The 144,179-nt window shown below is 38.5% G+C and overlaps 5 protein-coding genes across 14 annotated transcripts in view; 3 read left to right on the top strand and 2 right to left on the bottom strand.

Annotated features, from left to right (window-relative positions):
• jak2.L (Janus kinase 2 (a protein tyrosine kinase) L homeolog) overlaps positions 1–5,964 on the top strand; it is a 92,353-nt gene extending 86,389 nt beyond the window's left edge. For 3 of the 4 annotated variants that reach the window (XM_041579919.1, XM_018244814.2, XM_041579922.1), the window contains 3 exons: positions 30–147; positions 1,784–1,897; positions 4,680–5,964. In XM_041579919.1, the coding sequence (XP_041435853.1) occupies positions 30–147; positions 1,784–1,897; positions 4,680–4,787 (340 nt within the window). In that variant the 3' untranslated portion in view covers positions 4,788–5,964. 4 annotated transcript variants of the gene reach the window in all.
• A 10,837-nt stretch (positions 5,965–16,801) lies between these two features.
• On the bottom strand, positions 16,802–22,873 carry rflb.L (relaxin family locus B L homeolog). Its single transcript, XM_018258327.2, has 2 exons — positions 22,152–22,873; positions 16,802–17,394 (listed from the first exon to the last, which is right to left on the bottom strand). Exons 1-2 carry the CDS (start codon positions 22,396–22,398, stop codon positions 17,030–17,032), a joined length of 612 nt encoding a protein of 203 aa, XP_018113816.1. The 5' UTR covers positions 22,399–22,873; the 3' UTR covers positions 16,802–17,029.
• A 12,812-nt stretch (positions 22,874–35,685) lies between these two features.
• On the bottom strand, positions 35,686–62,674 carry plgrkt.L (plasminogen receptor, C-terminal lysine transmembrane protein L homeolog). Of its 2 annotated transcripts, none has more exons than XM_018258307.2 (5): positions 62,472–62,674; positions 61,372–61,454; positions 41,145–41,275; positions 37,717–37,826; positions 35,686–36,053 (listed from the first exon to the last, which is right to left on the bottom strand). In XM_018258307.2, exons 2-5 carry the CDS (start codon positions 61,450–61,452, stop codon positions 35,935–35,937), a joined length of 441 nt encoding a protein of 146 aa, XP_018113796.1. In that variant the 5' UTR covers positions 61,453–61,454; positions 62,472–62,674; the 3' UTR covers positions 35,686–35,934. The 2 variants fall into 2 exon arrangements, with proteins under 2 accessions (XP_018113796.1, XP_018113786.1); XM_018258297.2 differs by having other exon boundaries at positions 61,372–61,458; positions 62,472–62,673.
• A 4,395-nt stretch (positions 62,675–67,069) lies between these two features.
• Positions 67,070–95,973, top strand: cd274.L (CD274 molecule L homeolog). Of its 4 annotated transcripts, XM_041564060.1 has the most exons (9): positions 67,654–67,898; positions 67,988–68,189; positions 73,979–75,854; positions 87,002–87,078; positions 88,158–88,517; positions 89,796–90,086; positions 93,179–93,289; positions 94,110–94,208; positions 95,267–95,973. In XM_041564060.1, exons 4-9 carry the CDS (start codon positions 87,021–87,023, stop codon positions 95,281–95,283), a joined length of 936 nt encoding a protein of 311 aa, XP_041419994.1. In that variant the 5' UTR covers positions 67,654–67,898; positions 67,988–68,189; positions 73,979–75,854; positions 87,002–87,020; the 3' UTR covers positions 95,284–95,973. The 4 variants fall into 4 exon arrangements, with proteins under 4 accessions (XP_041419999.1, XP_041419994.1, XP_018113767.1 ...); XM_018258278.2 differs by having other exon boundaries at positions 67,654–68,189; XM_041564065.1 differs by lacking the exon at positions 87,002–87,078 and having other exon boundaries at positions 67,070–68,189.
• An 18,641-nt stretch (positions 95,974–114,614) lies between these two features.
• On the top strand, positions 114,615–141,640 carry pdcd1lg2.L (programmed cell death 1 ligand 2 L homeolog). Of its 3 annotated transcripts, none has more exons than XM_018258255.2 (8): positions 114,615–114,674; positions 114,889–115,164; positions 118,086–118,221; positions 120,076–120,142; positions 121,131–121,496; positions 122,727–123,008; positions 139,468–139,602; positions 141,116–141,640. In XM_018258255.2, the coding sequence occupies exons 3-8, from the start codon at positions 118,198–118,200 to the stop codon at positions 141,220–141,222; spliced, it is 981 nt and encodes a 326-aa protein (XP_018113744.1). In that variant the 5' UTR covers positions 114,615–114,674; positions 114,889–115,164; positions 118,086–118,197; the 3' UTR covers positions 141,223–141,640. The 3 variants fall into 3 exon arrangements, with proteins under 3 accessions (XP_018113744.1, XP_041419989.1, XP_041419988.1); XM_041564055.1 differs by lacking the exon at positions 114,615–114,674 and adding an exon at positions 115,749–115,978 and having other exon boundaries at positions 114,752–115,164; XM_041564054.1 differs by lacking the exon at positions 114,615–114,674 and having other exon boundaries at positions 114,752–115,164.
• The last annotated feature ends 2,539 nt before the right edge of the window (positions 141,641–144,179 follow it).

The following is a 144,179-nucleotide window of genomic DNA, read 5'->3' as shown; positions in this document are numbered from 1 at the left end:
CATCTTCTGGCCCCGTTGTGTCTCTGCAGGTATGCACCTGAATCTCTGACAGAAAGCAAATTTTCTGTAGCATCAGATGTGTGGAGCTTTGGAGTTGTTCTCTATGAGTTGTTCACATACAGTGAGAAGAGCAAAAGCCCACCTTCGGTCAGTATTCCTTTGTGTATTTGCACAAAGTTTTTTTCTGTATAATAAATAATCAATAAAATGAAAAGTATTGTATTTTTTATACTTAATACAGTTTAACAATTATAGGCTGCCTTTGAGGAACACCACTGGAAAATCAATCTCAAGCAATTAACAATCACTTGAATGCTTGACATTCCAATTTGTTCAGTTGCTTTTTTTTTCTATCACTTTGTTCCTGATGATGACCTGTAACAAGTGAACTGTATAGGGTTTGTTTACTGCTGGAAGGGTGGGGTACAGAGTGAAAAAACAGGTTCAAGCTAAAGTTTTTTGCACTTGCACTCTGCCCTGCTGTCAGCTCCTGTGGGTTCAATTCAGAAGCAAAGGATCTTGATTCCCTTACTACAGTGATGCCTGTTTTCAGCAGTGCTGTATTAATGAGAGGGTAGGTGATGCACATAGGCATTCTTTCTCTTTCTCTCTAACTTCATTTAGTCTCCAAAGTTAGGGAGTAGCAGCAGAGCAAGGTCCACTTACTGCCCGCTAGCACTGCACCCTGCACCTCATGCTAGTTTTTAATGTGACCCAAATTGCATAGTGCACCAAGATCCCAGACAAATTTGTTTATTGCATCAATACTATGGGTACAATTTTGCTTCTCTTAGTGCTCTAGCACATGTCTCCAGGGTTTTCATAAATGACCCCTTGTAACTCATTCTAAACAGTTCACTAACTGGAACTTTCTTTGGTTGTTAGCATTGATCAACAAACAAAAATACTTTTTTAAAAAAAAAAAGCCATAAAATCAAAACAATTGCATTTTATCTCTGTGGTTTGATATGCAGCCAATGTTTCATTACAGTGTGCATACTTATTCACAATGGAGCAAAACTGTGAGAGGTTTAATAACTCTTAAAGATACAAACTGAAAATGCATTTCTTTATTGATGCATCATGGACATCATGCTTCATTTTGTGCTTAATGGAAAGAAATACAGCCCTCGTTCAATTAGGCTTATATAAAAAGGTGCATTTGATAGAGTGCAATAGATAGAATGCAAGCGTGACTGCACTCTGGTCTTTTCCGCAACTGGAGACAATGCAACAATTAACTGTGAGTTGTTGTTTTTTTTTTTAAATAAATATAGTCTGCCTCCAGCTGGCAGGGACCATTTCCCCTTCCCTCACCGTTTTGCATGATGATGGATTCTCAAACTACAAGTTCCTCTGCTTTTCAGAAAATCTGTACACTGCTTACCATAGAAAGTAGAGGGGCTTCAATTCCCAGAATCCATCTGTGAAATCTGAAAACATAAACCTGAACCACTTTGTCATGTCAAGTCTATTATCTGTGGTGCCAAAGACAAGAAGGACTGGATCTAGACAGTTTAACTTTATGCAGTATTAGCACAGCAGGACTCTGTTATTAGATTTGGCAAATTTGCCCCATAGCAAACATTAAGCATCTAACTTTCATTATTTTACTGTTTATAGAGTAATGGAAGTTAAGGCAGAAGGTAACTATACTAAAAGTTTGGCTGTCCGAGAAGAGATTATGAGTGGGATATGAGTATAACACAAGGGTGGATTTTAGAACTTTTCATTAGTGACTTATTTTTGGAATGGCTGTTAACCCATTTTGAATCTTTTGTAGGAGTTCATGAGAATGATTGGAAATGATAAGCAAGGACAGATGATTGTATTTCATTTGATAGAACTGCTAAAAAATAAACGAAGACTGCCGCAACCTGAAGGCTGCCCTGATGAGGTAAGAATCTGGGAGGGCTCATGACCAAGCACAAGAGCAAAGCACAAAAAATTCCTGCTCATTTAAAATCTATTTACAGAGCTGCTTGTTATCTATACACGCTCCTCAATCCTTTGGCCAAAATGGCAGATTTCTTAATGAGGTGCAGAGTACTGGGAGCAGGGACACCTGACTTGAGGAGTTGTTATGTTCAGGTCTTTGTTTCCATGATGCACCTAAACAAACAACTGACTTGCACCTGATGATCGTATGCTAGTCACACCCTCTTGATGTCAGAAAAATGTAAAAAAAATAAATAATTTGACAACATGAATGCTAATTAGCCTTTGCATTGGTTACTTGTGTGCACTGTGGGAAAAAATTTGACATTTTGCAAGTTGTAAGGATACCAATACACAGGCATCCAGTTTCAAAATGGAAAGTTGGCAGAAAACATCTGTGTTTGTGTTTAGAAAACTTTTCGCCTTTGTATTTTAAAGGGAACAAGGTTAACTATTAAATGGGGAGACCTAAGAACAAGTAGCATACTGTATTACTGTGGTGTAATTACTGTCGTCCGGACCCATTTGCAGGATGTCCGACACCAATTGCACTCCCAGTAGTTACACCACTGCGGTATCATTACTATGCTAATGACACAATGATATTTCTCACATCTACTACTGATATAAAAAGAAATTGTGAATGATGCATAACTGTGGCATTCTGGGTTGTATAAAGTAAAATTGCAACACAGGAAATATTTAGGTTTTTAGAGGGTATAATTATGCTTTTTTAATACTATTAAGTCTTCCATAGCTCAGAAAATCTGTTCCTGCTTTTTATGTGCTGTCACTGAAGAGTAAATGGCTTGTTATTTAGTGGTGGTGGAACAGCTGGCAGCCAGTATAGCCATGCTTTATAATTATTCCCTAGGGCAGAGATAATGAGCCTTTGCAACTGTGGGAGATGCAGCTCTGCTACACATTCTTACCTTGAGTTTCTCTGCTCCTGACCTTGGTGTTCAGTTAAAAAAAAAAGGCTGCACTGGGGATAACTACATTCAATTCCAATTAGTTAAAAGACTGTAAACCTGCATTTGGGAGCCTCTGCAGTTCCAGTGGTTGTATAATAAAACAGATGGCAATAAACTGTGCCATATAAGCATATAATACACAAGAGACATGAATATCCTCTAAATCAGTGATCCCCAACCAGTAGCTCGTGAGCAACATGTTGCTCTCCAACCCCTTGGATGTTGCTCCCAGTGGCCTCAAACCAGATGCTTATTTTTGAATTCCAGGCTTGGAGACAAGTTTTGGCTGCATAAAAACCAGGTGCACTGCCAACCAGAGTCTCAATGTAGGTTGACAATCCACATAGGGACTACCAAGTGGCCAATCACAGCACTTATTTGGCACCCCTAGAACATTTTTCATGCTAGTGTTGCTCCCCAACTCCTTTTACTACTGAATGTTGCTCACGGGTTTGAAAGGTTGGGGATCCCTGCTCTAAATGATACCCTTATAAACAGTGCTAAGTGATGTAATTTCTGTCACATGACTCACTGAAACTTGTGTATTATAATAAATAAAGTAACTAACATACATAAAGGTGTGGGATCCGTTTGCCGGAAACCCGTTCTCCAGAAAGCTCCAAATTACGGGAAGGCTGTGTCCCATATATTCCATATTAATATTAATCCACAGTTTTAACGGGGAACTATTGCGAAAATTAAAATGTAATATAGTCTTCTGCTTACTGAAATAAGAAACTTTGTAAATACAATCAAATACATATTCTGCATCGTTTCTGAAATAATCATGTTTTTAGTCACAATTCCTCTTTCAGCATCGGTTTCTCTTCATTTTGTCCTCATGCAGCAGTTGAGTGTCAGATATTCATTGACATTTGATCCAATATATCTTATAGGGGGGTGGCTTCCTTTACCAGCAGATGAATTAGAGCTCACTCAAATAACTGATTCCAGTACAAACAAAATCTAACAAAATAACTGCCTTTTGCACAAATTCTGCATGTAGAGAGACATGATGTCTGGTGATTTTAATAGCGTGAGCTTGAATACATCTTCTAGGCAAAAGGAGCCCCCCTATAAGATATATTGGATCTAACTGTCAATTAATATCTGACGCCCAACTCCTGCATGAAGAGAAACAGATACTGAGAGAGGAATAGTGAAGATAAACTTGATTATTTCAGAAACAGTAGAGAATTTTTAATTGATTGTATTTAGAAAGTTTCTTATTTCAGTATGCTGAAGCTTATATTAAATTAAAATTTTTATGAAAGTTCCATATTAAAAATGATTTACTTTTTCTCTGTAATAATAAAACCGTACCTTGTACTTGATCAAAACTAAGATAATATTTATGCTTTTTGGCAGGGAAACAACACTATTGGGTTTTTTAATGTTTACATGATTTTCTACTAGATACAAAGATCCAAATTATGGAAAGATCTGTTATCTGCATAACAGGTGTCATACTTGTTCCAATCATTACTGGCTGGCAATAGTCCTCAATGGGCTCTTGGTCTTGCCAAACATACATTGCAGTAAAGCCTCCAGAGGGTTTATTACACTATAATTTTGGTGCTAGCTGCCTCTTCTTTGTTTCTTGCAGTAACCCAGACCAACCAATGACATCTTTCCTTTTTTTTATCCCCAATTTGATCTAGACTAAATACTGATTCGACTTATAGCTGTTTATGTGCCTGGGAATATTAGGCCTGCAATGCAACATAACCTTCTTGTTAATTAATATTTTCCTTTTCTATTTTACAGATTTACAGTATAATGAATGAGTGCTGGAACAACAACATCAGTCAGCGTCCCTCATTTAAAGAGCTCACCATTCAGGTTGAGAAGGCAAGGGAAATCATGGGAGCTTGAGCCTTGTGAGATGTCCTTTCCATGGAAGAGTCAGAGTATGGTGACAAGCCATCCTGTGCCAAAGGCCTGTGTAGTGTCAGGCTGCAGGTGCCTCCAGGCGAGAAAATCCTAAATGTACAGTGTTTGCTACAATTCAAAGGCTGCAGAAAATCATTGTACAATAATGGAAACTTGAATTTGCTTTGGAATACAGACATTAAAAAAAACTTCTATAATGTATATGCAAGTCATATTGGCTTTTAAGACTGTAAATGGGCAATTTGTTGTAAACTAAACCTTCTTGGAGAGCTACTTGTTTGTTATAATCAGGAAACACAAGCTACGCAGAAGATAGAGCATTATATTTTTCCTTCTTTTTTTTTTTCTGTCACTGTAAAATACACTTGCCATGGCCAGACAGCACAGACTGAAAGCCTCTTGTTTGGGGAGATCAATCGTAAACATTTTCTTAGCAAAATGCATACAGACTTTGTACAGCCAGTGTGAAAGTATGGATTACTTGCCTCCGAGTTTGTGTTTAAAGGGCTTTTGTTGAACATAGTATATACTGAACATACATAAATTTAAATCTATTTTTCATTCTGTGTAAATGTGCAACGAAGCAAGAGCAATTTTGGTACTTTTATTAACGAAACTCTGCTGAATATTTTGTATCAAGTCGGTAACTTAAGGAAATCTGTAAACCGTGCTTCAATCTTCGTCATGTATAAAATGCTATGGGATAAAGGGATCAAATATTGACCTCTACTTTCATATTTTCTCAAAGGATCTGGGGAGTTTTTACATTGGGCAAAAATAAGTTGTGTCTTTTAAATCTGTTTTTTTTTCTCTTTATTCTGCACAACTTTTACCCAGTAGATGTATCATATTAGCTTTCATTATAATGGCATTATAGAGATGGTCTTCTGGCATGGATACTTAACACATGCACAGGGTCACTTTTTTGTAGTAGAACCGATAAGTCAGTACTCTGTAGAGAGGCGGAAAACACAGAGAAATCCCAGCAGAAAAAGGTTTATTTCTTTTTCAAGCATTTTAGGAATGCACCAAATTCATCATATGGATTCCGACCCTAATTTGGAAATTCTAAATTTGTTTTAAAAAAAAAAATTCATCATTTGTGAACAAACATTTGTCACATTCCATTTGCAAGAGAATTAAAGTCACGTGATTTGAAGTTTTCAGTTGATTTATTTCCAAACCTTAAAGATGCAGGCGAATCTGAATCCTGTAAAAAGTGCCGGGATGTGGTCTAATCCTGAACTCCTGCAAATGGTGCATCCATAAAGTCTTTTCAGAGGTTGCCAGTTGGAAAGATATTTGTTTACTGATCACATGTTCCCCGACACGGATGCATTTTGCCAGCTGTGCTGTTCTCCCTCATTCCTCTTTTTTTGCTTTCATAATGTTCCCTTGAGGTTTTTTTTTAACTTGATTTCATAACAAGGCATTACAACAGTTTTTAATGAACAGTAAGGGGCACATTTACTATTGGTCGAATATTGAGGGTTAATTAACCCTCAATATTCGACCCTCGAAGTTAAATCCTTCGACTTCGAATATATCGAAGTCAAAGGATTTAGCGCAGTTCGATCGAAGGAATAATCGTTCGATCAAACGATTGAATCCTTCGAATCGAACGATTCAAAGGGTTTTAATCCATCGATCGAGCGATTTTCCTTCGATCCCAAATTGCCTAGAAAGCCTATGGGGACCTTCCCCATAGGCTAACATTGGTGCTCAGTAAGTTTTAGGTGGCGAAGTAGGTGGTCGAAGTTTTTTTTAAAGAGACAGTACTTCGACTATTGAATGGTCGAATAGTCGAACGATTTTTAGTTTGATTCGAAGTCGTAGTCGAAGGTCGAAGTAGCCAAAAAAATACTTTGAAATTCAAAGTATTTTTTATTCTACTCCTTCACTCGAGCTAAGTAAATGTGCCCTTTACTGTCGTTCATATACCAAGATATCTCATGTAGGTGTTTGGCTATTGCAGCTGCTACATTCTAATCACTGGAGATGGTTCTTCTCAAATGAGGGGAGGGGTGGTGATAAAACTAGTGGGACTAACCTATTGCAACCAGTCAATAATAGGGTCGGCCATTAAAGAAATGGAAATGAAGTCATTTTTGTTAGCCGTGGGTGAAAACTCCAGAAGGACATTTATACCTGGGTTGTAAATGCCCCTATATATGTGTATAGACAGCAACATCATGTTATTGGAGGGCAACATTCTCTCTAAGCTTTGTTTGACCACAGGGACAAGACGCTGATGTCCACAGAAAAGTGCAAAGGAATTTTTGGTAAAACCTTTTAGGCCATCGGTATACACAGATGCCCTTAATTTTGGGGCACACAGCCTACAAGAAATTAGGGGGAACGTTGTTTGGAAGCACTCACCATTGGTTTATATTCTATATGGCAAGCGTTGCGAGTGGGCCTAGTGTGTGATTTAACATGTTTTGTTTGTTGAAATAGCACTGGAGCTGCAATGCTGGTTTAAACAATATCCAATCATTACTAGTGATTGCTTTCAACTAATAAGTATGTTAATGCAACATTCCACAAATTTACTGTTAATCTGTAATCTTTCCTACAGCACTTTGCCACTGGTTTCCCTTCACCACCACCACCACCACCCTCCTCTCCTCCCATCACCTTTTTTTTTTGTTTTGTTTAAGGGTTTGTTAAAATATTAAAAAAAAGAACATTATTATGAGGGAAAGAGTTGCATCTTTTCATGGAAGTATTTCCAACACTGTTACTGTTTTGGCATCGCATCACCATTAGACTGTATGGCCAAAGGACAGGTCTGTGGTTGGAACACTAATTGCTGAGTTCAACACTGTCTCCAGAAGTAATTGCATCACAAGAACTGTTGCGGTTATGGGTTATCCATGGTTTAGGCTAGGTCCCCTGGTTCCAGTGAAAGTAAACCTTAAAGGAGAACTAAAGCTTAACTAAAGCAGTAGCTAGAAATGTTGTACATTATGTTTTGTGCTTCTGTACCAGCCCAAGGCAACCACAGTCCTTTAGCAGTACAGATCTGTGTCTCCAAAGATGTCCCAGTAGCTCCCCATCTTCTTTTCTGCTGATTAACTGCACATGCTCTGTGCTGCTGTCACTTACTGAGCTTAGGGACCCACTCACAATATACTGTATATACAGAATAGAAATGTCACAATAATAAACACAGATAATTACTACATGGCAGCACAGAAACCTGTGCAATTAGCATCAGAATTTAATAATCAGCCCTGTAGCATCAGCTTATATTACAGACCAACCTCTTTTTCTGCTTGATAGTTTGCGACAACCCCTAAGCTTTGCAACACTCACATGCTCAGTGGGCTCTGAGCAGCTGTTGAGAAGCTGACAGTTTCCAAGATGGTCACCCCCTGTGACAAGTTTGAAGTCCTGGATCATTGCTGCTATTGACAAGCTGAATCTTTAGGCTGGTGTAATGAGTTCAGTATATAAAAGATGGCATTTTTAGCCATATTCATTTTTAGGGGTTAGTTCTCCTTTAAGGCTACAGCGTCCAATGAGATTCTTGACAATTCTGTGCAGGGGGCTTAAACGTTTGACACACTAGAGCAGGGGTCCCCAACCTTTTTCAACCGTGAGCAACATTCAGATTTAAAAAGAGTTGGGGAGCAACACAAGCACAAAAATGTTCCTGGGTGGTGCCAAATAAGGGCTGTGATTGGCTATTGGTAGCCCCTATGTGGACTGGCAGCCTACAGGAGGCTCTGTTTGACAGTACACCTGGTTTTTATACAACCAAAACTTGCCTCCAAGCCTGGAATTCAAAAATAATCACCTGCTTTGAGGCCACTGGGAGCAACATCCAAGGGGCTGGAGAGCAACATGTTGCTCACGAGCTACTGGTTGGGGATCACTGCACTAGAGTGTGGAAATAGTGGATATTTATGGAAATGTGTGAAAAAAAGCATGTGTGTTTTAACCAGATAGGCAAGTAGCATTGCAGGGGGCCCATCTTTGTATTCCTTAGTTGCTATGATATTCTGCTTATTTCTGGCCTTTGACTGAAAGTCACTGACCCCAGAACCACGACACAGATTTACTGTGAGGCTTTAAATGTTATTACTATTGTTTTGAATCGCTTATATATTTCTATTCCATTCAACTTTCCTAACTGCTGCCTGGTCATTAGATTAGTAGAAAAGCTGTTAAACTTCCATCACTGACAGCTACAGAACAAACATGTAAATAAACCACAAGACATTATTCAGAAATACATATATATATATATATATATATATATATATATATATATATATATATATATATATATATATATATATATATATACATATATATATGCTACTGTATTATGTAAATGTAAATAGACAGGCGAGGTCTTCCATCCCAGGCAATGTTCAAGGAGCATTTTTTTTTATAGACCATGAAACCAGGAATTTACAAGAGAATTTCATTCTCTTTGAATAACCACAAGGTGGCAGAATGTGCATGATACAAAATAGATTTGCTCACAAATACAGTTAATATGTTACTGACTCTTCCCAAGGTCTGCCTGACTTCACCTCCCTTCAAATGGCACTGACAACCCTGTTGCTGATGCTGCTGGTGCAATAAGATATTTACAAACTGCACTGCACATACTGTATTTAGGAAATTGCTGTATATTTGTATATCTCTGTCACATTTGCACCATGACACATAAATTTGCCATATATATACGTCTCTCGTATCCAAACTCTTAAGGTGGCCATAGATGCACAGATAATATCGTACGAAACTAATTTTCGTACGATATTCGGTGTGTAGGGTGGGAAAAGAGCCGACCGTTATCGGCAGAAGACTTGGATATCGGTCGGCTCGTCGATCGGGCTGCACTGAAAATTTCGATCGGGTGCCTTTGAAGGCACCCAAACATTGTCCACTGTCAGTGCTGAATCATCAGATACAGGTAGAATTCTATTGTTTCTACCTGTATATCTGACAATTCAGCTCTACATGTGTGCATTAAAACGAAAGAAAGAACAATCGTAATTGTTACGTCTATGGCCACCTTTATACAGTGTTCCACTAGAGACTAAAATAGAGACAGGGATGAATAACACATGGGTTTTCTATGAGAATGTTTGCACAATTATACCTTCTCCATAAATATTTCAAAAATGTATTTGGTAAATGATTGCCATATTTATATTCATGTTGTTATTTACAGGCCTGGCAGTAGGGTGCTTGAAAGCCAGTGCCATAGATATTATGATCTACAGCTGAGGAGAGGTTAAAGGGTTAAAGGACAAGGAAAGTCTAAAATAGAAAAATGCTAGAAATGCTGTATTTTGTATACTAAACATAAGCATGAACTTACTGCACCACAAAGCCTAATCAAACAAATGATTTATGCTTTCAAAGTTGGCCACAGGGGGCTGTCATCTTGTAAAATTGTTAAACATCTTTGCCTGACCCTGACCCTGCACATGCTCAGTGTGGTCTGGGCTGCTTAGGGATCGTCGTAAACAAAGCTGCTTGAGTTCTGCATGGCTGGTAAGTAAGGCGGGGGCTCCCCCTGCTGTTCATAAGTATGATTGTTTCCCTGCTCAGCAGTTAGGGACCATCTGACAATTCCTATCCACAGTAAATGAAGGGGGAATTCCACTGCATACAGTCAGGTTTCTTATAAAAATGGTACACATTTTATTAATTAAAGTATATTGGAGATAGGTTTCTTTTTCATTAAAGAAAGTAAAAATGGGATTGTCCTTTAAACTGCTGCAGTGTAAATACATCAATGATGATGATTGGGGCAGGCAACATAGTATAGGACAGGGTTGCCAGGTCTAATTTTCAAAACCAGCAAAAGTCAGCTAAAAAAACAGCTCAAAACTAGCCTAGAGGCACTTCAAAAGTAGCCCAAAAATATAATATGTGCAATGAAAAAAATAAATGAATATATGTGAAAAAACCTTTTTCAAATTTTCACAGTTTTGCAAGTTTTTTCATGAAGCAAAATGGGACAGATTCACCCGTCACCAAGGGCGTAAGTACAGAGGGGAGCCCAGGAGGTATAGGGGCCCCATAAGGCCCTAATTCATATACAATTTCAATAAATATTGGTAAAACAGATCAACCACTAGACATTTTGGTGGCCAGCAGATTTTTGCCCCAAAATTGTCTGAAATTGAGAAAAATCAGCGGAAAATGTGAGAAATCTTAAGAGTGATGGGAGATTGGGGTACAGAGCCCAAAATCTGGTAACTCTCGGCTTCTGCACAAGTCAGTCCCATTGCATGCTGGGTATTGTAGTATTACATTAAACTTGATAGTTAGCAAATTGTTACAAAAACTACAATATATCATCCAGCATGCATTGGGAGACACAGGCTTGGCACATTAAAGCAAGAAAAAACTTTGGCTGGTTTCGAAAGTACAAAACAGCCAAAGGCCCAAAAAGTAGCCCAAATCAGTACCTTGGCTAGTTTGTACTTTCAAATCCTGCCTGGGCTTTGAATACCGAGTTTTTCAGCATCCAAAATGTGCTGAAAAAGTCTACCTCGGCTTATGTTCGAGTCAGCAGGCAGTAGCTGAGATTGCAGTCACTTTTAATCATTCCTATACCAACAGTTCGCTTGGGGAGAGACTGCAATATCACACAGCGCCCTCTGTTGGTTATATGAAGGATTACCAGTGATGGCAATATCACACAGCGCCCTCTGTTGGTTATACGAAAGATTAACAGTGATGGCAATATCACACAGCACCCTCTGCACATGGTAGTGGGACAGTGGGACAATGCACACAGTAATCCGTTTGGCAATTCTCTGTCACCATCAACTTTGCAAAGAAGTCCGGTTGATTGCTGGGGGGGTCGCTTTGGCGGAATGTGTGCTGCTGGGAGACAGGGCTGTAGTTGTGTCTAGGCTTATACTCGAGTCAATACATTTTCCCAGTTTTCGTAGGTAAAATTAGGTACCTCGGCTTATACTCGGGTCGGCTTATACTCGAGTATATACGGTAAGTAGCCAAAGTTGACTGGAAAACCGCCAACCTGGCAACCCTGGTATAGGAAGTAATTAGTAATTTAGTAACTTAGGCATGCAAAGAACCTAACCTGGTTAGGGTGAGACAGGCTAAAATGAGTCAAAAAGCCCTTTACGTGCAAAACATGCAGCATTAGGCCTTCTGAAAACAGAAGGTATTTACTTGCTAACGGTTAGCTTACCGCAGTCGTACACTCAGGAAGGCGCCAGCAGGTGCGAGGGCTGTATTTAATGGTTTAAAAGTTTATAAGCTGTGTTATGTTTTGCGGCTCCAGACTATTTTTTTCTTTAGTGGAAAAAGGGGCAAAATGGCTCTTTTGATAGTAAAGGTTGCTGACCCCTGGTCTAACAGAATCCTTTACAAGAATCCACTTTGCAAAAGGGATCATTATTTAGCATTTAACAGATATGTGACCATGGGCGTCAGCAGAAAAGTTTCCGGGGGGGTTGGCAAAGTCAACAAGCTGTTTTTCTAAAACGAATCCTGTATACAATCACTAGGTGCCAAGTCCATAAAGTCGCTCACAACTTCCATCATTTTATAACTAGGGGGGCTAGAGAGTATGAATTGTGACAATCTGCCTCCCACAGTGCTGTGAAAATTATGAAAACACCCCTAGATACCGCACCCATCCCACCGAAACATACACCACACATGTCAGTATAATTACTACAGAAAATGGAAAAAGAGCATATTAACTCCAGACATCCCAGGATAATGTGTACAGAAAATGACAAAACAGCATTTTAACCCAAGATGTGCCAGTTTAATCACTACAGAAAATGGCTAATCTGCACATTAACCCCAGACATGCCAGTATAATTACTACAAGATATGGCTGATCTGCACACTAACCCCAGACATGCCAGTATAATTACTACAAGATTTGGCTAATCTGCACATTAACCCCAGACATGCCAGTATAATTACTACAAGAAAGAGAAATGGCCAAAGAGCACTCCATTAACTCCAGACATTCCGTAAGGTGAATGCAGTAATGGATAGATACAGTATACTTGCACAAGCAGAATACTTTCCTGTTGTTCCCACCATGCTTCTCTCTCTCTCTCTCTCTCTCTCTCTCTCTCTCTCTCTCTCTCTCTCTCTCTCTCTCTCTCTCTCTCTCTCCCTCCCTCTGCTTGGATCAGGGCCAGAACTAGGGGTAGGCAGAAGAGGCAAGTACTTAGGGCACAAAGCTGAGGGGGCACCAGGCACTTACCTTCTCCGCCGCCTACCCCTAGTCCGGTCATCTGTCTCCAATCCCCACACTCGTGCAGTCTCTCTAGCCCTGTTAAGAGACACTGACCTCATCCAGGGTTGGACTGGCCCGGTGGGACACCGGGATATAACCCGGGCCCCCACCGTGCTAGTCCCCCTCTCCTAATTTCCTGGCCCTACAGAAAATAAATAAAAAATTGCGACACCGTGCAGCAACGTTCGCGCATGCGCATCACGCTGCGTCACAGTAGTGGGGCCAGGGGGGCCCTGGACAGTTGTCCTGGTAGGCCCAGGCCCCCCCAGCTCGACCCTGCCCTCCTCTATTAGCGCATGCACATGATAGGTCTTGGGCAAATTCGTTCCACGTGCGTCAGGGGGTAATGCGACCAGCCAGGTTGCCTAGGGCACACAGCACTGGCCTAGCTCCTGTAAAAAATCCAAGATGGCCGAACATTCCGCATTGGAGAGGGGAGCTGAGAACTGAAGACATACAGGGGAATATGAGACATTTAACCAGCAATCTGGAACAGCAGGCTGTGAGGTATGCAAAATTCACAGAGGAGAGCAGCAGGGCCGGATTTACATGGTGGGCGCCCCTAGGCCCACTCCCGTTCGTCACCCCTGTCGCCTCCAGGGTGACAGGAGCAATGGGGATTGGTGCACGGGAAATTAAAAAAAATTATTGTCTCTCCAGCGCATCCCCAGTGTTTTTGAACAAATGTGGGTGTGGTTGGGCAGCAAGCCGCTCCCCTAAAATCGTGCCGCCCTAGGCCCCGGGCCTAGGTGGCCTTTCCACAAATCCGGGCCTGGAGAGCAGTGCCTCCCCTTGCCCCATATGCAGTTGCTCATGTATGTGCCCTTAATGCCTTGGTCGATGGAGACCACTGCTGATAGCCGCAAAAGTAGCTTGTACTTTCTCTGAGCTGTGCATTACTATCCATCCCTGTGAGCACATTCTACAGAATTTACTAGGACTAGTGGAAAGTAGTGGAACACATCACACTGCTACCCCACGGCAGACACTCATGAGTAGCAGCTCAATACCAGTTACACTACAATCCTTTGCCGCAATGCTGAACAATGATCAGTTGCAATGCAATGCGCATGGCTGCTTAATAACTAATGCATGCAGTATTCATGTTCATGTTTAGTTACTGTGGAACCCCAGGCACATCAAGGATGTTTTACATGGCAATGCCCCGATATATTATTTATTTCCCGCAAGTTGACAAGTTCTAACCTGTTAAATACAATATATTTCCTGTTAACATTTACTAAATAACGTGGTGTGCATGGGATTCTGGAAAATGTCATAAAGCAACCACTGCTTCAAGTCGCCTGAATTTTCCCATCAGCTTGACTAATGACCAAGCTGTTTCACTTTTCAGATAGATTTGGGAGCCATAATAGATGGGGGGTGCTGTTATTTTTTCAACAACAGAAATTGTCTTCAACCTCCCCCACTAGACAAGAGAATGTTCCTTGAAATGTTTGTGGCTTTCACATTCCAGATAAATAACAAGTGGAATGGGGCCCAGGATACACTGGAGAGATTGCAAGTGAAGGTCTGCTGTATTTTGAATAAACCGTAGAAGCCGACCCCTCTAAGACGAGAGAAGGGTCCCTGAGAAGTTTCCTTGCATTCTGTTATACGGTGCTGAACTCATACAGGAGAAAGCCACAGACAGAAAGCTTCTCTAATTTAACACTGTGAGATTAGAAATGAGCATTCTGTTGAGGTCATTGGCTGGCGCCATAAATTGTCTCAAGGTCTCTGTGTATCTCATTCCAGTATTAATTGAAACAAATCACCATCAATGGACTTTTCTGCTTGTGGTAATGTTTCTACTAAGCTGCTTATTTCTCTAAACTTTTAGTACGTTATAGAATGGCTAATTCTGAGAAACTTTTCAATTGGTCTGTATTATTATTTTTTTTTTTCAAATGTTGGGGGTCACTCACCCCATCTAAAAACAAATGCTCTGTATTGTTATTGCTACTTTTTATTATTCATCTTTCTATTCAGGCATCTCCTATTCATATTCCAGTCTCTCGTTAAAATCAGTGCATGGTTGCTTAGGGTAATTTGGATCCTAGCAACCAGGCAGCTGAAATTGCAAACTGGAGAGCTGCTGAATAAAAAGCTAAATAACTCAAAAACCACAAATAAAAAAAAAATAAGACTAATTGTAAATTGTCTTAGAATATCACATATCTACATCATGCTAAAAGTTAATTTAAAGGTGAACAACCCCTTTAAGGTCATCATAAGAGAGGTTGCACGTTCATGGCTTTGACTAATGTCTATAGGCCATCAGTGGACATCAGCATCTCAATGTTCCCCAAAGCAAGTGTCACAGTGCCTGCAGCATTCAGTAAAATGATGGCTGACATTTAGCATCTGATTCTCTCAGTCTGCCTGGCTCCTGTAAAAAATCCAAGATGGCTGAGCATTCCAAAATGAAGCAGGGAGATGAGAACTGAGGACAGTATTTAAATATATTATTTAAATGATAATATACTATTATTTAAATACTAGGGGCAGCCATATTGTCAGGGGAAAAGTACCTCAAGTATATTGAACAACTCAAATTTGTGATTTTACAAGCTCATGAGGACATCATTTGTGAGTTCACAAGTTTAAAAAAACCTTGAAAAAATGTAAAATATCAAATTTAAAAAATGGCTTGAATTTTGCCCAGGACAAGACCAATTGACTTCTACCTGAACTCGAAAGCTTTTAGATGCCGAAGTTGTACATTCAAGTTTTTTTTTTTTAATTCTGTTTTTTATTGCATATTTCAAGAAAAATTACATCACCGATGTACATAGTAATTAAGGTTCTTTTGTGTAAGAACATGTGCATTATTTCTATATATTTTGGTTCTAATCCTGAATCCGTGGCATGCTCGGTATTCAGTGGCATATGTACCTGTGGGTAAGGGTAATTTGGGGGGGGGGAGATAGAAGAGGTTTGCAGTTTAAAAGGTGTAGGAGTGAACATTCAAGTTTTTTGTGCTTAATAAATACCAAACATTTGAGTTTTTGAAAATATAATTCAAATTTGTTTTTGTGCAAAAATTCAAATTCAAACCTATCTAAATGTTACGACTTGCACTGCTTTGTTATTTCCTTCAAAACTTGCCAGAAGCATCACTGTAGCATGCCAGGCAATCCCTGTTGCTCCTGTTAGAGTCCTGCATCAGGTCAGGTACACACAGAATACCCACAAGGTACTCAGGCCCATTGCAGGCTGCATTAACCCCCACCCCTCCAGTTAGATATAAGGTTTTACCCTTGACCTGGTTGATCTGGAGTGGGTCCTGGGTCGGGCTGAAGATTGGGACACTGCACTGCCGGTAAGTTCCAGCAGCGGGAACGGGATTTTATAGAGGGCCAGGGGGTCTGGGTCCAGTTCTCACCCAGCGGGTCCAGGTTGGGCTCTGGTCTGTCCAACTGGACCTGTGCAGGACTGCATTCATCCAGGTCATGGTATATCTAATATAAGTAATTCTAAAACAAGTCCAGTTGTTCTAGAATTACTTATACTAGATTGTAATAGTAAACTATTCATTCTTTATACAACAGTTTCTTTTTGTATTTTAAAGGGCTAGTGACACCAGCACTACTGCTATCGACACAATCAAACCATTATTTACACTGGCACGTAATGTCATCTTATTGGCTGTTGACCTCAGCTTTCTACCCCCACACACTACATTTAACTCAAAAGTGTTTTGTTGAATAAAATGATATTAGAATAATTAGAGCATCAAGAAATAATTTTATTGACAATGAAAGCTAAACATTAACAACTAAGCCCTGTGATGGCTTTCATAAAAATACAAATCATGACCAACCCAGTGTTTTGTTTTACCACTCTATGTAAAATACTCATTGGGATAATCCATAATAATGGCGTGGAGTCTGTGAACACTGTAGACAAGAGACAGAAGTGCATTATTATTGTTATTACTATTCTGCTTTTCACTTTAGCATAAGGTGCTGATTTCTGCTTTGGTACAACCCCATTTACAGCATATGCCCGCCACCCCAATATTCATTTCCCTCCTCCGTCTGGGGACTTTCATCCAAGCGTATCCGTCTGACTCTGAGCGAGCCTGGATTTGTGATGCGCCATGAGCTTTTCGAGTAGCTTCCTCCATTTGTCTAACATATTCACTAAAGTCATCAGTCATAGGTAAATAATCATGGTAGTCGCCATATGCATTCAAAGAATCCTTGAGTGCCTGCAAAGGTAAGTCGCCATTCTGAAGCTGTTCCACTTGTGATCCTGACAATGACTTGAGTAACTTGAGTTGATTCATTTCTTCATTTGATGAATCCTGCATGGGGTCTGTTCCAAAACAAGGGAAAGGGTTAAACAACAAGCGTATGTCATAAAAAAGCAATAAATGTACCCTATAAAATGGATGAGGGATACACAAAAGGCTGTTACTAAAGATGCCACAGGGTTCCAGTGCAGTTGCCCATATGAGATTGTTGCTTTTATGTTTAATAGTAGAAGCAAAACAACTGGTTGCTACTGGTAACTGCACAGGCGCAATTTAGAGCCGATGTTCTTAAGCCAGTTTCATGTGATATTACATGCACGGACGTCGCACTTTCACTGATTTCCAATGGAAATCCATGGAAGACACTGGGCGATGTTTTTTTTTAATTTAAAAAAAATTATTTATAGGCACCCGAGGGCCGCCCCCCAAAACCTGCCGTCCTAGGCACAGGCCCACGGGTGCCTTTATATGAATACGGCCCTGCATGGAAGAATAAAATATCTGAAAGGAGACAAACTCAAAAGAAACAGTCCTTACGGGGGGGCCTAGGGATTTCCAGTGCATTAGAATCGGTTTTTAGAAGAGTCTTTTTAGCATAGTATTGCAACTGCAAATAGCACATCTTGGAGTAAGGCCCCTATTAATCCCAACAAACAGAGTTCTGAGAATATTAGGAAGAGTGTGCTTCTCGTTAATGTACTGAAGAACCGCACTCCAAAATCTTTGAATTACTAGGCAGGACCAGAACACATGAAACAGGGAACTTATTTCATCCCTGCATTTAGGACATGGATCTGATACATTATCATACATTTTTGCTAAACAATAGGAGTTAAATACCCCCTGTTTAAAAATTGTATTTGTGTGTGTCTATTCCTCATAGAGATGGACAACTCTGGGACCAGCTTAAAAGTGAGGGCTTCAAAAGAGCCTACTGTAGCAGCCTCAAGGACCCAGGGCCGAATTTACATAGTGGGTGCCCCTAGGCCCACTGCCATTGGTCACCCCTGTCCCCTCCCCTTTACTTTTTTTTAATTTTCATCATCGGGACCAGAACAATGGGGATTGGTGCACAGAAAATTTTAAAGATTATTGTATCTCCTGCCCCTCCCCAGTTTCTTTAAAAAATGTGGGTGTTGTTGGGCAGCATGCTGTCCCCTAAAATCCTGCCGCCCCAATAAAAATATATTGACACACAAAAAAAAAATCCTGCAGACCTAGACCCGGGTCTTGGTGGCCTTTCCACAAATCCAGACCCGCCAGGTTATTTGGATTGGGAATCAGCCACTAATGCTCATTTAATAGCTGAGCAGCCAGAGATTGGGCAGAGCCAGACCCCCCCACCCCGAATTGGGGGCTTGGATTACTTTAAAGTTTAAGGGCAGATGCTTCCCCCAGGAGAATTATGAAGAACACACAAAAACTTGGGAAGGAAGGTCATTTTAAAAATATTAATCCTGCCGGGGAGGGAGACTGGTAGGTTTTGCTACCCAGGGGATTTCAGTTACAAATCTGATATACTGTAGACTTAATGTTTTTACATACAAGTATTGGACCTTTTATCCCGAATGCTCAGAACCCGGGGTTTTTCAAATAAGAGATCTTTCCGTAATTTGGACCTCCACTCAAAACTAGGATTGTTTTGCCTCCAATATGGATTAATTATATCTTAGCTGGGATCAAGTACAAGGTACTGTTTTATTATTACAGAGAAAAAAATAGTCAACTTTAAAAATCTGATTTATTTAATTAAATAATAATCAACTTTAAAAATCGGAATTATTTAATTAAAATGGAGTCTATGGGAGACTGACTTCCAGCAATTTGGAGCTTTTGGGACAATGGGTTTCCGGATAACAGGTTTCATACCTGTGTACCTACTGAACTGTCTCTGAAATGTCTTGAAGTGTGTGAGAGATCAGAAGGAAACAAAGAATATTTTTGTCAATAGGAAATATAGTCGACTGTAAGTAAATATATAACAAGCAGAAAAAGAATCAAATCTGTCTACCTGGCTAGAAGTTCCTCTGATGGCAATATGGTGACACCAGTGCAATTGTGTCACTGTACTGAGTGATAACACACATCATTTGGCTTTTATGTATGAGTTTTTAACTTTTTTGTTTTTAAGAGGCAGCAAATGAAGTGTGTCTGATAAAATACATTGATTAGTAAATATGATTTGTTGGAGTGCTGGTTCAGAGTGATGTTTTGATTGTGTGCCTGTGTGTGTGCAGTTCTGTGTGAGTGTATGACTGACCATTGAACAATACAATGACCTTGCACCGTTGCTTTTATTTCCCACAGCTACATTACATTGGAAGCTCTAGCTCTTTAATTATTATCCTGTTTATTGTGTTTGTTGTTCATCCACCTCTCTAACACAGCTAGTTCTTCTGTGACTTTTGTTTGTTTCCTATGAATTCTATGCAAACCATTAACATTTAGACTACTGGAAATATGAAGTGTTATAGTCAAATGCAAGGACCTGGGGTTTTCTGGATTCTCTGACCTTTGCCTGATTTGCAGCATTAGGTGTTAAAACCAATAAAAAATACTAGGCATGTGTTTTTTTGGATGCAATCGTTTGTATTAAAATTAGCCCATCCTTTAGGCTTATATGTCAAATCACTATTGCTGTCTAATAAAGATGACCTGATTGCATTAGCTGCCAAAATACAGTATCACATATAAAACTTAAGACAAGTAGTATACATTTTCCTCCTGAGCCCCCAGCAGTCACAAGGTCACTTCCTCTACAATTACACCTAGTAAGTAACATAGTCAACATTGTATCTTCTGTGTAACACTGTAATCTCACCCTGTTCCCTGTTCGATACAATATTATATTTAAATGTAAATGTTGGTTTGTGGATTATGTTTGACAAAAAAATCATTTCTTAATAAAGTGCCCTCAATAGTGTTCTGTGATCAGTGCAGGGGGTTACAGACCTCTGTGTCTAAACTGAAATAAGCAGTAGGCATGTCTTCTCTTCTGATTGACAAGCAGGATACAAAGAGTTGCCATACTTGTTATTGCCCTGCATGACTCTGGATCCCACACCCCATACACACTTCCCAAATCTGCAGAAAAACCAAGATGGAGGAGGATGAGAATTGAAGCAGCAAAGCTTTTTACTCGCCCCCCTCCCCCTAACAACATCCAGCATCACCCCCCCTTTTTGATTAGATGCTTTTTTATTAAACACTAGGGTTATATAAAGAGGGGCACTAAGTTGGACCAGGTGCAGTAACCCATAGCAACCATTCAGCAAGTACCATTTACTGGTCACCTGTTTAAAAAGAAAAACATCTTAGTGGTTGCTATGGGTTACTGCCACAGGGCACGAGTATTTTATTACATATGGTGGATGCCTATGTTCCCTTAGTGTCCTTAGTCCTTAGCTTGGTGTCCCTGCCCTGCTGCAGCTTCTATACTACCTGGCTTGGCACTGGCATATATACTGTAAAGTATAATGTTAGAATTATCACTAGAGCATATAACGCCCCTTTGTATTCCTTAAAGGGGTGGTTCACCTCTTAGTATGTTATAGAACGGCCAATTCTAACCAACTTTTCAATTGGTTTTCATTTTTTTTATAGTTTTGTAGTTATTTGCCTTTTCCTCCTGACTTTTTGCAGCTTTCAAATGGCTGTCCCTTCTGCCCCCTTCTAAAAAACAAATTCTCAGTAAGGCTACACATTTATTGTTATTGCTGCTTTTTATTACTCATCTTTCTATTCAGGCCTCTCCTATTTATATTCCAGTCTCTTATTCAAATCAATGCATGGTTGCTAGGGTCATTTGGACCCTAGCTACCAGATTGTTTTAAATGCAAAGTGAAGAGCTGCAGAATAAAAAGCCAAATGACTCAAAAATCCTAAATGATAAAAACCAATTGTCTCAGAATATCACTCTCTATGTCATACTTAAAGTTATCTCAAAGATGAACGACCCCTTTAAAGGGGTACTCAATTTTTACATAATAAGAATATGTTAAAGGGTTAGTTCACTTTTTGAACAAATTTTAGTATGTTATAAAATGTCTTAACTTTTCAGTTGGACTTCATTTTATTTTTATTTCTATCATTTTTAATTGACTTCCTCCTCTGCCTCATACAGCGGTTACTGACCATGTAAGCCAAAAAACTATTCCCCTGCAACAAATTGTAACTTTTTATTACTTATCTTTCTATTCAGAGCCTCTCCTCTTCATCTTTCAGCGTCTCATTCGGTTGCTAGGGTAAACTGACCCCAGCAACCTAAGAGATGCTGAAATTCTGAACTAGAGAGCTGCTGAACCAAAGGTTACATAATTCAAAATTGTCAGAATGTTGTAGCAAAAAGCTACAGAGGATTAGCAGCCCTGTGTGGAAGGAGGAAAGCTGGTCTCTGCTACATTGTTTCAAAAGTCAGAAGCAGTAGTGCAGAAAAGGGACAATGACAGATTTCAATAGCAATTTCAATGATTAATATCTGTAACCCTATTAAACAGATGAATAATGAGAGGTGATGAGCAAATACCATTGAGCAAATAAAGGAGTTCCCCTGTAACATTACCATAGTTGCACATAGGGTTTGATAAGTAGATGCGAATGAACTAGGAATATTTATCAGGTCCAGGAATGGATCATCAGGTGCTGCTGTTGTACGTGAGTTTTGGTTTAGCAGAGCAAAAGAAAAACTACACATACAGGACATATATATCACTAACTACAAGTATCACTACAAAGCCGAGCAGCCTTTCACCCTGTAGCACTCTTGGATCTCCTGAAAAAAACACCAAACTTAATTGTACATGTAAATCATGCCCCTCACCTGCTCCCCTGCTCCAGTGCGGTGGAACATCCCGCCTTGTCTCCCCGCTCTCCTCCTTTGCCACAGACAGTCTCTTCCACCGGGATCCCCCGCAAGTGAATATCACAGCGCGGATAAACTCCCGGCCGCACAGCTTTACCCCGTACTCCCCGGAGGCTCCCGTGTTTCTCTGGGCGCTCATCTCTCCGAGCAGGTGAGACACCAGCAGCAACATTGCACAAATAGCAGCTCCTCGCAAGTGCGCCATCTCTTGGTGCGCCTCTTATATAATATAAGTTTGTGTCTCTACTTAGTGCTGCGGGGTCGCTCAGCCGCCCTCACACCTGCAGCAGCCGCCAAATTCCCGCGCTTTTTTACAGTTGTTTCCTGTGCTGGGATGGGAAGGAGAGTATTGGAGTCTCTACCAGTTATATGGCCGCTACTGCTGCTAATAAGTGCTTGGCTCAGTCTGCTGCTCAGATTCTATTCTTCACTAGCCTGAGAGTCAGTCACTTGTAGTGTGCCTGCTTATTAGCCTTGCTTGCCTTATATATCCCCTCAGTGCTCTCTCTATGACTCAGCCAGCCGACCCCCTCCCACCTGCCGTCCCCATTCTTATTTATCATCAGCCGTTTACTCACATAACATTTGAGACACTACTGTACGATTTTGGAAAGTTTATACCTTTATGCTACTAGTGAGCATCCTCAACCCTCACTATATAACAATATCTGACCCCTCACACTGATAAAATGTACAATTTGTTTTGTAAAATAAAGCCATAAATCTTCCACATAAATGCTTGAAGTAGCCTGTGCTTAACTGATGAATTATAATACTTAATACTTGAGTTTAGACCTGGTAATATGTTTATGCCGTCACATGAAAAAGCATCAGAATAAAATGATATTTGTGGCATAGCTCTTATAATACACACAGCACTAAATACACAGTACAGATCATAACAAGAAAAAATGCTGTTTAGAGAGATAATATAAAAAACAAAAGCACTTTTGCTTAGAATATAGGCACCTGTCTGCAGTCTCCTGCTTTATTATTATAATAGGTGACCAGGAATACGGCTGGCGGCACCCGAAACACATAAGGCTCTCAAATTTTAAGCTGAGCAAATAAAGATATTTTTTACTGGAAGATTTATAGCTGTACAGATCTGTTAATCTGCTTGCTATAATGAGAAATATAATATATAAATGACAGGGTTTTTTAATGTGAAATTACCTTGCAATGATGGCGCCACTTGACATGTATTTTACAGACAGGGATGGTAAAAATAATAGCTGATGCCAATGTTCTTGTTTGGGAAGAAAGATAACAGAGGTTACAAGGCTGGTATTATTTGCCAGATCAGGCAACTTCTTTTCTGTTTCACTTATTTGTTCATAGAAATAGCAGTGTATAACCTACCACCAAGAGTGCAATGATTTGATTGAATCCTCAGGACTGCTTTTAAAGGGATGGTTCACCTTTAAGGTAAGTTTTAGTATGTTATAGAATGGCCAGTTCTAAACAACGTTTCAATTCGTTTTATTATTTATTTTTTGTAGTTTTTTTTAATTATTTGCCTTTTTCTTCTGACTCTTTGCAGCTTTCAAACGGGCATCGCTAACCCCTTCTAAAAAGCAAATGCTCTGTAAGGCAACACATGTATTATTATTGCTAATTTGTATTACTCATCTTTCATTTCAGGCCTCCCCTATTCATATTCCAGTCTCATGTTCAAATCAGTGCATGGTTGCTAGGGGAATTTGGACTCTAGCTACCAGATTGCTTAAAATGCAAATTGAAGAGCTGCTGAATAAAAAGCTAAACCTAAAACCTTAACCTATACCCTTAAATAATTAAAAATGAAAACCAATTGCAAATTGTCTCAGAATATAACTCTCTATGTCATACTTAAAGTTATCTCAAAGGTGAACAACCCCTTTAAATACTAGTGGGCCCAGGGCAAAATTTTTATTTGTGGGCCCCCCACTGCCCACTGATTTCCTAAGTACGTTTTGTCAGGAGCATCACTCAGCAGTATTTCTCCTCCACTACTTTGTGAGCCGTAGTAGAGTTTTTCTTACAGAAGTCAGTCAGTCTGCACACTGTATTTGCCGAAGACAAAAATCTCAAACAACATCTCTTAACTTGTTTCTCTTCTTGCTTGTTTACCTGGATAGCACAATGCTACCTTTAATTAAACCTTTTCAAAACAGTGGTTCTGTTTCCCCCATCCAACACCCATAATGTCCAAGAAAAGTTTATTTCCGTTTATGACTCTATCATCACATCATATGCCCAGGCCTGGTGCCTTAAGGCTATTTTTGATTCTGCTTTGTCCTTCACTCATCATATTCAACCACACCGCCCTAAATCTCTTAAGTGATCTTCAGGTACTGCTTTGCTCATTACGAAGTCACATACCCCCATTCAAGACTTTGATAAGGTTCTACCCCTTCTCTGGACTTCCGCCTATGTTCCATCTGTCTTTCTTCCAATCTCTTCCTTTAAACATTAAGCCTCATCTAGCCTAGCTAGTGTGCTCTATCAATGTGCTGCTAAATGCAATGCTCAGTTCCATGTCTCACCTTGCCGATACCTGATCTTGCCCATCCCTGCACCTTGTATCTCATACTTGTTCTCCTTTTATATAGTAAGTTTTTTTTTTTAATTAATTTGTATGGTCAATATATACACCGATTTATTGTACATCACTGCATAATATGTTGTGGCATGTTATAAATACATGTTATTATAATAATATTAATATAATAATAATAGTTCTACTTGTGGCAGCAATCAAATTGCACAAGCATGTTATTGCATTTTAATCACAACCTTATGTAACAGGGGTTAAACGATGCATGTGCTTAGAGTTGCATGTGCTGTAGGAGGCACACCAACAAAGAACAAGGGTAGCGTAGTGTCTAATTCAGTCTCTTAGTCCTCTTGAATGTGGAAGATGTAGATACATCCAGAGCTTGAGGCAGTGAGGACAAGAGCCTAAAATAGTGCAGTGGACCCCATATATGAAGAGATAGGATGCAAGGTAGAGAGGGCCTATTTAAAGAGTAGCCCATAGCTCTGAAAATGCGTATTAGTGGTGCTAATACTCTATCATTATTAACCATATAAGAACCCAAAAGTGTAGTGTAGCCCCATAGGCTAGAATGAAAAGTCGCCTGCGCTAATGCACACACAGCGATGCGTTTTCTATAGTCGCCTGAAGTTGCCTCACTGAGGCAACTTTGGACGACTATTGAAAAGTATCGCCGCGTGTGCATTAGCGCAGGCGACTTTGCATTGTAGCCTATGGGGAAAAACGCCGAGGCAGTTCAGGGAGATAGTCACGCAAAAGACGAGGCGATTAGTCGCCAGGCAATAAAAATCTCCTCGTGTGGCCTTACGCTTAAGAGCCAAATTTCCATTTTTATTCAGATCCCCAGGGGGTGCCTAATTGTTCCAACATTTGATTTTCCAAAGAGTCTACAAAACTTTAGCTTTGATTTATCGTTCGAAAATGCAATTAATTTAGCTTGGATTTTCCTTCAAACAAACATATTAATAATTTGCCTTTTTAATGGTTGGCACTAACAAGCATTTTTACCTGCTTTTACCTGTACACAACATGGACACAACATGATGCGTTTCACCTATGTCCAGCACTTACATGCCATATAAGAAAGAATAGATTGGGTTTAGTCCTGCGCTCCCCTGCAATGGAACACATTAAAACTGACCACAGGGGAAAGCAGGTAAAAACGTCAGTACAAGCCCTTAGTACCATGTTTTTTCATGCCTTGTTAGTTATATGTTTGAGATGGTTTTCAGGTGCTGATAACAAGTCTCATGTGGCAGAATGATCTGATAATTAATAGAATAACTGTGTTTACTGTGATACAGGAAGCCTAACAGTATCTAAATGAATTACTAAATATATTCCACTGAATAACTGTGTTCACTGTAATATAGACAGCCTAATAGAATCTAAATGAATTACTACAAATATTCCACTGAATCGCGCAACCATGACGCAATACATTCATGGCTATTATGTACATTTTAACTGTGGGGACAAACATAAAAACATGGCATATGTGGTTTTCTGACGTGTGCTTGTATGTATAATCTTTTTTTTCTGTTGGTAGAAATGAAAAAAAAAAATGATTTAGGAGAACATCTTGAAATAAAATTATAGTTATTTATCAAGTCTAAAGGAACAAACCCAAAAAATATTAATTACAGCTCCGTGTAGTAAGCATAGACAAGATAAGTCTGAGTTCTTGCTTTTCAGAAGAGGAATAACTACAGGATTCAGAGACATACTAGGACTATAATATATAAAAATAGTTGGCATTACTCTGCTTCCCATTACCTTCCCTCTGGCTCCATAATTTGCACCACTAGTAGTGTGTGAAACTGGCCACATCATGTGCGCAGCACGTATTGTTTCAGCAGATAGTAGTTAACCTAACCAAAATGTATCTGCTCTAAACTATTAGGCTGTATCTGTGCTATAAACCAGCGGTTCTGGATGCATAGTTGGCCAAAGGGACATAAAGGAGTGATTTGCATGTCTCCGTCCATGATGCCTTATGGGAGAATCAAAACTCTTATTTTGGTATTTAAGCAGTGCTGTGTGTATGGCATTAAACAAGTAAATACCTTCTGATTTCAGAAGGCTTCACTTTGCTTGTGAAGTTTGGGAGCCAGTCACAACTAAACTCAAACAAAATAAGCAAAAGTATGGTAAACCAAAAGGAAAAAGTGTAAAGCATGTACCATTAAATGAAAAAACAAGGTTGGTAGCCCACAACATGCACACAGTATATAGAGTATATTAATGTACGGTATACAAATCTTAGTTAGGCTGTTACTTGTTGCAGATTGAGAAGCCTTTTCTGCATAGCACTTTAACATTTTGGCTGCTGGCTGATATTCCCGAAGTACAGTCCTGCTTTGATTAATCAGGATCCCATAAAAGCTGATTCTGCACTGCTACATGTCACTACCATTCTGTAACTTGATTGCCAGCACTGTAGATTCTACTGTGTAGATTGTGTCTTGTGAAGTAAAATATTTGGGTACTAGGCACCTATATATTTTTATGACTGAAGCAGCTGTGGGGATTGTGCTTCTCAGCCTCAAGAAGCTAACAGAATAAATGTGGTTCTTCCATTATAAACAACAAACACTTTTTGCAACAGTTTAATTCCGCATTCAAATATGCATGCCTACAATTTGCATTATTTTACGCATGATCCTTAAACCATAAACATTCAAATACGCATATAGAATGCAGCATTACGCATATAATTTTACGCATGGTCTCATAAATGTATGCATCAAAAACCGGAAGTAAAACACGTCACTACACATGGTTTGAAATAAACGTGTAAAAATATGCGTAAAAACACGCGGTAAAGCTCACAATGGAATATGCATTAAACAACAAATAATGCGTCTTCAAGAAAATAAATAAGACGTATTTAAAGAATAAAAATGAGCTACACTTACATTTTAAGGATTACATGTTACATGTTAATAACAGAATGCGAAGGAAAAATATAACAAGCTGCAAAAGATTATTCCATGGAATGTATAAAGGTCCTATTTAAAATGTAATACTAAATATGTTATGTAAACAGTTATGTATGTTGATATGTCATTAATTTGACAAATGCTGTTAATAATTGAAAAAAATTTCCAATAAAAATTATTGAAACATAAGCAACAAACACCACGGGGCAGATTCACTAACTTCGAGTGAAGGATTCGAATGAAAAAAATTCGAATTTCGAAGTATTTTTTGGGTACTTCGACCATCGAATTGGTTAAATTCGTTCGAATTCGAACGAAATCGAACGATTCGAACAAAAAATCGTTCGACTATTCGACCATTCGATAGTCGAAGTACTTTCCCTTTAAAAAAAACTTCGACCCCCTACTTCGGCAGATAAAACCTACCGAAGTCAATGTTAGCCTATGGGGAAGGTCCCCATAGGCTTGCTAAACTTTTTTTGATCGAAGGATATTCATTCGATCGTTTGATTAAAATCCTTCGAATCGTTCGATTCGAAGGATTTAATCGTTCGAACGAAAAATCCTTCGATCGTTCGATCGAACGTTTAGCGCTAAATCCTTCGACTTCGATATTCGAAGTCGAAGGATTTCAATTCGAGGGTCGAATTTCGAAGTATTTTTTACTTCGAAATTCAACCCTTAGTGAATCTGCCCCCACATTTGTGGAACATTGGGGATTAAAGGACAAGGAAAGTGCTGTTCTGGCACCCCTTCAATTAATATAATACTTAACCATGGACCCCAATCACATGTACTACATGTGTGTAGTAATATAAGAAATTTTACTATACAGTGCATGCAAAGGCACTTTATTGTCCTTTACGGAAGATGTAGTTGGAAAGCTTCACAGTGGTGAGCAACATGGACATTAATGCTTTATCTTGGCATGTGTTCTAGGGCAATTTGTACTAAAGACATTAAATATGAAGTTGGCAGTGTGTTTATGCCTGTACTACTAATAAATGTGGCATTAATAAAAGCGGGTCTATATGTTCTAGAGACCTTTGTGGGTCTTGTTGTCTAAAATTGGAACCACTATCCTATCTGACCCACTACTTGCTGGTTAAATGAAACTAAAAGTGATGGTATTGTAAGCCAGTGGCATCATTTGAGGTTGGGGAGTGAAAATGGAGTAAATATTTTATATTGCAACTAAGTTCAGTTGCATTTCCAATCTTGGTTTGGCATTACAATCCTACGGTGCAGTTTCAATTTGTGGATGTTTGTTCCCGCGGCCAGAGTGGAAGTGAAGAATCAGTATAGAGTGGGTAAGCCTTTTTTCCTTCTCCTTGGAAACACCAGTGTAGTGCATACCCTTTATCATTAAAAAAGTGTTTGTCCCCTTCCTGATTTTGTCTGGTATTGTATATATGTTAGTACAGAATTCAAAACTTCTTTCTGCTTCTATATATTCAGAAAAAGGGGTTTATATAAACCGATATGAGGTGTTCAATGTCAGCCGTGCTGCAGATGATAGCTTCCTTGAAGTATACATAAAAATCGGAACAAAGGCACACTCACTTCAGTGCTTCTGCAAAAAACTCCCAAGTTTTTTATTTTATGGTGAGATTTCTTTTGTTACTATTTTTATCCATATTGCATATATGTTACACTGAATTGTTTCTTATCTTTAAACTCGAGGGTTAATTAACCCTCGATATTCGACTAGGAATTAAAATCCTTCGACTTCGAATATCGAAGTCGAAGGATTTAGCGCAAATACTGCGATCGTACGATCGAAGGATAATTCCTTCGATGGAACGATAAAATCCTTCGAATCGAACGATTCGAAGGATTTTAATCCAACGATCGAAGGAATATCCTTTGATCAAAAAAACTTAGGAAAGTCTATGGGGACCTTCCCCATAGGCTAACATTGACTTCGGTAGCTTTTAGCTGCCGAAGTAGGGGGTCGAAGTTTTTTTTAAAGAGACAGTACTTCGACTATCGAATGGTCGAATAGTCGAACGATTTTTAGTTTGAATCCTTCGATTCGAAGTCGTAGTCGAAGGTCAAAGTAGTCCATTCGATGGTCGAAGTAGCCCAAAAAATACTTCGAAATTCTAAGTTTTTTTACTTCGAATCATTCACTCGAATTTAAAAGGTAAAGGGAGTAATAATTGAAATACTGTGTTATATCAGGTTCTCTTTGCCTAATGTTTGTTTAAAGATCAGAAACATTCAGAGTGACAAATATGCCACAATGGGGGAAATCAGGCTGGGGAAAATGCTGTAGACTGCTATGCACTTTAGATGGATTGCTTACTCTGGGAGATTTGGACTGTATTGGCATTTGCTCCATCGTTGTAGAAAGATTTGACATTTCCCTTCTGAGATAGACATGCACAGGGAACATTAACAAAAATGCAATCTAAAGAAATAGTTCCACAGTCTGCTGCTCTTAGCAACTAAAGAGATTGGCGTTATATCCTGAAAAAAATGTAATATTTAAAATGTACACATATACAAATTATATTTGGTTTAAATAATTTTGCTTCTTTTTAGTTTCAAACCTGTTTTATGGTTAACACCACAATATCCTTAATGGCTATCCCCTCTGAAGTTCTCACAAATTACATTTTAACCCTTTGCTGTGATCAGTGATCCTAGCAACCAGTCTACTTTAGTAGCTTCTAAAACTGCTAATCCTATTTTATGTGGAACAGATGTCACGACTATTGAATATTTGTTATTTTTGTATTCATATAAATAAGAATAATCACTAAATGTTCATATTTAGTGAAATCTTAAGATGTTAGCTTTATGGAGCAGTAAAATTCTCCATATAACGATGTGTGTAATTATTTATGCTATGTAAAAATAAAGGAGACAATGTGTCACATGCTGTGTTTTGATTCAGACTCTAACGTTAAAATGTACAGTGTATTCATATCCTCACATTATCACAGTACATTTGTAGAAAATAGTTTATGTTGTTTGTGTGAGTTTACATTTTATGAAACAGATACTTAAAGGAGAATGCAACCCTAAAAATGAATATGGCTAGTCTTGCTATATTTAAGATATTGATTACTGTCAGCCTAAAGGATTTAGAATTGCTATGGTAATGATGATCCAGGCCTTCAAAGGTGTCACAGGAGCTTCCAACCCTGTTTGAGTGTCAGCAAAGCTTAGGGGGTCATCACAATTATCAAGCAAAAAATGGTTGGTCACAAATGGTCACACAGGGACACCAGTAGAGTATAAAAATGCAAGCCTGCAGGGCAAAGGGGTTTACCTGCAGGAAACGGTTGTGAGACGTTCCCCCACCCCAAAAAAAAATAAAATTGTCACAGCTTGAGGGTCTTGTTTATTTGAATTTATTATACAAAAGAAGGCCAAGTATCAAGGCAGAGCCAAGACAGTTTAAAAATAAAGGCGGCTGGAAGATTTGTTATTCGTGTTTTAAAGTTATGTAATACAATGTAATAATATACAATTTATAAATATTAAACAAGCTGTGGCCATTGTCATCCACTCAGTTCTGGTCTCTAAAGCTGGCCATAGATGTTGAGATTTTTAAAAGATCAGATCCTGATCGTGAGACCACGATCTTCTCAGAACGATCGTACGAATTTACCATCAACTAAAAAGACCAATTTGCCAGGAAAACAAAGGGGAGCTGCCTGCTTGGCCCTGCAAACATAGATAGATTGCACTGGGGCCGACAAAGATTTTTTGACCTGGCCGATCAATTTCCTGACAGATGTCGGATGAAAAATCGTAACATGTACGATCGTTCCAGTCCCACTAACCGCACGATAATTTCGAAGGATCGGTCGGCTTCCCTAAAATCGGTTTTTCGGCAAGAAGAATCGTCGCGTCTATGGGGAGCTTAAGTGATGTATTGGTATCTGCTGTAATGTTTATTTTCTCTATAGCCTGGGGCACTCGTCTTTTATGGACTGAGGATTTCCTGATATGTTTAGGATCATTGTCACGCTGTAAGGTCCACTTTTGGTTTCAGGTCCCCTCTAGTACAATGAAGCATCCATAAAGAATTCTGTGATGGTGACATGCCCAGGCCCAACGCAGCAAAGCAGCCCCAAACTATACCATTTGGTTTTACATCAAGTCCTTCTGGTGAAATGCTCAGTGGTCAAATAATTACACCTAACTACAATGTGCTCTGGATAGATGAGGCAAAGAAAGGCATTTTACCCAAAGAACCCGATATGAAAATTGTTATGATTTGGGGCTGCTTTACTGCCTGGGTGTTCATGGGCAACTTTAGTTTTGCTCTGATGTCATTTCTGGGCGGCCTTTGCTAACATTCACTCCATGTAAATTACATTACAAGCAGTGTTCTGGCTTTAACTAATCTTGTGTGCTATTGCCCTAAGGTTTTAATTGTTTGCACCTGATCTTGTGATTCTAATTTTAGTGATAAATGTAGGTATGTAATTAAATTTTCCACATGCAAAATTTGCATTCATGTTTATTTTAATTACATAATGGACTATAACATGTAAATTACACATTATATTTGTTAGATTGTAAGCTTTTTTTGTATTGGTTGCTTCATATGTAACGTTCAATGTCGGTTCAAGGCATAAAACCATGTATTGTACAGTGCTATGGAATATGTTGGTGATTTATATATACATGTTCAAAATAATAATGATAATAATAAGGTTGCCTTTATCAATATTTCTGATGTGTACATCAAATTTCTATATGTTGAAAAGGTCAAAAATTGCCATGGGATGTACTTACTTTTTCTCATTACTGTATGTATAACAAAAATCCAGCAGATGTTTATTTTGTTTCTGTAAAATATTCAGGCATTATTATATCAAGTTTTTCATTTTGATACTAATGGGGTTATTCATTTAAGGTCGAATTTTAGAGTTTATACCTCAATGGAACTCGAAGGGGCAGATTTATCAGAGGTTGAGGTAAATTTTCGAATCCAAAAAAATCGACATTTATCATGTACTGTTTCTTTAAAAATTCGACTTCGACCATTCGCCATCTAAAACCTGCCGAATTGCTGTTTTAGCCTATGGGGGACCTCCTAGAACCTATTTGGAGTCAATTGGTGGACTTTGAAAAATCAAAGTTTTTTTGGGGAAAAACGTAGAATCGAATTCGATCTAATGCGATATTCCTTCGTTTCGCAAGATTCGAATTCGGCAGAATACGGACCTATTTGATCGAAAACTGACTTATTTAACCAATAAAAACTTCGAATTAATTTAGCTTGGTGATTTTGAATTCAAATTTCGAAGTTTTTTCCAATCGAAATTTGACCCTTGATAAATATGATAAATTCGATTCAACGTTTTTCCCCCTATCATCATTTTTCATCATCATTTATTTATATAGCGCTGTCAAGATACGCAGTGCTTAGGCTAGATACGCAGTGCCTTAGAAAAAGGCTTTAACATCTTCAAATGTTGAAGGGACCTCTGCCATTGACTCCTACATGACCTTGACAGGTTTTAGATGGGGTATTTTCAGATTCAAACTATTTCCAGTGTCGGGGTATTTTTTTTTTAAAAAAACTTGAAAAATTCTATTTTTTTTTAACCAGAACTTTTGATGAAAAAAACCCCTCAAAAACGCAACAAATTTTTGTGTAAAACACAACTCGAACCTTAATAAATAACCCCCTTAATCTGTGTAACAAAACAAAATCCCCAAAACGGCAAATTATGATGTGCCCATATCATTCACTGAAAAAAAATAATAATTGAACCATCATCTTCTATATACGCAGTAGATATATGTTATAATTGAACAAGTTAGAATATGCAGCTCCATTTTAGTGTCTTGGATTAAATTTCATATTAAGTGAAAATAACAATATGTCATAATTAAATTTATCCTGGAAAGACCTGGAAATTAACAATTGCTGTAGTATGACAAAACATCACAGGAATGCACATAATGCATATAAACCTTTATTTTATATAAATTTTATGTATTCAAATCATAATTACAGAAAATATTATAAATTTGTTAGAACAGCTTCATGTAAAAAACTACTGGTTAGAATGTATCAGGGGTCCCCAACCTTTTTTACCTGTAAGCCACATTCAAAAATAAAAAGAGTTGGGGAGCAACACAAGCATGCAAAAAGTTCTTGGGGTGCCAAATAAGGGTTGTAAGCTGTGTGCTTGTGTGCGCTCACACATATTTTGAGGCCAGTGCATAAAATAAATTGTGGTGCGCACAAAGAATTTTGTGAGAAAATGTATTATTTATTCTGACCACTGCACAGTTTTTAAAAATGCGCACACAGGTTTAAAATAGCAGAGAATGAATTTACTCTTCAAGGTGCACTATACTGCCTTTCAAAGGGACACTCAGCAGAATATGAGTTGACTTTCTCCTGTATCAGTATGTAAAGATGGTAATTGAGTTTCTGCCTCCCCTCCCGACACGTAAGTTGGTGAGGGGGGGCGGCATTGCAGGAGCCGCCTCAGGCGGCTCCTAAATCTGAATCGGCGCTGGCGATGAGGAGTGCGAAGTCAGCCTGAACCACGGGTATCGGGGCGGCCTGCACATTACTACTATACATCTGTTTTATCTGAATTGCACCTACTATATGGTGATGCTTCTTTAATAATGACCCTTGAGAACACATTTGCATTAAAAGGTTTTGCATTAAGGTTGTTCACTTTTGAATTTACTTTTAGTATGATATAGAGAGTGATATTCTGAGATAATTTGCAATTGGTTTTCATGTTTTATTATTTGTGTTTTTTTGCTTTTTATACCAGTTAGCAATTTCATCAATCTGGCTGCTAGCGTTCAAATTACCCTAGCAACCATGCATTGATTTGAATAAGAGAATGGAATATGAATAGGAGAGGCCTGAATAGAAAGATGAGTAATGAGAAGTAGCAATAACAATACATTTGTAGCCTTACAGAGAATTTGTTTTTTTAGATGTCAGCGGCCCTCAAATAATTCAAAAACTATAAACAAGAACAAGTGACGACGATTGAAAAGTTGTTTAGAAATTTTATAACATACTAAAAGTTCATGTAAAGGTGAACCGTCTCTTTAAATTAAATCTGTCAATGAACTCATTATAAATAGAGCCACGGGGACTAGATATTATAGTGGATTTTGATTAAGATTCTTAGATTCAATCATTTACTTAATGTGTAAGTACAAAAGGTTTGTTTTAAATTTGATGTTAGAAATAATAAATTTCCTCTAATATTAGCTACTTTTGAAGGGACAGAGAAAGGTGCACTACTAAGGGCTAAGTCACACTGGCATTTGCCATCATTTAACACTGTGTAGCCCACAGACTGCAATTATCTATGGGAAATGTGCATGCCTATTCTATGTTTGCAATATTTTCTATTCACTGTACTTCCACTACGGCTATTTGGAATTAGTGAATCTGTTGATCCACACGAGAATAAGAAGTATATATATTCCTGAGGTCCATGATTTCTTATAGTACTTACTGTTGTATGTCACTGGCAGTATGATAAGCATTTGTTATGATAGTGTCTTCTTGTATGTATATATATATATATATATATATATATATATATATATATATATATATATATATATATATATATATATATTAGGGATGCACTGAATCCACTATTTTGGATTCGGCCGAAACCCCCAATTCCTTTGCGAAACATTCGGCCGAATACCAAACCAAATCCTTATTTGCATATGCAAATTAGGGATGAAAGAGGAAAAACATTTTTTACTTCCTTGTTTTGTGACAAAAAGCCACACAATTTCCCTTCCGCCCCTAATTTGCATAAATTAGGATTTGGTTCGGCCAGGCAGAAGGATTCGGCCAAATCCGAATCCTGCTGAAAAAGGCGAATCCTGAATTCGGTGCATCACGCTCCATGGAATAAAAGAAATAAATAAATAAAAGAAATAATATTCTGTCTACATATTTTGTCTTTTCTGTAAATATTGCAGTTGTGTGCGCATTTATAGAGCGATGAGAAATCAGATCTGTATACTGCTCACTTGCTGAGAAAAAAGAAGTAGGGTTGGGTAAAAGGTACATTAAAATTTAGATTACATCTCTTCATCCAGCACAACTATGTCACATACTGTATGTAAATGGTTTACATTGTGGATCATTTGACATGTTTTAATAATACATTTTAGAAGCATGTTCCCTTTATTTTATAAACATTCAAGGACGGAAGACCAATTAACAACTGGGCACCATGATGTTGTGATAATTTGGCCTGTTTGGATCTCTATTGTGTCCATTCTAGTTTATAAATAAACTTCTTTGTGCTTTTCTTGTCTTTTCAATGCCCTCAAATGTTGGTACTCCTTGTGGCATGTTTAGTAGATTATGTTCGTTTTCAAGAATATTTTCAGCTTCACCTAAAAACAAAAAGAAAAGTAATTATATAGGAACAGTTTAAACAATTTTGGATTTTACCCAATAAAATACTTGCCAAATATGTAAAATATATTAAGCAATATTACTGAATAGGACACACATCCTGCGAATCATTTTTTCTGTATCCCACTAAGTAGTGAATGGGCCCAGTGAGTTGTATTTTTCAAGTAGTCCATTATGGATGAGTGCATCAGAACATGCTTAACAGCAGCTACACTTTGAGGACTGCAAGTATGCATACATATCATGTATTACAGAGGAACATTCTTAGCAAGCTTGCAGAAGGGACAAATGACCTGTGAGCTCCTGCTATCTGTGAGGAAACAAATTCTGACAACTCTGGTTTTCGTGTTTTATTATTTTGGTGTTTGAGTTATTTAGCCTTTTATTCAGTAGTTCTCCAGTTTACAATGTCAGCAATCTGGTTGCTAGGGTCCAAATTACCCAAGCAACTATGCAATGATCTGAATAAGAGACTGGACTTGTGTGTTTTAGATGGAATCAGTAACCCATATTCAAAACCTTGAAAGAGTCAGAAGAAGGCAAATTATTCAAAAACTATTAAAAAGAAAACAATTAAGACTAATTGAAAAGTTGCTTAACATTAGCCATTGCTAATTAGCATGCTAATAGTTAACTTCAAGGTGAACTACCCCTTCAATGACATTTTTGATAGGTACATTAAAGGGGATCTATAGTCAAAAAAAATTAGATTTTCAGGTTTTCCACACAACAATATGACATAGGACTCATTTACTTCCTTTAAACATTTTGCAGTTTCCAAAATAAAGGTTAACATTTTTTTTTTATGATGTTTGGACATCCATTCAGCTGCGTCTCTTTTCCAACAGAACTGCATCTCCTTCCAATAGATCTACAGTATCTGTTGCAAATACTTTTCAGTGGATAACATTTCTGTACATAGAAATTAAGGATTTCTTTAGGTATTGTAGTCTCACTGCCTGTAACAGCCCTTGTGTTTAAGTTTAAGATAATAATTATTCATGGCATCAATGAAAGCGAAAATATTTTTAAAAATAATATCAAGAAATGATATGGAGTGTTTTGGCGCCAACTAAGTGCATGTAAGGCATGCTCATCTTTTGTGTGGTTGCCAGTTTGCTCCACTTGACATTAGAAAAAGATCTCCATGTACATAAACAATAAATGCCCTTCCAATTTCCCACAGAATGCTGTTTTCATTCCAAAACTGCAAGTGTGCTCAACTACATGATTTATAAAAAGGAATGATGATGGGTTTTATACTAAAGGCTGATATTTGTAGAATTATGGAAATTACATTTCAAGCTGCCTCCGTTCACTTTGAATGAAAATAGAACGGTGCAGGCTATAATCTCAAAATTTCACAAGGTTACTTCAATGAAAAATGAACCGGGTGTGGTTTCAAATGCACCAACCCACTACAAAGCTCCAGGACAACACAACTCTCCAAAACGCCCTATGTGATCTTCAACTAAAGACACATAAGCACAACCAGCCAAAAAAAAAAAAAGGTTGCCTGTACCTTGTATGTTTTTTCCTATGCAATTGGTTTTGAAGAAGGAAAAAAAAAAAAAAAAGGCCCGGAAAATAACCCCCCCACACACACGCACATAAATGTATATATTGAAAAGCTTTCTGTACCTTTCATCCTTGTGATTAGAGTCCCATAACCCATGTCATACTGGTAGGCAAAAATGAAGCTTAATGGTATGATAGGAGTGAACAAGGCAGGCTTCTTGTTTTTAATAGCCCTGTGTAAAAACAGAATTATTATTAAAAAATAATTTAATTTAAATTAATTGTGTTCAGATAACTTGTCAAAGTCCAGGTTGATATAATTCTAAGGCTGGTATCACATGTTGCGTTTTTTCCTCTGGTGTAAAAATGGTGGTGGAGAAAAAACAATTTGCTGACGTCTATCTTGTCCTTAGAGAGCAGTGGTAGGCATTCCATCCCAGTATACATGGGGCAGATTTTAGCACAAAAATAATACATTTTACATGTCAGAGTCAAGTGGGAAACCGTGTGATCCCCAGAATCTATATAAAAAATCCCCTGCCACAAAATAAGACAGGGATTTGGTCACATGAGTACCCAAAAATGGATTCCTCTGTGAATAAAACTAACTATAACTTTTTTGCAAAGCATGCTAAATATTTTTTTTTAACAAAATTAAATATTGTTTGCAGGCAAAGGGGAAATTATTGATATGTATACCTGGCTTCCTTCCACTTTATTTACCTTAAAATGTGCAAATAATTATGTGGCTAGAGATTATTTCCAGGACTTAAGTCTGCAAGTGCAGTTGTTATAATAATTAAATCAAATATCCGTTTGTTATGTTTATTGTACTGTCCTTGTGCATCAGTGATAATAAAGTAACCCTTCTTTTTCTGCATATGTACATTGAGGACAGGTTGCTTCCCTATTAAGTAGAATTTTACTGTTTTTGTCTATTCTGGCATTTTACTGAACGTTAACTCTTGTGCCATACTTGCCTACCGCCACCTGAGACCAGGCGAAGTGCAATAGAGTAGATAGGGCTTGCTTCAAAAAAAGTTGAAATTTTTTCTAAGTCCCAAAAAACGCTGGCGTCTAAAGGGTGGTAGGCTGAAAACGAGCGTAGATTTTTTTGGGGGTACCCTCCTTCCCCCCTACATTTACTAACATCTGGCACCTTAACTATACAGTGGGCACATGTATAGGGTAAAATAACAACTCTATTTTATATTATAAAGCTTTCCCAGGCTTGTGTAGTGTAATTTATTTGCTGCTATATAAACGTCCATTGTACTTTAATTTGGCGCCGTATGCAAATTAGGCATCAATAGCGTAATTTCACTTTGCATGACAACAGTGCTACCTTTCCCCTCTCTGAGTGCAACTTCGGATTTTAGTGAATTATGGCGCCCTGGTGCAACTTCGCCTGGCGAAGTGAGGCGAAGCCAACACTGGCGCAACTTCGAAGGTAAGTAACTTTGCCCCATTGTGTGCAGCAGACATAGTATGTTTTTGCACTTTGCGACATGGCATCCTGCGTAAATGAACTGACACAGGGTTTCATTTCAGAGTATACAGACCTGCAGCTAGCCTTCCTGCTGCCCTTACTTGGATGCAAGCCATAATGGGACCCTGTACTTAATTGTATATCACAAGGGACAGTCACAAAATGACAGGAGGCTTCAAAATCGGTAACAAAATGTCTCAATCCAAACTGATCACAATGTAGTGGCACTTTTCTAAAACTGGCAATATTGGGAGTTATGAGATTGAGCGTTATAAAAACTATGCAGCCTTATATTTCCACACCTTTTGAGATTTTAGTGTTGTGGCTAGTTCATAGCCGTCATAGTTCTTTAATTTGTTTCACTGTGTGTCTCTTACGTGTTTAAGAGGCAAAATGCACAGCAAAGTAAAATGAATACAAATGGAAAGAGATTCTATACTACCTGTCACCATAGCATTAGAATTGTTTTGGGGCATTCACCTTCTATAAAGTAGTTATTTAGCTGCTGATAAACTACATTTCCAAGTGTGCATGTAAGTGAATAAGGGCTCCAATAAAGTAGTTTAATGACAGTACCGCTGTGCAAAAGACAAGCAAGGAATGAAACACTGTTTTATTATGTTGCACTGCAGTGCTTTCTGTAGCAGCCATGATTCAGAACCTGATTAGTCTGAGTGTTATGTCTGAATAATGGGCAAAGCAGAAAAGTATAGACAAATATTTTTCAAATAGTTGCTGCTGCTATTGAGTACCAAGTGATACAAATGCAACCACAGCCAATCATTAACATAAAATCATTTGAGAACAAATATCAGAGATGTTTGGACATTTGGCCCAGTGGGAACTTAAAGGGACACAGTCATGGGAAAACATGTTTTTTTCAAAACGCATCAGTTAATAGTGCAGCCCCATCAGACTTCTGCACTGAAAAAAGAGAAAACTGTTTTTTTTAATATTTAATTTTGAAATCTGACATGGGGATAGGCACATTGTCAGTTTCCCAGGAGCCTCCAGTCATGTGACTTGTGCTGTGATAAACTTCAGTCACTTTTATCTGCTGTACTGCAAATTTGAGTGATAATACACCCCTCCCTTTCCCCACCAGCAACCTAACAACAGAACAACAGGATGGTTACCAGATAGCAGCTCCCTAACACAAGATAACATAGATATAAGAAAAAACACTCATTATTAAAAATCCAGGTCCCACTGTGACTCCTGCAGTTACATTGAGTAGGAGAAACAATAGCCTGGCTGTTTCTGAAAGCACATGACCAGGCAAAATTACCTGAGATGGCTGCCTACACACTAATATTACAACTAAAAAATACACTGGTTCACGAATGAAATTTTATATGGCAGAGTGAGTTATCTGCAGTGTAGTAGGACTTATTTATAAATTTTCATCTGGGCACTAACTCATAGCAACCAATCAGCAATTAGCTTTTTTTTTCCATCAGCTGCAGGTTGAGCACGGATAGCAATCGTTTGATTGGTTGCTACGAGTTACTGCCCAGGTGCCCAGGGTTTATAAATGACCTACTCTGACAATCTCCACCACATGAGCATTCTAAAAAATTATTAAATGGATGCCATCATGGTATATCTGTAAAATATCTAATTTAAAAAACAAACTTTTGAAGGGAGCTCTAGTTAGATTTTCATTAGCTCTCACAGTTTTTTTTGTTGAAAAGGTACCAACTGTGACCAGTGTTGCTTTAATTCATTGAGCTCAAAAAATAATTTGTGCACTTTAGAGGCTATAGGCACAGTGCAGTGGATGAGTATATAATATATACATCATTTCTGAATTATGTGCCAACACAAAATTGTTTTCTTTCATACTTTTTACACATTCCATTACTTTGCAAAGGTTTATTAGTTAATGTATTTTGGCATTGTTTGCAAAGATATTGCCCTATATTAAGTACAATTTAGGAAGGAATTAAGGGATAGCAGCCCATTAACATACATTATGTTGACACCTTTATATATAATGAGCTGTAAAATATAACGTGAGTTAGAACCAGTTAATGTTTAAAACATTTTTCTAGTAACCTACCCAACTGTTAAGCCAATGGCTGCCAAACTGAAGAATGACCCATAATATTTGAGAAATTCTCGTGACCAGGCAATCTGCATTGCCATTTGCCTCTCTCGCATCATATTCTGCATAATGATCTGCCTCTCCAGCTGCAGGGAGAAAACAATAAAAACAAATTCAATAAGGTAAAAACACAATGCAATTTTAACATCTGAATACCATTTCCCCAATGAATGCCCCATTATTATGAGATTTTCTTAAACATCAATTGAAATTTTCCTGAATCATTTTGTCCATAAATACATTTGCTATGATCTTATAACTCATTTAATATTTCCTGCTTTTTTGGGTCACCTAAAAAGTCATAAATTGTAATAGTTATTGTCAGTTTTCAGTTAAACCTAACCGAGTTAGGACTATAATTTCAAAAAGAAGGAACAACTGACTAAATGGTAGAAGTAACCAAAACAGATTTCACCAGTTTAATATATATTTATCAAATATTATGTCATGTGATATTAGAAGGATATATCAGTGGGTGGGCAGGTTGAAGATAAGACTGCATTGAATGTATGAAGATTAGGGTGATTGTGGGTCCATTCTACACTAAAAGATAGCAAATGGATCACTGCGATAGAGACTTTCCCTTATTTGCACCTCTCTGGCACATGGTTTTTGTGATGTCTGTTTTTTTTTGTTGTTTCTGGCATTAGATTAGCCATTTCACCTTCATATAGCACATATTATTTGCAAAAAAATCCACAAATCCTAAACAGTTGTTATATTTTACTAGCAGGAGAGCTTGCAATTATTTGTATGCTAGAGAAGGTGAACTTAATTCACATTTGTTGCCAAAACTGACCACACTTGCCGAATGTAAACCTGGAATTTATGGTCCTTCTCTTTCTAGAAGGACAAATTGTGCAATTGAATTCACATACAGTTAGGTCCATAAATATTTGGACAGACAACTTTCTTTTTCTAATTTTGGTTCTGTACATTACCACAATTTTAAATGAAACAACTCAGATGCAGTTGAACTGCAAACTTTCATCTTTACTTCAGTGGGTTGAACAAAAAGATTGCATAAAAATGTGAGGAACTAAAGCCTTTTGTTAACACAATCACTTCATTTCAGGGGCTCAAAAGTAATTGGACATATTAAAAAGCTGAAAATAAAATATTAATTTGTAATATTTGGTTTAAAACCGTTTGCTGGCAATGACAGCCTGAAGTCTTGAACTCATGGACATCATCAGATTCTGGGTTTCCTCCATTTTAATGCTCTGCCAGGCCTTTACTGCAGCAACTTTTAGTTGCTGTTTGTTTGTGGGTCTTTCTGTCCGAAGTTTAGTCTTCAGCAAGTGAAATGCATGCTCAGTTGGGTTCAGATCAGGTAACTGACTTGGCCGTTCAAGAATATTCCACTTCTTTGCTTTAATAAACTCCTGGGTTGCTTTGACTGTATGTTTTGGGTCATTGTCCATCTGTATCATGAAACGACTCCCAATCAATTTGACTGCATTTAGCTGGATTTGACAGTAAATCTTCTCAGAATTCATTCAGCTGCTTCTGTCCTGTGTCACATCATGGATAAACACTAGTGTCCCATTGCCATTGGCAGCCATGCACTCCCAAGCCATCAGACTGCCTCCGCCATTTACAGATGATGTGGTATGCTTTGGATCATGAGCTGTTCCACGCCTTCTCCATACTTTTTTCTTGCCATCATTCTGGTAGAGGTTGATCTTGGTTTCATCTGTCCAAAGAATTTTTTTTCCAGAACTGTGCTGGTTTATTTAGATTTTCCAATCTAGCCTTTCTATTCTTGATGCTTATGAGAGGCTTGCACCTTGCAGTGCACCCTCTGTACTTACTTTCATGCAGTCTTTTCTTTATGGTAGACTTGGATATTGATACGCCACTCCTGGAGAGTGTTGTTCACTTGTTTGGCTGTTGTGAAGGGGTTACTCTTCACCTTGGAAATGATTCTGCAATTATCCACCACTGTTGTCTTCTGTGGACGTCCAGGTCTTTTTGCTTTGCTGAGTTAACCAGTGCTTTCTTTCTCAGGATGTACAAAATTGTAGATTTTGCCACTCCTAATATTGTAGCAATTTCTTGATTTTTTCAGTTGTGAAGCTTAAGATGGCTTGTTTCACCTGCATGCACCCCCCCCCCCTCAAATCAACTCCAGGGCTTTTATCTGCTTTATTGATAATGACATAACAAAGGAATTGCCCACACCTGCCCATGAAATAACCGTTGAGTCAATGGTCCAATTACTTTTGAGCCCCTGAAATTTAGTGATTGTGTTAAAAAAAGGCTTTAGTTCCTCACATTTTTATGCAATCTTTTTGTTTAACCCACTGAATTAAAGCTGAAAGTCTGCCGTTCAACTGCATCTCAGTTGTTTAAAATTTATTGTGGTAATGTACAGAACCAAAATGAGAAAAAAGTTGTATCTGCCCAAATATTTATGGGCCTAACTGTAGTTACCTAAAATGTCAACAAAGTTCAAGTCATCACAGATACTCCTTCATATATAATTGTTGGTAATAGACATTCTAAATAGCTTCTAAATGCATTTTCTATACATAAACCCATTCCCACTCTACACCATTGCTGTCATAACTTTGTATATAGTTCCTCTAGGTATACTAAGAATTAAAAAAAAAAAAAAACCACAAGGGCTACGCTGCTTTTACAATTTTACTGAGTGGTATTTCTCCCCAGATGAGAAAAGATAGGGGTTTTGTACCATTTATCCCTTAACAAGACCAGAGCACTCCTTTATAAGCACATGCACCAAGCCTACACTCATTTTCAACAATGGTCACCCTTAACATTTTGATACACATTGTGACCCCAAATCTGTGGATACCCCTAGTCATCTGGGTCTGTGCATAACATTTATCACTATGTTATATATATATTATGGATACAAGTTACAGAAAGACAAACACACACAGAATAGTTATCAAACAGGCTGCATAATGTTGCACTAATGAATGAAAAAATTCAGTCCGTCGCTTGCATTATTCTGTCAACAACCTGTATATAAAGACTAACACACACATATGGAAACTTAAGGCTGGCCCAAAAAAGAACGGATTCTTGTCTGCCTGCATCCAAGCTAATAATGTAATAATTGCTCTGGTTTCTCTTCAAATCAAACATAATAATTACTAATTTCTGTGTGCTCAGAATTTGGACATAAAAACTGCTCAATTATCCAGTACATACGGATGATATTTATAAATAAGGGGCATCAGCAATCTTCATAGCCTCTTCAATGCAAAATATCAGGATAGACAAATCAGTACACAAATCCGTCTATGGTATTCACTTAATTGAGTTCTGAGGGTTTTGCAGAAAAAGCTTGATTTTCTACCACTAGTTGCACTGGTTTCTGTGCTGCCATGTAGTAATTATCTATATGAATTGCTAATCAGCCTTATATGGTGACATTTATATTCTATGCGTACTGTATATTGTGAGTGGGTCCCTAAGCTCAGTAAGTGACAGCAGCACAGAGCATGTGCAGTGAACCATCAGAAAAGAAGATGGGGAGCTACTGGGGCATCTTTGGAGACACATCTTTTCTGCTAAAGGGCTGTGGTTGCCTTAGGCTGGCATAGAAACCCAAAAATAATGTACACCATTTCTAGCTACTTCTTTAGTTGGGCTTTAGTTCTCCTTTAAGTATCTATATACTCTAAAGGCTGCAATTAAATGACCAGGAGAAGCACAAAAACAAACCGGGCCCTTTGGTGTTAGTTAATTACAATCCATGTAGAGAATATGTACAGAAATTATGCTCTTTAACTTTATGTAAAAGCTGAACTCTCTTGTTTTTCTCCTACTGCAGAGTGAAAAATAAATCAAAGTGTAATATTTTCTCATTTCCTGAATCGAGACTACAATGTTCATTATACTGTATTCAGTGAAGATGAAACTTTTAACACATTGACGCATTTATATTTGCAAAAGTAAAACTCACAAATTACGGAAGCCCTTTTTTATGGATGATCACATCCTATTTGTAACCGAATTAAATTCAAAACGCAGATGAGCAATTTTCCGTGTGCGTCACGAGGGAGCAGGTGGGGTGATACACATCTAATAACTGAAACAAAGCGGGAAAAATAAAAATACGAAATGCTCAATCATTTTTATTTGGCATTGCTGTCTAAGGGCCCATCATTTTGCAAAGTATATGGTACAGTAGAAGACAAATGGTTTCATTATAATGGGGGTGAAGATGCATGGCTATATTTTAAATCTGTAATCAATGTTTCTGTAAATGAGTACAGCATCATAATTTTTCAGACTAAGATAAGACCGTTGTTTGTCATGTTTACATGGAGGAAAATTACCACAGTGGCGCACAGTTTGTCAATATTATGTGTTATTTCAATATGGCTGGTGATATAAAGCTTGCTTTACTACCAGAAATCTTCCCTCAGTTTATTTGGGATGCTCTGACTACAGTTTTGTGTATGCAGGGGCAGGTTTCTATGTTACTTTGAGAAACTGTTAAAATGAAAAGAGCCACTACATAAGTACAATCTGAATTATACACATATAATACACAAAAGCCATGAATATCTTGTAAATTATATCCTTATAAACGGTGAGTAGTGATGTCATCAGTTATAAACGGTGAGTAGTGATGTAATTTCTTTCACATGACTCACTAAAATTTGTGTATTATAATAAATAAAGTACCCCCAGTTGTAAAATATGAGGATATTATAAGTTACCTCGGAGTTCCATGACCTGTATAAAAACACTCGGCCTTCGGCCTCGTGTTTTTATATGGTCATGAAACTTCTCGGTAACTTATAATATCCTTATATTCACTATATTCACTATATGTAACAGCTTTTATAAGATGATATTATCCAGTACATTTGTCCTTATTAAAAAAAATACATTGCACAATGAAAGTTATTTTAATCAACTTTCCAATATACATTATTTACAACTGTTTAGTGCTAATTTGTAATTGTAATGATTATTAAAATCAGTATCTGTCTGTCCTTCAATGACATCTTCACAGCTTGCCTGACCACAGAAACAATTCAACAGAAATGAGCTCCAGTCAAGACTCCAATTCCCACAATGCCTTATGTACTTCTGTGATTTATGTCTTTCCTCTTCTCAATGCAAGCCATTGCAAAGAGTGCTGCTGATAGCTACATATACACTTAAATGGGTTGTTCACTGTCAAACACTTTTTTTCAGTTGTTTTCAGACAGTACACCAGAAAGAAATACTTTTTTTCAATTATTTTTTATTTTCTCTTTGTGATAATTTTTCTAATATTCATATTCAAAGATTTTTTTTTTACTTTCTTGTTTTTTTCTAAAGCAGCTCGGGGGGGGGGGGTCACCGATTGTAAACTGTTCTAAATTGATACATAACTTCAAACAATTCATATCTTTGTCCCTGCTGAACTGAATCCCTGAGTTTCATTAAAGGGCACCTGTTGGGTAAAAATGTTATCCCCAACCAAAGGTGCAGGCTGATAGAGCCCGCATTATGGTTGGGGAAAACAGTAGTTTTTTTTTTTTTTAAATGCACTACGTTACCCACACCGGGAGCAGCCATGTCTGGTCCCTCGCAGGCACATGTGACGTCATTAATGAGCAATTCATTAGCTTTTCATTATGCACATGCAAGCGGATTTAAAGACTATGGGAGCTAAAGGAAACGTATAAAACTTTCTAAACCTTTTCAAAAATGTAAGCTTTAAAAAGAAATAAGTGCATATTCCCTTATGTTTCATTAGCAGCAGATTTGTAAATCAGAACACAGTCGCATCAAATAAATGTTATAGTAAACTGTAACAGCATCTTTGTCGCAGACTTTCATAAACCTCAAATAACATACACTCAGGGGATGTAAAATTGAGGTTCCACTGTAATCAATAGATGGCTAAACTTCCTCTTTTCGAATAATGCATCATATATGAAACTGTAACAGTTTATGAATTTAGTAACCTGGCTTACTGAGAAGCTACTGGGAAACATGAAAGGGGAAAATGAAACAAACTGATTTTTAAAAAAAAATATAGAAAACAAATCGCAAAAAACCAATATCTGTGGTATATTATTTGAAAATATATTGTGACGGTGAACTGTGATTTTAATCCTTTAAGTGCAGGTACCTTTTTTGCTGTTGCATGCCGCTTACTGGCATAGAAGAAAACCCAGAAATGTAAAATCTACATCACTGGCACAGTCATATCAGTTCCTTAGATTATACATTTGGCACCAAAAAATTGGTAGTGGTGTAGTGGTATTCCTTGCCCTTTGAGCAAATGGAGGGCAATTGCTGGTATATAAAGCTATGTATTAGGGTCGAACCAAAGCCTTGGATATTTCTAATACCCAAGGCACAACATTTAGTACTGTTATACCATGGTGAGTAATATGTTCTGCTGGCACAAGAGCCCCACAGGTTTAGAGACATTAGACAGAAGCCCTGCACCTACCAATTAGCACGGAGATATATTGTAACCTCTTTCCATATATATGAATTTAATTCTATGCATTATTAAATTATCACCTTCAAATTTTGGACATAAAAAGGCACACCTGTTAAATCATATTATAGTAAACCTCAATACAAAGCCGTCAAGTGCTGTTAACCAATTAAGGGCAATAAAACAGGCAGCCCACACTAATTGAAACATCAGGATGGAAAGGATCATGGAATATCATCATAGTGAGGCTTTGCAGTGACTAATACCTGTACATCTTACCTCAGAGGATATAATTTGATAATTGTTGTGGTTCTGTAAATTATATAAATGTTGGGGGTTTGTGGAATGAAACAGACTTGCTCATCTCAAGTCAAGTCCTAGAAAACAAGCACTAGAGACCTTTATGCCCTAATCAATACTGTCAGGCCTGCAAATGTTTTATGTTTCCACTAATTGGCACAAATGCTCATCATTATTTTACTTTGTCTTGATAATGAAAGTATAGTCTTTCCAGTACACAACTTGAAGCCAAGATAGCAGTACATTCCATACAACAAATATAGCTTTTTCAAACATCTGCACATTCTTTCTTACCAGACACCAGTGTTCAGAAAACTATTAATGTGGTGCAGGCACAACTTCAGCTCAGGACCACTCTTTGGCCATGTTTCTATGTACACTATTATTTTTTCTTTAAACACTGTAGTGTTGCCCATATATATTGCATAGCACAGAAATTATACAATGCAGAGAAACTTAAAATCTAAGGTCCGTATCCCACGTGCTTGCATTATGGTCAATTTTAACAGACGCACAGGATCTCTGGAAATCAGTGCATGTGTGAGTGTGGCAGTCAGAGAAAAAGTACCCTGGACTGGTGTGTTGTTTTTTTTTTAATAAAAAAAAGTATGCTGCACAAAGGTAACAAGGAAGCAATTGTATACACGGGAGGTGCCTTTCATGAACTTCACTTTACTTTACTTTAATGGCAACCCCCTGCCACTTTGCAAAAAGTGGATTTTAGTTCAGATGTGCAGAAATCAGAAATTTTGCCAAGAATCTGCCCAATTTCTGCAGTCTCAGATGTCATTATAGTCAGCACTAGCAATATTGAATGACACGTGTTTCCATCCGATGTTCTTGTGTATGACATTAGCATAATGTCATACTAGGTTGAAAAAAAGACACATGTTCATCAAGTTCAACCTTTAAAGTCTATATAAAACCTGCCTAACTGCTAGTTGATGCAGAGAAAGGCAAAAACAATATTTAAAGCCTCTTCAATTTGCCTCAGAGGGGGAAAAATTCCTTCCTGACTCCAAGATAGCAATCGGACCAGTTCCTGGATCAACTTGTACTATGAGCTATCTTCCATAACCCTGTATTGCTTCATTTGCTAAAAAGCCATCCTACCCCTTCTTAAAGCTATCTAATGTATCAGCCTGAACAACTGATTCAGGGAGAGAATTCCACATCTTCACAGCTCTCACTATAAAAAATCCCTTCTGAATATTTAGACAGAACCTTCTTTTCTTCTAATTGGAATGGGTGCCCCCTCTTGTCAGCTGGAAGGACCTACTAGTAAATAAAGCATTAGAGATGTTATTTAACAATCCCTTTATTCATATTTATCATATCCCCCTGAAGCGCCTCTTATCCAACGTGAAAAACCCCAACTTGGCCAGTCTTTCCTTATAACTGACATTTTCCATACCTTTTACCAGCTTAGTTGCCCACAAGGACTCCAAGGTCCTTGTCACGGTCGGCACCCAATACCAGAACAAATGCTAAGCACCCTGGTCTTGGCTCGTGCTTCACCAGTAGTGTGACCGCCTTTGGCTTCGGGAGGAGCCCTCAGCTTACTCAGATGCCACCTGGACTTAAACAAGAGGTACAGGGCAGGAGTTCTGGCCAGCAATGTGGCATGACTGTATAAGTCTTTAAGGCCAAAGGTCACGGTACAGACAGGAGTAGGCAAAATCGTGGTCAGACAGGCCGGGTCGAGGCAGGCAGAAAGCAAGAGTCGTCAGGCAAGCAAAGGGTCAAACCGGGTGATCAATCAGGAGGGTTAAGCAGAATCAAGGTCGGTATCAGGAAGGGTCAGGTTTTAGAGATCAGAGTAGTCAAAATAGCCAGGCAGGGTCAAACACAGGAATCAAGACAGACTAGAAGCTTTACAGCAAGGTACAAGGCACCAGGAATAAACCTATCACGGGCAACCACATAGCAACCAATGTCCCTTTAAATATATTTGAAATTGGCGCCATTGCATCAGTGCGCCTTTAAATAGCGAGAATGCGCGCGCACTAAGGAGGAAGCCGGCAAGAGGAGCGGCGGGCGTCCCCGCCGCACCACTAGACCACCAGGGTAAGAGTTCCTGACAGTCCTTTTCAATTATGGATTTGCACAGTGCAGCCCATATCAAGTAACAATAACATCAAAAAAATAAAGCGTTTTAAATAAAATATAATATAGTTTTGCCCTGCACTGGTAAAACTGCTGTGTTTGCTTCAGAAACACTACTTTTGTTTATATAAATAAGCTGTTGTGTAGCAATGGGGGCAGCCATTCAAAGGAGAAAAGGCTCAGGTTAAACAGCAGATAAACTCCGTAGAATATAATGGTGTTATCTGTTAAGCACTATTCAACCTGTGCCATATAGCCTTTTTTCAATTTCCACCATTGCTACACAATAGCTTGTTTATATCAACTAAAGTAGTGTTTTTAAAGCAAGCAGATCAGTTTTACCAGTGCAGGGCAATAGTTCATGATATTTTCATTACTTTAAAACACTTGCATTTTTACTGTTTCTTTAAGAGTATAAGTGGCTTGCATATTTTTACATCCCAGGTGCATGACTTTACATTTATCAACATTGAATCTCATCTGCCACTTAGCTGCCAAATTTGCCAGTTTGTCAAGATCCTGCTGCAAGGATGCCACATCCTGGATGTAATTAATTGGGCTGTATAGTTCTGTGTCATCTGCAAACACTTATACATTACTTACAATAACCTCCCCTAAGTCATTAATGAATAAGTTAAATAAAAGTGGACCCAATACCAAGCCCTGAGGTACCCCACTAAGAACCTTACTCCAAGTAGAGAATGTACCATTAACAACCACCCTCTGTACCCGATCCTGTAGCCAGTTTCCTATCTATGTGCAAAGGACTTCATTAAGCCCAACAGACCTTAGTTTAGAAAGCAGTCGTTTGTATCAAACGCTTTGGCAAAATCCAAATAGATCACATCTTTTTAAACCAGACATTAAATGAGATCACATTAGGTCACTATTGCCCAGGGGTTCAATCACTTGAACATTTGCTATATGTTCTGTTTTTTCTGGGTCAACAACCTGTGCCATAAAATGTATAAACTTGTTGTCATTAACTGTCCTGGCAGTAATGCTGTTCCAGTCAATATCTGGGCAATTAAAATCCCCCATTTTATTACTTTCCCCAAACGAGCAGCCTTTTCTATTTGCACCATAAACTTAGCCTCCTCCTCACTTACATTAGGGGGTCTATAGCATACTCCTACATTGCTGGACTCTTTACAAAAGCTAACCATAAGGCAGTGAAGAGCTCTAAACATAAGGCTTCTGCCCCATCATTTTCTAACATCACCTCCTCTTTTATATTGGCTTTTAAATCCTGAATAACAAACAGACATACCCCTTATCCTTTTCTATTGTCTTTGTCTCTCCAAAACAAAGTATAGCCACGGATATTAACTGCCCAGTCACGCGACTCAGCCAGCCATGTTTTGCCAACACCAATCATATCATATTTTCCCTCCAGCTCTCCCATTTTACCAGTCAGACTCCTTGCATTTAAAAACATACACTGAATACAGGAACCAGCACAAGAATTTTGTAACTACAGCACGTGATCCTCCCTGTTCTCAACAGAACCCCCCTGTTCTCAACAGAACCCCCAGCCAAATCTCCTCCCTCATTTTCTCTTCCTATGCCCACTACCTCATCTAAACTATCTCCCATGTAATCCTTTACTCCCAAAGCAGCTGCACCATCATCATTTAGGTGCAGCCCATACCTGGCAAAAAGCATGTAGCCGAATTAAAAATCAGCCCAGTTCTCCAAAACCCCAAAGCCCTCCTCTCTACTCTAATCTCTCAGCCACGCATTAATCCCCTAAACTCTCACTATTTTCTTGTCTTGTCTTCTAGCCTTAAGGTGGCCATAGATTGTTCGTTCCATCCGTGAGTTGGATTGTCAGATATACAGGCACAAACAATAGAATTCTACCTGTATCTGACGATTCAGCACAAATAGTGGCCGATGTTCAAAATGTTCTGCCTGTCCAAAGCTTTTGCCAATACAGATCAGCTCGTCTCCTGCCACACATGTAATATCGTATGAAAGTTTATTCAAAACAATAATATCGAAACGTGTATGGCCACCTTAAGACTTAGGGACAATTTGACATAATGGATGGTTGGAGAACTGCAACAGGAAGAAAATTCCAGTTCTAAGTTCTAACGAGTGCATAATAAGAAAATATTCAAGCAAATGCAAACATTTATTTGAATGTTTCACAATCCACTGTCATAGTTTCCCTCGAAAGGAAAATTACCCTTTCATGATGACATTGGACTATTCTGCCGGTTAGGATGACCAACAGTAGGGCTTTGGGCTCATTGTAGTCATCCTAAAGATTTCAGTGGTCACCAGCATCCACAAGCTTCTGTGTATGACATCAAGTATTATAAATATTTATAAGAATTATAAAAATATTATAATTTTTATAATAATATAAAAATGTATTTACAATCCAACAATTTTGCTTTATTTTGCTTTATTTGGCTATGGGCTCACCAGATGGAAAAATGTTTGAAAAATGCTATACTCAAATAAATTTGTGTTATGCATATTTTGATATAAAATATTTGATATATTGCGATATAAAATAGATCTAGATAAAATAGATCTATGCTTTGAGCACAGTAAACTGTAGCATCCAGTCGAATGTTCTACCAGCAGCAGGTTACAACGGATTGGAAGCTATGTTTTAGTTCCCGGGTGCAAATCTGTCCAGTGTTTGTAAATGATCCCCTTGACTTTTACTACTTCACAGATTTATGGAAATTGCCATTCCAAAAGTGACAGGATATCATAAACCTGAACCATTGCATATCAAGGGGAAGTCAAGAGGGTTTAATGAGAAGTGACAGACAAGGGAATCAGAAAAGGTCAGTGGCTATGAAAGCAAAAGTTTGTACACATTTGTCAGATCTCCAAAAATCTATATATCACATCACAGTTGTATCTGTAGGTGTAACTTTACTCAATTAACACTTATGCAGGATGGTGCCTGTATTAGTAGACTGCCACCTATGTGAAATATTTGTCTGCTTGACAAATTTCATCAGAGGAGAAAAAAAAAAGACTATAGCATTGATCACTGCATTTACGTTTAGGGACCCCTGTGCTATGGCATTCTGCGTCAAACATAAAATTTAAATCAGCATCAGTTTTTTTTTTATCACCTTCTGTCTTCAGATAATCTCTGCTGCAATTTGGTCACTTAGTTTCCTTCTTTTTAAGTTTTATATTTTTAGGAATGGAATCAGTCCCAGAGCCAGCTGCCCCCCTCGGAAAGACTATCTCTAGTAGTAGGCAAAAAAAAGATTCAATTAGTGCATATTTGAATGATGGTTGTTTCTTTACACTGTGTCCCTTACTCCGGTTTAAAGAGACAACAATTCATCTTGTAGAAACTCAGGACAGTCTCTTCCTTCTGAGCCCCCCCCTCTGCCTTCAAAGTCAAAACTAATAAGCACATTCTACTAGCTTCTTGGGCAGGAAAGATGGGCATCCCCTGGAGGTGGTGTGTAGAGTGGCTTCATGGTCTTCGCCTCATACTTTTATCTCTCACTACAGAGTGGGTGTGACAATGACTGATATAACTAAATTTAGATTGAGAGTTTTGCAATCATTTTTTTTCTAAATAAATGCCCCTTGCACATGTCTACACACCTGCCCCCACTGGCCCAATTGTGCTTAAACTACATCCACAACACACCCTTGCCCCACCGACTCCCCCACAAGCCCTATACCTTTTGGAATCCAAAAATTGTGCTATCTTTCATCTCAGGACCCTGACCTGACCTACCGTACCCCCTGTAAACAAAAAAAGTGTCCGTCTATTTTAAAAACTGCATACATAAATAACCCCAATAGGATTGCTTTGTCACCAATATGGACTCTATAGGAGTTTTCTAGATAATGGGTTTCCGGATAAGGGATCCCATATCTGTACAATGTTCAAATGCTGGGTTATGTTTTGTTTTCTATGTGGAAAGTAGTTTACTACCTGTAGGGTTGCCACCTTTTCTAGAAAAAAAATACCAGCCTTCCTGTATTTTTATCTTTCTTCCATATTAATAACAACAAAAAGTAAAAAAGACTGGTAAAATAACAGGCAGGTGGCAACTCCAACAACTAATCCATAATGCTTGAGACTTCATCTTCATGAAGACTTCATCTTACTGCACACTTTAGTTTGGAGCAACATTGAACTGCATAAAATGATTGTTTATATGAGGTTTGCCTTCAGTGGCAGTAATGTATTCCATCATGGAACACCGGATAGATGATAGTAATGGTTCCCAAGTATCAAACTGGTCCCCAAAGGGAGGCTCAAAGCAATGGGAGTTGAATCTACCTACCTAGTTGAATCCCAAAAGTCTATTAAAGACTTTTAAGTAATTCAGTATTGCCAGTACACTGTACGATAAAAACCATCACATAAATCACAATATGATTTATGATTTTTTTTAATCATAAAATCACAATATGGTGTTTACATTACATTTATATTCTATTGATACTATTCCCTTAAGAAAAGTCAACAATTTCACCACAATTAAAATAATATATTTAATCTGGTTATTTCAATCCAGCAGGATATATGTAATTACTTACGTTTCTTTGTTCCCCATGAAGATGTTTAGTATAGGGAAGCACCGAATGCTAGGATTCTGTTCTGGAATTCGGCCTTTTTCAGCAGGATTCGGCCAAATCCTTCTGCCTGGCCAAACCGAATCCCAATTTGCATATGCAAATTAGGGGCGGGGAGGGATATTGTGTGACTTTTTGTCACAAAACAAGAAAGTAAAAAATGTTTTCTCCTTCCCACCCCTAATTTTCATATGCAAAAACTGATTAGGTTCGGTATGCGGCCGAATTCTTCGTGAAGTATTCGGGGGTTAGGCCGAATCCAAAATAGTGGATTCGGGCATCCCTAGTTTAGTATAAGGGTTAAACTTTTTAATCAGATAAAACAGACACTTCTTGGATAAAGATGCTGATGGTACATCCCTGGCCTCCAACTATTTATTTTTGTTATTGAGTCTTTGTTTTTCCACTTTCGTATTAGTGTAATGATGGCTGATCCAAAGGAGTACGCAGGTTGGACACTTGATTTAGGGGTATGAAGACAAAATGTGGACAATTATTTCTAGGTAGTGACCAAATTAGCAGTGAGCTTTCAATGTTCTCTCGCGAACAAGCAATTATTTTTTTGTTTTACAGAAAGTTGACAAGAAGAGAACATTCCTCCCACAGATGGTAATTTGCAAACTTCCAGAGTTTCATGTTAAGAATAAGGCTTCTAGCGCTAATAACCTAAGAATGTCACTTTTGGTTCCGGGCTCTCTAACGTTCGTCATTGTTACATCAACCTGTGACCTTTACAGCTAATGTGAAAAAATATATATATGTTCAATGACTTTTTAAATTTACGGTTATGGTCATCTTACTGCTTCCAAGCCTGATCTAAACAGAGAAACAAAATGGCATGGCAAACCTCTCATCCTAATAACTTACGCCACTGTTAGGTCAAATAATATCAGTTTAACCTTCAATGTAGGAATGCACCGAATCTGTTGAATGCAAGTGTTCAGCCAAATCAACTCCAATGCCATTAAGTCATGTCAAGACAATGTTATATATGCATATATGTTAAAAAAGTTTAATTTCTGGTGTCAGTATCTCTTTAAGAACTGAATACTAAATATATTTTTGGGAGTTACACTAATTTGCCCCCTCCTCAGCCAGTGAATGTTAAGCCCCACAAATGTTAAGGTCTAAAACACAATCGAAAATACTTCAGACATAGGCAGAGTTGGTTGACCTAATTATATAATTACAGACATGGCCAGGGCATAATGAGGCATGACCAAGAAGCACCCAAAATACCAAACCACCATACTGGGGTCTCTGGAGTACAAAAGTAAAAAGTGGCACCTGTCCAATATAAAACAGCACAAGGATTCTGTATAGTGAACACTAAACTGCAGGTAAGAGTTTTATCATATTTAGTTTAACATAAATAGGTACGGAAAAAAAAATCATTGTGATTAATGTAACTCTAAACGCAAGACTAAATCCCATAGAACACAAGACAGGTCATTCTTGACCCCAGGGGCTGCAAGTGCAAAAGCACTAAGTGATTAAAGAGCACCCCTTTTGCTCATTTTAGGAGTCCCAACTGTTCACTAGGCTTTGCATGAAGTGCCGGATGAAAAATTCAGGGCTCAGTGATATGTGCAGCGTTAGGAGGCGCAGCTAGACCTGTCCTCATTTGAGCCACCCTCCTCATTTGAATCAAGCACTGCCTAACACAGGCAGCATTCAAATCAAAGGGCAGCCCATATGCCCTGCTCTCTAGAATGTAATGCGGCTTTATTTTGTACTTTCCACACTGCGTTTCAATTCACAAATGAGGCCTAAAGTGTATGTGGTATTTTGTCCAGAAACCATTTCCAGGGAAAACTCTTCTCCACAAAATATGATCTTTGTGAAAATACTGTTTAAACATGTTGATTTTGGTCTAAGCAAGCATTTATTGTTTAAAAGAGAGATGGCTGGCTATGAACAACTGCTTAAAAAAGTCTCATCCTTGTTGTACACAAGTTCTACTAAAAATCTGAAATGATGTCTGTTCTGTTTTCTAACTAAATGATTGGTTGCTTTTGAACTATGTTTACCTCCCAAATTAAATCAGTCTCAATATGTAAATAAAAACTGCTGTTCTAGGGCTACTCAATGCAGATTATACTGTTGCCAATAGAAAGTGACCCCATGCATTTTATCACAATGATCTATATACTATGTATGACATTGGCCTTAAAATAGCAGACAACTTTATTCTGCATTTTTTCCTAAACCACCCAAGCATGTCACGAATGACTAACTGATACTGTTTGGACAGTAAATACTCACATATCTACAGTTTCTAAATGGCACAAAACAAAATCATACTTTACAAAATTAAATTAAAATGAATAAAAATAACATTATGTGCTGAACAGTAGGGAATTGGTAATTCATAAAATATGTGGTGCAATAGCTATTATGAAAACTGTCACCATGCAAATATCTTTATAATATCCTGGCCAGCTCATAAAAGTCACTCTTCTCAAATCTGGCCCTTATTAGTTGGAGTTGCCATCCATAGTGTTATGCCTCCCTGGAGGGAACGGTTCCCAGCACCACAAGCTTGGGTTTTTTTGAGAATGCATGTTTCAGCTGTGATCTTTTGATTTATACTTTTATTTTAGCACTATTTTCAGCTCTTTGAAAAATATTAGTACTGCATAAAGAAACACAATGAAAATCTGAAAAAAGTATGTAAACACAGAGCATTAGGCTTAGGCAATCTTCGCAAAAATTACATTTGACCTTATTGAAAAAAATGACCTAATGAAACAAAATGTAATTTATGTAATATATATTATATATAAATATATATTATTTCAAAAAAGTATCCGCACTCTATCGTAGCTCAGTAGTGGGTGCTTGGTCAAGGGTTTATCATATAAAGTTCAGATTGGACCAGCACTCCCTTTGCATTTTTAAAATGATTTTATTGAATCTTCACACGTATTTTCCAACGTTTCGGTCCCCCTTGGGGCCTTTATCATATCATTATATTATATATAAATAGGTAACTGATTTTAATAGACAAACAAAAGAAATTCCAACGTTTCGATCGCATCATAGTGATCTTCCTCTTTGTGATCTTTTGTTTGTCTATTAAAATCAGTTACTCTAACTGAGCCTGTTGAATGCGGTATTTTTTTATTATTTTGTACACATTTTACCTGCACCCAGGCATGTTGTTTTTGTTTGGTGAATGCTCCTCCATGTTCCATATATATATATATATATATATATATATATATATATATATATATATATATATATATATATATATACACAGGTATGGGATCCGTTATCCGGAAACCCATTATCCAGAATGCTCCAAATTAAGGAAAGGCCGTCTCCCATAGTCTCCATTATAATCAAATAATCCAAATTGTTTTTTTTCCCCCAAACTTTTTCTCTGTAATAATAAAACAGTACCTTGTACTTGATAAGAACTAACATAATTAATCCTTATTGGATGCAACCCAGCCTATTGGATTTATTTAATGTTTTTATGATTTTCCAGTAGACTTAAGGTATGAAGATCCAAAATATTAAAAGATCTGTTATCCGGAAAACCCCGGGTCACCAGCATTCTGGATAACATACCTGTACTAATAAAAAGCAACATCTGTCCATCGCTTGCTATACCCTACATTGACGGTTCTGACTACCATTAAAGCAATGTTGCAGTAATCAGGTCTTGTCCAGTAAAGGCTGGTTTCTTACTATGCCTTACATGTTGTTTAAAGGACCAGTAACATCAATTTTTTTAAATATAGAAATAGAAACTAGCTTTAAAAAGAAGGTAAATTGATATAGACCACATTTTATTAATTTAAAAACTTAAATCATTGAGTATAATTATTTGATTACAAATTTTAATTCTGGTTTGTATATATAATAACTTGTTGTTTTAAATAAGGACCTTGTTAAAACTGGCTGAAACTGACGCTAATGTGGGTATGTGTTGTGTGAAAGTGATAGGGACCTTAGATTGTAAGCTCCACTGGGTCAGGTACTGATGGGAATGATAAATGATCTCTGTAATGTGCTGAGGAATATGTCAGTGCTATATAAATGAATAATAACATTCAGCTCCCTGCAAGTAAAGTTCCTTTGCTAACTTAATAGGAGTTTTTAAATATTTTGAAATGACAGCTGTTTGGTGTGATGCCACCTAGTGGTGTTAGTTATACTCAAGGTAAATCAATCATCTACACTGTGCAGGTTTTATACATCTTCAGGGGTGTAAATGTGTATCAAGGTTTGAACACACTTCTTTTTTTGTCTTTTCTGTCCTGCATTATTAAAGGGGTGGTTCATCTTTAAGTTAACTTTTAGTATGTTATAGAATGGCCAATTCTAAGCAACTTTCTAATTGGTCTTCATTTTTCTTTTTTTTATAGTTTTTGAATTATTTGCCTTCTTCTTCTGACTCTTTCTAGCTTTCAAATGGGGGTCACTGACCCCCATCTAAAAAACAATTGCTTTGTAAGGCTAAACATTTATTGTTATTGCTACTTGTTATTACACATCTATCTATTCATACCTATCCTATTCATATTCCAGTCTCTTATTCAAATAAATGCATGGTTGCTAGGGTAATTTGGACAATAGCAACCAGATTGCTGAAACTGCAAACTGGAGAGATGCTGAATAAAAAGCTAAATAACTCAAAAAACATAAGTAATAAAAAATGAAAATAAATTGAAAATTGTCTCAGAATACCCCACTCTACATCATACTAAAAGTTAATTTAAGGGTGAACAACCCCGTTAATAGCAACGGTAGAAATGGCCTCCTCATGTTTACCTCATGGTGAAACACTGCAAGTTGCCCTGCATAAGTGATTAGTGATCTGGTGCTTTTTATGGTGATATAAGTAGGTAACTGGCTCCCCATTAAGTTAAGTGAGAAGCAACCTACAGTGGGTAATAGCTACTTTGTCTGTCACTGCATGTAGTGGTGATCAAATCATCCAGTATGCCCTCACCCTAATAAAAGTGGCCGAGGTTATAAAGATAAACACGCAGTACTACAGCAGGAGAAGTGTAAGATTTTACCACATACAGTGGTGTGAAAAACTATTTGCCCCCTTCCTGATTTCTTATTCTTTTGCATGTTTGTCACACAAAATGTTTCTGATCATCAAACACATTTAACTATTAGTCAAAGATAACACAAGTAAAAACAAAATGCAGTTTTTAATGCAGTTTTTAAATGAGGGTTTTTATTATTTAGGGAGAAAAGAAATCCAAACCTGTGTGAAAAAGTAATTGCCCCCTGAACCTAATAACTGGTTGGGCCACCCTTAGCAGCAATAACTGCAATCAAGCGTTTGCGATAACTTGCAACGAGTCTTTTACAGCGCTCTGGAGGAATTTTGGCCCACTCATCTTTGCAGAATTGTTGTAATCCAGCTTTATTTGAGGGTTTTCTAGCATGAACCGCCTTTTTAAGGTCATGCCACAACATCTCAATAGGATTCAGGTCAGGACTTTGACTTTGAAGAAGGGAGGCTGTGTCCCCCCGAAACGTTGATTATTGATTGTTGGTGGCATTAATAAAAGGGGCACAATCCCCGACTGCAATATTGGTGTGTGCGGACCGTTTTTCGAAATTACAAAGCAGTAAGGCGACCTGGCAAGGTCAACGGAAGACCAGCACCACAACGCAGAATAAGTGGAAGGAGGTGTGCGGTAATATAAAATTTCACAGGACTTTGACTAGGCCACTCCAAAGTCTTCATTTTGTTTTTCTTCAGCCATTCAGAGGTGGATTTGCTGGTGTGTTTTGGGTCATTGTCCTGCTGCAGCACCCAAGATCGCTTCAGCTTGAGTTGACGAACAGATGGCCGGACATTCTCCTTCAGGATTTTTTGGTAGACAGTAGAATTCATGGTTCCATCTATCACAGCAAGTCTTCCAGGTCCTGAAGCAGCAAAACAACCCCAGACCATCACACTACCACCACCAAATTTTACTGTTGGTATGATGTTCTTTTTCTGAAATGCTGTGTTACTTTTACGCCAGATGTAACGGGACGCGCACCTTCCAAAAAGTTCAACTTTTGTCTCGTCGGTCCACAAGGTATTTTCCCAAAAGTGTGGCAATCATTGAGATGTTTTTTAGCAAAATTGAGACGAGCCTTAATGTTCTTTTTGCTTAAAAGTGGTTTGCGCTTTGGAAATCTGCCATGCAGGCCGTTTTTTTCCAGTTTCTTTCTTATGGTGGAGTCGTGAACACTGACCTTAATTGAGGCAAGTGAAGCCTGCAGTTCTTTAGATGTTGTCCTGGGGTCTTTTGTGGCCTCTCGGATGAGTTGTCTCTGCGCTCTTGGGGTAATTTTGGTCGGCCGGCCACTCCTGGGAAGGTTCACCACTGTTCCATGTTTTTGCCATTTGTGGATAATGGCTCTCACTGTGGTTCGCTGGAGTCCCAAAGCTTTAGAAATGGCTTTATAACCTTTGAAATTGAACTCAGGTGTGATAAACCACAGTTAGGTTATTTTTTAACAAGGGGGGCAATCACTTTTTCACACAGGCCCATGTAGATTTGGAGTTTTTTTTCTCCCTTAATAACGTAAACCTTCATTTAAAAACTGCATTTTGTGTTCAATTATGTTGTCTTTGACTAATAGTTAACGGTTTTTGATGAGCAGAAACATTTAAGTGTGACAAACATGCAAAAGAATAAGAAATCAGGAAGGGGGCAAATTGTTTTTCACACCACTGTAGCAGTGATCTTGGAATGACTGCTGACACTATACCTGTCCATCATACAGCTGAAAACATACCTGAAGCTGCGCATTCATCTGCATGAATTCCTGCTGCTTCTTCATTTGTGTTTCTGTAGCTTTGGAGATGAAGGATCCCATTTCTGTCTAAAAAATTAAAATATTAGTCACTTTCAAGCTAAATCTCCCGTGAAGCCTAACGGCGCTCCCTTTGAGTTTCAGGGCTGCCATGTTGCTTTTGGGACAACAGTTCCAGTCTTGCTATTGATGATCTCACACACATCCCACAAACACTTCATGTTTTCCCTAATTTACATTCTGGTAATCTGGTTCCTGCAGTGCAACACAACTTCTGCACAACTTCCCCTAGGGAGGTGCTTGTTCAGAGTAGTGAATATGCGTGTGTAGTGTTCTTTGGAACAGTTTAAAGCTACATAGGGCTACTCTCAGTAAAAAAGGCTTTAGAAGTATTTCACCTCATGTATTTTATGGGGCAGATTTGTTAAGTATCCAAGTATCCAGTTGGCCAGTATTGTGCTGGGAGAAATCTATAACATGCCTTTTTTTATTTAACAGTGTCCGATCTGGCACAGGCTTTGAGACGAGCTGCCTTAATATGATTGTTATTTAATATTCTATGCACCAATGACTGCTCACTGAACTTCTCTCTATCTCCCTAAAAGCCACAGCGTCATCGGTTTTTCCCAATAGTAACCCCTAAAAAAGGCTTTATATAAAGCAGAATAAACTCATATAGGGACTCAATGGTGGGCTCTGAATAATTCTGCACATAGAGGTGCGCAGTACAATATTATAATATATATACGTCTTGTAACTTAGTCATTTATTCTTTATATTGGCCTTTGTGTGTGGGTTTCATTAATCCTAAAGGAGACGGTCTGACTGCCTTGAAGCCAGCATCTAAATGCAGCTCCCCCACCAACAGTGTGCCCTGTTACTGTGGCTATGCTCGGCCAGCAAGAAATCTGGAAACTGGGGATGTCCAACCACTTTATTCACTGGAATATCCAACACCGGGCTCAGGACTCTGGGCCGCCTAGCTTTCATTTTCCCCGCTTTGACCTTGCACGAAACCTCCAAATGATTTTCCCGCAGGGGTGCAAAAGAGGGGAAAAGGGCACGTCATGCCCCCAATTTACCGTCTGGCCTTCCCACAGTGACAACCTGCAAATCCGAGTGACACCGACTACAAAGCTCCGCACAGAGGGCGAGCAGGGCGCAGTATAACAATCACGTGACCGTGCCGGGGAGGATGGGCAGAGTAGCGCGGGGAGCTCTGGGTAGGACACGGGAAACAGCGGAGGCGTTTCCTGAGTCGGTAGGTGTAGTAGAGACTGGCTGTGACACTATGTAAACAAGTCTTCGCCCTTTGACTCACACGCGTAATTTATACACCGAGTCGGGCAGAGTCCGCGCTCCATGTAGCCAAGACCTGGCGGAGGCAGCGTAAGACTGCGCGCATGATGTCACAAAGGGGCTCGTGACCCCGGAATACCCTAGTTTCATGACGCTGTTCAAATATCGCAAAGTGCAGGGAATGCAGACCAGGTTTCTTTTCTGCAGCTGTTACATTCAGCTAAAACAGCTTATTATGATTTTTCATGGGAATCTACAATTCAATTACCTTCTTAAATCAGTAGCATAACTACATTTTACTTGGCCGGGGGCCCCATAGCAAATTATTTTTCAGGCCCCCAAAATGTCTAGAGATGAATCTGTTTTACCACTAGTTCTTGAAATTGTATATGCCTTAGGGTCTCACGGCCCCCTATACCTCCTGGCAGTGGTATAATTTGATATATCCTGTTGCACATAAACTGGAAACACAGTTTGTCTGAAAAATAGAGAAAGGACCAAGAGAAGATTGGAGGATTGCATTGTTTGCTGGGAGTTTCAAAGAGTACTAGGGCAAGACTAAAGAGAACATGGACTAAGAAAGCTTCATGAAGGGGCTGCACACAGGTTGGCACAGGTTCATGTATAAAAAAAAAAGGGCAAGGCATGTAGGTGCATAAGATTTTTAATCTGGTGTGAGGTGCAGAACAGAAGACCCCTAGAATGAGCTCTAAGAGCTCTATTTTACACACCTGGTCTGAAAGCAAATTGCAAATGACCCCAAATGTTTATATTTGTCATTTAATTTAATGCAGGGTCTCGCAAAATTCCCTCGATACTAGGAACCATCCCAGTGGGCCCCAGTCAATAGAGTGGGTATAGCAACCATCAGTGTTGGACTGGGTTGCATGGGGCCCACCAGAGAACTTTAGACCGTGGGCCCACTTTCCAAACTATTTTTTCTCCTCTCCTCACTCAACCTTTTTATTCTCATAGTCTTTTATATCTACTTACTATACTCCATTATTAAGTTTTTTTTCCCCATAAAGGAATAGGGAATGGCCATGAAATAGGATAAATGATTAGAAGCAAGAGGACCCACTGAAATCTGGGCCTATCGGGAGTTTTCCTGGTATACTAGTGGGCCGGTCCTACACTGGCAACCATTAAAGGACATTCGATTTGAAAACTAGTAGCTAAGAATTTGTATATGGAGTATTCCATGGTATCCTGCATTGCTAGGTCGTTTGACCACTGCATATTTAACAAGCTAAAGAATGAGGCACCACGTGCCCCACATAAGCTTGCACTGAAAATGTCTGCTTGGGTTTGGGAGCAAATATTGCAGTCTCCCATGCTGCCTCTACACAGTTAAGATTTTTAAGGAGAGAAATACTAACTTCTAGAAAATAAAAAGGAAATTGATGTAAGTTAGAAAGTCTCAGGTGAGCACTCTAGCTCACCTGGGTTCATAACCCCTTTAAAGGAGTTGTTCACCTTCCAACACTTTTTTTCAGTTCAGTTGGTTTCAGATAGATCACCAGAAATAAAGACTTTTTCCAATTAATTTCTATTTTCTGTGTGACCGTTTTTCTAATATTGAAGTGTAAAATATAATTTTTCACCTTCTACAGCAGCTCACGGGGGGGGGGGCAACCCTGTAACCTGATCTAAATTGATACATTTAGTCGACACAGTACATTTGTTATATTTGTCCCTGCTGAGCAGAATCTCTGGGTTTCATTACAGGCAGCTGTTGGAATTGATACAATAGTTGCTTATACTCCAGAGATGCTGCTGAGAAATGTATCAACTAAATGTTACAAAATTGTAACATTTTCAAGTCTGCACCTGAATTACTAAACTGCCAGACTCAAACACCAGAGACAGGGACTTTAAACTTAGATTTTGGAAAAATGGTAAAAAAATACAAAATGGAAAGTAACTGGGAAAAGTTTTTATTTCTTGGGAACAATCTGAAACCAACCGTACTGAAAAAAGTGTTGGAATGTGAACAACCCCTTTAATCCAAGACTATCTCACTGTAAGCCACCCACAAGTGAAATGAATTGCTAAATTCTTTTCTCAACCTGACAGGATTATTTTGCCTCCAATAAGGATTTATTATATCATAGATGGGATGGAAGCACCAGGTAATGTTATTACAGAGAAAAGAAAATCATCTGAATTAATGATTAAAATAGAGTCTATGGGAGATGACCTTCCTGTAATTCAGAGCTTTCTGGATAATGGATCCCATAATTGTACCTTTAAAGGAATTGTTCAGTGTAAAAATAAAAACGGTGTAAAAAGATAGGTTGTGCAAAATAAAGACTGGATGTCTAACATAATAGCCAGAACACTACTTTGTGCTTTGCAGCTCTCTTGGTTTAAATCGGCTGGTTACCCTAGTTACTAGGCAGTAACCAATCAGAGACTAGAGGGGGGGCACATGGGTCATATCTGCTGCTGTTGAATGTGAGCTTGCATGCTGAGGATCAATTGCAAACTCACTGAACAGATATGTACCATGTGGCCCCCCTTCAAGTCGCTGACTAACTCAGATTTAGAGAGCTGAAACGCAGGAAGTAGTGTTCTGGCTATTATGTTAGAAATCCAGTCACTCCAGCCTTTATACATTACATTTTTGGCTAACTAACTATATTAGAAACATTTTTTATTTTGCACAGCCTATCTATTTACACTGTTTTTATTTTCACACTGTACTGTTCCTTTAAAGTGTTTTCTGGCTAAATGTGGTATGACTGAAAGCTTCTGTGCAGTCTGACACATCAGTCGATGATCTTGAAGCCACATAATGTGTCTACAATTTTGCCCCCTGGCAGGTATTTTTACCAGCCCAACTGGTAAAAATTATGCTTAAAGCCAGGCTTTACATATCTTTTTTTTTTAAAAAAAGGTTTTCTTTATTGAGTTTTCCATTAACAAGAAATAAGAGCAAGAAGAAAAGAAGAAAGAAGAGAAAGAGAAGATAGCAAAGATGAGCTTTCCCAATTACAAATCCATTTGTATCCCCGTTAGTTAATACATATCCTGTATCAGTTCTGGCACATCAAGTTACAGTGCCGTTTGCGGGTCTGCAAGCCATCTGTCCCATAGTTTCCCAAATTTTTCGGGCATCCACGGGCTGCATATGTCAGTTTTTGCCTAGGGAGGGTGTCATCAATTAGTTTTATCCAAAAGCTAAGCATTGGGGGTTCTCGAGCTTTCCAGGTCAGTAAGCTGGCTTTCCTGGCATAGTGGAGGAGGAAATTACTGCAGCCTCCACTGCTGTGGCCTGATTGTTAGGGTCTGGGTAAAGCCCCCACCATGCATAGACCAATTGACTGGCATAGTAATAGTGTAAAAGGTTGGGAAGGGCTAGGCCCCACTTCTTCATTGGGGCCTGTAGCATTTGCATACTTATCCTAGGCCTTTCTCCTGCCCAGATAAAGTCTCTGATGTATGCATCTGGCTGCTTAAACCATGCTTTGGTAAGTGTAATTGGTGTGTTGTGGAATGCATAAAGGAACTTAGGCAAGAATATCATTTTAAAGACATTGACCCGGCCTGGTAGGAATAAGGGTAGATTAGCCCAATGCTGTAGTTTGGATCTCAGGGACCTGACTTTTGGGGCTAGGTTTAGCTCTGTATATTTCTTGGGGTCCTTGTGGACTATAATGCCCAGATAAGTGAATGAGGAAACCCATTGTAGTTGTGTACCATGCTGTGGGTCCCTTTCACTGCCCGGGTCTATTGGAAATATAATTTTTGTTTCCTAGTTAACCCTAAGGCTGGAGAACCCTCCAAAATCCTGCAGGAGTGCTGAGAGGGAATCTTTTGCATTGGTGAGGTATATCAGCATGTCGTCCGCATGTAGCGAGATTTTCTCTTCCAGCCTCTGTATTTTAAGTCCCTCTATGTTAGGGTTGTTTCGCATTCTAATGGCTATTGGTGCTATAGCTAATGCAAAGGGCAGAGGCTACAGCTGACACCCCTGTCTCTTGCTTGTTGCCAATGTTAACTCCTGCGACAATGTATAAGAGAATAGCACAACACCATGTATGTGGCAGGTGGGGAGCGTTTCTTTTTCTGTTTACTTTTTTTTGAGTCACTCTCTTTTATTTCAGGTTTAAAATTTCTGATCACGCTTTTGTGCTCATTTAGTCTCATCCTGCATGCTCTTGAGGTTTGAGGTTTTTTTCCTCTCAAAAGGGAAGCGTTCTGGATGTGGAAACTTGAGACCATACAAGGATGGGCGAATTTGACCCGCTTCGCTTCGCCAAAAATTCGCCGCCGGCGAAATGTCGCAGACGCCCATTAAAGTCTATGGGCGTCAAAAACATTTTGCCGCGCGGCGAAACTGTTTTGACGCACGTCTTTTTATTTTGACGCACGCTGCCATACGAGTCTATGGGCGTCATTTTTTCGGCGAAATGAGGCGAAAAAATTCGCCCATCCCTACGTACAACCTAAGGGCCTAAATGAGAATTTCAGCTTGACTTGTTTTTTATAAATAACCTTTCCACTTTGATTGACACTTTGTTTCTTTTTCACAGATAATCTTTGCCAGTGGGAATAATGAATCATAGAGGTAATGGTAAAACTCCCGCTGGTCTTAAGTAGTTAAACCTAATATCTGGTAACCGAGTGTGTTAATATATAGTAACCAAATTGGGATAGAATGGTTCAAATATGCATTTATGCTTGTTTTTGGATGTGAAACTGGACTTTGGACAATAATACCAGGACATGGACTTTGAGTGTCAAGTCTCACTTTGGAACACCCTGGTGGACTATGGGAAATTGGGCGGGACTCTATGTATCCCTATGCTTTAGAAATGTTTGTAGCACAAATGTTTGTATCCTGACGAAGGGAGGGTTAATCCCCCCGAAACGTTGATGCACAGGTGGTCACTTTAAATAAAAGGGGTAAGCTGCCCACCTGCAACATACATGGTGTTGTGCTATTCTCTTAAATCTTCTACATTGTACTGACGAGTGCCGACCGTCTAGAGAGATCTGCACCACCAGGGCAGGAAGCATCGTGGAAAGGGTGAGAGGTGCGGTTCATCTACACACAGAACTCCTGCGACAACTCAGCATTCACATGTCTGCAGGAGAGACAGCTCGGCTGGTGGGGGGGGAGTCTGAAAATGCAATGGTAATCTTGAGAATAATGATTTGCCGTCAGAAACTTACAATGAAAGATCAATTTTTGCCCCCTGCAGGTAATATACTTAGATACCTACACCAATAAAAATTCAAAGATGCACCTGTTTAAAAAGTCACAACATCAAATTTTTTTTTCCCTGACCAGAGATGAGGAGAGGGATCTAAGGGCTATCAGATGATATGCTCCCTGTTTTTCCTGCGATCTTACTAACAGCATACACCATTTCTTCTTGAGAATAATGGACCTCCCATATTTATCAGATACTACAGTTTGAATGTTTGCTCTAGAAGTTTTTCTGATGAGGATGGCCACCCCGCGGGAGTATGGAGAGTACTCTGCATGGAAGGTATGACTTATCCATCTTCTTTTCAAAGCCTGGACCCTTTGGCCTATCAGGTGTGTCTCCTGGAGTAGAGTATATCAGCCCCCTGTTTCCTAAGATACCAATGACCACTTAACTTTATCATTAACTCCCCTGACATTTCAGGATATAAGTTTAAGACTTGTTCCTGCTATAATGGGTGATATGTTTCCTATAGACCGACACACAGGCTGGCAACACATTTGTACTTGGTTGCTTAGTGCAGGTGTATATATCTTCAATTGGTAAATGGCAAAAGTTTTTAGATGATGGGGAACAAGAGCCCTTTAAACCACTCTGCACCCCCCCCCCCGGGTTTGGTAAATGTATCCTCTCTGGGATCTGTCAGCCAGAACCCTCAAGATCATTACTTACTCCATCTCTTCCTAACTGCCGGCCGTTGACACCTCTTGGAGAGTGTGCTGTACTTTGTTGGTGTTGGGGAGGTTATCCGTGCTGAGGGGAGTGTGGCCTGGAGTCTAGCCAATGCTCTGTGCTGGAGGGTTGCTCGAATATTTGGGTCGTGGCCCCATCAATGATCCGTAACTTCGCTGGGAAAAGCATATTGTACTTGATCCCCTTTTCTCTTAGGCGCCTTTTAATTCCAAGGAAGGTGCTTCACTGGCGTTGTAGAGCTGCTGAGTAATCAGGGTATAGGGATACCTGTGCTCCTTGAAAAAATATGGCTCCCTTCCTTGCAGCCTTTAATGCAGCATCACAATCTCTATAATTTAACATTTTAATGAGGAAGAGTCTTGGTGGACCCCCAGGAAGGGGGGGGGGCTTGTGCAAGGACTCGTTGGGCCCTTACAGCAACAAACTGTTGCGAGTACGGTAATTCACCCAGCTGCCACTGCCATTGGCAATTTACAGCACAAAGGAATCCTCTTTGTTCTAGAACAACATGTATGATTAGTCCAGGAGTAGTGTTAAAATTCTGTATTGCTGGAATATATAAAGGTATGTAATTGTGCTAAATGTGGCTATCCACTGATGATTTCCTGGAAAGCTAATGCTGTCTTAAAGAAATTCACCTTTATCAAGCTTGTAAACTTTCACAGCCAAGGCCTTCTGACCTCATTATTAATCTATGCTTGTTTCATTGTTTGTGTTTTTTTAATGTCTATTATACTGTTCTTCTCAATTCATGAACCAGTGTTATTCAGAATGATATCACTGAGGGTCATTGGTTGGAAAAAGTACCTATAAACTCTATTGTTTAAGGGGCAGATTTATTAAGGGCGGAATTCGAAAATTACATTTTTGATTTTTTTTTTATGGTCAAAAATGTCAAATTCGACTAAGGAATTATCCAAACTCGATTCGAGTTTTTTAAAAAATTCAAATTCGATTTTCAAGATTTATCATACTCTGGCCATCTAAGAACTCGAATCAACTATTTGCCCCTTAAACCCTGCAGAATTTATCTATAAGTCAATGGGAGAGGACCAGTGACCAATTTGGAGATGTTTTAACCTTCAAGTTTTTTTCAAAGGAAAAAACTTCACTCTAATTCGATTCAAGTTTTAGGGTCGGAAAAATTTCGGATATTCTATTTATTTAATAAATAACCCCCAATCGAATTTTGAGTAAAATCGAATTCATGTGAGTTAAAAAAAAAACTCACATGAAATTGAAATTCTAACCTTGATAAATGTGCCTCCCCATGTTTTTATAAACGGATAATTTCTATTCATATGCAATGCTAGTTTGTAGGCTCTCTTTATTAATTATGAATGAAGCCCCAGTTCTGTAGTGATTGGGATATCATATCAGTTCTGAATAAAGTCACGTTTCTACAATCAGATGCCGTTTTAACCAAATTTTTTGGCTACAATCCCAAACCTGTTGTTCCAGCGAATGAGAAGTAATTCCCTCTAGAATTCCCTCTAAACTTCAGTAGATAATGGTACTAGCCAATGTGGCAAATGCAAAGCTTGCCCTTTTATATATAACAGAAGAAAAAAAAACAAGATCGCTTTGGCAAAGTCCATAAGAATTTATTTAAAATACAGAAGGGATGGTGAAACAAATGCAGTTCCAATGCCAGTCATAAATATTATGTTGGTAAAACTGGAAGAGCACAAACACAGAGTTTTGGAATTTAGTGCACTTAAATTGGCCATACACGGGCCGATAAAAGCTGCGACAATCCCATCGGATTGCAGCCGCATCTGTTCATTGATGCGGTCCCACGATCCAACCGCCCGCATTGCCTGCATTATGATCTGATCATTGGGCCCTAGGGCCCACTATCGTATCAGTCCGATATCGCCCCCCTCAATGTTGGCATATCAGAAAGAGATCTGCTCGTTTGGCGAAATCGCCAAACAAGTGTATTTCTACGTGTATGGCCACCTTTAGTAACATAGCTTTGAATAAGAAATTAACATCTATTGCCAGGACTCAGAAATGACTTATGAATTAGCATGTAGCTTGGTACTTCTCAGTTTCACAATTTGTCAGGTTTTATAACAATTTGTCTAGTGCAGCCGTCTAGGCAGTAATGGACTCTAGGGGGCAGGGATGTAAGCACAAATGCTTCTCTTCCTACTATGTTAAGCTGAGTTCAAGGTTTTAATCAAACCTTAAAAACCTTCCAATACTAGCATGTGTATTCTCAATGCATCTTTCTCCCTTTTTCTCTTTTTTTCTTAATCAAAGTAGTATCTTATAATTGGGAAAGATGCTGTTTTCTGCAGTCAGGTCTAACTTAACCAAATGTTGGTATCTCTTTGAATTTAAGACATTAGCCTACCAATTTATAAATCAGTAATTGCCTGCTTCACCTATATAGCAAACGGGTGGATGGTGCTATTTTCAGACCTCTGTCTCCCTTTCTGAAGTTTTGTTGTGTTAAATTTCCCAAGGTGATTTCCAGGGGTTGTTGTTTAAAATGCTCCTGATCTGAAGTTGGATTAGGGATATTTCTTTAATTAGAGCTCTATGCCATTAGGATATTCAAAACCTTCAGACATTAAACAATGAAATAAAATAGTTTTGCATTCATGCATGGATCCATGTAGCTTAGTTACTATCAAGTACAATGAACTGTTACAGGGAAAAGTTCACTGTGGTAAATGTCAGTGCCATATTTCAGAGCTTCCTGGATACAGTGTTTACAGTGTTTATCTGTGTTTACAGATAATATATATCATAGTTGAAGCAGAGGAAAAAAAAACAACATGTGCAATAATTATTATCTACATTTAATTTATTATTAGGAAATAAATGCAAAGTACATTGGCTGCATTGTCATGGAAAAATCACCACAAAAACCCACTAGAGGTTTTTTCCTTACTGCGCTACAGTTGCAGGCCACCAAATATCCAGTAGTTGTAGCAATGCACTCCTTGTTTATAGTTGCCACTTCCTTCCTCCTCTCCCAAATCAACCGCTCTTGGGTCTATTGACACAGGTCGCTGTGGGAACATGGGAGCTGCCACCACCTAAAAACCAGGCAGTATCTCCAGGGTTTCCACAATGGCCTGTGTCAATCACCACAGTGCTGATGCACTTAAAAAATGGGGTGCATGCGTCAATCTCACTCCGACTGTCTAAAATTATGTACCTGCCACAATTGTTAAATGGAAATTATGGGGAAAAGGCCATTGTGGGGAAACCCCATGGGGAAATGTATTTGGTATATTAGTTTTTTCTTCCCCTAAACAAGATTCTTTATAGTAATCATTTTCTCACGTTCATATGAGGGTTTTTCAGAGTGTTGCAAAAAAGTCTGTCCTTTAAAAGTCTCACAAATAAAGAACTGCTCTGTATACAATAACCTCACAACTAAGCAGAATGATTACAAAATTCAAGAAAGCACATTCAGTCACCGAAAGCCCTTAAAGTGAGACCAACACATTCAGAAGTCTATGGGTCAAATTTACCAAAGGCTTCACCATACTTCGTGCCCATAAATTCGTAGTGCATACGCTAATTCACTAAAATGCAAAGTTGGGTCTCTGAAGCCGAACGCCGGCAAAGTTTCAATAAAGTTAATTGGTCAGCTTACACTTAGGTTAATTTGAATTGGGTGGGTGTTATATATTATATATGTCTTTATTAGTGATGTTGGTGCAAATGCTTGAAGTGGCCACTTATTATTAAAAATGTCCAAGGAAGCAAATGCCCTAGAAATAAGCCGACCCTAAAACAAATGTGGTATGCCCCCCAAATGGTAAAAAAAAAATGAAAACAAACTTTTTTAATAGATCTAAGATCTAATCTTAACTGATTTATTTTTCTCACATCGAGCAGAGCTTTAATGTTTTATGTTTAATGCTTTGTTATTTTATGTGTTCTGTTTATTGTTTATTACTTTTAGATTGCAGATATTTGAGCAAACAATCAAATGTATAGTTTGCATAACCGCTTATTGTGTTTTACATTGGATATGCTTTGATTTTACTTCTTTGTTATGTAAAAATCTTTTTTTCAGCTTGAAAACAAAATAAAAAGACTTGAAAAGAAAGAACATTGCAGGTTTCTCTGGCTCATGCAGCCTCATGCGTGTTACTAGTTTCTTTTACTTGAGGCACAGTGTATAAGATATTGTGCAATAAGTTGGCCACATGGTTACCTGCGGCTGCAGCAACAAGGAAACAAACCAAACCCCAGTATTTATTCTGTTAGAATTTAGGTGTTATTGTTTGTATATAAATTCTGTTACACATTGGATCAGTCTCCCTAAAGATTTGCAGTTCTATTTCTGTTTGGCAGCCTTCCTTCTAAAGTATTTCAATAAATCCCAGATAAAATATACCGTATATGTAAAATTGTGGCTGGCCAGTCTTCTACATAACTTTCCCTTATAGTCCCTTATCTCTTATTACCCATGTTTAATGGACTTTAAATTAGTTCCAGTAGGGAGAGTCACATAAATGTTTTTTTTTTTTTGCTACTGATTAAAAGTGTGGTTCAACTTTTAGAATGTTATGCGATTCTAAGCATCTTTTCAATTGGCCTTGGCAAAAAAAAAAAACATTTTTACTTTATTAACTAAAAAAAGAAACCTATCCCCAATAATAAATGTGTACTGTTTTTATAAGAAACCTGATTGTATGCAGTGAAATTCCCCCTTTATTTACTTGCTCTGACTGCTATGGATACGAATCTCTACACAGTCGCCGACTGCTCTACAGGGAAACAAACAAAGCTGCTTGAGTTCTGGGAAGTAAGGTAGCCCCCCCCTGCTGTTTGAAAGTATGATTGTTTCCCTGCAGAGTAGTTAGGGACTATCTGAATTTTCCTATCCACAGCAGTGATAACAAGTGAATGAAGCAGGAATTTCACTGCATACAGTCAGGTTTCTAATAAAAACGGTAGACATGTTTTAATTAAAGTATATTGGTGATAGGTTTCTTTTTCATTAAAGAAAGTAAAAATGGGATTTTATTTTTTTTGCCTTTACATTCCCTTTAACTAATTGCAATATATGGACAATCAATCCCTGATTTGTTTAAAGGGCATTTTTAGTAGCTTAATGCACAAAATATGTCCATATATTGATAACGGGATAAATGCAGAGGAAATTTTGTCTATGCCTACAAGAACATCAAAGCCCATTAACAGTGAGGACATTGTACACAGACCTAATCTAGAAAAACAGGTTGTTTTTGGTTGATGACTTTGCCCCCCACCCCAGAACATTTTCTCAGAATATCTGTGGAAATAGTAACACTCTGAAAACACCTTTCACTATTGTCATGTTGTCTGGAGTAATGTGAATACTACACAATATTGTACTAAATGTTTATAATTTCTGGTTACAGTGTACACCGTGCAATGGATTGTCACAGCATCTGCTTCTGTTCCTGCCATTGTCACAGTCCCCCATCGGCTAACATTGGCATAACAGTTTGGTGGAATAACATATTGTATTGGAGGCAAAACTCTACTCTTTCCTTTGCTCTTCCTGAGCTGCTGAGGAGACACTCACAAGCACTGATCACATGGGAAGAGGACAAAGCGCTAGTTAATTACAGTAACCATATTATGCTGAATTGGGTAGTAAGGACACAGAAAATTGATCGCTAGACTAGGGTACAATTTTAGTATGTTACAAATGTCTTTTAAATTTACTTATGTTTGGGGAATGAGATTTTTGGGTGGACATCCTTATAAGAAATGATTATAGAGAAATGTTAAAAAGTTTATGGGGATTCATTCTAACAGTTACAGTAAATTACGACAAGATAATTTCCGTCTGTTTCTATTTGACTCATGTGATTCAGACTGGGATAATACTAAGCAAACATCTCTGTATACTTTTGCTTTCAGCTGTGTCTACTTTCTTGTTTTGTTTTCTATACTGTTTGTGAACCACAACCATCTTGGAATGCTGTCATTTATGCATATGCACATAAGGAAGTAGAAGTATGTTTGTTCCACATCAAATTCTTTTTTAGGGCTCCTCAAATCTAGGTGAACATGCACATGTATATTGGCAATGCACATCAGTCAGGACCCCCAGGTCCCTCTGTACTCATGGGCCTCCCTCAGTGGCTTGGTCTGCTCTATCTTTTGTTATGCTCTAATGTGTATGTATAAAGAATGTATGTACATAAAATACAAGCTATAACTGAGGTTCATAAGTCAATGGTAACATGCTACTGCTGTATTTTGGAGGGAAAATTTACTAATCAGGGGATAGTGTGTTCCTGAGAAGGTTAAAGCACTTTTATCAGCAGCTCAGTAGAGGGGACCTATTCCAAAGTAATTCTAAACACATATTTGGAGTGGTATGAAACACCACTAAAACAATATATATGTTTATATAAGGCATGATGTATAGACAAGTGCTAGTAGGGCATACACCAATGTCAATGCCATTTTACCTGCTGCCATTATAAATTCTGGCTACATATTTCCCTTGTGCAATTCAGAAAGTGTAATAGGTGTAATGAATGACATCAATGTACACATTAGCATAACCCTATATTTGTATCACATAGTGATGAAGTGATGTGAGTGTTTCTTATTATAAAGGTTCAGAAAACTACAGTATTTCATGAAAAGGCATTTGAAGGCAAAATAACTTTGCAGTTTAGCTCTGCAATAGTTTATACATTGTCTCTTTTCCAGTGAAACAGACCACATGGCAAAATTCTAGTGTGGATTTGTGAAAAAAAAATAGCGAATATTGCAGCAAAATTTTACAGCATGAAAAAGATTGCTGATCTCTACTTACACACACTCAAAACATTATTTCCTCTTTCCAGCTTGTCCTATGGGGTGCCAGTAACTTCCATCATAATCTGAGGGATGACTTTTTGTTTGGTCATGCCCAAAGGGTTTCCAAGTAATGACTGTAAATTCTGTCATCTTTTTCAGTGGCATGCGCTTTGTCAGTAAAGAAAGCTGATATTTCCTTGAGTAGGGAAACAGAATATTCAAATAAAGGGGAAGTTGTTTTATTGCCATTATAACATTCACTGCATACAATCACCTTGTTTAGCACATCCTACTTCCTGGAAGATGATGCTGTTTATAAATGTGCTAAACGCATGTGAGGAGAAACCTATAAGAAGAGCAACAAGAACATCAGCTCTGGATTGGAGGTAGCACTGCCGGCAGGGGAGAGTTGAGTGACCCCTATGGGAAAACGAGATAAGCAAGTTCTATGTCTCTGAGCTGTGGTTATTCCAGGTTAGTGTTTACATACTACATTAAGTCCTGATCTCAAATAGCTGAGATTTATGATTTATGAGTCCAGGTTGGGGGTGGAATTCCCTTTCATTTGACATTGGTTCAAATGATAAATTGTTCTGTATATTTTGCTTCTGTTTCCTTTAGGCAACAAAGTGACAGGAGAATATGAGTAGAATTGATGGCTGGATTACAATGTGATATAAGGATGATGCTCATTTCATTGTACTTTGCACAGTTGTAACTTGTAGCTCCCCAGCTGTTTGTGAACTACAACTCCCACAACCTCTATGTAGCAGTCGCTGTGGAAATTGTAGTTTAACAACAGCTGGAATTCCATGGGTTAAACCAGAGTTATCTTTATGTAGGGATAGATATTGTAGTCAGTTAGATAAACCTACTGCTGCTATATGTGTATTTCTTTTTCTTGGAAAGTTTTGGTACTGTATCAAGGCGAGACTATGTCACTAACATCTAATAATGGGGCTATCCCAGCTGCTTCCACATCTGACATACTAAAGCTTAATACAGATCTACTTTCAGCCTACTCTTCGAAATGCTATTCATTTTACCAAAATGAAATAGATTGTATTATGGGTTTACTGCTGTGAATGTCATGAATTGCTGCCATTGTGTCCTAGTAATGAACAGGACTCAGGGAATATATAATACACATGTTATTATGAATACAGGTGACAAATAGTTATGGTATCTAATACCTGTGTTGTATTTGCTTCTGTATTTCAATCATCCCATACATCACAACCTTGCAACTAGATCACTGATGCTAATAACCACATTCCCTATCAGGCATGCAAGCTTCCTTAGTAGCAGTGGGTGCTCCCAGCTGGCATTCTAGCCACCAGCCTTCCTGAGCAGCACATGCTGCCACTGATACGTAGTGAAAGAATGGGGAAATATGATGACTGCATACATAGCTTGTATATTGTGTAATACAACTAAAACATCCCATGATTGCCTTACTCGCACACTTATGATATCACTAAATTAGTGTTTCCACTCATCCATAAGCAGTAAAAGGCTTTAACTTGTTTGAGATGATTTTAGGGCTTGCAGGAAAAGTGTTAATATCAGTTCATGAAAACAGGAAGCTATAATCTTATTTAACTACAACACCCAGAATCCTTGGCTAAAAGAGAGAAAGCTAAAGAGAGAATTTCCTCATCACCTGTCAAGTTTGTGTTTTACCTTCTTCCTCCTCAAGTTTTTAGTTAAAGTTCCCCAGCAGCAGAAACCAACCTCTCTGGAATTCCCATGTTAAGGGCAGGATATATATAATGTGTTACACTTATCTGACACATGTATGATAGAAACTGCAGAAAAGAAGGCTAAGGTATGAGACCTAACAATATTTATCATTATGTTCCCATTTTATACTCACAGTCCTTGGCACATTCATCTTTTGTTAGGTTTTATCATAAACAAATCTCATTTGGTAAAACCCACCTTCAGCGAACTCTAAACATTTATTTAATATTATGCCACTTACAGCAACCTAGAAATCTTAATCAGGCTTTTAGTTTGATTTTAGTTTGATGTTGACTGTTATATTCAGAGACAATTTGCAAATGGTCTTAATATTTTATATGATTTTTAAAATTATTTAGATTTTTGTCAAGCAGCTTTCCAGTTATCCAATATAGGATCCAATATATCTTAGCAACCAGCCAATGTTTTGAATGAGATGCTATAGAGAGCAATACTTGTTTGGCTGCCAGAGTCAGTGACCCCCATTTTAAAGCTTTTTATCTTATTTATTTAGGATTTTTATTTTTATTTTTTAAGTTAAACCTATGCAATCACTGCTCCATTTTCTATCTGGAGTACACAAATGCATAGGGGGCTTTCTGGGACAAGAACTGGTATATTTATTGTGTTTTTTATGATCAAGCATATGCTCGCAATGGGGTCTTCCAAATTTTCTTTTGCCTGCCTGTTATACCTGCAGAACTATCCTGGGACAGATAATCCAGATGGAAAGCATGTTTTACTAAGAGATGTAGGTGCACATGTGCAAAATCTTCTTGTCTAACTTTGCATCAATATAATGGGTAGATTTTCATGGTAACATCACATATTTAAAAATTGTACAGGTATGGGACCTGGTATCCAGAATTCTCAGGACCTGGGGTTTTCCGGATAACGGATCTTTACATAATTTGGATCTTCGTACTTTATGGGGCAGATTTATCAAGGGTCGAATTTCAAAGTGTAAAATACTTTGAAATTCGACCATCGAATTGAATCCTACGAAATTCGAATTCGTAGGATTTTTAGCATTGTACGATCATATTCCGATCGTAGTACGATCGTACTTCAAATCGTACGATTCGAACGATTTTATCGTACGATTTTCCTTCTAATGCCAAAATCTTAGAAAATTGCTCTGGAAGGTCCCCATAGGCTAACATAGCACTTCGGCAGGTTTACGTTTTTTTAAAGAGACAGTACTTTGATTATCGAATGGTTGAATATTCAAACGATTTTTACTTCGAATCAAAGTCGCAGTAAATTCGAAGTCGTAGTATCCTATTCGATGGTCGAAGTATTCAAAAAATTACTTTGAATTTTTTAACTTCGAAAATTCCCTTGAATTCAGTTCGACCCTTGATAAATCTGCCCCTATGTGTTCTAGAAAATCATGTAAATAATAAATAAACCCACGAGGCTGGTTTTGCTTAAAATAAGGATTCATTACATAGTAATAATATATATAAGGTACTGTTTTATTATTACAGAGAAATTTTTTGATTAAAATTGAATCTATGGGAGATGACCTTTCCCGTAATTTGAAGCTTCCTGGATAACAGGTTTCTGGATATCGGATCTCATACCTGTACTTATTTCACAAGTGTAATGTGTCCAAATTTCTGCTGAGGGAAATGGCTAGAGAAGATATGTCCTAAAGCAATGACAATTGTGGGGAATTAGCATGGAGTATATAACATAGATAATTCAGCCTGGACCTAGTGAAATTACTTTTGACTTGATGCTTTTGATAAATAGGCGTTATTTCATGTTGCAAAAAAGATGCAAATGTTCTTCACTGAGGCCTTAATTTGCTGTTTAGTAAACTGCCAATGCTGATTTTCTTAAGAAAATACTGCAAGTTTTAACCTTAGCCTTTTGATAAATATGACCCATAGTGTGTTCTAGAGAATGCATTGCTTGGAACTTTCTTGAGCGAGTGTCATTGCTGATGCTGTGTCGTTTCTTCCATACAGTGTGCTGTCATGTATTTTCGAGATAAAATCTCAGTGACAGCATGCTGCGTGTAAATTATTTTTTTAGTAGATTCTTGAAAATAGTGGGCAGTAGATATATCTCATTCTAGATATGAGGTTAGCAGGAAATGTGCTGTTCAGCAGGAATTTTGCCTCTCACGTATTTAACACCTGGCTATAAATGTCATATGAACCACAGATTTCCCTTCATTTCTATATATAACTGTGAAACACTTTTTCCTTTTGTTTTATGCATCCTTTCATTATATTAAAGCTGTGAATAGTTGCAGATCTAATACTATTTTAAGGGGGAAATTTATTAAAGGGTGAAGGGGCTAACGCTGGCGAAAATTTGCCAGTGTGATGTCATTTCGACACTTCACTGATTTACTAATGATCGCTGGCGTAATTTCGCTAGTGAAGGAGATAGACTGGCGCAACTTCGCACTCTAATGCCAGGCGAATTTTTGCTCTGGTGAAAGAGCGTTACTACCCAAATTCACTAAGTTTTTGATTTTACTGACCGTTACCTCTATCGCCAGACTTGCCTTTGCCACCTCAGACCAGGCGAAATGCAATAGAGCAGTGCTGTCCAACTTCTATGATACCAAGGGCCGGAATTTTTCTAATCTACATGGTGGAGGACCAGTGTTAGCCACGAGCTTCTGAAAAAGTGACGTATTGGTCACGAAACGCGTCAAGCTACACTCACCCTGCCTGCTTGTACTGTCAATTTTAAGGATTTCATTAAAGTTTATCGGTTTTAACTCACTTTCTGGCTCCACCGCTTTGATGACCTTCCGGACGCCACCCTCCTTCCCACTTTCAGTGCCTGTTTTGATCGCTATATTGCCGTACCGGACCGGCATGGAGGGCTGCATTAAGAACCGGTAGTCGATTCCCTCTCTTGGTTAGCGGTGATTTCATTTTTTGCTCCAGTGTTAGCCACTCTCTGTTTTAGACCACACCCACTTTAAACCACACCCATGTTACCGCAAGACCATGTCCACCTTAATAGCAAACCAAAAAACCAAATGGTTGGTGCTCACTGCAGGGATCAGGGCTGGAACTAGGGGTAGGCAGAGTAGGCGGCTGTCTCGGGCGCCATCATTGAGGGGCGCACTTTTAAGGGGATTTTTTTTGTTTTTGAATTTTTTTCTTTTTTTTCAAGCGTTTAATAATTTGTTTCAGTAATCATGGTCACCCAGTTGGGTGGAATCCATCTCCTTCACCTTCACCTTCTCCCTCTTGCTGGCAAATAATAGCTCCTTCTGTGCAGTGCAGTGGCCTGCTTGGTGTGGCTCGCTCTCGTTGCTCTCAGCCTTGCACAGGTGCACTGAACTGAAGACATTCTTTCTATTACCGTAAAGTGTTGAAGCTTCCTACTGACACAGCCAGGTACAGATTTGGGGCCCATATGTTTACTGCTGGGCTGGGCACTGGCACAGGTACATAAATACTTGGGGGCAATATGATATGATCAGATTTATTTTTGGCTGCTGCTGACACAGGTAAAGATTGGGGGCAATATGATGGCTGCTGGAGGGCTGTATGATGGATGGCTGCTGGGCTTGCTTGCACAGGTACAGGCGGGGTGTATTATGGATGGCTGCTGGGCTTGCTGGTACAGGTTTAGGGAGCAGTAATATAAATGAAAAAATGTTGTACACTTTATTGCTCTCTTTATTTAAAAACCATCCTGGTAAGGAGAGAAATGGTAATGCAGGACAGGGGGGCACTGATTGAAGCTCTTGCCTAGGGTGCCAAACTACCTTGTACCTGCCCTGGCAAGGATGTCACTCATATGTGAAAAAAGCGAAGTCATATTAAGACATACCCATAAATCCATTTGCCTCCTCCTCCCCTGTGTATAATACAGTACCCCAGCATATGATTAAACACCTTAGGGGCCCCTAACAATACTTTTCAATTGCTAAAAAAAAAACAGAACAAATACCAAAGTATGACACACAAGGAGCATATGGAAGGCAGAACAGAGCAGGAGACAAGTAAAGCTATCAGTCTAATATGTACTACATACAGTGACACAGTGCTGGTGCTCCATTAGCATTTTGATTAAGGTGTGAACAGGTGAACAATGTGGGCAGTTTCAGTCTGGGTCTCAGGTGTGAACAGTACAGGGCTTTAGGGTGTAAACAAAGTGTGTTCAGCGAAGCTAAAGTGTGGCGATGGCAGCGAAGCAGTCGCTGGCAAATTTTCGCTGGTCAGTGAATTTGCCCCTAAGTTGGTATGTTTTTAACAGCAACAAAAAAAATGAGTAGCCAAAAAGAATAAACCTCAAAATGTGACTGCTGATAAGTCCAAGTAACGTAACTACTCATATGCTCAGTTCCTTCTTGGTAGGAGTGCTGAATAACCCCTTTATCTATAAGAAGTGATCCCTCTGGGTTTTCCCACTATCTTCTCCATCCTTGTGACTGGAAAGGGTGCAGTTATATTATGACAGAACCAGGAAGCAAGCTCCAATATCTGTCACTAAAGGGCAGATTTACTAAGGTTCGAGTGAATTTTCGAAGTACAAAAAGTTCGAATTTCGAAGTAATTTTTTGGATACTTCGACCATCGAATAGGATACTACGACTTAGATTTTACTTCGACTTTGATTCGTAGTAAAAATCGTTCAAATATTCGACCATTCGATAGTCAAAGTACTGTCTCTTTAACAAAACTTCAACTTCAAAACTTCGCCAACTTAAACCTGCAGAAGTGCTATGTTAGCCTACAGGGACCTGCCAGAGCAAGTTTTTGGGTATCGAAGGAAAATCGTAGGATAAAATCGTTCGAACAGTACGATTCGAAGTATGATCGGAGTACGATCGGAATACGATTGTAAGATGAATAAAATCCTTAGAATTCGAATGTCGGAGGATTCTATTTGATGGTCGAATTTCAAACTATTTTCCACTTCCAAATGCGACCCTTGATAAATCTGCCCCTTACTGTTGTGTTCTTCTCCTTCATAATGCCAATGACTAAAAACTGCTGTGAGTATATGTTTTAATTCGCCACTGAAAGCAGCAACATCACTTGCACATTTGCAGGTGGTATTGAGATATTTTGTGAAGGGGGGAGTTGAAAAATACTCATGTTAGGTACATACACAAATATAAAAATGAGGGGCTAGGCAACCAATACCAATCCTAGTCTAACTTTACCAATGTTCACCTCAATTAGTCAGGTACATTTTCACAACAAATCTGATATTTAACAAAAATGTTATAAAAGTGTTAAGTAAGAAATGTGGTGGCCTTTCGCCTGGCAAATATATTCCCCATACAGTTGTAGTGGAGAAAATTCACTAGAGAATTTAAGCAATTTTATAAGAAATGACATATGTAGGATATTAGTAAATTGCATTGTTGTATTGAATCCACATTACTGGTGAAAATGCCCCTAAGCCTTTATCAATTCTAAACATCCCATCTATGCCTAGTAGTGATGTGTGGGCCAGCCCAAAGCCTGCAGCTTTGGTAGGTCAGACTGATACTCACACAGAATATTCAACCCAACTAAATATATGCGTCCGGGACATCAAACAGTTCAGTAGACCCCTGATATTCTTATTAAGGATGTTTTATCTTTGTAAGTAAAAAACTGTGTGAGATAAATGCAGCAAATTGCAATTATTCTTGGTGATTTTAAGAAATGTCATACAAATTGCAAATTTCATCAAAGCTTTGCAGTTTAGTAGTTTGGACTAAAAAGACATATTTAGCCATTTTGGATTTATCGCAATGTTTACTTACCAAAAATGTATGGTTTTTAGGGGTTAACATAGCTTTTTGCAACTTTACCACACATAAAACAGGCAGTGTGTTTTTGAATTAGTTAAAATCTAAGCTATAAAATTAGTACAGTATGTACAAGATATATTTTGAGGTCTATACATGCAATGTACTATACAGTATGTACATTGGGCATCAAACTGGTCAGGGGACCCCCTGGCTTTCATTGGGCATCAAACTGTTCAGTAAATTCCTGTTTTTTTATGGTGTCTTATCTTGGTACCTGATATGATATGTGGGAGATAAGATGCTGCAAATTGCAAAAAAAGCTCTGAGGTGATTACCTTCAGGAAAGCTTTGAGTTTGGTACTTTAAAATTAAAAGGTAAAGTTACCCATTATGGATTTGAGAGAATTTGCCCTTTCCAAAAATAATGGCTGTTTGGGCTGAAATTATTTTTTTGAGCTTTACCCCCCATATAAAATGCTGTTAATGTGTTGATTTTGCAGTAGCTGAAATAACAGAAATGATGGATCATATGGGGGTATTTTCAGTTTGGGGGCCCCTACATGCCCCTAACTTAGATAAATCTATGCATATTGGGTATCATACTGTTCAGTGAACCCCTGGATTTCAAATTTGGTATTTTTTGTCTGATACCTAATGACCTGTAGGAGATAAGATGCTGTAAACTGGAAGCTTTGAGGTAATTCTTCAGATATTTTTATTAAACCTGATAAATATAGGAAAGCATTGTAACTAGGTAGTTTAGAGTAGAAAGATATGCTTAACTATTTGGGATTCTTCACAATCTGTGTATACACAATAATGTATAGTTTGTTAGGGTAAACCTACTGTTAGTGAAATTTTTGGCATTGAAATCTAAAGTATGCAGAGTGGTGCTTTTGAAATTTGGTAGGTACTGCTGGGAGTTGTTGACATTTACAAGTCAAGTCTTTACTTACTCCTCCGTGCAGATTCTGTCCAGCGGAGTTCACGGGTCGCCATCTTCTTCTATTCGGAATGAGACCGGCAGAGCAGCACATGCACAGCTGGAGCAATTGAAGCTCTGGTCTCATTCCGAAGATTACCGAAGTGGCTGAAGATGGCGCCTGTGAACTCTAATGCCTGAATCTGCACCATGGGGTAAGTAAAAAGTTAGGGGCATTTGCCTGGGGTAACACTTAGGCTGGGGGTAGGAGGGAGAGGGGTCTATGTAGGGTAGTGGGTAGGGGTTTATTAACTTTTGAGTTTGCTTCTCCTTTAAGCACTGCAGGAAAACATACAAAATTCCCCTTAAATATTAGTGGAGTGCAAACAACCCCCAGCAATGGAACTTCTCTTTATTTATCTGCGAGTAAGCACGGAGCGGAGAAAACTACCATGTGACATTAGCCTGAGAAAGCAACAGAGGCAGACCACACAAGTGAGCCAGTTGTTGTGACACTTGCAGGAGCTTCACCGCCCACCCTTCCTCTAAACTGGAAAACAAACTAAGTAACTGAAGAAATTTTATACAACAACATTAGCACCATTACTGCACACGGATGGAAATAGTTACTCAGGGTTATGTAGGCTGCAATCCACTTCTGGTGCTATTTTTTTTACAATAACAAAATGCAGACAATAGCTACAGTACCGTAAATTGTATGTTTCACCTCTGGTACTGATGAGGATACAGGGCACGTATATGTATACTCTGTGGGTAGATGATTTTACTGTAGGAATATTATACTAAGCAGCACTTTGCAGGCAGCAAGTATGTGTCCCAGTACATCCTAAACAGTATAAGGGCATATTTTTAATGACAAGTTAAAAGATGGCATTTGAATTAAATAGCTTTTACACTGCAACTTTAACAGCATTTTGCACTGTGGGAAATTCTTTGTTTATGAAGCTATGAAATGTTTTTTTATGCAAATATATAGCCTAGTAAAGAATTCTGCTATAAAAATAAAAAACAGGACAAAGGTCACTTTAAAATGGCATTCAGTGACACCACTTGTTTTTTTTTTTTTTGCTTGAATTTTGTCCTTTTGGCTTCAAAGGGTTTTACCAGGTCCGCTGTTGTATACAATACTTAATTTTAGGTGTAAGTCTGGCATAAACATACCAATAAACTTTTTGTATTGAATTATTTCTGTAATAACAATTTATTCTGTAAATTCATGCTTAAGCACGCATAATAACAGACCTTTATAAATATGCGTGTCATTCATGTTTGCCTTCACATTGTTGTATGTAAATATGCAAACGGTTACAATAAGCAAAATACTTATGTCCTAAGGAAGAACTGACAGACAGGCAGACAGCTCCTGGATTCAAAGCAAGTCTAATCCTTGTCTTCCGTGTAATATTGATAAAATAGAATGAAACCATCCTTATTGGGATTTTCCATTCCTGGCCATACTCCATGTCAGCTATGTATTGGTTAAGCCTCCCCTTTGACCCCAGACAGAAGACACTCCCCTCCTAATTGTTTAAAGCCTTCCCACTCCTTTACACAGACATCTGAGTAACAAGCTGCCAGGTTAATTATGATAAGGAATAGACTAGGGAAAAAACTTACCAGGAAGGGGAAATCGCGGTAAATATGGTTTTATTTTCCTTTTTATCCTGGCAATCTCTATGTCAGCTACATATGGTATTTATACAAAAGCTTAACCCATTGGGAGGGTAATCTAAGTAAATGCTATCAAGAATCTCTGGAAAGTTAAATTGAAAAAACTCACAGAACATTGTTTAAGTCCAGAACAGACATATTCTGCCCTTCATTCTAACGCAACCTATGCAGCTATGTTAACCTATATAACCTGAAAGGAGAAATCTCAGCCAATGCATACAGGTATCAGATACCATAAAAGAAAAATCCCCCTTCAACAAGGCAACCTGGACACGATATTCCCTAAAGCAAGAACAGTGTAGAAAAACACAAGATAATTTCAGGTAGAACTCCTAACACTTAGCCACAGAACCACAAATCTGACAGTGTTAGCACTGAAAATCCAAGATGAACTGTAAAAACCACCTGTTTATCCTTAGATAAGGACAGAGGATACATCCTGGCCTAGTCACCCAATAGTGGACCACTGCTGCAACACAGTATAGTCACTTATGTTAAACACGTTAACTAGGACCACCTTAGAAATGCCCACATAAGCCAGAATCCCAGTACAACTGTAAGAGAGGACGGCCTTAAACCTTGTTATATGTTTTGGTATGATCCAATACAAGTCTGCATCACAGTAATTCCTAGCACTAAACAGCAGCAGTCACTACTGCTGTATCAACAGAATGCCAATCCTTAACAGAACCACCTCTTATACAAGTAGTGCTATACTACTGAAAACACTAGTATAATAATACTAAGAAAAACAGCATCACATTAACAATTGCCTGCTCTTATGTGCATCCTTATGTACATCATTTTGATTGTATTTATTTCAGTATGATGAAGCTTATATTAAATTTTAATTTTTGCAATAGTTCCCCTTTAAAACCTGACTCCCCCTAAAGGCCGCCTTCTCTGTGAGGCCCTGCGATGGATCCCTCAGCAAAAAGGTACTTACTACCTGAGGTCCAAGGCAGAAGACAAAAAAGACGCCTGTGTAAGGGAGTGGGAAGGTTTTAAAGTTTTGGTCTTCTGTCTAGGGTCAAAGGGGAGGCGTTGCTGAGCTCCAGGCTATTGCTATAGAGCCACTGTGTACAGAAAGTGTTCTACCTGTGACAGCTTTCCCAGCTTACTTGTCTCATATAGCTGAGAGGTGGAGTCAAGGCTTTAGTCCCCAACCTTCATTTTTTGTGATACACAAGAACATACCACAAGTCTCAGGAGTCTAACCTGTTGCCATACCAGCTATCATTCCAGCAAAGGACTCAAAGAGAGGCTGGAGTAGAATTCTCTGATAGCCGCTCACAGGGGGGAGTGCCATAAAAACCTAGCCATTCATGAATTATCCAGGATATTAAGGTTCAACAAATACTGTATAAAAATGAAAATAAATGTAATATATCTTTATGCGCTGGTATAAATACACACCTAGCTGCAGGCATGTAACTTTCCAGTATCTGCAGTTTGCATCGGATAATATCAATTCTCCTTACATGTTGATATTCTTTTGCTGCCAAAGTAACAACACATTCTTTCCCTGTTCAGTTTCAGGGGTTAAACAGCAATGCACAGAAGAATCATTTCAGCAGTTTTATTTTTGTGCCATTGTGGGGTACTTAGTGGTAAGGAAATGTTTATTTTCTTTATGAAGCTGTGATGCTGCACATGAATTTTGATATTTGCTGTTATAGTTCTTTTGTAGAGGAGGTTTATAAGTCCCAGCTATCAAGTCTCACATAACTTTATCCTCACACACTGGACCAGATTCAAATCAGTTAAAAAGTTATTTTACGGTATAACGTGAAAACATATGAGTTAGATTCAGTTTGAGAAGAAACAACTTTTCAGTTCCTAATTCAGTTCCAGTTTTTTTTGCCATAGACGTCAACAAATTTTTCTCATTGGATGTCGTATGGGAAAAACTTTAACTGTATTAGGAGATAAGCTTTTCTCATTAAATTGAATCTGGCCCATTGCATTGGCACATTAAATCGTTATCTAATATTGTAAATGACGGAGGATCTGTAAGGACAACAGGTTAAAGTGGGGGATTGCTGGCTTCCTAGATGTTGGAAGAAAAATATTTATTGTTGGGATGATAAGGAAGTTAGGCTAGGCTGCCTCTACACAATATTTTAGAACAGAGGAGAAAAGTCAAAAGATAATAAACAGGGGCAGGGTAAGGGAAACTAGGCAGACTATGCAGATGCAAATAATTAACATTGTAATGCTCAATTTACTTCATATCCAACCAACTCAAATACATACAGCTTATTGTGCAGAGCATTGGAACAATGTTACTGTTTTAGAACAGCTCTACCGACCAACCTAGGCAACAATTTAAGCATTTTGGCACCAGTCCAAAATTCACCAGATCCCATGCCTGTCAGTGCATACAAATACAAGAGGGTAGAAAGAAGCAGACAAAATGATCCATGTGCCATAAAACCTTGTTCCAACATCTGTAATACTAGCTGATATTATCTTATAGGCACGGTTCCAAAGAATCACATTGATAAAACTAAATCTAAATAATATAGTATATTAAAAAAACAATCTGAATATAAAATCAAAAGAATAGTACTCCTTTAAATCTTGCTAATATTTGAGAATGCATTTGTAAAAAGTGTTTGTGCAAGTACCGGTGGACAGATCGATGTGTACACATCTCTCCCTAATATAAATTATATTTGTTTCACAGCACTTTTCACTGTAGAGGCTGCCAGATCCCACTACACTGCAGAATATGGTGGTAAAGTGAACATGGAGTGTCATTTCCAGGTGGGGAAAGGTTCGAATGTAGACGATGTGGAGGTCTATTGGGAGTACATTGCAGCTGAAGGTGGAAGAAAAGAAGTTATCAAGTTAATTAAAGGGACAGAAAACCTTTCAGCCCAGCATGAAGACTTCAGAGGGCGTGCTAGAATTTTAAAGGAAGAACTGTATAAGGGACATGCAGTCCTGCAGATCAGCAATGTAGAGCTGACTGATTCAGGGCGCTATATTTGTATTATATCAGCTAAAGGATCCGACTACAAATCTATGGGTCTGACAGTGCAAGGTAAGGTCTAGTCGGTCACATTCTCTTAAAGGGCCAGTAACACAATAAAGAACAAGTGATAACTTTTCACATTTATTATTGTTAAAATAATCTCATATTGCATGCTAGTCCCAGAGGCTTTTATTAAATGCATAGTGTAGCCCAACTTAAAGGAGAACTAAAGAAGTAGGTAGAAATTTTGTACATTATGTTTGGACTTCTGTACCCAAGGCAACCACAGCCCTTTAGCAGGGAAGATCTGTGCCTCCAAAGATGCCCAGTAGCTCCCCATCTTCTTTGCTGCTGATTTACTGAACATGGTCTGTGCTGTTGTCCCTTACTGAGCTTAGGAACCCACTCACGATATACAGCACACATAGAATAGAAATGTCATTTTAGAAGGCTGATTAGTAATTAATACAGATGCTTACTACATGGCAGCACAGAAACCAGTGTTATTAGCATCAGATTTAATAATCAGCCCTGTAGAATCAGCTTATATTACAGACCAACCTAAATGCTTGATAATTTGTGATGACCCCTAAACTTAGCTTCTTAGCAGCTGCTCAGAGTGCACTGAGCATGTGAGTGTCCCAGACACTTTCCAAGATGGTGACCCTCTGTGACAAGTTTGAAGTCAAGTTTGAAGTCCTGGATCATTGATGCTATTGAGAAGCTGAAACTTTAGGCTGGTGCAATACGTTCAGTATATAAAACATGACATTTTTAGCCATATTCACTTTTAGGGTTTAGTTTTCCTTTAAGAAGTCCACTGATTGAATTATTTCATAAAATAAATGCTGGTGTGCCCCATTGGATGAAATGGTTCTCAGAACTTCTGAGCTGCTGAGATGTTTGGGTGAGAAAATTCTAATGAAAAAAATGGGGAATTGGTAACTTTCAGAATATTATATATTACCAGACTTTACCAGAGACCAAAGGTGCAGAGACCAAATTCCTATAAATCACAATGTGCAAATTGGCTTATTGTTACTACAGAGCAAATGTATATCTAATTTTTTTGGTTAGATTGGCTGTTGCTCTCTTTGCATATAACAGCAGCCAATGCTTCATGTAATTAATGAGTCAATGGAATGCAGATGGTAAATAAGGAACTCTGTTTATCAGCTCTGTATCACTTTGTACCAGTTTGCCTATTTCCTTGTGTTTATTATTATGTAGAAGACCAGCAAGGCTCATTGTTTATGAACCTATTGGCTAAAACAAGCTTGTTTATTAAATTCCAATTCTATATGAAATGTATAATGTAATTCACCTCTTTGCATTTGTTCCTTTTAGCGCATTACAGAGAAATAAATACCCGAGTCACAGATGTTATGGAATCCCCCGGAAAGATGGTGAAACAGATTGAATGCCAGTCTATAGGGTATCCGGAAGCTGAGGTGACCTGGTTTCATGCAGAAAAGAACCTGAGTTCATTGGTCAATACCAGCTACACGGTGACTGCTGCTAAACTCTTCAATGTCACCAGTGTAGTTAGGGTTTCTTCTGTATCTAATAACACATTTACCTGCATGTTCTGGAATGAAGCCTTTCAAGAAGCAACAGTTCTGACTTTCACCATACCAGGTACTTACTCTTCTCTCAGCCAGTGGCACTGGGGAAGCATATATCATATAAGGAGATTTGCTGAAGTTCTACAGTATGGTTAGGTTAGATTTATGTAGCCTGCTATTGGTGAGAAGCAAAACTGAGAAAAGCCTCCATATTTGTAAGTGGTCTAGACACAGATTTTCTGGATATGTAACAAGCCCACAAGCTACTTGATAAAATATTAGTTATTGTACAGTTTGGCCATGGATCTAATCATTTGTTGCTTGGGCCGATTGTTTCTCTTGTGCAACTTACCAAATCGCTTGTAAAGGGGACCTTGCACCGCAATGATCATTCAGTTCAGTTAGAATGTACAGCTTTATATTCCATTGGCCTGTGGGTGTTTTAGAATGTATGATATTAATCAGTGAAGATCTTAGAAGTGAAAGTGACCCTTGCAGCTGTTATCTACAGGTATTAGGAGTGTTTTGTGCTTCACCGGAGGAAGGGATTGGGCAACACACCTACCCAGAGACATTGTGTGGTGTATATAGGGTGTCACGCTGAGCTCTGTAAAATAAAGGACACTCGATTTTTCACTGCAAGCAGTTCTCACAATTATTTTTATGTCTTATTGGGAGGTTGGTAACAGGAATTTCTGCTTGCACCCAAGTGTTGCCCAACCTATGGTTTGGCTAAAAAGCTGTGGATTCGCTCTCAGTATAGAGCCATTGGCTGCCAAAATAAGGGAACACCCGGATATTTCTGGAATACTAGTAGGGGATGAAGCTTATAAAGTTTCGCTTTTTGCGGACGACGTCCTGCTTACACTCAGAAATCCTTCTATCTCCTTACCCAACCTTCACCAGGTATTACGAACTTACAGTCAGGTGGCGGGCTATAAAATTAACTGGGCTAAATCGGAAGCTCTTATGTTTCACATTGGAGGATCTGCAAAGAGGGCACTACAGGAAAATTTCCATTACAAATGGCAAACATCTTACGTAAACTACCGAGGAGTCAAATTAACCCCACATTATCATCAGTTATATCGAGCAAATTTTGTTCCTTTAGTAGCTCGCATATCGAAAGATATGCAGGAATGGGGGTCCTATGGTACGTCTTGGTTTGGTCGTATAGCGGCGGTCAAAATGTCCATACTCCCAAAACTATTATATTTATTTGAGACCATTCCAGTCCAAATTTCCCAAGCTCAGTTAGGCCATATTCAGAAGCTGATTTTCAAATACATATGGGGCACAACTAAATCTAGGATACCACGCTCAGTCCTCTTAGCGGGTAGGAGTCAGGGAGGCCTCGCTGTCCCAGACATAGGACGATATTACGTGGCTTCTCACTTGCGCCAAACTTTGGCTTGGCTACAGCCGCAAGCGCCAACTAGGTGGGCACGTCTAGAAGCTACTTGGTTATTCCCTTACCATATCAGTACTTTGATATTGATAAACCATCCCAAAATACAACTCTCAGTTTCAGCCCCAAAGCCTATGAAATTTACCCTCTCAATATGGAAGCTGTGTCAGAGAAAATATCAAATTAGTAATTACCCATCAGCCTTGATATTGCTCTCCGGTAATCCAGAATTCCAGCCGGGCCAGGGGAAAGCATACCACCTAGACTGGGCAGCTAATGCTTTTCATAGGATCCATGATTTTATAAACCCATTGCGACAACGGCTGTATACATATGACGAAATTGCACAAAAATGTAACTGGAGTACTGGAAAAAGGTTGGAATATCTTCAGGTTATGCATTATATCACGACTTTATATGGACAGCAATCCCAGATACTGTTATCTCCATTTGAGAGAATTCTAGGCAGCAGCTATCCATGTAAAGGCCTTATATCGCAACTATATAGCCTATTAAATGCCTTACCGGATGAGCCATTTCCTAAACATGCCTATATGCAATATTGGGAAAATGCTTGGGGGAAGGAACTTACCCAATTCCAATGGGGAAAAATGTGGGAAAATGCTCGTAAAATGACTGTATGTACCCTACAGAAAGAAAGTGTGTATAAATCCATGATGAAGTGGTACCTCACCCCGGATAGGCTTTCCAAAATTTTCCCGCAAAGCAGCCCTTTCTGCTGGAGAGGTTGCCAGCATAGGGGTACATTATCTCACATTCTATGGGATTGCCCGAAACTGACTTGCTTTTGGAAGGCAATTGTTGATTTAATAGCAGCGGTTTTTAGAACCTCTTTGACTATCGAGATGCCTCATCTGCTGTTAGCCCTCCCTATTACTGGACTCCAGAACGCTGCCCAAAAATGGGTTAACCAGGTAGCGACGGCAGCGCGTTTGGCAATCACCTCCAAATGGAAGTCTTCGGACATCCCATCACTTACAGAGGTTACATTCAGGCTTGAAAGCAATAGGAGATTTGAGGAAATGACTGCTCAAATAAGTAATACACTACCACTACACGATAAAATTTGGGGTAACTGGGTTTTCTATATCACAACCAACAGAGGGGAGAGTGATTCGGCCTAAAACTTAGAAGTTGCAGGGGTGGGCTACTTATCTCACCTTTCTCATGTGTGCTCAGTATCACTTTGTGGGGCTTATTCCTTATTTCTTTTTGTTTTTTCTGATTCTTGTTGCTTTACTTTGTATGATTGTTCTTTTTGACAGACTTGTTTATGTGTAAAACACTATGGCTAGTATTGTGCAATCTTACGCAAATGTGGGTAACTAGCCCGATTGAATATGTCTGTATTTTATTTTTATTTTACTTTTCTTCTGAAAATCAATAAAAAATAAGTTACAAAAAAAAAAAAAAAAAAAAGCTGTGGATTAGAATGGGTGTCAGATCCAAATTCCAGTATTATGGTGTAGGACTTCACCACAGTGGAACAGACTGAATTCTTTACAATTTAACGCATTCCCCTTCTGAGACAGCACTGGCTGGGTTGGTTGGGTTTGGTTGGGTTTGGTTCAGAAAAATGGGCAAACGCTGAGGAAGTTTCCAGATCCACTCATCAAGCCTTATACGATCTTAGCGTGAAATCTGAAATTTAAGGGTATAGTTCTTATTAATGCCTCCTTTATATTTTATATGCATTTTCTCTTATAGCCTGTGCTTACATTTTATTTGGATTTAAGTTTCAGATGAAAGTCAAAGCACCAATAAAAGGAGTTTCCAGCTGTCTCTCACTTCTATTGCTGTTGCTGCTGCACTATGCATATGTATTTGTGTTTATATAAAGCAATGTGGTAAGTTAACAAATTATTACATAATCTTATTTTAACCTTGATATTCAGAGTTATCAATGGGAACACTTCCTGCTAAGTTATAATCATTGAAGAGTGTTTGTTTAAAAGAACAACAGTGGTCTTTTGTGTGTATCAAAATTAATGACACCGGCTTGTGTCGATGTTAGACACCCCCTAGTGTACGTAAATTGTATATCAAACTGCTAACTTTTTTACCCAGATCTGTGCTCTTTTTCTGTATTTCCCAAGGCTTCCTTGCAGCTGTCTAGAAAAATAGGACATATCAATAAATGGACATGGATTATGTCTAACTAAGCACAATAAAAATCCCTCTGTAGATATTTGATAAGTTTCACATTTCTCCAAAATATAAACAGAGTGAAGTTAAATGAAGCTATTCCCCTAGACTGCATATGGGGTTTAGTAGAAGTAAAAGATAAAACAAGACATAGTAATGTATATAACATAGTATAAAGTTCTGACTCACTGAAATCTAGTAGTGCAGAAATGTTTGCGTAATGTAAAGGATATAGATGAGATAGTCCAATGTGACAAAAAATTAGATACATTATGATGCACAAACACAGTTAAAATACAGATATAAGCTGCCTACCCAAACCCTGCTAATGGCCATAAATTACTCCCCCCCCCTAATGAAAAGGTGCAATACAAGCCTTAATTTAATTGTATATTGTTCTATTTTACTCCTACTATACATTTTTTCTAAGTATTGTCACTCTATACCAAGTATATTCCACGTTTCTTTTTTTCTGAAGACTGAATAAAATGTGTTTGTTTATTCTTCATGGTTTCATGTTAGGTACTTTAAAAGCTCCTGGGAGGAACGCTCCTATATACAACTCGCTTCTGCCAGTACCTTCTCAGCAGTCAAGTCAAAACAGTCAAAGTATATCATTCAGTAAGTACAGGACTTGTTTCTTCCAGAGGAGCTATCAGTAATATCTCTATAACTATGTTTGTTGACACTGTGCATATAGGTTAATGTATAAATAAATGAAGCAGTGCTTTGCCTAGGTGTTGCCAAAAGTTTTTGCATAGTGTTTTCCCCAACCCCTTCATTTACCAACATAGGTGCAATTGTCCATAAATGATTTGTTTCCTAACTGGTAGTAGTATCATCAAAACTAAAGACCCGATCAATTGTCATAAACAACAGTTTACCACCTATCAGCTACTTTGTACAGTGGAACCTCAGTTTTACATCCCCTGATTTTAAGTTTTGCCTCATTTTACATTGTTGTTTTGCTTTTTCCTGGGTTTTAAACCATTTTTTCTGGTCCCCTGAAAAATGTGAAATAGGGGTTCTACTGTACATAAAATATAGGAGTACCATAACTGTATGAATTGGGTACATAATGTTGCACTGGTCTTAGGAAAAGGTCACATATTGAAGTTATTTCCTGATCAGGGCTGCTGTTTTATAAACACACTAAGCATAACATTTTTGCCAACATTTTATAAATATAAAAGTATAACTAAATTTTTTATAAAACAGCGACTCTAAGGCATTCAAGTGGCACATTGAGTTATCCAATATATTAGACTATAAATATGTTTGCCCTCCAAAACTGCATGCTGGTACCTCACTGATCCTCCTCATCTGCTTAATGACTAGTTTCCCAGATTTACTTCACTGGAATCAGTCCTTGCAAAGGGACTGGACCCTGAGAATGAGCAAGGAACTGCGGTACCTTTATGGAGGTAACCTGCATACCATAGGACTTTGTTATGTATAAGGTTACTATTGTGTAAATACATGATAAGTGTTTGAGTGATGGAATCTTTACTTTTCCCTAATGAAGAACAATGTTCTCCCTTCAGTTTCATAACTCAGTTTCATTAAAATAAATAATCACTTATTGTATGACACAAAGCTTGAAGGCAGCATTACATTTGGTTGTGCTGTATCTAATTCTGAAGTTCAGTGAATAAATGTGATTTTTGTTATTGTTGCAGATTTTGAAAATACGTAACATAAACCTAATATCCATTGGAGCAGAAGTACAGTAATGGCAACATCTCAAGCACATTTCTCCAAAGATCATGCACTTTACAAGCATTTGTCCTTCTACTGTAACTCTAAAGACTGTTAGACTTTCAGTGTGTATTACCATTCCCAATCCATTTCAACGGGTGGCACTGCTGCAGCACCAGAGAAAATGGTTGTAACAAATCATAGTTACATATCAGGTTGAAAAAAGACATCATGCCTTTCCATTGACAGAAACCAACAAGACAAAAATCTTTTTGTTGTCTCACCCCCATAAAGTTCCACTCCTTGGACTCTTTGGGAACACCATCTCTACAATCAGCTTGCATTTACAAGCTCTTTCTTCCTTCATCACATTTGTTTAACTGGCTCCTGGGGCAAATTCTACAAATCTACTTTTTTAACTAAAATGTTCTGGTTCATTTAGAAGGGTAACTAAAACCTAATTTTGTATTCATTTGCTTCCCAATATTCATTTTGATGTACAAGATGTGTGTTGTTACTCAAGGTGTAAATGATATATAGGGCACATGTAGGGAAGGCTGCTGTATTTGGAGCAGAAGTATCTGTCAATGTTCAATATTATGTGCAATTTCAGAATATTATATTTTGCTGTCAAGAAATTAAGATATTTAATACAGTATATAGTAATAAAGGTTTATTTTTGTATTTGCTTATGTGTAGTCTGTTAATAACATAGTCTTTTAAACTCAGATATATATTTATGATAAACTATGTTAATATAAAAACTGTAGAGTAATTTTCTTTAACTTTGTAACCTACATCTCTTTGTTCTAGACACAAAAATAAGCTTCATTCATTTGCTTTACCTGCCAATGCCACAGTGTGAAGGATTACACTTTCATGATTGATTTAAAGGATCATTATTCTGTAGGAGTTGGGAAGGAAAGCTATTTTCCATTGACATTAGTCAGTGTATCAGTATAGTATGGGACATCTGAATGGCTAAATGCAGTGGCGTCACTAGAGTGCGCTAGGCCCCCCTGAAAAAAACCTTCAGAGGGTCCCAGCGCACTCCAATTTCCATCCGTCCGCCTGTGTCCCTTTTTACCCCAACCCATTATAAAAAGGTTCTACATCATTGTTGATCAAAATATCACTGAAATTTGTTATGCACATAAACAAGAGTTCTGAATGTGTTTTCTAGTTCATGAGAAGGCTCGCTGAACCCTGTAAAGCCCTGACTTCTACAAATGTGCACCAATGGTTGCAACAAATACACACTCGCTTGTAAGTGCTGACCGAATGGTTTCAGCCAGGGTTGCCAGAGAGGAGGTTTTGTAGCCAAATTGGACTGTTTTTAAAATGAAGTGGCGGGTTTTAAAAGTCCAAACTTTCAGAACCCACCCAATTCTTTTAATACAAATTAAAGCACTTGGGGGGAAAGGTGATTTGGGGTTGGGTCAGAGTTCGAGTGACAGGTGTGTAGAGAGAGACTGAGTGGGCATAGTGACCTGTAGCTTGAGTGTTTAGTATTGCTGGTGGCCAATTTAAGGGGCATAGCCAATTGCTCCAGGGCACTGTAATGTTTGGGCATGGAGTGTAGAGCCAGCCACTTTAACAGGGTCCAGTGGGTACTGCTTGGTGCAGGTAGGATTCAGCACGGCTATCGATGGGCAAGTAAAGGGTAGTGGGGCTGCTATGTGCCCTGCGACACCCAATACATTAGCAACTGATAGATTGTAACTGTGTATGCAGACTGCATCTTTATTTTTTTAAGATTTTTCAGTGTACAAATTGGGCTATTTTTTGGGCTACTTTTAAAATGTCTTTTGGCTACTTTTTGGCTAGTTTTTTGGCATTTTTGCATGTTTAAGTAATTGGATTGGTTTGCATACAACATTCATCATAGTTTGCACACAAGCATATTTTTGGACATTTTGTTGCTTGTGCAAGAGGATGTTTCGCTTAAGTGACATTACCCTTAGGGGCTGATTTATTAACATACAAATTTGAGTTTTGAAAATGATTCAGGTTTTTTGCACTAAAGTTAGGGTTTCAGAAACTTGAATGTTTGAGAATTATTACGTTAAAACTGAAATGTAAAAATTCAGCATCTAAAAGCTGAATTCATGCAGAGGTCAAGGGGAGTTGGCCTAGCAAAATCCAAGCGGGTTTCAAGTTTTCTGAAAGTTGATTGGCTCATTGAAAATGATAAATAAAATGCGAATGCACTGAGTTTATGTTTTTTTACATGTTTTTAAGCAAGTGAGTTGCAATTTATATAAATAAGCATATATTCAAGTTTGGTGAGTTTTTGAGTGAAAAAAAAATCACAAATTTGAATTGTGATTTAAAGGCTTTGAGAAACAATTGTAAATTTACAGAAATGTCCAGTGGCATAACTACTGGGGGAGCAAAGGGTGCAACTGGGCCAGGGCCCCCCCCGGCAGATCACGCACGCTGCAGCCGGCTGGAGTCGGCTGCAGCCGCAAAGTAAATGCGTACAGACGAGGGGGTGCGGCTGCACGGGCTGCACCGGGGCCCGCCCCCACCTAGTTCCGTTACTGGAAATGTCACAATCTACACTTTTCCCAAGTTAATGTAGTATGAAAAAAAGGAATGGGGCACTTGTAACAGGACTAAGGGACAAGTCATCCCATATGTAACATTTTCTTTCTTGCCCATTTATCTAGTATCTTCTGAACACTTATATTCATGTAATTATATAGCAGAAAAAAAAATAAATCACTAGTCTCTTAAGCCTTGCTACAGTAAATGCATTTGAAAAGTCTATGGCCTTTTTTTGTTCTGGGCAGAGATCCACTTTTTTGGATTGGGTGGAACCTCCGAATCCTTTGCAAAAGATTCGCACGAATACCGAACTGAATCTGAATCCTGATTTGCATATGCAAATTAGGATGGGGGAGGGAAAAAAGTGCCGTGTGTGCAATGCGCTGCTAAAAAAACTGTTCCTTCCTCTTCCTGCTTTTTCATGTCTTCTCAAGCTTGCTCATGTGCAGTAGAGTGAAAAGCTGAACTTTTACGAAAAGCCGGCTATTTCACTCTACTGCACATCTGTCTGCCCTGGGAAATTTGAAAACCAAAGAAGCAGGAAGAGGATCGATCCATGGTGCTTGCTAGAAGAATCCCAGGTCGGTGCGGTTTTCTGCTGAAAGGAGCACCTGCTTGGGGTGTCCAGTACGTAAAAGTAATCACTTGGAGGTGCTTAACTTTTAGCATCCCAAGTGTAATATCGAATTCCTTCTACTTTAAGGATTTGGATTTGGTTCGGCCAGGCACAAGGATTTGGCCGAATCCTGCTGAAAAAGGTCAAATCCTGGCCAAATACCGAACCTAATCATGGATTGGGTGCATCCCTAGTTCTGGGACCTGTTATCCAGAATGTGTGGGACCTGGGGTTTTCCAGACAACAGATATTTCCACAATTTGGATCTCCATACCTTAAGTCTACTACAAATAATATAAATATTAATTAAACCTGACTGGATTGTTTTGCCTCCAATAAGGATTATATTTTAGTTGGGATTAAGTACAAGGTACTGTTTTATTATTACAGAGAAAAAGAAAATCATTTTTAAAAATGACAATTATTTACTTAAAATAGACTCTATGGGAGATTATCTTCCCGTAATTCAGAGCATTCTGGATAACAGGTTTCCAGGTACCGGATTTCATAACTGTATCGGGATTGCAAAGCTCAAATACGTTACTTGGCAATATCTTCTGTATCCAAGGGGAGACAGTCTTTAAATTAAAGGATAATAGAACTTTGGGGCAAATTCACTAAGGCACGAAGCGCCGAACGCTAGCGTTTTTTCGCTAGCGTTCGGCATTTTCGCTACTGCGCAAATTCACTAACGAACGCTGGCGTAGTTTCGCTAGTGTTACTTCGCAACCTTACGCCAGGTGAATTTTCGCTAGCGACGAAACTACGCAAATTCACTAACTTGCGCAGTGTAGCGAACGCTACCTTTTACGCTAGACTCCCTTCGCCACCTCAGACCTGGCGAAGCGCAATAGAGTAGATAGGGATTGTTTCAAAAAAAGTCAAAATTTTTTCTAAGTCCCAAAAAACGCTGGCGTGTTTTCTACATGACGGGTGATAGGCTGAAAAAGATCGAAAATTTTTTGGGGCTCCCCTTCCTCCCCCCTACATTTCCTGACTCATGGCAACTTACCTAGACAGTGGGCACATGTGTAGGGCAAAATAAAATTTTTATTGGCTGATTTGAAGGTTTTCTAGGCATTTGTAGTGCAGATACGTGTTCCTCCATTGAAATTTGATTTTGGCGCCGTATGCAAATTAGCCTTCGCTAGCGCAACTTCGCTTTATATAGCGAAACAACGCTAGCGCAACTTCGCAAACTTACGCTACCCCTGTGCGCAACTTCGCATTTTAGTGAATTTGCGGAGCGCTGGCGAAAATTCGCCTGGCGAAGTGCGGCGAAGTGCGGCGAAGAGCAGCGAAGTTGCACCTGGCGCAACTTCGATTCTTAGTGAATTTGCCCCTTTGTCTTTGCCAAATAGGTCAAGATCGTGCTCCTTTTTCCTCCTTCTAAAAGAGCAAAGTAGTTACTGTAGAAAGAGTGTGCTCCTTTAAAGCAAATTCTGGGAGGGTTAAAGGGAAAGTGAAAGAACTGTGACTGGATGTAGGAATACTCTTCTCAACTGTGTGAGATAAAGAAGTATCGTCTGATTGCCAGCTCTGGATTCAAGCAGGTATTTCATTTTCTATATTTGAAAACAGAGATACTGTATACACAATGTAAAAATAGGATTCCTTAGTGAGAACAATTTTATCTTTGTGCAAATTTAATATAGTGAGTGGTGTACTGTAAATAAAAAAAAACTCAACTAAAAGAAATTATGTGCAGTTAAACTTTTCACTGTAATAGCTGCATAATGATGAATATTACATTGCTCTAATTTCTATTTTTTTCGGATTTTTATTTTGATTTACCAAAAGTATGTAAAGCTTCTGAAAGCTGCTTGATTTCGAAGGTATATGCTGGGGACAAGCTATATATGATTGCAAAAGAATATCAGTTTCTGGCACTTTTTTGCATACACACTCTTTTATTGTATAAACTCTCCAGAAATGTCAAAATTCTCTTTTAATTCTACAGTATGTTTAAAAATGCAGTGGTGGCATTACAACTCTGTTACGAGAAGCTTTAATTGACTGATATTGTGTAAGTTGTCAGTTCTGGGAATTCACAGTAATGAAACTGGGCCAGGATAGAAAAATGAAACTAGATCCCAGATCCTAAAGCTTCTGTGCAGAGATAGAAACACAGTTTGAGAGAAGCAGACTATAAGCATAGCAAGTCCTTCAGGTTACTGCAAACAGAAGAAATGAAACAAATAGACCAGATTTTCACTGCACCTTAGTGCTTTTAGTTTCATTATCAACAGCTTCTCAAATTTCACAACAATACCTGCTTGATGCAAAACCTGATACTACCGATATCTGATAAGTTCCTAAAATAAGCTGATAACTGAAAATGGTAATTTTGCTATATATATGCAGATGCTTCGGCTAGTCATTCCATTATTCCATGTACTCTTATTAGTATTGGACCATCTATGAACAGCTTCAGTATTCATTCGTTTTTTTAAGTTACCCTGTATATCTTTTCAGTACCATATAGTAGGTATTTAAGGGTTTTAAAATTAACTCTGAATTGTAGAGAACCTGAAAAGACCTGAAAAGGTCAGTAGAGTAATGATCAACAAGAAGCAGGAAGAAAAGTTATAAAAATAATCTAGGTGGAATTTAAATAACGGCAAGCAAAAATACTTTGTTTATTCAAATAACTGCCGTATCTATGGAATTATCTTGACAAGGAAGAAAAACAACATTATAATGTACAAGTTTTTCTGAACAGGACAAAGTACAGTATACTGGGAAAAAAGACTGGGGCTTGCTGGAAAATCTGTAGTTAGGGTGCATACCGGCTTCAATTTTTGCTTCGAAATGGCTAATGAAAAGCATTTTAGTGATATAATTATTAAATGGATCAGGGCTTAAAGGCAACTAAAGTCTAAAATAGAATAATGTTAGAAATGCTGTATTTTGTATACTAAATATAAACATGAACTTACTGCACCAGAAGCCCAATTAAACAAAAGTTTTATGCTTTTAAAGTTGGCGCAGGAGGCTGTCATCTTGTAACTTTGTTAAACATCTTTGCTAAACATCTTTGCAATACCAAGACTACGCACATGCTCAGTGTGGACTGGGCTTCAGTTGGGAGGTTAAGCTTAGAGATCATCATAAATGATTAAAACAGCACATAATATCTGTCAGAAGCCGATACAGCAAGCCTGATTAATAATCAGAATATACAGAATGCACTGGGTCTATGGATACAAATATACTCAGTTGTTACAGGGAAACAAACAAAGCTGCTCGAGTTCTGGGAAGTAAGGTGGGGGGACTCCCCCCTATCGTTTGAAAGTATGATTGTTTCCCTGCACAGCAGTTAGGGGTCTGAAGTTTCCTAACTGCAGCTGTCAGCAAGTACAATGAAGGGTGAATTACACTGCATAGAGAAAGGTTTCTTATAAAAACGGTACACATTTTTTAATTAAAGTATATTGGAAATAGATTTCTTTTTCATTAAAGAAACTAAAAATTGGATTTTATTTTTTTTGCCTTTACATCCCCTTTAATAGTACAACAATAATTGCATGTCAAGGTCCTATAGGTGTATAGCTTTCCTTTCAATTGAATACCAGGCAGTAGCCTGAAACCAAGTCAAAACATCTAAAACAAATGCAGTTAGTTTCGATTGAAATTAGATATGCATACCTCCCAACATTTTGGGAAAAGAAAGAGGGACAAAAAGATTTGCAGTGCAAATAGTTTGTTGGCCACGCCCATTATGTGGCCACGCCCCCTAATTACCATGTCTATTTTACAAAACTTGGCAGGTTATGAAAGTTTGAACACACGTCTATGGTTTTTATATGTAATTACAGTTTTGCTAATGAAGGTGAATTGCCCTTTAAGCTGTTAGTCCTTATTCTTATCTTATCTAAAACTGTTACAAACGTATCTTAAGTATGTATTCTGGGCTCTCTGCCAAGAGACAATTAAACTAGATTTTTTTTCTTTTTCTGGCTGTTAAGTGCAGCAGATCATAGAGAAACTCAGAAAAAGGCAGTACAAATCCAGGACTGCGGGTTGAGCTGTCAAAAGTGGGACTGTCCTGCTCAAAACGAGACAGATGGGAGGTATGGCATATGTATCAACCTTAGAATAAGTTCCTAATGAAACTGTCCATTCAGTGGTTTCAAGATTGTTTTATATGCAGAGCGTGACAAGTTAAACAAGTTTAATAAACTTTAATGTATAATGGGTGCCCAAATCCTAAACATATAAAAAGGGTTTACCTGATTCTCAAGGGAAAATACTAAGGACCAAACCATGAGAGGAAGGACCCCTTACAAAAGGGAAACTCCCAAGAGAAGCACCACAACAAGGAAAGTAACTGAAGCCAATGCTGTTTATAAAATTCCCAACCAAAAAAGATTTTAGGAATTCACCCTACCATGAAAGCCTAGTATACAGTAAATATAAGCACAAAACAATCGGAACTATTACCAAAGTACCTGTTAAGTTCTAAAAAGTCAGGAACTATGTGAGAGCGCATGACTATACAGTATTCAGAAAAATCACAAAAGAAGTAAAACAGTAGTAAAATATAATTATGTTGTGGAATATAATTACATACAAAATACTATGTAATTTTAGAAGACTGGATTTTAATGAAGTCTTAATTTATTTTTATAATAAACCAATATACTCTATATTGTATAGCTGCTTTGTATGCTGCATTTTTAAATGTTTTGGTAAGTTAGTTATCATAGCTGGTAGCAACATATTCAAACTTTTATCATCTCCACCAGCACAGGCGACAAAACGTCCGAAGTTCCCTTCAAGGTTTTCACTTTTTGCAACAAAGAGGTGCTGCAGCAATATTTTTTCCCGTGTGTCTATGCAAACCCCTGGCAAGGTTTTCCGCATTGCTTTGCACCCAACCTACAAGGTTTAATAAGGTGGTTGAAGCACACACACAGTATTGTCTATTTCACCTACTTTGCTTACAAAACATGCAAACGTTTTTTTTATTAGCCAGAACTGTTCTTGTGTACTTCCTAGAGTTGTAAACAGAATTTGCATTATTTAAGGGAAAAAAAACAATGTTTATGTAAATATTAAGTTGTTTTTTTCAACAACAACAATAAAAACAACATTCTACTTGCTAAATACTGATATGGGTATGGGATCCCTTATCTGGAAACTCATTATATAGAAATCTCAACATACAGGAAGAAAATTTCAAGCAAATCATTCGAATTTTTTGAAAATGATTTGGTTTTCTCAGTAATAATAAAACAGTGCCTTGAACCTGATGGTAACTAAGCTGCATAAACCCAAAACAATCCAGTTGAGTTTATTTAATGGTTTTTTTTTAAAGGTTTCTATTTTTTGCTTTTTTAACATAAACACACATAAACTTGGTTTACATACAAACATTTCAGGCAGATTATAGCAGGGCATCAAGGGCACATACACAGTAGTCCATATCTATAATTTACTCCGACAATCACAGGTCAATACACTTGATATTGGGACAATATCAGTCACATTTTAATAGGGTGCCTCGTTCACTTCTAGTAAATGTCTTACGGATGGATATACATCTAGTAGCCTGGGGAGGCCCCTTGTTATGTAGGCTCACTAGGGCATTCAAGTGTTGGATTAGAATCCAGCCAGGGGGTCTACATGTTTTCAACCTTTTGAGGGGAGCATCTGGCATCATATGTTAATTTTATCAGTGGAAGGGTTTTATTTTCTAGAGTTACTCCACTTTGGGGGGCATATTATTCATCTATTTCATGATGATTCACTTAGCATAGAATATGACTAATCTCATCATAATTCTTGTATGGTTCAACCAGACCAAGTAGACAAACCTTAGGATTTAACCCTTGGTAGATCTAAGTGTTCAGATTGGTATGCCAACACTGTGGACCAGTACCAATCAGGCGCCCGAGGCAAGCCGGCTTAGCCTGAGTGCGCATGCGCATTGTGGTGCTCACGTGCGTATGCACAAGAAAGGGCGGTAGTTTCTACTTCCTTTGCGCTTCTGCGCATTGCTGAATTGGTGCAAACGTGCACATGTGCGATTGCCGATAAAATGCGTTTGCGCACATGCACAGGATCGCAAGAAGACGTAAAGACCACAGAGAGTCGGGCACCGGACTGGGGGTAGGCTACAAAGGAGGTATGTGTCTGGTGCCCCCCCCAGCTTTGCGCCCTAGGCACTTGCCTACCCCTTGGCCTGGCCCTGGGGTTTACTAGAAGTGTTGGTGTTGAGGTGGATAAGAAAATACGTGCTTTTAAGGCTTTCAAGTTAGCTGGGACAGCCAAATCATTTATAAGGTACAAGGAGGCCAATAAATCACGCAAAGGGGTATTGCAGCAAGCAGTAAAAAGAATCCAAAATAATTTTTTAAATATGTAAAAAGTTAAAAAATTAAGCACAAAGGAGTGGGACCTTTAATATCAGAGGAGGGTCAGCTGGTTTATGAGAACAAAAAAAACCCAGAGATTCTGAACTGTTATTTTTCGTCTGTCCACACAAATGAGGAACCAGTTAATGATGGTTTCCTTCTTAATAGTCCTAATTCTAGTAATACAACTAATGATGCATGGTTCACACATGAGGAAATTCAAAAGAGACTAGAACATGTTAAGATAAACAAAGGTCCAGGGCCAGATGGTATTCATCCCAGGGTACTTAGCAAGCTTAGCTCTGTGATTGTCAAATCTCTTTACTTAATTTTTCAGGATTCATTGAGGTCTCGCATAGTGCAGAGAGACTGGTTAATTGCTAATGTGGTGCCGCTGTTCAAAAAAGGATCCCGTTCTCAGCCTCAAAACTATAGGCCAGTTAGTCTGATGTCAGTGTTAGGAAACTTTTTCGAAGGGTTAATAAAGGATAAAATACTGGACTTCATAGCAAATCATAATACTATGAGTTTGTGCCAGCATGGTTTTATGCGTAATAGATCTTGCCAGAGTAACTTGATTTTTTTTTATGAGAAGGTAAGTAGGGACCTCGAATCTGGGATGGCAGTGGGTGTGATCTATTTAGACTTTGCTAAAGCATTTGATACAGTGCCACTCAGAAGGTTACTGGTAAAAGTAAGGAATGTTGGCCTGAAACACAGTATTTGTACCTAGATAGAGAACTGGCTAAAAGACTACAAAGAGTGGACCAGTGTTGTTAGTGGAGAATCGCAGGGCTCTGTACTGGGTCCTTTGCTTTTTAACTTGTTTATTAATGACCTGGAGGAGGGCATTGAAAATACTGTTTCTATTTTTGCTAATGATACAAAATTGTGCAGAATTATAGGCTCCATGCAGGATGCTGCCACTTTGCAGAGTGATTTGTCTAAGTTGGGAAACTGGAAAATGTTGATAAAAGCAAGGTTATGTACTTTGGCAAAAATAATATAAATGCAACCAGTTTTTTTTATGTGTCAAGGAAAGTGCCAGTCTAAGATATGTGCAGTGATGTCACTACCAGTGAGCATAGCACTTGGGAAGTGGGGTATTATCAATCAGTGTGGATAATTTCTTTCCTTTTGTGAACTATACAAATGTGCAATTTGTATTCCAATATATTTCATAGCCTTCTTTTGCCAGTGGAAGTTTGCATTGTTGCCTATTGATGGTTATAGCCTGATACTTTGCATTGTTTATTTTATAGGCAAGAACATTTTGAACTGTTTTTCCAGGGTTTGGAGCAGATTTCCTCCCAACTGTCCTGTTTTCTGCGGGAAAGTCCCAATATTGACAGCTCAGCCCGCAGTTACTAATGTAACTTCACTAGCGAAGAGATAGACTCCAGTGGTACTTTGCTCCCTAATGCCTGCCGAATTTGCGCTCTGGCGAATGGACGTAACTACTCAAATTCACTAAGATGCGGATTTTACTGAACGTTACCTCTTGCGCCAGACTTGCCTTCGTCACCTCAGCCCAGGCAACGTGCAATAGAGTAGATAGGACTTCCTCCAAATTTAGTCCCAAAAAAATGCTGGCGTCTTTTCATTTTTTCAGGATGATAGGCTGCATAAGAGCGTAAATTTTTTTTGGGGTAACCGGCTTCCCCTCTACATTTCCTAACATATGCCACATAAACTATACACTGGGCTCATGTGTTAATAATAATGTGTAGGTCAATATAACAACTTTATTTTATTAAGGTTCCCTGGGCTTGTGTAGTGTAATGTATTTGCTGCAAAATATATGTCCATTGAACTTTAACTTCCGTCGTATGCAAATTAGCCAACGCTAGCGCAACTTCGCTTTGCTTGGCGCAGTAACGCTAGCGAATATTCGCCAACATTTGGTGCCCTGGACGCAACTTCGGATTTTAGTGAATTAGCATTGTCCTGGTGATTTTACACCTGGCGAAGTGTTTGCTGTGATCAACAGCGAGTTGGTGAATTTGCACCCAGTTCAGTGTAATAATTGTCCATTAAGAAATTATTCCAGATAGACCTAAAGAGAACTACATTTAAGATTAGAAATGCTACGCTTCATGTTTTGGGCTTTTCTTCAAGGGCATTCCCCCTGTATAAACCCATCTTCTTGTTTGCTTATTTGCAGCACACAGTCAATCAGCTGTTTGTTACCCAACTTTAGAGACGAACTTTCAGTATGCAGTATCTACACAATATAAAATTCATCATCCAAGGTTCATATGCACTTGATTCAGATTCACAATGAATAAACAATCAGGACTGTCTCATCAGCTCTTATGACAGGTTTAAGTTTACTTTTTTAATGATTTTAACAACTAAATCTTAGCCCCAAGCACACTAAGAATGTGAATTGTCAATGAGAACATTGTGGCAATTAATCTTGTATATTTTATAGGAGAACGAAAGACAATTAAACAACAGTATTAATAAAGATTAAGCTACTTTTACCAACAGAACCAGAACCGTTATAAGAGTTTGTATCTATACCATGCCTCACTAAAAATCTTGTTGCATATCTTTTTCATTACTTTGACTATGCCACAGTAGGCTGGGCCAACTCCTTTCTGGCCACCATTTTTTTTCTTAAGGCCTGGGCATGTCAGAGTCACTCAAACTTTAGCCAAATTATATCAGCTAAATTTCCCCTGGGACTGTGGCTGTGAAACGGTCATGGTCCCCAGAATTTGGCAATGTAAGGTGAGCTTATACTAATAAGTAGATAAATAGGGGCATAGCCTAGCAAAAAAAGAACCCCGGTCTAACATTACTGGAAGAGGAGAGAAAGGAAATGGCCAGCTGGATCAGCTAAAAAGTGATATAACAATAGGTTTTTTCTTTCCAATGTATTGGAATGACTGGGGGATTGGCAGCTGTGCTCTCAATCTCAGCAGGGCACACCCGCTCCAGGTGTAGGAAATGAAGTCAATTAACAAGAGAGCTGAGAGAAAAGCAAACGAAGAGGCAGAACTTGCTGCTAGGTGCTCTTTATTGCACACAACATATTTCGGGCCAAGAGCCCTTTATCACAATAAATACTTTTGTACTTACAAATAACTTGGATTGTAGCTGTATTAGTGGCTACCCTCTGCTTTCTTTGATAGTTTTACCACTTTTCTAGCCGACACATCAGTGTAGTGAACCCCAATTTCCTTGCTGAGTTTAACCATCTTTGAAAACAAATTCTGTACATCTTTGTATGAATTTCCCTATAATCAGGACAATTTAAAGGGATGTAAAGCTTTAAGGGGGAATGCAATTAAAAATCGCAAGCGATGATTAAAATGGCATTTTTGTGAATGTTTTGTGCTGTTTTCAATGTAAAATCATTCACTGGGGAATATTTCATTGCTTAAGAAAGGTTAGCGTTAACATCTGCTCTGGAGTTTTGTTAAATATTTCGACGTAAAATACGCTTTGCGATTGTGAAATTTGATTAAATACACTGTGAATGTTTGCAAAAGCAATTTTGTCGCAAACTTTGTGAGGAAGTTTGTCGAGCTCTGGAATCAGTCAAAAAGGAAGCCAACATTTGCAATGGTCTTTGTAAATGTATTTTTACACTGACGAAACATATTACATTCTCAAATTAATGTTCTTCTATATCATTTTAATCAAAGCCAATACACCAAAAAATGCAATCCCCCCCAAAGAAGTATTAACATTATAATAATTTAAAAACTTTGCTTTTTTTTTTAATAATAGAGAGAATAGAAAATTACTGATGAGTGACTCCTCTCCCAGATTTATCATGCACCAACTTTTCTGTCATTATATAAATACAGATTCAGAACAATTATAGGTGGCAGGGGGCACCCTTTGGTACACTGAGTGATAATTCATATGCCATTTACACACTTCTCAATAACTTTAAACCACTAAGTTTGAAGTTATGATACATTGGTTTGTGGAATTAAAGTTTTACCCGTTACAGGCTTTCTTTCTGGAATGGCCCAATATCACTACAGATTAAAAAAACAAAACACGTGTATTGTTATTCCAGTTAAAGCAAAAGCTGTTCTGCTGTCAACCTCATTAGTTAAAAAATGTTTAGTAATTGATTTTTCTGCGGGTGAATAGGCTGTATTCGACTTGTTCAAATCAAAGTAAGATCGTGTTCGATCTACTTCGATTCAAAGTTTTTCAAAAAAACCTCAGATTTTTCAAAGTCCAACAAATGACTCCGAATAGAATTTAGGAGGTCCCCCATAGGCTAAATGTCACGGTCGGCACCCTAAATCCAGAACCTATGCTAAGTACCCTGTTCTTGTCTCTTGCTTCTGCCTTTAATACCCGCCTTTCACCTCGGGAGGAGCTCTAGGCTAATCAGATGCCACCAGGTCTTATTAAGAGATGTGGTTCTGGACAAGCGAAGGGGCACGACGGTAAAGCAAAAGTCTTTTGGGCAGAAGATCACAGTACAAGGCGTAGGCAGAAAGCGTAGTCAAATCATGCCGGGTTGGGGCAGGCAGAGTACAAGCGGAGTCAGACAGGCAAGGTTGAAACCAGCAGATTAATCCGGAGGGATACGGATATAGAAGAGTCGGTTACCAGGCAGGGTCAGGATTTCAGAGATCAGAGTCATCAAAACAGGCAGGGGTCACAACAGGTAATCAGATATTAGAAGCTTAAACAGCACAGAGGCACCAGGAACTCACAAGGAATAAACCTATAACAGGCAATAAGAAATTGTACAGAGTCCCTTTAAATACATTCAAATTTAGCAACATTGAGCAGTGACGTAATTACAACAGCGTCAATGCGCAAGGAAAAGACGGAAGTGCGCACTGCACGCTCCCAAAGGCATTAGGATAGAAACCATCAAGGAGGCAGCACACACAGCGGGCGTCTAGTGCCGCCACTGCTCAGCCCCCTATGCGGGAGTGTTCCAGCGTGAGATTAACCATCAAACGGCAGATGTTCATAGCCATGGTTCTGCCCGGCATGAACCCCAGTTGGTCGTCTGATATTAGGAGTTGTATTACTTTCTTTAACCTGTTGGCTATGATCTTGGCTAGTATTTTAGCATCAGCTGGCAAGAGGGAAATTGGCCTGTAAGATTCTGGTAAGGTTGGATCTTTACCCTGTTTTGCTAGGAGTATTACCGCTGCTTCATACATAGAGGGCGACAGCACATCTACTAGTGGGCCATTTCGTATACTTTAAGTAGCAGGGGAGCTAATGTTTTGGAGTGGTGCTTATATAGCTCAATGGGCAGAACGTCTGCCCCCGCAGCTTTCCCATTAGGGAGAGTCGATTGCCTCTTGCACCTCAGTGATAAATTGGAGTCCAGGTACTCTCGGTATTTAGGAGTTAGTTGGGGCAGCCTTACTGAACTAAGAAAATATTCTACTCCTGGCATATTTGCTGGGGTCAAGGTGGAGGAGTATAATTTGGAGTAAAAGCCTTTTAGAATATTTTGTATTTCCAACGGATCTGAGGTTGGATTTCCATTGGCATCCTTTAGGAGCGTGATAGCTGGGGGGGTTGAGTGTTGTCTGGACAGGTGGGCTAATAGTCTCCCGGCCCTTTCCCCGTGTTCAAGGATATTAATTTTTGAGAATAGGTATTGTTCCTTGGCCTTCTCTGTCAGATATTTAGCAAGTTCATCCTGCGCTAGTTTCAAGTCAATAAACCCTTGACTATTGGGTACCGTGGCTACCTGGATTTCCAGTCTAATTATTTCCTGTTCTAGTTGTTCCTGCTTGAATGCAAATTGGGCCTTGTAGGCATTCATTTCTAAGTGAAAAAAATTTCTGAGGTGATCTTTCAGTGCCTCCCAAACTGCAAGGTGGTCACTGGGGTCCTCCACTGCATCTATTAGGTCTGCTATCGTTTCCTGTACTCTCTCGTGGTTCTGAAGGATATTCAACCAGACAGGGTTAAGAGACCATCTGGACATGTTTTGTTGGGATTCCACTCTAAGGTCTAGCTCTAACGGGGCATGATCTGAGATGCCTCTCGGGAGTTTTTTATATTTAATATTTTCACCAGAGGGAGAGCTCTATGGTTCAGAAAGGCATGGTCAATCCGTGACAACACCATGTGTGAGGTGGAGAAACATGAGTTTTGTCTTTCTCCGTGATGATAGTGCCTCCAAGCCTCCACTAGGCCTGCTGCTGTCGTTATGGCTAGTAAGTTATGCATGGGTGTTGAACCAGTTTTCCCATCCCTACGCAGCCTGTCCAAGCTGGAGTCTAAAAGAGCATTGTAATCCCCCATAGCGGCAACAGTTGCATGAGGAAACTGTGCTATAAATTGTACTAACTGTACCAAGCATTCATCAGCATATGGGGGAGGGATATATATAGAGGCTAGTACCATTTCCTGAGCTTGGAGGAAGCCATGTATAAATATGAATCTGCCTGATTTGTCTGTTTTAATGGACTCAAATCTGAAACGTACAGACTTGTGGAATAATATCGCTACCCCAGAAGAGTGTGTGGAGTAAGGGGTATGGTACATCCAACCAACACAGGGGCGTTTAAAGGGCCTGTGCCTTTGCCCCTACCAGATGTGTTTCTTGCAGGAAAATAACCTTAGCGCCTGATTTTTTAAGGTAGTCAAGAGTCAACCTGCACTTGATGTAATTGTTTAGGCCCCTCACATTCCAGCTAATGCACTTCATAGACATCACTAAGAACAGTCACATTATGTACCTGATAAATCACATTTCTAGTGAGCATTTTGACATAACTGAACAATATGTAGTAAGCATAACCAAATCTGGTAACCCTTAACACCCCCAGTTCCCCCTCCCCTTGACAAGCACTTTTCACCCAGGAACTGGTGAAAATCTAACCAAAACCAAAAGTTAGCATGGCTCCGTCTCGGAAACCAAAGGTTGAACAGCTCTTATATGAACAATTATTTCCAGTGGCAACTCCTAGAGCTTGACGATCTTACCGTCCCCTTCGGTCCAAGCTTGATCTGTTGGGTAAAATTGGGTGTACTCTTTACTGCTTACTGTGTGCCCATAATTTCAAGCTATGCTTGGGCCCACTTGGCGCCCTACATATAGTCGAATAATATGAGTCAAATAGGATTTGGTGAACACTATATATGAAAGGAGATCTCCCACCCCATGACAGTACTCACAGTGCTCCTCTTATGTGGTGGGTGACGGTTTCCACTTGGACCAAGGAGACCGCTCTTACTTCTACTGAGCCCTGTGATTTCAAGCCTGGTTTTGTTGTGTATCCAGCCAGGTACTGAGCTCAGTCGGCGAGGTGAAAAATCGGGTCTGGCCTTCCGCGATGACCTGGAGGGGTACAACATCGCGTACTGCAGGTTAAGGTCTCGGAGCCTCCGTTTCCCGTCCATGAACTTAGCTATTTGGCGCTGAACCTCCACCGAGAAGTCGCCAAACACCAAAATTCTTGCAGCCTGGAATGTAAGGGCCTCCTGCTTTCGTGCCATCGACAGGACAACATCCTGATCCCTGGTGTTCAGGAGGCGGGCAATTAAAGGGTGCGGTGGGGCCCCTGGGATCGGAGCTCTGGTGGATATTCTGTGGGCCCTCTCGATAGCGAACGCTGTGGAGAAGCTATTTCGCCCAAACTGCTCGGTAAGCCAGGCTTCCACAAAATTCTCAGGGGAGCTTCCTTCTGCTTTCTCTGGAAAGCCGATAAATCTAAGGTTGTTGCGTCGCAGCCTGTTCTCCAAGTCGTCAGATTTGGAGGTGCATGTGGCCATCGCTTGCTGGAGATGTTGGACTCGGTCAGGCAGGGTTTGACAAAGGTCTTCCACGGAGCTCACCCTTTGTTCCAGGGCCGCCGCCCTTTCCCGCACCTTCTGCAGACCTAGCTTAATGATAGACAGCTCCACTTTTATTTCTTCTGTCTTTGAGCATATAAGGCTATTGCTAGACTCTTTCAAGGCTCTGATTTCTGCCAGAACGTCAGCTAGGGTCAACTCTTGTGTATTACCTTCTGCGCGGCTTTGTCCTTCCCGCGAGTCAGACCAAGGAGACTGATCTCTAGCGCCATTTTGTTCAGAGTGGGTTTCTCGCGCATATCTTTCTAGCCTCGAGGCCGCCTCTGAAGCTTTTTTCACTGCCCAATTCTGCCCCATTAGGGATCTCTGGGGTACTCCCTCGCTAGGGGTTGCCTCTGAAGCCGCGATACAGCTGTTCGTTTAGGGTGAAATCAGGGATTTTGTGACCGAGGAAACGGAGCTGCACTAATTCACGTCTGTTCACATGCCACTCCAAGCCACGCCTCCCAATTCAGCAGGTTTTAGATGGCTAATGGTCGAAGGCATATCGAAGATGCGCTAGCTTTCGTTTGTGCCTACTGAAAATTCGCTATTGATCTTGTGTGAAGGTCTTTATTATAAATGTTGCTGCAAATGCTTCAAGTTACCACTTTTTATTACAAATGTCCAGGGAACCTAAATAAAGACAAGAGAGTTAATATAATGCCCTACAGATGAGCCCACTGTAAACTTAATGTTCCATATGTTATTAAATGTCTGAAGAAAACCAGTTACCCAAAAAAAGTTTAAGTCAGGACTTTTGCAGGCAAATCCGCTGGAGAAAAGGAAATGTTGCCAGTGTTTTTGGAACTTTAATGCATTTTTGGCACACAGGATATGATGTAAGTGACAGAAGATTGAGGAAGATCTAACTTCTTTTTAGCACTTCGCCTGGTCTGAGGTGGCAAAATCAACTCTGGCGAAAGGGGTAACGTTCAGTAAAATCCGCACTAGTGAATTTGCGGAGTAATGATCGTTTGCTAGAGCGAAAAGTCGTCTGGCGAATGAACACTAGTGATGGTGCCATTCGGTTGCAAATTGGTGCCTGCGCCTGTTAGTAAATTGGCGATGTCCCTGCCAGTGGCAACGCTGGCGAAAAGTCGCTAGTGTTAGCGAATTCGCTCTTTAGTAAATCTGCCCCCAAGAATTTTATATCTGAAAAAGGCATTTCATTGGCAGCTGACTTGCTGTGGGAGGCTTGTAAGTGACAACTAATTCTAAAGATATGCTAGTAAAATATTTAATTAAACATCTGTTGTCCATGACTCCAGTTCTATATCTCCTTTGCTACTTTGTGCATCTACAAAAAAGAATGGTTGTGGGTGCACACCTGAGGCCAATTTCAAAAAAGTCTAATTCCCTGTTTTAGTAATTCAAGTAAAAATGCTAGTGCATATAGTTTTGAAACAGGGTTGTTTAGTTACAAAGTTATGATCATAAAATTGATAAGCCACCATACCGCGTCAAGGTAAACCCCATACGGTGGTCCCTAACTTGTTTACCTTTAATCATAGTAAGGGCTCTTACACACGGCCGTTCCGACCTGCGCTCCCCTGCGTTCCATTTTTTGGCGTTCAGCCACAGGGGAGCGCAGGAATAGACGCAAGTCATGATTTGAAATGGGGCTGTACTCACTCAGGCGCGTGTAGGCGCCGAACGCAGGAAAAATGCAGCATGTTGCGTCTGAACCTGCGTTCGGCGCCTACACGCGCCTGAGTGAGTACAGCCCCATTTCAAATCATGACTTGCGTCTATTCCTGCGCTCCCCTGCGGCTGAACGCCAAAAAACGGAACGCAGGGGAGCGCAGGTCGGAACGGCCGTGTGTAAGAGCCCTAAAATAGGTATCTTAACTCTCTTCTTAATAACATTTATATGAAAAACTCCTGTGCATTGGTTTCAAACTGTGAACTAAATCCTCCCCCGCCAACTGCTATGCGGCTTTTAAGTGGGAGAGACTGCCTTCAGGCTAGATCCTCCCATGCCGCTAGCATTTTCGGCTTTTAAGGGAGAGTGATTGCACAAACCAAAGCACAATGTTAAAGGGACAATAGGACGACCAAAAATCTAAAAGGGTGGGTATGAGGGTGCAACAAACCACATGGAGCTTAGCCAAAGCTCCCAGCAAATACAAATACAAAAAAGAATGGTTGTGGGTGCACACCTGAAGCCAATTTCAAAAAAGTCTAATTCCCTGTCTCAGTAATTCAAGTAAAAATGCTAGTGCATATAGTTTTGAAACAGGGTTGTTTAGTTATAAAGTTATGACTTTGCATCTGCTTTTTTCAGGAACAGCATTAACTGTAAACTATGTGATCAGGAAACTCCCTATTCTAGTTCATATTAACAATGTAAGGATCGGCAGCATCCCAGTCATGCTGTGAGTTTATGCAATTGCTCACAGTACATCCTGTTATTTCTTTCCAACGGCATCAGATATTCTGAAGGTTAAGTGGCAAGCTTTTCCCTGGAACTCAAGCATTTCCTATGATATTTAAACTGAAGGATTGAAACTTGCACGTAAAGAACAAATTTAATAAGCAACTCCACAGCGATATGCAGGAGGTGAGTAACTTGCTGAGACTATTTAACTCTACAATTTCTGCTGTCTAGTGAGTAAACAGACACATGATATCAGATGAATGCATATTTAATGTGGAGCAATGGTTAGCACTGCTGTCCTACAGTTTTAGGGTCCTGGGTTTGATTGCAGCCAGGGCACCATCTGCAAAGCATTTGTCGGTTTTCTCCAAATACATACAGGCATCTTAAGTAGTTTGGACCATAATGTATGTGACAGAGACATTGTATACTCCTCTGGAGCAGTGAATGATGATAGATGTTAGATATCATAGTAGCAGTAATTATGGTCTTGGCATGCTATGTTGTTACATCTGGAGAAGTTAAAAAAAAGTTTTTCAAAAGGGTCCCAGAAGTTCAATCCTTTAGCCGTTTCTTTTCATTCTAAAACTGGTACGATTCAAAGACTATCCAAATACTGTGAAACAGCGCTTCTTAAGAAGTTCAGGGAAAGACAGCAAGGAAAATGATATATGTAGTGTAGTATTTTTTATTATTTTGCAACACTCTTCTGTGCTCCACTTTGTTTAATTGCTCTCACATGAACCCCATTCAATCTGCCTTTTCAGGCAGCCTGAAGAGGCAGATAAGCTGTCCAGCTATACCAGTAAGAATGCAAGTGCTTGAAGAATCAGAAAACCTGGAGGAGATACATCAATTGAAAAATATACAGCTATATGAGTATCCACCTTTGCCTGGTGTATAAGCACTTTGAGCAAGGTTAAGAGCAGGACTCCACGGACGATTCCAACGCACTGCGCAAAAACGTAGGCGTCACGTTGGATGCAACGGAAATAAGGTAAGTAATGCTATTGTCGGATTGTGTTGAATTGTTGATGCGACACAACTGTCGGATGCAGACGCAGCATGCATCCCAATTCACAGTTGTAGTAAAAGATTACTGGTGAATATAGGAGTGGGTTTCATGTGTGAGCAATTAAACAAAGTGGAGCACAGAAGGGTGTTGCAAAAGGATAAAAAATACTACACTATATATCATTTTTCTTGTTGTCTTTCCCTGAACTGTTTCACAAGATTTGGATAGTCTATGGGGCAAATTTACTAAAGGGCGAAGTGACTAACGCTGGTGAAAATTCGCCAGCGTGATGTCAGTTCGGGACTTCACTGATTTACGCTAGCGAAGGAGATAGACTGTAGTGCTACTTCGAACTCTAATGTCATGCGAATTTTCATTCTGGTGAATGGATGTAGCTACGCAAATTCACTAAGATGCGGATCTTACTGAACGTTACCTCTTGCCGCAGTAACACTAGCACAACTTCGCAAGTGGGCGGCGCCCTGGACGCAACTTCAGGTTTTCGTGGATTAGCGTTGCCCTGGCGAATCTACGCCTTGCAAAGTGTTGCAATGCGTAGATAAATTTGCCCCTAAGAATCTGGAGGAATGCACACTGGTGGATGAGAAGTCTGATTTTCTCTAATTCTGAAAATGTTACCACCAGTTTTCTACTTGCATAGTTTCTGATACATATGGCTGCATAAATTGATCTCTTTGAAGTTTTTAGGTGATTCAACAGAAATTAATAAGGACATATTTCCATGTGTGAAATAAACTTTGCTCCATGGCTGGCTGTATCTGGAACTCATACTTGGACTTGCTTATAGGCCCATGTCACCCCATTGCATATAAATGGACTAGACTGGATTTTGCAAAAACATCCTATGTGAAGGGGGACTTGCATTAACTGTTATTTGGAAGTAATCTAGTTGGCTTTGCAGATTGTATTGTAATTGGTTTTGAGGGTACAAGTACAGGGAAAAAAATTAAAAATTCTTGCTGGGGCCTTAAAACTAATGTAATGGGGTGCAATGGAATGGAATGGTTTCTGATAGCAACCCTGTGTGTGGCCTATTATGAGAGTCCTTAATTGCAGGTTTACTGAATTAAAAAGACAAAGTAAAGAAGAGACAACCAAGCTACGATAGTTAGGAAATATCTCATTATATTAAAAAAGTAATATCCTAGGTAACAGAGAAATGACCAAGACCAGTATGCTGTGTTTAAATATGCATGGATATTTGAAAAAAAAAAATCATTATTGGATGACAGTGACTCTTTAAGAGTTTTGATCTGAAAGTCCCTTATGAAAAATCCCTGCAGTGGTTGCAAAACTCTTCCTGGTAAATAAAGAAAACACGAACTTGGCTTTCACAGCTTATTTACAAAATCTCTCCTCCAGAAAATTCTTTTACTTTCACTTTCTGGATGTTTTTTTTTTACTTGATTTCCATTCTGTTGTGGCCTGCAGCTCTTAGCTAAGTATTAGGTGAACTTTTCATTTATTTATTGAGATCATGGAAACAGAGGGATACAACCAGCTGTAGTTTTCTGCAGTTTTTGTTGCTAAATAGAATTCATTTTAAAAAAAAATGCAAATTGTAAAGCTGACGTACAGTTGTTGTAAATTCATTGTTAAGATTTGAATTACTAAACTATTATACTCTAGGCCAGTGCTGTCCAACTGGCGGCCCACGGGCCGGATGCAGACCCCCCACATGAAAGTTTGGTATCTATGACATTTTACCTTGTGTAAGATTTAAATGATATCACTACAGAGATTTACTGGCCCCTCAAATTTAGACAGTATTGTTCACACCTCTATGTTTCACACCCATAAAACCCTGTACTGTCCAGACCCAGACTGAAACTGCTACCACCATTAATGTGGGTATCGTCTTGACATTTCTTGTGATAACTTGGGTGTGGTTTAAAAAAAAGGGTAGTGGTCAACACTGGATTACATTATTGGTCCTACTCCATTTAGACCAGAAGATTTCCATCCCTCAATACCACAGAAGGTGGACAGCACAGCTCTAGGCAGTTCTTTCCATAGCTATAACTTTTCTGACTCTGTAACTTCTGCTCTGTCTCTGTGTCTCTTATAGTGTGCTGTACAGGAAATCAAACAAGGAAGATGGGCATATTGTCAAAGATAATATATATTGTCAAAGAGTCATATAAGGAGACACAATAACATTCCAAAACAGAGTCAACAACATGTTATTTATGAAAGAACAAAAGGTAATTTTTATTATGTGTTCACTTTCTTTCCATTGCGACAGTGTCCATGTGTTATATATTGTCCTGTGCGTTTGTGGCAATGTTGAGCTAAAAAGACAGTGTGATCAAAATTTAGATGTTATTTTTATACACAACTGTAGTTTATTTTGAAGGGGTTGCTCTTCCAACACTTTTTCAATTCAGTTGTTTTAAAATAGTTTACCAGACAAAGACTTTTAAAAATGACCTATTTATGACTATTTTTTTTAATATTTAAGTTTAAAGTTTTTATGTCTTTCTAAAGCAGCTCTGGGAGGCGGGTCACTGGAGTTGTAAACTGTTCTAAATTGATACATTTCTTATCTTTGTCCCTGCGGAGCAGAATCCCTGAGTTTCATTACAGGCAGCTGTTGGAATTGATACAATAGTTGCTAATACTAATACAGATGCTGCTGAGAAATGTATCAACTAATGTAGCACATTGTAACAGTTCTGAATTTGGATTACTGAGCTGCTGGATTGAAACAGAGACAGGAACCTTAAGGGCCTTATTTATCAAAGTCCTAATTTATCTGACTATTTTAATGAAATGTCCGACCAAACTAGAATCCACAATTCGACATTATTTATTATTAAAAAATCCAAATTTTATTGGATTGGGGACAAACACGAAAAATCAAGCCAAAACTCGAATTGTACATTTTTTTTCTGACTTTTTCCTGAAAAGTCTGAATTTTTCGGATTTTTGTCTGAAAAGCCCACAATATTCAGATTTTCTGGCTAATTCCAGCACAGACCAAAGAAAATAATATACATTTGAAAAAAGTCTTTAATCTGAAAACAAATGAACTCAAAATGTGATTAAAGATGAACAAACCCTTTAATCTTTTAGGCGTGGCTTGAAACCAAAACCTCATGATAAGCGTCTGGTTACACATTGCAAAATAACTTTGCAGCTTGTGACCCACGTTATCAGTTTTTGTTGTGGACATTCTTTTGTTTACAACAGTAAGGCTAAGGGCAGACAGACAGATTCAGGGAGATTTAGAACTGCCTTCTTCCTGCCTTCCACCTGCTTGAATGAGAAAATGCCAGCACAATGCACTCGCGGCGCTTCGATTTCCAAAATTGCGCACCAGGCGACTAAATCTCCTCAAATCTGCCTGTCTGTCCCTACCGTAAGGCACTTTGGTATACAGTTTCTGTATAGCAAACGGGCAATTCTTATTTTCTGCACTCCTGATAGCAAGCTACATGACGATACTTCCTTAGGGCAGTGGCACACAAGGCTACTGGGAGAGATTAGTCGCCCAGAGGCAAATCAGCTCTTCGTCGGGCAACTTCGGAAAACCGTAGGGATCCGAGTGCCCTTAGTGTCAAGACACCTTTTTAAAATGCTGTTTCATTTCACTTCTTTGATAATGGCCTGCCTTGACCATTACCTCGACTTTGGATACAAAATTTGGCTGCATATTTTGACCTTGGGCCGTTTTTGACTATGCTTCATTTTGCCCATTCAACACTTCAATTTGTTTGGTGTCCCTAGTGGAGTTGATTCACAGAAGGTGAATAGTCTACTTTTGATTCATCAATCTACAGAATATTTTTCCTGGAATCTTGAAAGTCATACGGGTGTTTTTTCTGTATATGAGCTTTCATTTCATTTTTTTGTGAGCAATGTTTTCTGCCTTGCCACATTCCCATGTAGCACATTTCTTATTGCGGAGTCATCAAAATTTGAGCTGAGGCAAAATAGACCTGCAGTTCCTGGTTATTGTTCCCTAATTGTAGCTGCTAATATGATTTGTAGAGTTGGGGGCAAACTTTTCCATTTGTATATTGGTTATAATGCTTGATCTCTGTATATTATTTTAGATGAAATTGAAGATACCATGCCTACTGTGTATACTACTAATGATACCTGATTGGCATTCAGTATTAGGTATGTGAACTTGTTACATTTTTGGTATCATTTTCATTGTATAGGGTATTGAGCAGAGTTCCTTCCTGATTTATGGGTACTGATATGTTTCCTGCAGCAAATGTTTCAGTGAATACAATGTGCACAGTTCTCTGCTAGACAATCAGAGAAACCAACCTAGTTAGAGTGAGATGGACTAAAAGAAGCCAAAAAGTCCTTCACATGCAAGACATGCAGTGTTAAGCCTTCTGAAAACAGAAAGTATTTACATGCCTGATGCTATACACATAGTACTGCCTTCATACCAAAAATGAGATTTTAACTCTCACATAAGGCAGTATAGGCCACTGGGACATAAAAGAGTGGTTTGCATGTCTCCACCTAAAATGACTTATGTGAGAGTTAAAATGTCATTTTAGGGTTTGCTGGGGGTCCTGGAGGTATTGTATGCTGGTGGACAGAGAACTGTGCTTTGCTAGGATTTCTGGGAGTTACAGTGCTATCTGATTCTTGGAGTCACCATGTCATTTAATGGTATATCATTTAATGTTTTTATTTAGTATATGATTTTATAGTGCAGACAAGAGAGCATGTAAAAAATGTTATCTAGTCAAGGGTATGCACATTTTCATACCCATGTATCTTTCTGCAACCTACCAGCAAAACCTGACCCTGCTGTCTGGATTAGATAAATTAAATATTTTGCTCTGTGTTGACAGTATACAACAATGCAGCCTCTGTCTTCATAGAAGCCCGGGGCAGGCTCTCTAAAAAGTCAATCTATAAGCCACCCTTGTAGTTTGTTAATGTAGGCAGGCTGATTTTATATTCTCTTCATATGAGAAAGGTGTTTGTAACATTAAAACCATATGAGAAATAGTGGAACATTACTATTACCCTTAGGAAAGGGTAAAAAAGAGAATATACGTATATAACATTTTAGATATTTAATGATTAATAAAAACTGTGAATTCTGGTCTAATAACTGCTGTTGTGTTTCTTTAACCAGCTTTATTTGTAGTAACAGCTCCCAGATCTACATACACGGCTGAATATGGAGATACAGTGCAACTGATCTGCAGTTTCCCAGTTGAAGAAAATGTACATATTTCCAAAAAATTAAAGGTATCTTGGGAGCACATTGACTCTTTTCAAGATAAAAGCCAGGATGTATTAATACTTAATGAAGGCCAGTTGGATTTAAAAAGACAGCCGGACTCCTTCAAAGGGCGAACAACATTGCTGATGGAAGAACTGAATAACGGTAGAGCTGTTCTGGAGATTACAAACTTAAAGATAACCGATTCAGGCAAATACCGCTGCGTTTTACAACTTGATGGGTCAGACTATAAGACCATAAGCCTGAAAGTGAAAGGTCAGTATATATAAATATATAAATAAATATTTTACCATATCATATAGATGTCTTTATGCTCCTGATCCTATGCTTATCTGCTTACCATTGCTAATTTCTCCCACAAATTGCATGTTACATAGTTACATAGTTAAATTGGGTTGAAAAAAGACAAAGTCCATCAAGTTCAACCCCTCCAAATGAAAACCCAGCATCCATACACACACCCCTCCCTACTTTTAATTAAATTCTATATACCCATACCTATACTAACTATAGAGCTTAGTATCACAATAGCCGTTGATATTATGTCTGTCCAAAAAAATCATCTAAGGCATTAACTGATCAGCCATCACAACATCACCCGGCAATGCATTCCACAACCTCACTGTCCTGACTGTGAAGAACCCCCTACGTTGCTTCAAATGAAAGTTCTTTTCTTCTAGTCTAAAGGGGTGGCCTCTGGTACGGTGATCCACTTTATGGGTAAAAAGGTCCCCTGCTATTTGTCTATAATGTCCTCTAATGTACTTGTAAAGTGTAATCATGTCCCCTCGCAAGCGCCTTTTTTCCAGAGAAAACAACCCCAACCTTGACAGTCTACCCTCATAATTTAAGTCTTCCATCCCACTAACCAGTTTAGTTGCACGTCTCTGCACTCTGTATGTAGCAGCCAGTGTGTCAAAATACCTATACCTTAACCCAGAATGGGTTATAAATCAGTGCAATTAAAACCACAATTTTATGTACTAAATGCAAGTAGTGATAAATCTGCCCCATACCTGCTTTAAAAAAAAAAAATTTAATACAACTTGTAAAAATGTGATCTATTTGATTCACAATTCAACTGAAATTTGAACCTGTGGTAAATCTATAAAAACATGTTTCAATTAGCCATTAAAACTCAATCTGTATAATTGGGTGTCCATGATTTCACTAACATAAAAGAGAAAAAAAGGAACATTTTTACTGACATAACTATTATAAGCGAATTGGTATATGTACAGTGCTTACCATTTAAATGAAAATATATTGAATATTAATATAATACATTATTTATAGTATAATTATTATTTATATATACATGTAAAAGGAGTAAGTAGCTGCAGCAAAAAAATGGTTATATTTATGAATATGTGAAAGATTTTATTTAGTAATTTTATATACTGTTAACACAATAATATTATGAATTTAAGTGGGTCATAAGGAGTGTTGGAATCATTTTTAATTTTTGCATTTTTTTTATTGCAGCATCATACAAAAAAATACATATTAACATATATGAGAATGAAAAGTTTTTGACATGCCAGTCATTGGGATTTCCCATTGCAGAGGTATCTTGGCAGAATAACGATGGCAATGTGAGTTTGCCTTCAAACACTTCTCATTTTCTGACACCTGATGGAGTGTACAACTTAACAAGTACCATCAGGATCAGGCCGGAGATCACACAAAATTATACGTGCGTGTTTTGGAACAAAGAGCTGAATGAAAAAACACAAGCTTCCTTCATACACATGAAAGTAGATCAAGGTAATTTTTGGTACAGATCTTGTAGAAAATATAATCCCCATAGTAATGATTGCATTGCAGTGTTACAACCTTTCTGTTGCACTCATTTGCTGGTGTTGGACAAAACTGAGAACATTCTGCCCCTTTTTAAAGAAGTAACCCTTGCTAATAAAATCCCCATCCCTACATAGACCCCCCAACCTTCTCCCCCCAGCCTAGGTGGTACCATTGGTAAATGCCCCTAACGCTTCACTTAGCCCTCGGTGCAGATTCAGGGCATCTGAGTTCACAGGCGCCATCTTCTTCTCTTCAGAAAGCTTCGGGAATAGAGCGGTGTAGCTGCGCATGCGCAGTTGCAGCAATCTTCTGTTTCGCGACAACTGTGCATGCGCCGAAAGACATGGAAATTGACACCACGGCGGAAGAAGACCCGAAGCTTACCGAAGAGAAGAAGATGGCACCCGTGAACACTGATGCCCTGAATCTGCACAGAGGGGTAAGTAAAGAGTTAGGGGCATTTACCAAAGGTAGGGGTTTTTATTAGCAAGCCTGTTATTGAAATGTGGTGTGAGTTGGCAGGATTGATCAAGGCTAAGATTGTTATTAACTGAAACTTAACTCCAGTTGATGAAAACATTGGTAATTCCCAGATGCAGCCATAAACAAATGAGCTAAAGCTTGTGTGTTCAGCTATGCTTAAATGGTTTGTATGGGTTACAGTCAAAACATTGCAAATGATCCATAAATGTAAATCTAATAGCACGTATGGTCCAGAGGGAAAATCCCCTCAAAACTTTCTCTTAATATCCTGCGAAATTGGAGACCGAACCTGGTTAGGGTAAGAAGGGCTAAAAGGAGTCAAAAAGCCCTTCACTAGCATTTTGCATGCAAAGGGAAGCCTTCTGAAATCAGAAGTCTCGTGCCATACACACAGCACTGCTTAGATACCAAAATACAAGTTTTAATTCTCCCATAAGGCATCATGGGCAGAGACATGCAAATCACTCTTTTATGTCCCTATGGCCAACTCTGCATCCAGAACCGCTGGTTTATAGCACAGATACAGCCTAATGGTTCAGAGCCATACTGTATATCCAAACTTGCAGACAGCCTGTTTCAGTCTTGTTGTGCATGTACTGGTCACCTGTGTAAAATCAAACAGCTTACTGGCTGCTAAGGGTTGCTGAACTGGACAAATGTATTGTCTTTTATTTTGTATGGTTGTATGTCCCTATCACATTCATATACATTATGGTCAATTTTTAAAATGAGGATTAATCTATCTGAATGTTTTTAGTAATTGTTGTATGTGGAAAAAACCCAAGCAAACACCAGGAACATATACAAAGATTTTTTTTTTGTGAGATCATTTAGACAATACAAGGACTTATTTATGACAGCAATTGCAGTCATGCAAATATGGATGCAGCTTTTGCACGTTGATTCCATTCAATAAAAGGACTTGCTACTAAACACGACTGTCTTGTCTCCTCTTATGTAGGATGCACAAATGCACCCATTGACGCACGGCACCCTGGAGCTACTACCACCTTCAAGCTGGTGATAATTCAGGATTCCCTCCGTGGGCTGTCAATGGGTGCAGCATATTTATGCCTAAATAATCACTGGTGGATATTATTTTAATGGAAGTAATGGAAATGACAGTGTAGAGTCTGAAAATTTTTGCTGCACTTGAGCCTTATTAGTCAAAATGCTTGAATTACAGGGGAAGAAAACACTGCATTGTGACTAAAAACCTGGATAATTGCACTTTACACACTGAACTTGGTGTTCTAAATGATTCTTACAGACAGAATGTATGATTTACTTGTCAATGCGCTTTGCTTGAGACTAGAGCCTATATCACATATTTTAGGTGCAACATTCACATTGGCATTAGGCATAAGTTAGGCACGCATTACGTATGGAGCAAATGTTTACCAACCTTTTACTCTGAATCCACAGAAATGAGCCAAATATGAAAGAAGCATTGGGACTTTTTTATGTTAGTATGAATAGGTGTTTCCAAGGAAACAACTATCTAAACAATAAATTATCCCCCTCCCCCAATCAAACACCATACACCAAAATATGATAATTTAGGCAAACCTACCCTTAAATGAGGACCTCAAAATGGACAGGATTAGATGGATAGAATGTTCGCAATATTAAATAGCTCTATACATATTAAACTTCTACTAGAGTGCTAGGTGCTGTGGTAGCAAAACTGTAATTTGCTGTAGAGTTTATCTATGAACCACTTCTGCTCCACATAATGAATTTAATTACTGGAAATAGTCAGTTGTGTAATAAGGTAGCAAAAAGTATAGAATTCTCATAAGGTAATGGATTATGGCTGATGTATAGTGTCCAGCAGCATTATTATTATTCTTTACCAATATTGCTCCAACATATTCAGCAGAATTATACAGTGATTATACATATTTCAGAGTTTATGATCTTAGGTCCCAATCACATACACTATTGTCAATTACTGTATATCAGGAGCTACTTTAACCTGCTTGTTTGTTTTTGGCATGTGGGAGGAAACTGGAGTACCCAGAGGAAAGCAATGTAAAACATTAAATGTCTTTCAGAAAGTGTCTTGGCTCAAGTCAACCTTAGAACCCCAGCAAGTCAAGGCAGTGATGCTAACAACTACATCAAAGTGCTACCCATAGTATCCTAAAGAGAACAGTGTTCTTCCTAAAACCTCTCCAGATTGCCAATTTATTGAAAAGAATATAGTGAATATAGTAAACTTGTGCAAGTTAGACATTTAATGGAACACATAACGCTGAAGTCCCTAGCTTTTTTTAGTTCCCTCCTCTTCCTGGAAGTGAATACCACTGTCTCTTTGCCAACGTCATTTGAGAATTCTGATATTATTAGTCTGGGTATCTTGCCTTGTGACAGATGTTTAACTCTGACGTTACTTGATTTCACTTAGTATTTAATGTAAGTTGATTTTAATCAGTGGTCAGAATAAATATTGGGTGTTTTAACTACTCAGAAGTTGCTGAGTCTACGTTCTCTCCTTGCTACTCCCAGACTATGTACTTGTAGATTGGCTTTTGATAGTCCCTTCTGTAAAAGTTCAAATAGATATCAGACATCGCATTTTTTTTGTAAAATGCAATTGTAAAAGATTTCTATGACATAGAAACATAATACCGGGGGAATGATTATAGGTACAATAACTTAGTTCAATTATCTCTACTATCTTAGTCAAACTATTTATATTACTTTTATTCATTTTTCAAACAGACTGTAGTAATGCTTGTTTCCTGATAACAGAGTTGTGGAGTCAGAAGCAATTTTGGGAATCTGAAGTCAGTTGCCAAAAATTTTAAAGTTTAAATAGAAGCACTGAAAATAATCAAATCAGATTTAAGAGCTTCTATGAAGGAGGGTATGGCAGAAGCAATTCTGTTTCTAAAAACAATACTTTAGTTAATTTTGGATTGTATTTAACAGCTATTCTATAGCTATATGCCAGGTTCAATAAATATTTAAGTTGTTTTAGGTTTTCCAATTGTGTTTGGTTGATGTAGTTTAACTTTGATTTTTTTTTTAATAACAAAGGATATTGTTTATATTTTTAAACTTTGACAGTGATAAAATGCCTTGTGTGTTCTTCTTTCAATCAACATGAAAATTACATTAGGAACAGTAACACCAACAAATGAGTGTTTTAAAGTACCTAACATATAATATACTGTTAGCATGCACTGGTGTGTTTGCTTCAGAATGACTAGTATAGTTTATCTAAACAAGATGCTGTGTAGCCATGGGGGCAGCCATTCAAGCTGCTGGAAGAAAGGAGAAAAGGCACATAGTACATAAGGTATGCTCTGTACAATACAATGGTGTTTTATCTGTTATCTGCTATGTAACCTGTGCCTTTCTCCATTTTCCAGCAGCTTGAATGGCTGCCCCCATGGCTAAATTTCAGACGCGCAAACTTTGACAGTATAAGGGCATCATATTAAGTGGGAAATGCTTTTCACAGGGTTAAACACAGAACAAAAATGGGAAGTCTTTAAAATGCTGCTTAATAAATAAACATGTCAGTATATTCCCCATGTAAGCAAGGAACGTCGTTACAAAGCAAAACCTATTTGGTTCAAGAGAAGTGTTGGTGTTGAGACATGCTTTGAAGGCTTTCACGATAGCTGGGACAGCTGACTAATTTTATAAGGTACAAGGAGGCCAATAAATCATGCAAAGAAGCTATAAGGCAAGCTAAAATGGATATGGAAAAGGATATTGCAGCAAGCAGTAAAAATAATCCAAAATTATTTTTTAAATATGTTAATAGTAAAAAATGAAGCAGGAATGGGTGGGACCTTTAATATCAGAGGGGGATCAGCTAGTTGATGAAAACAAAATAAAAGAGCAGATTCTGAACTTTTTCGTCTGTCTGAGATTTTTCGTCTGTCTACACAAATGTGGAACCAGTTAATGAACCAGTTTCCTTCTTAATAGTCCCAATTCTAGTAATACAACTAATGATGCATGGTTCACACATGAGGAAATTCAAAAGAGACTAGAACATATTAAAGGGATCCTGTCATCGGAAAACATGTTTTTTTCAAAATGCATCAGTTAATAGTGCTACTCCAGGAGAATTCTGCACTGAAATCCATTTCTCAAAAGAGCAAACAGATTTTTTTATATTCAATTTTTAAATCTGACATGGGGCTAGACATTTTGTCAATTTCCCAGCTGCCTCTGGTCATGTGACTTGTGCTTGCACTTTAGGAGAGAAATGCTTTCTGGCAGGCTGCTGTTTTTCCTTCTCAATGTAACTGAAGGAGTCTCAGTGGGACATGGGTTTTTACTATTGAGTGCTGTTCTTAGATCTACCAGGCAGCTGTTCTCTTATGTTAGGGAGCTGCTATCTGGTTACCTTCCCATTGTTCTTTTATTTGGCTGCTGGGGGGGAAAAGGAAGGGGGGTGATATCACTCTAACTTGCAGTACAGCAGTAAAGAGTGATTGAAGTTTATCAGAACACAAGTCACATGACTTGGGGCAGCTGGGAAATTGAAAATATGTCTAACCCCATGTCAGATTTCAAAATTGAATATAAAAAAAATTTGTTTGCTCTTTTGAGAAATGGATTTCCGCGCAGAATTCTGCTGGAGCAGCACTATTAACTGATTAATTTTGAAAGTTTTTTTTTTCCCATGACATTATCCCTTTAAGATAAACAAAGGTCCAGATGGTATTCATTCCAGGGTACTTAGCGAGCATCGCTCTGTGATTGCCAAACCTCTTTACTTAATTCTTCAGGATTCATTGAGGTCTGGCATAGTGCCGAGAGACTGTCGAATTGCTAATGTGGTGCCTCTATTCAAAAAAGGATCCCGTTCTCAGCCTCAAAACTATAGGCGAGTTGGTCTGACGTCAGTGGTAGGAAAACTTTTTGAAGGGTTAGTAAAGGATAAGAAACTGGACTTCATAGCAAATCATAATACTATGAATGTAGGCCAGCATGGTTTTATGTGTAATAGATCTTACCAGATTAAATTAATTAATTTATTTTTATGAGAAGGTAAGCAGGGACCTCGATTCTGGGATGGCAGTGGATGTGATTTACTTAGACTTTGCTAAAGCATTTGATACAGTGCCACACAAAAGGTTACTGGTTAAATTAAGGAATGTTGGCCTGGAACATAGTATTTGTACTGCCTAAAAGATAGACTACAAAGAGTGGTGGTAAATGGAACATTTTCTAATTGGACCAGTGTTGTTAGTGGAGTACCGCAGGGCTCTGTACTTGGTCCTTTGCTTTTTAACTTGTTTATTAATGACCTGGAGAACTATAGGTTCCACGCAGGATGCTGCCACTTTGCAGAGTGATTTGTCTAAGTTGGGAAACTGGGCAGCAAAGTGGAAAATGAGGTTCAATGTTGATAAATGCAAGGTTATGCACTTAATATAAGTTACACACTAAGAGGCAGATTTATCAAGGGTCGAAGTGAATTCGAGGGAATTTTCGAAGTAAAAAAATTAGAAATTTGAAGTAATTTTTTGGATACTTCGACCATTGAATAGGATACTACGGGGCACATTTACCTAGGGTCGAATATCGAGGGTTAATTAACCCTCGATATTCGACCGTCAAAGTAAAATTCTTCGACTTCGAATATCGAAGGATTTACCGCTATTCCTATCGAACGATTCGAAGGATTTTAATCCATCGATCGAAGGATATTCCTTCGATCAGAAAATTGTTAGGAAGCCTATGGGGACCTTCCGCATAGGCTAACATTGGCCTCGGTAGGTTTTAGGTAACGAACTAGGGGGTCAAAGAATTTTTTAAAGAGACAGTACTTCGACTATCGTATGGTCGAATAGTCGAACGATTTTTAGTTCGAATCGTTTGATTCGAAGTCGAAGGTCGTAGTCAAATTTCGAAGTAGCCCATTCGATGGTCAAAAGTAGCCATATTCGACCATTCAAAATTCGAACTATTTTTCCTCTATTCCTTCACTCGAGCTAAGTAAATGGGCCCCTACGACTTCGAATTTACTTCGACTCAAAGTAAAAATCATTCGACTATTCGACCATTTGATAATCGAAGTACTGTCTCTTTAAAAAAAACTTCGACTTCAATACTTCGCCAACTTAAACTTGCCAAAGTGCTATGTTAGCCTATGGGGACCTGCCAGAGCATTTTTCTTTTTTTTGTATTCAAAGGAAAATCGTTCAAATGATACGATTCGAAGTACGATCGTAATACGATCGTAGGCTGTATAAAATCCTCCAACTTCGAGGATTTTTTGTCGGAGGATTCTATTCGATGGTCGAATTTCGAAGTATTTTCCACTTCGAAATTCGACCCTTGATAAATCTGTCCCTAAATGGCAGTGTGTTGGGAGTTTCCTTAAATGAGAAGGATCTAGGGATCTTTGTAGATAAAACGTTGTCTAACTCTGGGCAGTGTCATTCTGTGGCTACTAAAGCAAATAAAGTTCTGTCTTGCATAAAAAAGGGCATTAACTCAAGGGATGAAAACATAATTATGCCTCTTTATAGGTCCCTGGTAAGGCCTCATCTGGAGTATGCAGTTCAGTTTTGGACTCCAGTCCTTAAGAGGGATATAAATGAGCTGGAGAGAGTGCAGAGACGTGCAACTAAATTGGTTAGAGGGACGGAAGACTTAAATTATGAGGGTAGACTGTCAAGGTTGGGGTTGTTTTCTCTGAAAAAAAGGCGCGTGCGAGGGGACATGATTACACTTTACAAGTACATTAGAGGACATTATAGACAAATAGCAGGGGACCTTTTTACCCATAAAGTGGATCACCGTACCAGAGGCCACCCCTTTAGACTAGAAGAAAAGAATTTTCATTTGAAGCAACGTAGGGGGTTCTTCACAGTCAGGACAGTGAGGTTGTGGAATGCACTGCCGGGTGATGTTGTGATGGCTGATTCAGTTAATGCCTTTAAGAATGGCTTGGATGATTTTTTGGACAAACATAATATCAAAGGCTTTTGTGATACTAAGCTCTATAGTTAGTATAGGTATGGGTATATAGAATTTATGTGAAAGTAGGGAGGGGTGTGTGTATGGATGCTGGGTTTTCATTTGGAGGGGTTGAACTTGATGGACTGTCTTTTTTCAACTCGATTTAACTATTTAACTATGTATAGTAGTCTTCTGAAGCAAACACGCAACTTTTACCAGTACAGAGCAACAGCACATCATATTTTAATTACTTTACACTTTTGGGAGTCAGAGTTGGAGTTGAGGTACCATAAACAAATGTACCAACTCCACATTCCTGCTTGATAAGTTATGCGGTAAACTTAGAAGTACATTAGTACTCCCAATCACCACAGGTTTTTCTGAATACCTCCATTCACCCATACTCCTGAAGTGTTTCATGCGTAATAACATACTAGCACCCTCGCAGTGAACTTTGTTTTCCCTTGTGGTAAACAATACAATGGTTTGTGGCACTTCGATGATATGTGTGTGGATAGTTACCATCAATGACAGCTCATGCTTAGACCAAATGTATCTACCGTATATCGATGGGTTTTTCCTTAACGAGATGATCTATATTTATGTTCAGCATAAATAAATACAAGTTGCATTAAAATGTGTTTTTACTAGTTTAATTTAAAATAAGTTTCCTTTACTTCTAACCGCCCACATGTATATGTATAATTAGTATTACAAGAAAAAGATCCCTTCCCTTCGGTACTAAAAATACCTCAGGCAGAATAAATATACGGAAGTACAAATTCCTAAGAAAAAGAAGAGAGAAAAACTTAACTAAATAAAACACATAACCCTTTTGCCTTTGTTAACAAGACATTAAAAGCACATATATCTGCAATTCCTTAGAGAAGCGAACTTGACTAAATTAACGGTTCAAGACAAAGAAATTCTGGACGAACCTATAACAGAAAAAGAAATATTAGACACAATTAAACAATTAAAAAATGGGAAGTCACCAGGACCGGATGGTCTAACCGCGGAATTTTATAAACAATTGTCCACTGATATAACACCAACTTTAGTCACACTATACAATGATACATTGAAGGGTGAACCTCTGTGGCATGAAGCAAATGTAGCTAGAATAATATTAATCCCTAAAGAAAATAGAGACCTGACCGACCCAGCCTCATATAGGCCAATATCACTTTTAAATCAAGACATAAAAATCCTGACTAAAATCATGGCAGATAGACTACAAAGAATATTACCCCATATACTTACCGAACATCAAGTAGGCTTCCTTAAAAACAGACATCCAGTTCAAGCACTCCGGAAAATTATAGCAGCTGTCTATTATAGTAACCTAGAAAAAAGAAACCACGGCATGTTAATAAACTTAGATGCAGACAAAGCTTTTGATAGAATATCACATGCACACCTCCGACGTATATTGAAATTCCAAAATTTTGCTTAAATATATTTAACCTATATAAAAATCTATATTCTGTTGTCTAATTCAGGGCAGTGTCATTCTGTGGCTACTAAAGCAAATAAAGTTCTGTCTTGCATAAAAAAGGGCATTAACTCAAGGGATGAAAACATAATTATGCCTCTTTATAGGTCCCTGGTAAGGCCTCATCTGGAGTATGCAGTTCAGTTTTGGACTCCAGTCCTTAAGAGGGATATAAATGAGCTGGAGAGAGTGCAGAGACGTGCAACTAAATTGGTTAGAGGGACGGAAGACTTAAATTATGAGGGTAGACTGTCAAGGTTGGGGTTGTTTTCTCTGGAAAAAAGGCGCTTGCGAGGGGACATGATTACACTTTACAAGTACATTAGAGGACATTATAGATAACTTTTTACCCATAAAGTGGATCACCGTACCAGAGGCCACCCCTTTAGACTAGAAGAAAAAAACTTTCATTTGAAGCAACGTAGGGGTTTCTTCACAGTCAGGACAGTGAGGTTGTGGAATGCACTGCAGGGTGATGTTGTGATGGCTGATTCAGTTAATGCCTTAGAATGGCTTGGATGATTTTTTGGACAGACATAATATCAAAGGCTATTGTGATACTAAGCTCTATAGTTAGTATAGGTATGGGTAGATAGAATTTAATTAAATGTAGGGAGGGGTGTATGTATGGATGCTGGGTTTTCATTTGGAGGGGTTGAACTTGATGGACTTTGTCTTTTTTCAACCCAATTTAACTATGTAACAATGGCGTAATAATGGACTTTACACCCTCAAAGATTTACTAGACGGTGACTACTCACTATTCACTCAAACACAACTCACAGAAAAATACCCGTTTAGTACTCCACACATATTTCTGTGGCTACAACTCATCCATTTTGCCACCCACACTATAACCCAATTATCAGATAAAGACAAAGATGACTCACTACACAAACTATGGAAAAACGCTACTACCAAACAATCAACATCACAATTATACCAGACTATACGAACAAATTCAGCAGATGAAGACGACTCTACCTTTAAATGGATCAAAAACATCCCCGGAGTAACAAAATCAGATATTTTAAAGCTCCATATAAAAATAATGAAACTACTCCCGGCAAGCAGATATCAAGAGATGGCTCTCCAAATGCTACATAACTCTTACCTTACTCCAATTAGAAGACATAAAATGGGAAATCTCTCCTCTATAGCTGCCTACGCTGCCGCTCACCAAGAGCACATTTAATACACAACCTTTGGTCATGTTCAATACTACAAACTTTTTGGCAAGAAGTAGCCACATATGGCGAACAGATGGTCGGGAAACCTATCCAATCACAAATTGAATGGGCATTATTCAGCTGCACCACAAATTATACCCAACTATTAAAATCAGAGAAAAACGTGATAGGCAGACTTGCTGCAGCAGCTACGAAAACGATATTACAACAATGGTTTTAATCTGGACTCCCCATACATATTGATGGTCAAACAAAAATTACACCACTTATTCCATATCGATTGGTTGGAAGCAATAACCAAAAAAGAACACAACACAACAAAATTCTTTAACACCTGGATACTGAATATAATGACAATCCCACAACATACCAGATGTCTCACGTTCAGACAAACAACATGGTATGACGAAGAAACACTAAGGGGCCGATTCACTAAGCTCGAGTGAAGGATTCGAATGAAAAAACTTCGAATTTCGAAGTATTTTTTGGGTACTTCGACCATCGAATTGGTTAAATTCGTTCGAATTCGAACGAAATCGAACGAATCGAACGAAAAATCGTTCGACTATTCGACCATTCGATAGTCGAAGTACTTCCCCTTTAAAAAAAACTTCGACCCCCTACTTCGGCAGCTAAAAGCTACCGAAGTCAATGTTAGCCTATGGGGAAGGTCCCCATAGGCTTGCCTGTGATTTTTTGATCGAAGGATTTTCCTTCGATCGTTGGATTCAAATCGTTCGAATAAATCCTTCGATCGATCGATCGCAGGATTAGCGCTAAATCCTTCGACTTCGATATTCGAAGTCGAAGGATTTCAATTCGAGGGTCGAATTTCGAAGTATTTTTAACTTCGAAATTCTACCCTTAGTGAATCGGCCCCTTAGAGAACACCCACTTGTAGTGGAATCATCCCAATACAACTGGCACCGTGAACAAGAACTACTGGTTTTCGCACCCCCCAGGAGTCATCAGATTAACAGACTACTGGCAATCTATCCATTGAGTCCTACATAATACTATTTAATATATTATGAGCTGTATGTTTTGTAATGTACTTATACGTTATTGAAAACTCATTATTGATAATTGTTGAACTTACACCATGCTTACTCTTACTATTCATATCACTGCAAACTGAAAATTTATATATGTCATAAATAAATAAAAACATGTTTGAAAAAAAAAAAAAAAGCACATATATCACTCCACATAATTCAAATGCCTTTGGGTTCAGTTAGACTTCTCAGGGCCACAGTTCATAAATCCATTATGTCTCACCCAGTACCCTTGTGTTCTGACCCACAGTGAACAGATTACTAGACTTTGCTAATCCTTTTTGGACATTTAGTAGATGCTCTCTTTTGTATTAACTTCAAATTCATTACTATTTTACAGACATATTGGATTTTGAGGTGGCAGTGGGGAATCACAAATTGCTATTCTATTAGAAACTGACACCTGTGGTTGCTGATCATGCCATGTGACTAATTTCTTTGTGTTCCCCAAGGGCTTTGAACTCATATAACACTTCCTTCTATTCAATTCTTTGTCCTCGTGATAGGAGCAGGCAGTAATGACAGGCACACCTTAGTAATATGCAAATTAGGGGGTGAGTAGATGCCGGGATTGGGACTGCCATTTCCCTTCCCAATTTGCCAAATACAGTGCTACAGAAAGTAACTGGCCCATTCTGTGTGTGATTTACTTATATAAATGTTTTTTATTCAATGTTATCATACCTTACACTACAATTAAAAAAACAAACACTTACTGCACATTGATTAATATGATTGCTCAGTGTCACTTCTTGCATTATAGCAATCATTTATTCATTTACTGTATAAAGTATTCTGTTATTTTTGATAATCTATTTAGGCTGTAGGAGAAATTTGAGACATCACAAGTGTGATAGATTCAATCATTCATTGATAGGAAATTATAAAGAAAATATAAATTGTTTGTTGTTCAAATTGTTTATTTCTAGCAGCAAAATGTGTTTTTCTTTGTTTTCAATATAATAGTTGTTGTTGCAAATCTAAATATATTGTGTGTATTATATTTTTCATTCTTTTAAATAAATAATGGCATTTGAGGTTATCAGTTTACGCAAATAAAAAAATTGAGAGTTGTGATCAGGGTCAGACTGGGGTGTGTGAAGCCCACACCAGGGTCCCCCATACCCCTTCTGGGTGTAGTTGAGGGTTGTAGTTCAACACAATCACAGTAGTTGTAATTGCAGGCTACAGTCACTACAAAGTTACTTATATCCTCTTCTATTTAACTCTATTTGGAAAAGAGCTGGAGATCATGCATTAGACAAATAATCATAGGGTTTTATTTTAAGCTCAAGAACAAAATGCATGATTATTACATTGAAAAATTTACGGTTGTGAAATTGCAAAAAAAATAAACACAAATAGGCAATATTTGACTGATTTGTAAAGGAAGAGTGTAGGATACTGCAAGTGCTTTGCTGTATTTTTTTAAAATATTTTTTGCTGTATATGAGAACTTCTCTGGTCACGCGTGAGGCATCCAAGCATGGTACTGACTGACTCTGAAACACCTAAAATGCCATAGTTGCATATACATGAAACTTGTTAAATAAATCCAGCAATAGTTGCTTAATCATACCTACAGTGAAATTATGAGTGCATATGAAAGCCAAATCCCACAGAGACAAAAAACTTTCAGACATCAACTGCATGAGTACCATAAAATATATCTGTGAAAATGAGGCAATAAATCAATAATCAATGTTTTTGTATGTTACTTTATCTTGAAATAACATTTCCTTGTAGCTTCTTCCTGTAAATCCCAGCTATCTAAATTTGTGGAATCCAGACACACTGAGTTACCAAAGTTTTACTGGACGACTAATAGTAGGAAAGTTGTACAGGGGTGCAATGAGGGTCTGACCACATAATTTTTATAGAGACCCTCTGTGCAACAAACTGCTTAGGAATTGTTTTCCCCTTTAAACAAAACCGGGATCGTTTGTCCAGTTTTGCAATATATGTGATTTAGCCAAGTACTTCAGTCATGCCTCATCTGCCCAATCCTACGCTTGCTTTCATTTGGTTACTTAAGAATTCTTGTTCTAGCATAGACTTTATGAAATGCTTTTGTAACCCCTATTTGGCTGAAATAGAAATAGACAAATGGTGTGATAGAGCATGGGCTACACACGACCCTCTTTCACCAGGATGGGCTTTCGCTAATGGAAAGAACACGTGTTGATGTTGTTGAAGTACAACTCACTACTGCCAAAAATATAAAGAATAGAGTTGGACGCTAGGGGTTCTTTGCAAAAAACATGGAACAGGCTTTATTTCAATACAAAGCACCTCAAGGTTATAATACTCACAGCTGAGGTAGATCAGAGTACAATACCAGGTACATTCAAAGTGTAGCAGACACAGAATGGAAAGACAGCACAGTAGGCATAGCACAGGGAGTTTGTAGGATCACCTTCCAAGGTTTCAGTACCTCATGTGGCCCAGATCCCATACAGCAGACGTGGAACAGGGTTAGAACATAGCTTGATTCCCTTTTCAGTACTGTGGTCCCTTCACTACAGGCAAAGCAGAGCCTGGGGGAGAGCTACTCCCTTCTATCCTCCTTGGTGGAGCTTGAGCTGCTCTTACTAGCTAAGCCTCTCTGACTCACTCTCTCTAGAGGGTGCTCTTACAAGGGCTAATCTGTACACTGGCTTCACCTCATTAACGGGGTCATGTATCCCCGCTTCACTAAAGGGGTTGTCCCTTTAAGGCCTAAAACTTCTGGGGCCTTGTTGACTCCAGGCTCAGTGGAACAATTGCCCAGGTCAACTGCTGCAGGCCAAAGAGGAAGGACCTCCCCCTGCAGCAAGTGGTCACTAACTAGGGCCAATAATAATAGGTATGCAAATAATGTATAATATATTACATGGGTTTTAACCCAGCAACAAGGAAAGGAGGCACTGGTAGGGAATGAAGCTATAAGGGCCATTACACGTATGGGTCCCTACACTTTGATTAAGGTTTTAGAGAAATAGTAAGTTACCAATCATTTAATAGAAGATTGGTGAACCTGTATTTAACAACACAGGGATATGCAGTGTTAATTTAAATAATGCTCCACACAATAGAGCAACAGGAGAACTAAAACCTAAAAAAGCTGTATTTAATATTCAGAATTTACTGTGGCAGCCCTATAACAGTAATGATTTCAAATTATCCAGTGCAGATCCCTTAGATCTTGTTAGGCAATTTTTTCAGAGACAACACACATGGTCAGGGTGCTTTAACCAACACTAACTAAGGTTAGTCGTTACCAGAAATCATCAAAACAAAATTGAGAAAAGTTAAGTTAAAGAGATACCGTCACAAAAAATTAAGCCTTTAGCCTCTATCATAACATTGTCTTTGAATGCTATTTATAGTATGCTTTTACATTACCTATCTGATCCCTCGTGTTGCTCTATGACGGGCTGCCATATTTCTGCAGTAGTTGTCCGTTAGCATTAGAAAAGGGACAGTCAGGTTGGCAAAACAGTCAGGATTAGGAACTTCAAGTAACAATTACTTACAAAGCCAAACCTACCAGTTAAAAAACTATCGCCATGACCTACAGGTGGCTTTCTATGTACATTAATATTCTGAAGAGTAGCTTTTAGTGTTAGTATTACTTTAAATCTCTCTTAGAAGCTAAAGCTACATTGATGATTAATCAATTCTGAGTTTCTATGCTGCTATGTCATGTGAATCTGCACCAATCTGGACTTTCTTCAGTTGCCTGAATGAACTGGCCATCTTTTTTCACAAATAAAGATGTTGAGATGTTCTTACAGTTTTTGACATACAAATGGCTTCTTACTATCAGCCTGTCGGGCCCAAAGGCTCAGGTTGGAGTTGCGGACCAAGGAGGAAGCTGTAGACTCCAAAACACAGTTTGCGGTAACAAGGGGTTAAGAAGTAGAGTTTCTATGCTGCTATGTCATGTGAATCTGCACCAATCTGGACTTTCTTCAGTTGCCTGAATGAACTGGCCATCTTTTTTCACAAATAAAGATGTTGAGATGTTCTTACAGTTTTTGATATACAAATGGCTTCTTACTATCAGCCTGTCGGGCCCAAAGGCTCAGGTTGGAGTTGCGGACCAAGGAGGAAGCTGTAGACTCCAAAACACAGTTTGCGGTAACAAGGGGTTAAGAAGTAGAGTAGTCAAATCCATGCAAAGGTCAATTCAGGCAGCAAGGTTCTTAGTCAGGATACAGGCCGAAGTCAAGATCAGGAATCACAATAGCAATATAACACACCCAGGAACACAACAAAGTTGAACCTATAATCAGGCAATGACTGCAGAACTCTGGTGTCCTTTTATAGGCAAGTTTTCGCGCCAAAACGTGTGTGATGACGTCATGCAATGAAGTTGCGTGTTGATGCCGGCGTCATGATGCTGTGCCTGGATTGGCGCGCTGGTGTCCGACATTCGCGTAGTTCCCCCTGGGCGCCGCCATTTTGGGGAAGATGCCGCAGGGAAGGAAGCGCAGGTGAACAGTCCTTACACAGCCAACACATTTTTATACTGTAAACAACCCAACCAAGGCCAAGAGAAATCAGTCAGTGATTCACAGCATGAGTGTGTTTGTTGCAGCCACTAAAAAGTTTGGTTGAGGAAATCCCATATAAATTGTTAAATATATAGTATAAACAACTGTAAGAAAAAATAATTACTATAAGTCTCATTTATAAATTAAAGTACAGTGTGGAAAGGGCAATTGTAGACACAATTCACCATGTTTTTTGCCCCAATGCAACATTTTCCCCATGATTTCATTGTCATTATGCGTGTGCATAGATTTGTGCTCAGTGCAATTGTATCTGCATTCAAAAGTAAGCAATTGCTCTTTTACGTTTTGTGAATTATTGAATATGAAAACTTTTGTGCTTATAATTAGGAGTGAGAACTGTGTCATTTTGCTGCTCATATTAAAATGACATGTGATTCTATAGTGCCTATTGATGCAGGCTGCACTAGGAACCCTGGCATTACTGCTATGCTCTTGCATTAATAGGCACTTTGGTTGCACCAAATCCACTGTTTTAAGATTCAGACAATATCGAATACAACTCAAAACTATTCATCTAGTCTGGTGTAAACTATGCGCAAGTTCAAGGAGTGTGTTTAAGTACATTATCTTTGCTGCAACTGCAATTTCATTTGTAATTAACATTCATATAGTTGATTTTTTATCATCTTGAAATGTGTGCATGCAGCATATAACTCACTAGAACACAATTCAATTTATATCATGTATTTCTTCTATCCACAGATACAATAATCAATCAATTTCCAATAAACACTGGAAGTATTTTAACCATTATTTCAGTTATTCTTGCACTACTGGTAACCATGATTGGCATATATATGAAAAGAAAGGACTATTGCAAATGCTTCAGAAAAAAAGGTAACAACATGGCAAGTTGACAGGATTTAATAGTGATAAGTCTAGAGCAACTGGACTTGCAGAGTAATATTGCTTAGCAGACTCAGTTACTTTATATATCACATAATAGTTTTGTATATAATATTATATATTATTATGTAGCATAATACCCTACACTAGAAAATATTTGAGGGTGTCCTTTTAAAGAAGAAGGAAAGTCATTTCACACTTGGGAGTGCCAAATGTTAGGCACCCCCAAGTGAATGTATTTACGTACCTGAAACCCTGGGTCGGGGATCCTATCAGCAGAAAACTGCACCGGCCCGGGCTATTCTAGTGAGCACTACGGAGCGATCCTCTTCTGGCTTCTGTGAAAAGACTTCTCCTTCTTCCTTCTCCTTTAATGTCTGTTGTGATTCTATTAAACAATGCAAATTAAAATGCCTGTGTGTGTGAAATTGAGGCTTTCCCTGTTTAGTTTTTGTCATTTTAGACCTAGGAACCTTTATTCAAGCTATTCAGCTCTGACGTGCAACAGATTTCTGTTAAACAAAAAACTTATTTCATTAATAAATAGGATGTCTAAAAATACATTTACCAGCGGCAGTTTCATGCTCCTGTGTCGCCCTGAGGTGGCCAAGTTGATGCCCACCCCCCAATCTTAAAATTTTTGTGTCAGATCGGGCCACATCGCTAGTGCAAAGAGCACAATTCTATCAGAAGTCTGTGATTGCAATTTATTACATATCCACGACAGTTTGGAACATCAATCAACGGGACTATTCATCTTTATGAATTAGGTTCAGAAATTTATCAGAAAAAATGTATAAAAGTCACACATTTTGCCCAGGTGCAGAGGCATTTTCATGCAAAAAAACTATTGGTACCTATCGTAGGTGCCCTTTAAAGCAATAAATCACCAGTCTGTGCTCTTACCAAAGTGACAGCTATAAACCCATTCATGATCTCATGTGGTGTTTGTCTTAAGGTATTTTTAGACCTACCAGATAAAAACTGGACAATTCTCAACAAAACATGGGTCAAAAAGGCTTTTCATACACAGCCCAAAATGCTTTGTAAGTGCTATTTATTTGGCAAACAATATAAGCTCACATATAGTACATCTAAAAAAATTAATTTCTGTAAAATTACTCAGTTCACCAAGTAAGTTTACCCCAATACAATTTTTTGGTCTTATATACCCTTTAAGGCAAATTACTGTCATTTCCCGTCCTGGATATATATATACATATATTGACGTCTTCACCTTGGAAATTATCATAATAGAAATAAATCTGGTAGCAACCAATAGCTATAGTAGTTATTTTATGCTATATGCAACACGTGGAATAATAAGCCATCATGGAGTTATAGGAGTTAGCGTGACATTGAAACATAATATATCATTTTTTATTATGGGATTGTGCTATAGTACTTATACCTGCAAAAAACTAAATTTGCAAACAAATTAAGAAAAATATATTTAAATATTTGTAATACGTTTTACTCAAAGCCTCTTGTTCCTCTTCCCTAGGCAAAAGACATTTTAACACAGGAATTTTGTGTGGAACCATGTGTCGCAGAACAAATGACAAAACAAAGGATGAGCAGCATAGACTGCCAAACAATCCAGGACAGTGATTTATAGAACTTATACAAGCTGCAGTGTAAGACATTAATAAGCACATTCACAACTGTAGGGCTTTGATGGAATCACCATTTTCACATAACAGAATCACTTTGTTTGCTGGGATATTATTGGCCTGAGTACAAACCCAAAAAGAAAAGGGGGAAGGAACTGAGTCAGAGAAACAGTTGCACAGATGGAGCTGCTTCTCCTGGCCTTAACAAGAACAGGACCATTGCTTCTGGAGGAATACAAATAAGGCAGGTTCTGATGAAAACCAGTGACCAGGCAAATAAATAAAACTTTATTATAGGAACATAACAGACAAGCTTAAAGTGGTAGTGCTTACATTAACTTTTAGTATGATGAAGACCAGTGATCCCCAACCAGTAGCTCTTGAGCAACATGTTGCTCTCCAACCCCTTGGATGTTGCACCCAGTGGCCTCAAAGCAGGAGCTTGTTTTTGAATTCCAGGCGTGGAGGCAAGTTTTGGCTGCATTAAAACTAGGTCTAATGCCAAACAGAGTCTCAATGTAGATTGACAATCCACATAGGGGCTATCAGATTTCCAGTCACAGCCCTTATTTGGCACCCCAATAACATTTTTCATGCTAGTGTTGCTCCCCAACTCCTTTTACTTCTGAATGTTGCTCACGGGTTTGAAAGGTTGGGGATCCCTGATGTAGACTATTATTGTTTTTTTATTTGTAATTTGAATTATTTTGAATTAATTCATCAGCTATAATATTGAGCAGTTATCTGCTCAATCAAACAGTAGTTTGAAAAAGAGAGTAATATAAATAGGAGAGGGCATGTCTACAAAAGTAAGGAATAAAATTGTAGCTACACTTTGGAGTAGGCTGTCAGGGCCAACAACCCCCATTTGAGAGCTGGTAAGAATCAGAGGAGTAATGCAAATAGTTATAAAAAAAATGAAATCAAATTTCCAAGTTTTGAGAATAACATTATTTCAATTACTAAAAGTTAACTAAAGGGCAATGATACTTGCGGAGTTTAGTCTCAGTGACAAGTCACCAGAAAATTATTTATTATTAATAGTGCCAAGAATCACTCAAGGTGAAAAGGTATTTCCGCAAAATGCGGGAAACACGTGCATCATTGGGCTAAACGTGAACTACCCCTAAGCAATTGTGAATCCACAAATCCATATTCTATGTATAGAATCAGCTAGAGCAGGGATCTCCAACCTTTTTCACCCGTGAGCCACATTCAAATGTAAAAAGGGTTGGGGAGCAACATGAGCATGAAAATAGTTCTCGAGGATGCAAAATAAGGGCTGTGATTAGCTATTTGGTAGCCCCTATGTGAACTGGCAGCCTACAGGAAGCTCTGTTTGGCAGCACAACTGTTTTTTATGCAACCAAAAGTTTCCTCCAAGCCTGGAATTCAAAAATAAGCACCTGCTTTGAAGCCACTGACTGCAACATCCAAGGCGTTGGGGAGCAACATGTTGTTCAAAAGCTACTGGTTGGGGATCACTGAGCTGGAGTATATAGCTCTGTAAACTACACTGTGCCAGTACCAAAGTGTTACAAAGTACATTTAGATTAATATTACACTTTGTTGCAGATTTACTGGATGTTTTTTTCCCTGCAGGGTAAATCAAAATATTCATGTAGGGTGGCAGTATAATTATTAGAGGCATTTGAACAAAGCTTACTAACTCTGAGACTGTTTCCTACTTCAGGACCAAAGTGTGGATTATTTATTTTTGGTTAAAGCACCTTAAATGTAAAAACAAAACTAAGATGTTAAAAACCTTCTTTTGGGGGGAAACCCCCTTTATCATTTTCACAAGGTTTATTCTCTTTGCAGTCCCATGAAAGGGCTGGCCAACAATGTATTTTTTGTACCACTAGTAGTTCGTACATTTATTGACCGAAATAATGAATACGCCATGTTACATGAAAGCATTTTTAGTGTTTTGGTTCTTTACATTTCTCCTCACTACTGCTTGTGTTTTGCTGCAATAACTCTACATGTAAATTATTTGCCAGGTTGCAGGATGAAAATATACCCCACCAAAGCTATAAGAAATCCAGCCTAAAGTTATTCCTGGGGGTTCATTAAGCCTGATGGTTAGAAGGTTTGCTTGAATTTGAATATTTGAATAGAAAATTTTGGTGGCCCACTGAGAAAAATGTACACTGATTCATTAATTATATCAAAGTAAAAGTGGCAATTCCACTGCCTCAAAACAGCTACAAGTGCACAGAACCACAGATTTAGAGTATATAAATATATAAACTTGTATCTAGTGATGAGTGAAAAATGTTGCCATGTACAGATATGCTGCGAACTTCTATGTTCTGCTGGCGGCAAACATTTTTAAACACATACATCATTTTATCTTTTCCTTTCACCAAATGGATCTGAGCCACTGTCTATATAAGGACACACAGAAATAAATGTTATTTTGCCTTCCCAATTTTTATTGGTAGCCCAAAGTAGAAACAATGTACCATGAAAAAAAACCCACATAGACTCTAATGTAGTTTGCTACAAAAATGTTTTATGACAAAAAGGTTTTGTGAATATTTAAATTTTTCGTCATTTTATGAATTTTTCGCGTTTCATTTTTTCAGCAAAGCAAAATGGGACAGATTCACTCATCACTACTTGTGTCATTTTTGTTACAAATTACAGGAAAGATATTATGCTACATTAATATTAAGGGGAACCTGTTAAGTATAATTTATAGATTTCACTATGTTGATACCTGGGTTATGGAGAGATTTAAGTGCCTAGATTAAGGTCAGTTTTTTTTTTATTATATACAAGTTGGCGGGTGGGAGAGCAGGAGGAAGAGCTCGACCCGCCACCCGTAAAGGGTCCCACCGGTATTGGGCCGGCCCGCACATCACTAATCCAGTCACTCCAGACTTTATACATTAAGGGGGTTATTTACCAAGCTCTGAATACCCAAAATTCCCTGAAATCCGAAAAATT

The sequence above is a fragment of the Xenopus laevis genome, chromosome 1L, assembly GCF_017654675.1.
Source record: "Xenopus laevis strain J_2021 chromosome 1L, Xenopus_laevis_v10.1, whole genome shotgun sequence".
Taxonomy (NCBI): domain Eukaryota; kingdom Metazoa; phylum Chordata; class Amphibia; order Anura; family Pipidae; genus Xenopus; species Xenopus laevis.
This window is presented reverse-complemented; position numbering and strand designations above follow the sequence as displayed.

Excerpts from the sequence above, each read along its gene's own strand:
- cd274.L (XM_041564060.1), top strand. The coding sequence starts at position 87,021 with ATGCACAGAAGAATCATTTCAGCAGTTTTATTTTTGTGCCATTGTGGG. Across the intron at positions 88,518-89,795 it reads TATGGGTCTGACAGTGCAAG|CGCATTACAGAGAAATAAAT; the intron begins GTAAGGTCTAGT and ends TGTTCCTTTTAG. Across the intron at positions 93,290-94,109 it reads TGTTTATATAAAGCAATGTG|GTACTTTAAAAGCTCCTGGG; the intron begins GTAAGTTAACAA and ends GTTTCATGTTAG.
- rflb.L (XM_018258327.2), bottom strand. The coding sequence starts at position 22,398 with ATGGCGCACTTGCGAGGAGCTGCTATTTGTGCAATGTTGCTGCTGGTG. Across the intron at positions 17,395-22,151 it reads GCACTGGAGCAGGGGAGCAG|ACCCCATGCAGGATTCATCA; the intron begins GTGAGGGGCATG and ends GTTTTGGAACAG.
- pdcd1lg2.L (XM_018258255.2), top strand. The coding sequence starts at position 118,198 with ATGTTATTTATGAAAGAACAAAAG. Across the intron at positions 118,222-120,075 it reads TATTTATGAAAGAACAAAAG|ATGAAATTGAAGATACCATG; the intron begins GTAATTTTTATT and ends ATATTATTTTAG. Across the intron at positions 139,603-141,115 it reads CAAATGCTTCAGAAAAAAAG|GCAAAAGACATTTTAACACA; the intron begins GTAACAACATGG and ends CCTCTTCCCTAG.
- plgrkt.L (XM_018258307.2), bottom strand. The coding sequence starts at position 61,452 with ATGGGATCCTTCATCTCCAAAGCTACAGAAACACAAATGAAGAAGCAG. Across the intron at positions 37,827-41,144 it reads GCCATTGGCTTAACAGTTGG|GGCTATTAAAAACAAGAAGC; the intron begins GTAGGTTACTAG and ends GTTTTTACACAG. Across the intron at positions 36,054-37,716 it reads TCTAATCACAAGGATGAAAG|GTGAAGCTGAAAATATTCTT; the intron begins GTACAGAAAGCT and ends TTTTGTTTTTAG.